Genomic DNA, 128,742 nt, shown 5'->3' on the forward strand with positions numbered 1-128,742 from the left:
CTTGGAGAAGGAGCACGCGGTGTCCACCAACACCCTGGAGTCGTTCAGGGAGAGGTGGGCGCCGCAGGGAGTGGAGTGTATTATTTCCCCGTCCAACTCTATTTTGATTTAGTCCCTACCCTCCCCTTCACTGTTTTGATCACACAGCATTGCCCTTTGATGTGAAGGGCAGTGCTTGTCACTGGCCACTCGGGTGTTTTTTCATATCTTCCTGGTGGTGGAAATTGAATAAAGATTCGTGCACTTTGTGTCCTTCACTGTGTTTTACACCTGCACACACACACACACCATGGGTGCTGGGGAAAAATAAGCACTACCGCAGTTAGGCGGTAGTGTGGGGGTTAAATTTAAAAAAAAACAACAAAAAAAACAAAAAAAAGAACAAAAAAAGAAAATATAAACAGGGGCCCTGAGCCTGGGTGTCCTTGGAGAAGGAGTACACGCTGTCCACAAAAAAAAAGCAGCTGCCGTGCGCCAACATTTAATTCTCTCAACCAACAACATTTGCGATTTATAGACAGTCATCGTCAAGTGTAAACTATCTTCCAATGTTTGCTTAGATCTTCAAAAATAATTTTTTTGGCGTTCACGCAAGCAGACAACTGGGCGAAAGTTTGACAGGGCGGGTGAGAAGAGTGCTCCTGGCCGGGAGATGGCGCCTTCGGCGGAGACCATCTCTGATTGCATGCTAAGTTGATGCGTCTGCTTGGCTTTTGTTTTTAACGGTCGCTGTTTGAACAGTTGGAAGGTTCCCGCGACTTGGGCCGCGCGGGGAGACCGTTGTGACTCCACAAGGCGGCGGGAAGAAGGATGTATCACAGCGTCCAGTCAGAGCTGCTGGTGGATTTGGGCTAGAGGTGGGTGTTCAATTCAAGGCATTTAAACAGGGGGTGGGGTTTAATTAGTTTGAGGAACGGTGGACGAGCTGTGTCTGTCCTTGTGGAGGTCTGGCTATTGGATAGGTCCTTCTGAAGATAATTTCTTCTCTGGTTTTAATTTTCTCAGTCTTGAATTACGACACTGTGATGCTAAAAGGAGGTTTTTATTTTGTCTCCAGCAATGGCAGGACTCGATTTTACAGACCAGGATATTCGTGAGCAATTGGATTTGTTGGGCTATCGCAATGTCCCAGAGCATCAACTTCGAGAGTTCAGAAAAGGTAAGAGGCTGCCTCACGACCAAATGTAGACACAGGAAATAGCTTCTCATGTGGGTTTTTTGTTTTGTTTAATACTGTCATCAGAACTTAACTGATGAATGGAGATTTCATTTTATTCCTTTCATTCAGCTGGCCGTAATGATTGGGATTTTGCCATCGTACTTTGATCAAATGGACACTTTGAAGTATTGATGGATTGTGTCGAACTGTGACCATTCCTTTTCTGACCAGAGTGAAGATGTAGAGGAAAGGAGTGACATTCGCCGTCTGATTGCAGGATCCTAACATTAAATAGAGTGAGGGGTTTTGTGAAGGGTAGAAAGGGAGGCAAGAATGGAGTGAAGTGGCCTTTTTGATAAGGGATAGCATTACAGCTGTGCTGGGGAGGATATTCCTGGAAATACATCTAGGGAAGTTGTTTGGGTGGAACTGAGAAATAAGAAAGGGATGAACACCTTATTGGGATTGTATTATAGACTCTCCAATCGTCCAAGGGAAATTGAGAAACAAACTTGTATGGAGACCTCAGCTATCTATAAGAATAATAGGGTGGTTATGGTAGGGGATTTTAACTTTCTGAACATAGACTGGGACTGACAATATGTTAAGGGTTTAGATGGAGAGGAATTTGTTAAGTGTGTACAAGACAATTTTCTGATTCAGTATGTGGATGTACCTACTAGAGAAGGTGCAACACTTGACCTACTCTTGGGAAATAAGGCAGGGCAGGTGACTGAGGTGTCAGTGGGGGAGCACTTTGGGGCCAGCGACCATAGTTCTATTAGATTTAAGATAATGATGGAAAAGGATAGACCAGATCTAAATGTTGAAGTTCTAAATTGGAGAAAAACCAATTTTGATGGTATTAGGCAAGAACTTTGGAAAGTTGATTGGAGGCAGATGTTCGCAGGTAAAGGGACGGCTGGAAAATGGGAAGCCTTCAGAAATGAGCTAACGAGAATCCAGAGAAAGTATATTTCTGGTAGAGTGAAAAGAAAGGCTGGTAGGTATAGGGAATGCTGGATGAGTAAAGAAATTGAGAGTTTGGTTAAGAAAAAGAAGGAAGCATATGTAAGTTATAGACAGGATCGATCGAGTGAATCCTTAGAGTATAAAGGAAGTAGGAGTATACTTGAGAGGGAAATCAGGAGGGCAAAAAGGAGACATGAGATGGCTTTGGCAAACAGAATTAAGGAGAATCCCAAGAGTTTTTACAAATACATTAAGGACAAAAGGGAAACTAGGGAGAGAATAGGGCCCCTCAAAGGCGGCCTTTGTGTGGAGCTGCAGAAAATGGGGGAAGATACGAAATGAGTATTTTGCATCAGTATTTACTGTGGAAAAGGAAATGGAAGATATAGATTGTAGTGAAATAGATGGTGACATCTTGCAAAATATCCATATTACAGAGGAGGAAGTGCTGGATGTCTTGAAACGGGTAAAGGTGGATAAATCCCCAGGACCTGATCAGGTGTACTCGAGAACTCTGTGGGAAGCTAGAGAAGTGATTGCTGGACCTCTCGTTAAGATATTTGTATCATTGATAGTCACAAGTGAGGTGCCAGAGGACTGGAGGTTGGCAAACGTGGTGCCACTGTTTAAGAAGGGTGGTAAGGACAGGCCAGGGAACTATAGACCGGTGAGCCTAACCTCGGTAGTGGACAAGTTGTTGGAGGGAATCCTGAGGGACAGTTTGTACATATATTTGGAAAGGCAAGGACTGATTCGGGATAGTCAACATGGCTTTGTGTGTGGGAAATCATGTCTCACAAACTTGAGTTTTTTTGAAGAAGTAACAGAGGATTGATGAGGGCAGAGCAGTAGATGTGATCTATATGGACTTCAGTAAGTGTTCGACGAGGTTCCCCATGGGAGACTGATTAGCAAGGTTAGACCTCATGAAATACAGGGAGAACTAGCCATTTGAATTCAGAACTGGCTCAAAAGGAAAAGACAGAGGGTGGTGGTGGAGGGTTGTTTTTCAAACTGGAGGCTTGTGACCAGTGGATTGCCACAAGGCTTGGTGCTGGGTCCCTTACGTTTTGTCATTTACATAAATGATTTGGATGTGAGCATAAGAGGTACAGTTAGTAAGTTTGCAGAAGACGCCAAAATTGGAGGTGTAGTGGACAGCGAAGAGGATTACCTCCGATTACAACAGGGTCTTGACCAGATGGACCAATGGGCTGAGAGGTGGCAGATAGAGTTTAATTCAGATAAACGTGAGGTGCTGCATTTTGAGAAAGCAAATCTTAGCAGGGCTTATACACTTAATGGTAAGATCCGAGTGTTGCTGAACAAAGAGACCTTGGAGTGCAGGTTCATAGCTCCTTGAAAGTGGAGTCTCAGGTGGATAGGATAGTGAAGAAGGCATTTGGTATGCTTTCCTTTATTGGTCAGAGTATTTTGTACAGGAGTTGGGAAGTCATGTTGCGGCTGCACAGGACATTGGTTAGGCCACTGTTGGAATATTGCATGCGGTTCTGGTCTCCTTCCTATCGGAAAGATGTTGTGAGACTTGAAAGGGTTCAGAAAAGATTTACAAGGATGTTGCCAGGGTTGGAGGATTTGAGCTGTAGGGAGAGGCTGAACAGGCTGGGGCTGTTTTCCCTGGAGTGTCAGGGGTGACTTTATAGAAGTTTACAAAATGATTTGGGGCATGGATAGGGTAAATAGGTAAAGTCTTTTCCCTAGGATTGAGGAGTCCAGAACTAGAGGTTTAGGGTGAGAGGGGAAAGATATGAAAGAGACCTATGGGGCAACATTTTCACACAGAGGGTGGCACGTGTATGGAATGAGCTGCCAGAGGAAGTGGTGGAGGCTGATGCAATTGCAACATTTCCGAGGCATTTGGATGGGTGTATGAATAGGAAGGGTTTGGAGGGATATGGGCTGGGTGCTGGCAGGTAGGACTAGATTGGGTTGGGATATCTGGTCGCCATGGACGGGTTGACTGAAAGGTCTGTTTCCATGGTGTACATCTCTATGACTCTAAGTTTTAACAGTTATGATTCAATTAAAAACTGAGTTGAGCACAAATTGATTGTTTCTCAATTTTCCTACATCACCCAACACTGGATCATCATCATTATCTATAATGCTGCAACATATCTTTTGTGAGCAGGGGTGCCCTGAGAAAAAAGCCTGCAATCCAAAGTTGTGCAGGTTAGGTGAATTGGCAATGCCAAATTGCCCAGTGTTCAGGGATGTGTAGGTTAGGTGCATTAGTCAGAGGCAGGGGAATGGATCTGGGTAGGTTTCTCTTTGGAGGGTCATTGTGGATTTGTTGGGCTAAATGGCCTGTTTCCACACTGTAGGGATTCCCTGGTCTAGTTTGAAAGTCAAGATTATAATAATAATGATTTGGAGATGCCGGTGTTGGACTAGGCTGTACAAAGTTAAAAATCACATAACACCAGGTTATAGTCCAACAGGATAATTTAGAAGCACCAGCTCTTGGAGCACTGCTCCTTCATCAGGTGATAGTGGAGATTCTCCACAATCACCTGATGAAGGAGCAGCATTCTGTAAGCTAGTGCTTCCAAATAAACCTGTTGGACTATAACCTGGTGTTGTGTGGTTTTTAACATTGTACCCACCAGTATTTACTATTATTACAATCTGGTCTGCATTGCTGCAACTCTCTAAATAAAATTTGTGCTAGATCTGTGTATGCATGCTGTGGATCAGTTGATAGCATTCTTCTTTAAGTCATAAGGTTCTCAGTTCAAGATCCAGTCCAGACCTGCTGCACAAAACTCAGCTGACACTCCAGTGCACTATTGAGGAATCTTATTTGATTTATTGTCATGTGTACCTAAGTACAGTGAAAAGCTTTGTTTATGAGCAGTGCAGGCAGATTGTAGTAAGCAAGGACATACAGATCATAGGATGAAAAAACTTGGACAGAGTAAGGCATATAGATTACACTGTACAGGACATGCACAAGACAAGATCAACATTACAAGATCAGCGTTATTTAAAGTTAGTCCATTCACCAATCTAATAATGACAGAAGAAGCTGTTCTTGAACCCGTGTGTCTGTGTGCGTGTGTGTAAGCTTCTGTATCTTACTTCTGACAGAAGAGGTTGTAGGACAGCATTACAGGGATGGGATGGATCTTTCATGTTGACAGCCTTTCTGTGGCGAGGAGACACTTAAATGGAGAACATGGGTGGGAGGTTGGCTTCCGTTATGGTCTGGGCTGTGCATACAGCCTTCTGTAGCTTCTTACGCTGCTGGGCAGAGCAGTTGCTGTACCAAGCTGTTATGCACCCGGACAGTATGCTGTGTGTGATGCATCTGTAAAAGTTTGTGAGGGTCCATATGGACATGCCAAATTCCTGAGTCACCTGAGGAAGAAGAGACAGTTGTATCTATGTGGGAAGTCCAGGACAGATTGTCAGTTATCATCTCTCTTAGAAATCTGATGCTCTCAACCTCCGTTCCCTTGATGTAGATGGGGACGTGTTCCCCTCCTTTCTTTCTGAAGTCAATGTTCAGTTCTTTAGTATTGCTGACATTGAGACTGAGTTTATTACCTTGCAACATGTCATCAAGCCCTCTATCTTCTTTCTGTATTCTGACTCATCATTGTTTGATGTCCGTCCTACCGTGGTGGGGTCGTCAGCAAGTGTGTAAATGGCGTTTATTCAGAATTTGGCAACACGTTTGTGGGTGTACCAGGAGTACAGTATGGGGGCTGAGAATGCATCTTTGGAGGGGTTCCAGTGTGAAATATTATCATGGAGGAGGTGCAGTTGTCTATCTTCACTGATTGCACTCTATGGGTCAAGAAGCCAAGGATCCAGTTACAAAGGGTGGAGCCGATACCTAGGTCTTGGATAGTCATTAAGGCACATGGCATGTACTTTCTTGGGTACTGGGATAATGGTGGTCGTCTTGAAACAGGTGGGGACTTTGGCTTGTAGGATGGAGAGGTTGACCCATAGATTGCAATCAGCTGGTCTGAACAGGAGTGTTGAATTATCAGAAGTGTTGTCTTTCAGAAGACCCTGTAAACTGAAGCCTCCATCTGTCTGCTGGATTTAAAAGATTCCCGGTTCAAAGAGTAAGGGAGTTATACCAGTGTCCTGGCCAATATTTACCTTTTTAATTAACCACATTAAAAATATTATCTAGTATTATCACATGGCTGTTTAAGGCAGTTTGCTGAGTGCACATTGTCTGCTGTCTTTCCTGTAGTGAAGTGGTGACTATACTTCAAAATGTCCATCTTGGGTGTGGGTTTGTTGAGGCATTCATTACTTGTGAAATGTGCTACATAAATGTAATTCAACCTTTCTTGTTTCGCTAGGACTAAGTGCAATGACACGTTCCTTTTTTTTTTCAGATCTGGAGGAACTGATCAGGCATGAGCGTTCAAAGAGTCAAAGCTCTGGTAAAGCCAGTGATACTGTGGAGTCATGTAGTACAACATCACCAAACTATGGTATTGCTATTTATTTTCTGGACGTTTGTGATAAAAACAGCCTGTCTTGTTTATAAGTAATAAAAACAATTAAATTGTAAAGTTTAAAGAGACAGAAACTGTTGTCACAATGTGGTTTATTAAACCTGAATTGAATTTTTCTATAGACCATCAAAAAATAGAAGGATTCTTTGAATTGTCAGACTTGATGGCTGTGGAAGTATGTAATTTAAAAAGTTTATTGCAAGAATTATACTTGGTCTTGAAACATTTGAAGGCACACGAGATATATTTGATATTTGGGCAGGACAGGTAAAAATGAAAGTGATGTTGCACAGATGATAAGGGATGGAATTAGGGAGGATCTCTAATCTGAAGAACAAGATATGGGATCTGTTTGGTAGAACTAAGAAACAAAAAGGGGCAGCAAACACTGAAGTTCTTTACAGGTCACCAAACAGTTATGGTATTGTGGGACCTGGTATTAACTTATGAGAGTAGAGAAGCATGCAGTATGGGTGATACACTAATTGGTGCACATGATAGGGTAAACTAATTAGCACATTGTCTTGGGAGGATGAGTTTCTGGAGTGTGTTAGGGATAGTTTTCTAGACAAGTATGTTGAGGAATTGACTGGAGAACAGGTTATATTGCATTTAGAATTGTATAACAATCGAGGGCTAATTTAATAATCTTCCAGTAAAGTAACCTTTTAATGGATGAGCGAATGTAATATGATAGAATTTTTACTTCCTTGTAAATTACCTAAATAAATCTGACGCCAGGGTGTTAAATTTGAGCACAGGAAACCATATGAAGGGCAAAGTGCCAGTGATTGGGGCAAATCTATTTAAGTGGCATGACAGTACACAGGCAATATCACATAGTTTGCAAGATTCCTTCAAGGCACAAGAAAAAAACTAACCGTGGCTAACAAAAGAAAGTAAGGATTGTCTCAGATCAAAAGAAAAAGTATATAAAGTTATCAGAAGCAGTGGTAAACCTGAGGGTTGAGGGATTTTAGAGTGCAGCAGAGCAGGGTCAATAAACTGAAAGGAAATGGAGAATAGAGTATGAATATGAACAAGCAATAATGATAGTGGAATGTTAAAACTTCTCTTGATTTAATAAAAAATAAACATTTGGCTCAGGCGGATCAAGTCCTTTGCAGGCAGTGTCAGGAGAATTTAAATGGGGAATAGAGACACCACAGAAGCTAAATGATTACTTTATCAACCTTCTCTTGAATAAGGTACAAGTAAGCTCCCACAAAAAGAGATCAAAGGGGCTAGAGATAATGAAGAATTGAAATATTAATAAATTATTTTGGAGAAATTAATGTGACAGAAGATCAATAAGTCAATAGAACCTGATATTGAACATCTCAGATATTGAAAGAGGTAGCTTTTGAGATGGTGGGTGCTTTAGTGATTATCTTACAAACTTCTATAGATTCTTAAATGGTTCCTACAGATTGCAAGGTAGTGAATATCGCCTAACAATTTAAGAGAGAAAGTGGGAACTACAGACCTTTTTAAAGTTCCACCAAAAATAGGTAAAAAGCTAGAACCTATGATAAAGAATATAATAAATAATACTTTGATTTACTAACAAATAATAAAAGGAAGACTGCTATCAATTCTCTTCACTGAGGCTCTTTTGTGTTCGGTGTACCCACTGCCATCTGTTCAAAGTTGAATTGACATTTGTCTGCAGGCCTGCATTTCTTTATTGCAGAAAGTGTGTTTCTATTTTTATTCTTATGATCCTAGAGAGGTGGTATAGGAATTAGGAAGTTATGCTGAGGTTGTACAGGATAATGGTGAGGCATTTTCTGGAGTACTATGTCCTGTTCTGGATGCTCAGTTATAGGACGGATATTATTATGCTGAAGAAGGTTCAGAGGACACCGACAAAGAAGTTGCTGGGTATGGAAGGTTTGAGCTATAAAGAAAGGCTGGATAGGTTGGGACGTTTTTCATTGGAGTGTAGGATGTTGAGAGGTGACCTTCTAGATAGAGTTAATGGTAGGTGTCTTTTCCCGAGGATGGGGGAATTCAGATGAGGGATTTATGCCTGAAAAGTTGATTCTGATGCTGCCTGACCTTTGCTTTTCCAGCACCACACTCTTGACTCTGATTTCCAGCATCCGCAGTCCTCACTTTCTCCGACTGATAAAGTACATATTGAGATGGCCCAGGGAATTCCTTGTGAATTCAACCTGTAAGCCTCTCTTGGTTCGTCCCGGAGATCGTACCTTTGGTAGTCTGGAATAAAAAAAAAACTCTTACAGACAGTTTAGTTTAATTTTAATCATTCTCTTCTTTTACTAATATCATCACTGTTACAACACAACACTGATACATATAAATCAGGCGAACTGGATTCTAATAACCCAGGAGAGTATGGCATCGCTCTTCCTTCAAGAGCCCTGGCAGGCTACCCTGTTGTACTATCACAAACAAACTATCTTTGTACACAAGTTTACAAAGGCTGTACTGTCGCAAACACAAAAAGTTAACAAAAGCGCTGCCTGTGTGGAGTTTGCACATTCTCCCCGTGTCTGTGTGGGTTTCCCCTGGGTGCTCTGGTTTCCTCCCACAGTCCAAAAATACGCAGGTTAGATGAATTGGCCACGCTAAATTGGCCTGAGTGTTAGGTGAAAAGGTAAATGTAGGGTGATGGGTCTGGGTGGATTGCTCTTCGGAAGGTCGGTGTGGACTTGTTGGGCCGAGGGGCAAGTTTCCACATTGTAAGTAATCTTAAAAAAAAATGTTCTGAACTAGACAGATAATAGTGAAAAGACAATAATTCAGGACTGAGGTTAATTGATACAGAGTTTTGTTTCAAGTTCAGAATCAAACTTGGTTATTAATTTCACAAAGGAACAGCTGTGAATGTTATCACTCGGTGTCCTGTTTATACAGATTCACTGATATTAAGGCAAACGTTCTTAATTGTCTTACCCTCCCTGCCTGTCAACTTTTTACTGTGCAGCAAATGTTCTGTAATTCAAAATTACGCTTTAGTCTAAATGTTTGTGGACAAGTTTTAAGGCTTTAAACTTTCTCACTATCAAATCAAATACTTCTAAGTTGATGGATAACATAAACCTAAGTTGTAATGAGTGCTGTGAGGAAAATACAAAGAGGTTTCAAGAGGGTTTAGACGTACCTAATGAGTGGGCAAGAGCATGGCAGATGGAATGTAACGTGGTAAATGTGAAACTATCCATTTTTTTTCGTTCTTTAGGCACCTATTCCTTCTATAATCTCCTATCAATTAAAAAATGCATTTGTATTGTCCAAAGAGTCTGGGGTGTCCTTGTCAATTAGCCATTGAAAGCTAACATGCATGTCAGAAAATAACTAGGAATGCTAATGGTATGTTAGCTTTTATTGAAAGAGTGTTTTGAGTACAGGAGTAGTGAAGTCTTTGTATAGGAATTTGGTTATACCACACCTGGAGTGCTGTGCGCAGTCTTGGTCTCCTTATCTCAGGAAGGATATTATTGCCATAGGGACTGCAACAAAGATGCATTAGATTAGTTTCTGGGGTGGTGGGACTGTCTTTTGCGGAAAGATTGGTAAACTAGTCCTGTGTGGAGGAGAAAATGACATGGAAGTGAGCAGCCGTGGTTGTATTGAATTGTAGAGTAGGTTTGATAGATTAAATGACCTGTTTCTCCTTCTACGTTCCTAAGAGATGAGAGCATGAAAAATCACCTTTGAAATTTTACATTTTTAATTATACTTTTGATTACTTTGGATTTTTATGAAAGTGATAGCTATCCCAGATGAGAAATTTCTGGAAAATCTCAGCAGGTCTGGCAGCAGAACGGAAGAAGGGTCACTGGACTCAAAATGTTAAGTCTGCATTCTCTCTACAGATGCTGGCAGACCTGCTGAGTTTTTCTAGCAATGTCTCATTTAAGCGATTTCCAGCATCCAAAGTTCTTTCGTTTTTTTAAAGCTTCCCCAGATTGTTGCATATTACACAAAGCTGCATCTTGCACATGACCTGAAGGACAATTCTGTTGGTCAGCTAGTTTTATTGCATGCCATATTTGCAGAGAGGATCACTGGATGTAGGATTTGTTCACAAATTATTGTTATGGTCCTAGGTGATGGTACTATTGGACAAGCTAGATCCCAGTTGTTATGATCTCATAGGAAACCAGTAATATTTTAAATAAAAGCTCCCAGTTATTAACTGAGTTATGCCACAAGTTTTCATGCTTTAGACAAAATCTTTTTGTACAAAGTTACACAAAGTTATAAGTACTATTAATTCTACACTATGTTCATGAATACATATTCTTTTAAGCCTGAAAATCTCAACAGGAAACTACTTGTTCACTTTTATTTTAACAATGGTTCTCCTATATTGTATGGGATACTGGGGGTGCCTTCACTTCTCTTGGGCCTAAACCAAGATATATGACAGCTCTCAGGAATGTCTGATTCCTTCTGAGTGTTTCCACCTAAGGGGCAATGTTTCTCGCAGAGGGTGGTGATTGTATGCGATGAGGAATTGGTGGAGGCTAGAACAATAATAGTATCTTAAAAAAGCATAGGAAAAGTTTGGAGGGATATGGGCCAAATGCTGGCAAATCAGATTAGATTAATTTAGGATATCTGATCAGTATGGATGAGTTGGACTGAAGGGTGTACTTCCGTGCTGTACATTTTTATGACTCTATAACATCTGGCTAGGTGTCCATTTACTTTTTTTTTTAAATCGTTCATAATTGTAGACATACAGTTCAAGAATGATTCTCTTTTCTTGGTGACTCCGAATCAGAAAGCACCCTTGGTTTTTGACAGCCATTTTGTTACTGGTTTAAAGCTTTTGGCAAATTCTGTCTGCTTTTCAAAGCTGTTCCCAAAACCATAATGTAACTGCCTATTTCTGTGAAAAAACACCCAGGTAAACCCAAAACAAAAATAAACTCCCTGCAATCTAGCCCCATGGCAGTATGATGTGCCTGGGATGTTCCAGATAGAGATATATATTAATTGTCTTTACTGTCAAAACAGCACTTTTGATTTTGGGACTCACATGAAGGGGTTGCCATCATGAAACACAAAAAGAAACCTCTATTATTTAATGTGTTTCCATGTCTATCTTTGACCTTGGTAAACAAACACAGGCCATTCTTTCACTAGTGATTGATTAAGGTCTCTATGCTTTGCATCAGGGATTTCCATACAACTTTTGGGGATTGAATTATTAAATGTTAAACACCTAAAACATACATAATGAAATTAGTCAATTTCACAACAGTTTTTCTTCTGAGTCAATATTAGTTTAAATTAACCATTAGAAAAATATATTAGTAAGTGAAATATCAATCAGTAATTTTGAGTATCATGGATACTAGGATATGTAGCATCTGCAGCTGACATTATCAAATCAATGCAAAAGGTATACTGAGATATAAGAATAAAGGTTCCTGAGAAAAGACCAAAACTAGTGGTGGATTTAGTTAATTATCTGTATGTTTTGTATCAGTAAGTTGTTTTTTAATTGTATGTTAAATAACTTTTAACTTTTGTATTTCACAAACCATGAAAATTCTGTTTATATCACTGTATACAAAAATGAATGAATTCATTTTAAATCCCTGTTCTCGGAATCTATTCAAATGCATTAAATAGTGAAGATTGGTATAGTGCAGGATTCTGATTTAAAATATTTTTGATTTCAGTTTCACAGGTGAGAAATAGTTCCTTGCATCAAAATCGTGCTGCAGCACAAAATCCAATTCAACGCGAATTCAGCTCAGAAAAAGAGAATCAGGTTGGTTGCTTTTTGTTTGCTAGTGCCACAATAGAGAAAACTGTACAGATGCAGAATGTAGCTCAATGTTTACAACAGAATTTAGGCTGATTTATGCATTGATCAGGCTATTTGAATATTAAATTTATTAGAATACATTAAAAAATAAAGATTATAAATACAATCATTAGAGTAAACATAAGGCAATCCCTTGAGTAGTGACTGTGAGCATACCATTTTAATTTTCCTGAAAGTGTAGCGTGATTAATTTTAAAAGGTAATAAGTTGAAGTCTTTCTGAATAGATGCTTGGCAATACAGTTCTGAAGAATTGGTGAAAATATTTAGAATCAAAAAGGGTGGCGCTGGAACAGCACAGCAGGTTAGACAGCATCTGAGGAGTAGGAGAGTCGACGTTTCAGATATCAGGAATGAGATGCAATCAGATTTTTCATCTTGCATTTATCCGAATAGAATCACAAGAATAAAAAAATTTAAAGGGAGTAGCAAATTTTATGGGCGGCACGGTGGCACAGTGGTTAGCACTGCTGCCTCACAGCGCCAGAGACCCAGGTTCAATTCCCGCCTCAGGCGACTGACTGTGTGGAGTTTGCACGTTCTCCCCGTGTCTGCGTGGGTTTCCTCCAGGTGCTCCGGTTTCCTCCCGCACTCCAAAGATGTGCAGGTCAGGTGAATTGGCCACGTTAAATTGCCCGTAGTGTTAGGTAAGGGGTAGATATAGATGTAGGGGTATGAGGTGGGTTACGCTTCGGCGGGGCGGTGTGGACTTGTTGGGCCGAAGGGCCTGTTTCCACACTGTAAGTAATCTAATCTAATCTAATCTAATTTTATATCACAGAAGGGTGCTGATTGGTTGGTAAGTAGATTCTCAGTGGTTGAAGCGTTACCATGGAAAAAGCACCAGGGAACAATTATTTCCCATGTTTTTCTTAAATTATTTTAAAATTTATTTAAAACTAATAATTTGTAAATGTGTATTTCCCTAAGGCGAGCTCTCAATCAATGAGAAATTACTTGTCTAGTTTGTATTTGAACAAATGTTTGAGGAATAATTGTTCCTTGGTACATTCTCCATGGTAATTTCAACCATTCAAACCATTGCCAATGAGTCAGCATCCTTTTCTGTTTCAGGCATTTTAATTTGTCATTCCCTTTCAATATTTGGTACTCTTTCAATTCTGTCCTAATTAGTGCAAGACAAAATGCTTTGACAGCATGTCCCGCTTTGTTTTCATCAATACTTCTAAACCTATATTAAATAAAAATTTTCCAAACAAAAAGCACATGTATAAAGGGTACATGACAATGCAGCAGTGACTTGTGAGGAAAGAACAGAGGAGCTAAACCTGATGGTCTGGATGGAACCCTGTTAAGCAAGATTTTTATTGATGTATTTCCAACATTATGTATAATTATAGAATCCCTAAAGTGTGGAAACAGGCCATTCGGCTCATCAAGTTCACACCAACCCTCCAGAGTAACCTACCCAGATCCATTCCCCTACCCTATTACTCTACATTTACCCCTGACTAATGCATCTAAGCTACACATCTCCGAAGACTATAGACAATTTTTAGCATGGCAAATTCACCTAACCTGCACATCTTTGGATTGTGGGAGAAAACCCACGCAGACAAGGGGAGAACGTGCAAATCCCACACAAACAGCAGAGCTAAACAACCCTATGACCAACCGATCAGAGCCATGCTTTTCAGTCCTGCCACATCCACAATTAAACAACTTACAGGAGGAGCAGGCTCCACAAATATATCCTTCCTCAATAATGGGGAAACCCAGAACGTCTGTATTTTTCAGAAAACAAAATCACAGCAAAGTTTTGCTTCCATCTTCACCCAGAAGTGCTGAGTGGAGTATCCATTTCTGGCTTCTCATCATTACTGATACTATTCTTCTAATTTGATTAACTTTACGTGATATCAAGATTTGGCTTGAGATGCTGGACGGTTTTTTAAAAATTTGTTCATGGAATGTGAATGTCACTTACTAGGCCAGCATTTATTCCCCATCTTTAATTACCCAATAGACAATTAAGCAGTTGTATTTCTGTGGATTTGATGTCTCATGCAGGCCAGACCAAATAAATGTGGCGGATTGCTTTGCCTTTTGAGGCATTAATGAACCACTTGAATTTTTACATCAATCAACAGTGGTTGCCATTGGCTTTTTTTTAATTCTAGATTGTTATTGAATTCAAACCTCACCATCTGCCCTAGTTGATTCAAAACCATGTCTCTAGAACTTTAGCCTAGGGTCCTGATTTACTAATCTAATGACATTATCGCTGTGCTGATGCTTCCCTTGCGATGAGCAGTAATAATGAACACATGATTAGCCACAGTTCTAGCTAAGCTGTTGCAATGCAATTATAAAGTTGGCATCTACCTGAAAATGTGGAAAATTACTAAGGTATGTCCAGCCACAAAAAGCATATAAAAATCCAATCTGGCCTGTCACTACTCCATTAGCTGACCCTTGATTATCAGAAAAATAATGGAAAGGTTTTTTAGTGACAGAGCTATGAAGTGACACTTCCTAAGTAATAACTTCTTCCCAGCTTAGGGTTCTGCGAATGCCATTCCGCACCTGATTGAGCTTCGGTCCAAATATAGAATTCAGTTTTTCTTTCTATCAGATGCTGCCTTGATGTCGAGTGCAGTCACTCTCCTCTTATGTATGGAATGAAGGACCACTGCAAACTTAGATCATGGTTAACAAGGGGAAAATTCACATGAATCAAGAATTGGCTTGAGGTATTGGATGTTACAAAGGCTCTTCTAAACATTTGTCCATACAATGTGCATGTCACTTGCTAAAACAGCATTTAGTCCCCATCGTAAATTTCCCAATTTGTCATACCTATTTGGAGTCCTGTCTAGCAAAATGGATGATTGCACAATGTTCAGCACCTTTCATGACTCCTAAGATACTGAAGCAGTCCATGTTCAAATGCAGCACGATCTGGACAATATCCACATGTGGGCTGACATTTACACCACACAAATGCCAGGCTGTGACCATCACGAATAATAATCTAACCACTGCCTCGTGGCATTCCATTGTGTTACCATCACTGAATTCCCCCGAATCAACATCCTGGAGGTTTTCATTGACCAAAAATTCAACTGGACTCCCCACATAAATACAGTGGCTACAATAGCAGGTCTGAGACTGGGAATACTGCAGTGAATGACTGCTCCTGACTCCTCAAAGCCTGTCCACCATCTACAAGGAACAAGTCAGAAGTGTGATGGAATATTCCCCATTTGTCTGAATGAATGCAGCCCCAAAAACACTCAAGAAGTTTGACACCACCTAGGACAAAGCAGCCCACTTTATTGGCAGTACATTCACAAGCATCCACTCTCATCTCCACTTACGCTCAGTAGTAGCAATGTGTGCTATCTACAAAATGCACTGGAAAAATTCACCAAAGATCCTCAGGTGGCACCTTCCAAACCCACAAACACTTCAAAGGACAAAGGAAGCAGATATGTGGGAGCATCACCAACTTCAAGTTCCCCTCCAAGTCACTGTCCTGACTTGGAAATATTTTTGCTGTTCCTTCACTATTGCTGGGTCAAAATCCTGTATTTCACTCCCTATTGGCATTGTGGGTCAACCCAAAGCAGGTGGACAGCAGCGGTACAAGAAGGCAGCTTACCACCATCTTCTAAAGGACAACTTGGCACAGGCAATAAATGCTGTCCAGCTAACAAAATTCCACATCCCACAAATGATTTTTTTGGAAATTGGAAGATAATTATTAGAGGCCAATCAGTGAGTGCAAGATTGTCACTGCAGGGGTCCTAGGCCTATCCAACTGCTTTATCAATGAGCTGAACTGGACCAACCATTCAAATACTGTGATTACAATAGCAGTTCAGAGACTGGAAATTCTGAGAAGAGTAAATCCCCACCTGACTGGGAAATTCTTAGAAAAGTAACTCACCGGCTGACTCCCCAAAGCCTGTCTGACATCTACAAGGCACAAGCCAGGAATGTTACAGGATACACTCAAATTGCCTGGGTCAGTGTGTATAAAACAACGTTCAAAACTATACACCATATAGACAAATGGATGACTTGTTCGGCACTCCATCCACTGTATTAAACATTCCCAATGATGCATTGACATCAATGTATTATATACAAGATGCACTACAAATAATTCAACAAGGCTTCCTTGGCAATACTTTCCAAAAAAGCAGTGTTACTGCTTAGAAGGCCTGTTACAACATATTAATGGAAGTCCTGTCACCTGCAAATTCTCCAAGCTTGACTTGGAACTGTATTGCTGTCTCTTCATTGTTGCCAGATCAAAATCCTAACAGCATTTTGAGAGTACTTGCACCGGACTGTAACAGTTCAAGATGAACTCCTCACTAACTTAAGAACAATTTGGTATGGGTAACAAATGTTGGTCTTGCCAATGACAGCTACCTCCAGTGAAAGAATAAAAAAAAGTCTTACAGATGATGGAATCCATGATCAATGCTTCAAAATGTCTAGAAAGCAGGCAGAAGGTAGTCAAACTTAAAATTTAAACTGATATTATGAAGCAGTTATTAATTCAATGATAAATACTTTGAATAATCTACCAAGCAAATTACTAAAGATTAGAACATTGGGCCTGTAAAAATGCAATTCATTAAATAAAGTAGCCATGTATTTTTCCTGACTTCTGTTCTTAACTGTGGAAGTGTTTGAATTCTAATCATGAAAATAGTAAGTAACTGTCCTTCATGAAGTGGCAAATCTTTATTTTGCTCATCAATAATTTTGTTATGTGGGAAAAGTCCAATAGTGGAAGAACAGCTATGAACCTTCCAACATCATCAAGAAGATTCAGGATACATTCTGAGCCCTAGACTAATACTCCAGAGTTGCGTATCTTGTAAATGAACTGGTGTATGAACAACCCTTTTTCATTGGAGTATTCTTCTTTTCCAATTGCAGTCATTACACAGGCGTGGAATTGGCACTTTTTATGGTCATCCTAAAGAGTTTCATCCCTGTGATGCATATAGCAGATTCTCAGTAGCCGCAAATCCATTTAGATGTACATCAGCGCCAACTAGGCTGATTCTTCAGAACATTCCAGATCAGGAGAGTTATGACAGTCAAGTGCAGTCTGAGATCAGCAGCACAAGCAGCCCTGAAGCACCCACTGAAAGCAAGAGAAGACCAGTTATCAGGAGAAAAGTATTACGGTATGTTAAATAAAAACTAGCTTTTAACTGAATTGAAAATATGCTATTGATGCGATCAGATTAATGAAACCTGAATGTTTTGTTACCTTAGAGTCATAGAGATGTACAGGATGGAAAGAGACCCTTCGGTCCAACCCGTCCATGCCGACCAGATATCCCAACCCAATTTAGTCCCACCTACCAGCACCTGGCCCATATCCCTCCAAACCCTTCCTATTCATACACCCATCCAAATGCCTCTTAAATGTTGCAATTGTACCAGCCTCCACCACGTCCTCTGGCAGCTCTTTCCATACACGTACCACCCTCTGCGTGAAAAAGTTGCCCCTTAGGTCTCTTTTATATCTTTACCCTCTCACCTTAAACCTATGCCCTCTAGTTCTGGACTCCCCAACCCCAGGGGAAAGACTTTGCCTATTTATCCTATGCATGCTCCTCATAATTTTGTAAACCTCTATAAGGTCACCCCTCAGCCTCTGCTCCAGGGAAAACAGCCCCAGCCTGTTCAGCCTCTCCCTGTAGCTCCAACCCTGGCAACATTCTTGTAAATCTTTTCTGAACCCTTTCAGGTTTCACAACATCTTTCCGATAGGAAGGAGACCAGAATTGCATGCAATATTCCAATAGTGGCCTAACCAATGTCCTGTACAGCCGCAACATGACCTCCCAACTCCTGTACTCAATACTCTGACCAATAAAAGAAAGCAGACCAAACGCCGCCTTCACTATCCTATCTACCTGCGACTCCACTTTCAAGGAGCTATGAACCTGCACTCCAAGGTTTCTTTGTTCAGCAACACTCCCTAGGACCTTACTATAAAGTGTATAAGTCCTGCTAAGATTTGCTTTCCCAAAATGCAGCACCTCGCATTTATCTGAATTAAACTCCATCTGCCACCTTTCAGCCCATTGGTCCAGCTGGTCAAGATCCTGTTGTAATCTGAGGTAACCCTCTTCGCTGTCCACTACACCTCCAATTTTGGTGGCATCTGCAAACTTACTAACTGTACCTCTTATGCCTACATCCAAATCATTTATGTAAATGACAAAAAGTAGAGGGCCCAGCACCGATCCTTGTGGCACTCCACTGGTCACAGGCCTCCAGTCTGAAAAACAACCCTCCACCACCACCCTCTGACTTCTACCTTTGAGCCAGTTCTGTATTCAAATGGCTAGTTCTCCCTGTATTCCATGAGATCTAACCTTGCTAATCAGTCTCCCATGGGGAACCTTGTCGATCGCTTACTGAAGTCCACATAGATCACATCTACTGCTCTGCCCTCATCAATCTTCTTTGTTACTTCATCAAATAAACTCAATCAAGTTTGTGAGACATGATTTCCCACACACAAAGCCATGTTGACTATCCCGAATCAGTCCTTGCCTTTCCAAATACATGTACATCCTGTCCCTCAGGATTCCCTCCAACAACTTGCCCACAACCGAAGTCAGGCTTACGGGTCTATAGTTCCCTGGCTTGTCCTTACCACCCTTCTTAAACAGTGGCACCACGTTTGCCAACCTCCAGTCTTCCAGCACCTTACCTGTGACTATTGATACAAATATCTCAGCAAGAGGCCCAGCAATCACTTCTCTAGCTTCCCACAGAGTTCTCGGGTACATCTGATCAGGTCCTGGGGATTTATCCACCTTTAACCGTTTCAAGACATCCAGCACTTCCTCCTCTGTAATATGGACATTTTGCAAGATGTCACCAGGTTTCAGGTTTCATTAATCTGATCTCATATAGTCTATATCTTCCATATCCTTTTCCACAGTAAGAACTGATGCAAAATATTCATTTAGTATCTCCCCCACTTTCTGTGGCTCCACACAAAGGCCGCCTTGCTGATCTTTGAGGGGCCCTATTCTCTCCCTAGTTACCCTTTTGTCCTTAATATATTTGTAAAACCCCTTTGGATTCTCCTTAATTCTGTTTGCCAAAGCTATCTCATGTCCCCGTATGCGCTCCTGATTTCCCTCTTAAGTATACTCCTACTTTTACTCTTCTAAGGAGTCACTCGATCTATCCTGTCTGTACCTGACATATGCTTCTTTCTTTTTTCTTAACCAAACACTCAATTTCTTTAGTCATCCAATAAAACGAATAGAATTATGGTCACTGGCTCCAAAGTGCTCCCCCACTGACACCTCAGTCACCTACCCAGCCATTTTTCCCAAGGGTAGGTCAAGTTTTGCACCTTCTCTAGTAGGTACGTCCACATACTGAATCAGAAAATTGTCTTGTACACACTTAAGAAATTCCTCTCCACCTAAACCTTTAACACTATGACAGTCCCAGTTGATGTTTGGAAAGTTAAAATCCCCTACCATAACCACCCTATTATTCTTACAGATAGCTGAGATCTCCTTACACATTTGGTTCTCAATTTCCCTCTGACTATTGGGGAGTCTATAATACAATCCCAATAAGGTGATCATCCCTTTCTTATTTCTCAGTTCCACCCAAATAACTTCCCTGGATGTATTTCCAGGAATATCCTCCCTTAGCACAGCTGTAATGCTATCCCTTATCAAAAATGCCACTCCCCTCCTCTTTTGCCTCCCTTTCTATCTTTTCTGTAGCATTTGTATCCTGGAACATTCAGCTGCCAGTCCTGCCCATCCCTGAACCATGTTTCCATAATTGCTATGATATCCCAGTCCCATGTTCCTAACCATGCCCTGAGTTCATCTGCCTTCCCTGTTAGGCCCCTTGCATTGAAATAAATACAGTTTAATTTATTAGTCCTACCTTGTCCTGCCCTGACTGTTTGACTCACTTCTGTTCTCAGCTGTACCCATCTCAGATCGATCTCTTTCCTCACTACCTCCCTGGGTCCCACCCCCCCACCTTACTAGTTTAAATCCTCCTAAGCAGTTTTAGCAAATTTCCCTGCCAGTATATTAGTCCCCTTCTAATTTAGGTGCAATCCGTCCTTCTTGTACAGGTCACTTCTACCCCAAAAGAGATTCCAATGATCCAAAAATGTGAATCCTTCTTCCATACACCAGCTCCTCAGCCATGCATTCATCTGCTCTATCCTCCTATTCCTGCCCTCACTTGCTTGTAGCACTGGGAGTAATCCAGATATTACTATCCTTGAGGACCTCCTTTTTAAAATTCTACCTAACTCTCTGTAGTCTCCCTTCAGAGTCTCAACCTTTTTCCTTCCAATGTCATTGTCCACATTGGAACCAATGACCTCCTGCTGGCCGCTCTCCCCCGTGAGAACATTCTGCACCCTCTGAGGCATCCTTCATCCTGGCACCAGAGTAACAACACACCATTCTGTTTTTTCTCTGCTGGCCACAGAAACGTCTGTCTGTACCTCGGACTACAGAATCCCCTAACACAATTGGTCTCTTGGAAGCCGACGTACCCCTCGTTGCATTAGAGCCAGTCTCAACACCAGAATCTTGGCTGTTTGTGCTACATTCCCCTGAGAATACATCACCCCCTACATTTTCCAAAACAGCATATGTTTGAAATGGGTATATCCACAAAAGACTCCTGCTCTGGCTGCCTATCTCTCTTACCCTTCCTGGAGTTAACCCATCTATGTGACTGTATCTGAGAGTTCCCCCCTTTCTATAACTGCCATCCATCACATACTGTAGCTGTTGCAAATTCCTCATCGCTTCTATTTGTCTCCAACGGATCCACTCAATCCGACAAGATTTGCAACCAACTGCATTTATGGCAGATATAATCTGCCGTAATCTTTAAACTCCCACATCTGACAAGAAGCACATATCACTGCAAAGGCCATTTTTGCTCCTTCACAATCTACAGACCCAGAAAATAACACTGTCTTATTCCTCTACAAACACTGCCCCAGGTTAAATTAATAGCTATTACTTATATTTAAGTTTAATCAAGAGACTTATCTCCAAAAACATATAATCAAGAAAGAATCCACTGTACCCACTACTGCAGCCTTTCTCTTGGACAGACTTAAAACAACAATTAACTTATCTGATTCTGTGCTGTGAACTTTGCCCAACAGTTCCTCCAAGATTAGTTGTGAATTTCACTGTTGGTTAATTTTCCCAGATGCACTCCGATGTCCAGCAATACACAAATTCAAACAGCACAGGCGGTAACTGTGTAGATTTTTTTCTCTCTCTCTCTCTCTCTCTCTCTCTCTCTCTCTCTCTCTCTCTCTCTCTCTCTCTCTCTCTCTCTCCTGCACTGTCCTCCCATGTGCTTCCTTTGTCTGCCCTTCTCCCTTTTAAACTGCTCCTGTTTTGACTTTTTTTTTCCAAAGTTCCAACACAATGCAACAGCATATAAAACAGTAATTGCTGCTCCTGGAATTCAAGGAAATCACCTCCAACACCTAAAATACCCCAAAAAAAGGAGCAGCTCTTACAACCAGAAATTTTCCCCGTCCTCCATCTTGGATTACCCAGAATTTGTCCTTAAGTGATTTCTTTTTTAATCACTAAATTAAATATTTGCTGTATTCCAGTAAAATTCAGGGTTCAGGGATTGCCAATTTTAAAAACACATGTAGTTTGTAGGAGTAAAAGAAATTGAACTAAAACATACCTTATTGAATACTGCAATCTGTGGAACTTTAGAACATCTCTACCTTTTAACTCCTCTCTATAAACACAAGGAAAAATTTTACTTAAGCCTTCAGCCAGTTATTTGACAATCATTTCAGACTAGTGACATTGGTATCCTAACTGGAGACAGTGCCTGGGAAATAGACATCAGAAATTTCAATAGTGGAGCACCTGGAATGTAGGTTTGTGGATAGTACAAACTTTACCGTAGTTAGATTAGCTAGTTTGAGAATAGAAATGATTTTGTTCAGAAATAGACTGTATTCAATTACCAGCTGTTTCAGCTAAGATGAGGTGTTGAAATAATTTTTAGAATCCTGAATTCCTAACTTTGAAATAATCTTAAGTAGGCCAATTTCATTTGTAGAATTTGAGTGCTAAACAATGTAGCATGTAGAATCTATTGGAACTACTGTGCATTTCTATGTCACAATATTCTGAATAAAATTAGAAGCTTCTAATGTTTTGTTTCTAGAGCGGAAATGTTTTAAACTTGCAGATTAAATAGGTGTGATACAACTGTGAAAATTGTCAGGATGTTGATTTTATAAGCTGCAGATGAAATGGTCAAATGTGTTTTGTTAACATGGTTATGTACTTACCATATTTTGACTTTAGCATTATTCTTATTTGAGGGGGAGGGATTTCTCCTCTTTGACTCTGTCCATGACCTTGGACTTGCAATAATTTGCAGGGTAGTAAGGCTTTTTCTGTATGGCTTCCTACAATCAACAAGCAGCCAGTGACTCTCCACAACTATACTACTGGAGCTGATTACAGAAACTTTTTTTTTTGAAATCATATCAGTCACAACTGCAGCTGCTTAGAACTTCCAATATATCAGCATGCTTCAACTGTAGCAATAATTTATTTTTGCCACAGCCTGTTCAATATGACGTTACCACTGTGTTTTGGGCTTCAACTGTTTCCATAATTTGAATGATTTAGATTTTGGGACAGTAAGCCACATAGTCCAATCTGCTGATGGACAAAGATGGGCAGTATTGTAAGCAGAATAGACGGAGCATAACATTGTAAAAAGATGCTGATACATTAACTAAATGAGCAAAGTGGTCATGTTTTTCAATCTGAGATCATGTTCAGACTGTAACAGTGTACCCTCTAAATGGAGGCAAGGTAGAAACTGGAGGTCCACAGAGATTTGGGGAAGAGAAAGAGTTCTCCAACTATATAAACCATTCAATTTTTATGACTAGGTGCAGAATATGACTCCATTCTAATGGAATGCTGGCCTTTAAATGTAAAGGATTACATTTAAAGGCCAGCATTCCATTAGAATGGAGTCATATTTAAAGGATTAAAATGCAGGAGAGTACAGGTTGTTCTGCAATAACGTGCATTTCATTAATGTGAATTCACTATAATGCAGTTGATGAATTGGGGTCACTATTCCTAAAGTGTGAACTTTTAAAGCATGTATTGGTTATAATGCGATTCCAGCCCCATTAGTTTATTTGGTGCTGCTATTACATGATTTTCTTAAACACCTGTTTGCACGAGAATGGAACTACCACATTCTAGCAGAACTGACTGTGCAGGTCAATGCAGTAGCTGTACAAAGTCCCTGGTTACCACACCTGGAATACTGTGAGCAGTTCTTAATACCACACCTTAGGTAGGATATAATGGCATTTGAGAGAGTGCATTGAACATTTACCCGAATAATATCTGGACTCTAAGACACACCTCCAGAATTTAAAAGGTAAGTGGTGTTTTGATCAATGTTGTTCAAGATAATAAGAGGAATGAAGAGCTTCTATCTGTACAATTTCCATTGGTTATGAGAACCTAGGACTAAGGATCATAACCAAAAATCAAAACCATACATTTTAAGAGTAAATTAGGCAGAAGTTTAGAACACTGATCTGTAAATGACAATTGATTTGTAATCGTAAGTTATGAAACTGAGATTGATTTAATACTCCTGTTATCAAGAATAATAAGGGATACAGGACAAAGGTATATATAGGGAGTAGGATGGCAGAACAGCTGTGATCCTGTTGGATGCCTAAACAGGCTTGTATTTCTTCTGTAAATTTAAGCTACCTCAACTCCACAATCACTGTATAGCTCTTTATCAGCTATTTTTCATATGTGACTCTGGTCAAAAGCAAACATCATGCTCGACCAGACTGACTGTTTGGAATTCTGCTCCCCAGAAAGCAGTGGGGGCCAGTATTCAAAGCTGAGCTTGATTACAAATTAAGCAGTAACTAATTTCCCATTGGATTTAGTGAATTGGGTTTAGTGAATAGTTGATATACACACTCAAGAAAACCTTCGCATCAAACTCTGTATATGACTACAGTATTTCAAATTATTCATTTATAGTTTAAATGGATGTAAAAGTTCTAAATATTGTTATGTCAAGATCCTTTAAAAACTGAATTTTCCTAGTATTTACTGTTTAGCAAGATATTTCACTGAAAAGCTATTATAGCAGTACTTTCCAAAATTCTAGCATATCAAAATAGGTCACAATGCCTATTGGATTAGCATCAACAATTGTTTGGCACCAAACACACCCTAATATCGGTCTATTGTTTTCGAAAATAAGTATTTCTTCTTTAAAAGGAATTAAAAGTGACCCTCAGATGAAGGCAGACAAGGGATAGTGATCAACAAACAGCATGAGTAGCTGTCCCATAGCCACTGACCTAAAGAGTTCAGAAAATTGACACACAAAAAATAATTTAACCCAAGAAATATGATATAACAATAAGTGCTCAGGGCAGAGGAACATCTTTCTTTAGTTCTGATCAAGCAGAACTGGTAGGCAGCAGTTCTTACTATGCAGCTGGAACAGACTAGAATGTGAGGAGGACGACAAAGAGAAGAGTTCCCCAACAGCTTGACTAGAGTAGGATACTGCTCTCACTGCTTCAACGAGACTGAAACATTCTGTCCTGACAATCTGTTAGTCCTTTGATATTAGTGAATCATCCCCACTTGTCACTGTAATTTCTTTATCTAATTAACTAACATATCACATCTAAACTGCTATTGCTTAACAATATTGGGCGGCATGGTGGCACAGTGGTTAGCACTGTTGCCTCACAGCGCCAGAGATCCGGGTTCAATTCCCGCCTCAGGCGACTAACTGTGTGGAGTTTGCACGTTCTCCCCGTGTCTGCGTGGGTTTCCTCCGGGTGCTCCGGTTTCCTCCCACAGTCCAAAGATGTGCAGGTCAGGTGAATTGGCCATGCTAAATTGCCCGTAGTGTTAGGTAAGGGGTAAATGTAGGGGTATGGGTGGGTTGCGCTTCGGCGGGGCGGTGTGGACTTGTTGGGCCGAAGGGCCTGTTTCCACACTGTAAGTAATCTAATCTAATCTATTAAAATTAAGCTATCAGAAAATTACTTGCAGATTGTCGACTGTCTATATTAGGTAACTGTGAGCACGAACTTCTAAAATCAACAATACCACATTACAGAAATGCTCAATGGTATTAAATTATATCTGCTGTTCTTCCCTTCTGTGCACAATGCCAGATTTGTGAATGATGCATCAATACATTGTACAACATGGAATTCAACTTCTTTCTCCCAGTTGCTGCTAATTTGGCTAACCTTAAAAAATGTTTTTGCAAATCTTAAAAGTAGAAGAAATACTCTAAAAATGTAAATATCTAGCTATTAATAGTAAATGCATCTAAATTTAAATATTTTAATTTGGTGTGAAGTTTACATTTCAAAAGAAAACAATGTAATGTTTTGGGGCTGATTTCATTTCTTATTTTTGTATCCAGTAGTGCTAGTTTGTATTGCATTGCTTAGGTATGAAGATCACTGTGCTTTCATAAAATATTTGGAAAGTTTACTTCTCTATATATTGCAGGAAGAAGAATGGACAAACACATGTTTGTGATGAATCAGTCATCAGTGAGACGGACTCTGGTAAGTATAATGCACTAGTTATTTGTCATTTGTTGTGGTGCATTTTATAAGCTTTTTCTTATTTTTGAAGTATGGCACACTTCATTAGGCAAATTGGCTGAAATGAGATTTGTTTCTGTTCAGGCATTGGCTCTGCAGTGATTAAATATTGCTTAAAATCATTGTGTCCTAAGCCTCTTACCTTTATTCCCTTCCTGAAAGAGTGATTAAGCTTCTCCATCTGCTGACCAATAGACAGTGTTGTTCTTAAATTGTTAGTTGTTAAAGATGAGTGTAGAAAACTAGCAATCATGCATAAATCAGTGAATGGTCACTTACTGATAAATGGCAGTGATTGAAAAAAAAACATTTTCTTTTGGTTTGAAGCATCAAATCAAGACGATTGTAAAATCCACTTTGGATCACAGAATGTTCCAGATTTTGGGTGATGTTGAAGAAAAGAGCTTGTTAGACCATCTGACTGAGACTGATATTTTGAATCAAAGAAAGGAGAATTCACAGGATCAGACTATTGATGATTTAACCAGTTCTTTCAACCAGAATCTCCTGTTTGCCATGGATAATGTAAGAAGTGATGGGTCATCTAATGCAGATATTGTCGGCCAGTATAGCAGTCTCAATAGAAACCAATCTTCTAACTATACATTAACAACAGATTTCAACAACCCACAAGATCTCTTGGTAAGAGCTAAAGTTTAGAATAGGGCTTGCTCATTTGTTTGTCTTTTTTCTGTTAATTTTTAATTTTTGTTGAGTATCCAGGCAAACTTCTATGTTTGGTGATTTAGAATAATGTGTGACTGCTTTGATTATTTTTAATGGAAAATTTTAACTGAGACAGGAACCCAAGTTTTACAATCACACAGACACTGGTTTAAACAATAATATATTCTTGCCACTGTTTCATTTGAGATCATGTAACTTGGATGTTGGACCTGTGGTTTTTTTTTTCCCCCCCCCAAGTCAATGAAATAAATATTGTGTATTGATTATTGACAGTGAAGTCATATAGCATAATTATTGGGGCTAATAGGCTCAAAACATATAGGCATAAAGAAAGAACAGAATACTGTGTTGAATGATCAGCCATGACCATATTGAATAGTGCAGCAGGTTTGAAAGGCAGAATAGCCTATTCCTACTTCCATTTTCTATATTTCCATGACTACTTCAATTTTAGCTACCTAGTATCAGCGCCCCCAGGTCACACATGAAGTGTTTAGATGCAGCGCTTTGCGCACTCTACCACAGCTCCAATTTTCCAGGAATTAGTACATCTCTAAAAGTTAAAATTGCAAGGATAAAACATTGACCATACTATAACTTGTCGAGTAGCAAGTACTGCTGTTTAACATTTGTGATGATAACTGTGTGTATGTGCATAAGTTCTGTAAAAGAGTTGGTATTGCCAAAGGACTGGCAGTTGAGATTCCTTTATTACAAAGAAAGAAAACCTGGAATTGGCTTGAACATTAATGAAACAAAGCATATCAGAATTTGAATTAAAGGACATTTCCTTTAGTTCAAGCAGTCCCCCGGAAAACGTAGGCATGTAGTCATATTTTCAAAAGGCCTTTGATAATGTCCCTCACAATATTCTTAAAACAAAGTGGAGGCTGAGTGGACATTTGTAGTGGTTGAGAAATAACAAATTTTGGGAGTAAAAGACTGTGTGTTTCTTAAAATCAAAGAAAGCAGTCAGTCTTCCACAAGAATCATTGCTTAGATCTGAGTTATTCATTATTTTGTAGTATGTTTTCACCAAGGAAGTCTGCCATCCTTACCTGATCTGGGCCCATGTACGATTTCAGGTTCATACTAATGTGGTTTCTCTTAACTGCACCAGAAATGGCTTTGCAAACTACTCGATTCAAAGGCAATTACAGATAGGCAATGAATGTCAGCGTAGCTAACAGTGCTCACATCAGTTTAAAAAAAACATTGAAAATGATTATATTTATTTTGGAATTAGGAATGAGTAATTCAATCAAGATTTGCAGATGATACCAAACTGAAGGAATAATAAGACTTAGAAGGAATACAACATAAAGTTGCAGTAGTAAACTTTCAGACTGTCTAGTTATGTCCCAAATGTACATTCAACATTCATAACTGAAAGGCAGTGTAACTTGGCAGGAAAAGCAAAAACATTCCCCATACCTTTAGAAATTGAATTCAGCTGAATAGTAAAGGGATCCAGCACACAAATGATGAACAGCAGGACTCTGGGGAGCAAGGAAGATCGTGGAGACCTTTGTATGTGTGTACACTGCTTCTTTAAGATATCAGGAGAAGTGGATAAAATGGTTAAGAAGGCATATGGAATCGTTTCTTGTATTTGCCTAAACATAGAGTTTAACTGCAGGGAGGTTATACTGAAACTGTATAAAACATTGGTGAAATCGTAGCTAGAGTATCACGTGTAGTTCTAGAATTCACATTTATAGGACGGATATGATAGCACTGGAAAGGCTGCTGAGGAAATTTACCAGAATGTTACTTGCCCTGGAGATTGAGGAGCATAAATGGTTTAGACAGGAAGAGACTTCTACCCTTGATGGAGTGATCAGTGACCAAGGGGCATAGATTTAAGGTAAGGGGATGTGAGGAAAACCTTTTTCATCCAGAGGGTATTCGGAATCTGGAACTCACTGACTATAAAGGTGGTAGAGGCAGATACTCTCATAACATTTAAGAATTGAAGTTTTTGAGAAGATTTGTAGCTCGGGTGCTCGTTGTTGTGGTTCTGTTCGCTGAGCTAGGAATTTGTGTTACAGACGTTTCGTCCCCTGTCTAGGTGACATCTACAGTGCTTGGGAGCCTCCTGTGAAGCGCTTCTGTGATGTTTCCTCCGGCATTTACAGTGGTTTGTCTCTGCTGCTTCCGGTTGTCAGTTCCAGCTGTCCGTTGTAGTGGTCAGTATATTGGATCCAGGTCGATGTGCTTATTGATTGAATCTGTGGATGAGTGCCATGCCTCTAGGAATTCCCTGGCTGTTCTCTGTTTGGCTTGTCCTATAATAGTAGTGTTGTCCCAGTTGAACTCATGTTGCTTGTCATCTGCATGTGTGGCTAATAAGGATAGCTGGTCGTGTTGTTTCGTGGCTAGTTGGTGTTCATGGATGCGGATCGTTAGCTGTCTTCCTATTCGTTCTATGTAGTGTTTTGTGCAGTCCTTGCATGGGATTTTGTACACCACGTTGGTTTTGCTCATGCTGGGTATCGGGTCCTTCGTTCTGGTGAGTTGTTGTCTGAGAGGGGCTGTTGGTTTGTGAGCTGTTATGAGTCCTAGTGGTCGCAGTAGTCTCGCTGTCAGTTCAGAAATGCTCTTGATGTATGGTAGTGTGGCTAGTCCTTTGGGTTGCGGCATGTCCTCGTTCCGTTGTCTTTCCCTTAGGCATCTGTTGATGAAATTGCGCGAGTATCCGCTTTTGGCGAATACATTGTAGAGGTGTTCTTCTTCCTCTTTTTGCAGTTCTGGTGTACTGCAGTGTGTTGTGGCCCTTTTGAACAGTCTCTTGATGCAACTTCTTTTGTGTGTGTTGGGGTGGTTGCTTTCATAGTTCAGGACTTGGTCTGTGTGTGTGTGCCTTTTCTGTATACCTTTGTAGTGAATTCTCTGTTCGGTGTTCTCTGTACCATCACGTCTAGGAATGGGAGTTGGTTGTCCTTTTCTTCCTCTCTAGTGAATCGGATACTTGTGAGTGTGACATTGATGATCCGGTGTGTGTTCTCTATTTGTGTTTTTAATGATTACAAAGGAGTCATCCACATATGCAAAGATTAGGACAAACAGTCTTACCGCAAATTCAACCCAAACTCTGGGTCAGATATGTGGATGACACCTTTGTAATCATTAAAAACACAGAAATAGAGAACACACACCGGATCATCAATGCCATACTCACAGGAATCCGATTCACTAGAGAGGAAGAAAAGGACAACCAACTCCCATTCCTAGACGTGATGGTACAGAGAACACCGAACAGAGAATTCACTACAAAGGTATACAGGAAAGCCACACACACAGACCAAGTCCTGAACTATGAAAGCAACCACCCCAACACACACAAAAGAAGTTGCATCAAGACACTGTTCAAAAGGGCCACAACACACTGCAGTACACCAGAACTGCAAAAAGAGGAAGAACACCTCTACAATGTTTTCGCCAAAAGCGGATACCCGCGCAATTTCATCAACAGATGCCTAAGGGAAAGACAACGGATCGAGGACATGCCGCAACCCAAAGGACTAGCCACACTACCATACATCAAGAGCATTTCCGAACTGACAGCCAGACTACTATGACCACTAGGACTCATAACAGCTCACAAACCAACAGCCACTCTCAGACAACAACTCACCAGGACCAAGGACGCGATACCCAGCATGAGCAAAACCAATGTAGTGTACAAAATCCCATGCAAGGACTGCACAAAACACTACATAGAACAAACAGGAAGAAAGCTAACGATCCGCATCCATGAACACCAACTAGCCACAAAACAACACGACCAGCTATCCTTAGTAGCCACATATACAGATGACAAGCAACGTGAGTTCGACTGGGACAACACTACTATTATAGGACAAGCCAAACAGAGAACAGCCAGAGAATTCCTAGAGGCATGGCACTCATCCACAGATTCATTCAATAAGCACATTGACCTGGACCCAATATACCGACCACTGCAGCGGACAGCTGGAACTGACAACCGGAAGCGGCAGAGACAAACTACTATAAATGCCGGAGGAAACATCACAGAAGCGCTTCACAGGAGGCTCCCAAGCACTGAGGATGTCACCTAGACAGGGGACGAAACGTCTGCAACACAAATTCCCAGCTCGGCAAACAGAACCACAACATTTTAAGAATTGAGATATACACTTGTGATGCCAAGGCAAACAAGGCTATGGCCAAGTGCTAGAAAATATTTGTGACCATCTTTGACTTGAACAGACGTGATGGGCAAACATTTTTTTTTCTGTGCTGTAAATTTCCATGACTCTGACATTTAAAAGCAGTGTCACAGGTCAGCAAGCTAATTAAAATGATAACAAAAATATAGGACTTATTTCTAAGGGAGTAGAATTCAGATTTATTTTTTTCAAATGTGTATAGGGTCTTGGTCAAGCCACACTTAGCATTGTGCACCATTCTGGCCTCCATATAAAAAGAACATAGAAGCAACAGACATTTCAGAAAGGGTTTACATGATGGTATCAGAACTAAGATTAAAGCTGTTGGAAAACATTGAAGGGTACTTTTATGTTCTTTAGTAAAAAGAGGTCTTGGAGGTGACTTGAGAGTGGTCTTTACATGAAGAATGAGTTGGATAGAGTAGAAATGGAGAGAATCCAAAACTAGGAGCCATCAATTCAACATTGAAGACCCCAGACAAAATCATAAGTTCTCTTGAAAACTTCTGAATGGACAGTAGTCTTTTTGGGTACTAGTCTTGTATATAACTGCCTTTTGTTTCTGACATGCTAATGCATTTCTTCATGTCTGTTGATGTATAATAAAATATCATGATGTAAAAAAGACATGCTGCAAATTTTCCTTTTTAAACATAACAATGGAACGATGAGGCTCTGTATGGAGGGTGAGAAAGGGAGGAAGTCAATTTGCTGCTTTGAGGAATTCACCAATTTATTTATTTTTAGGATGTGGGCATTGCCACTGAATTGAGTGACTTGATAAGCCATTTCAGAGGCAGCTAAGATTCAACTTGAATGCTGTGGTTTGCAGATAAAGTCAGCAGATTTCCATCTGAAAATCCCCTTCTAAGATTTGCTTATGGAATCTGGTTGTATATTGCTAAACCAGTAATTATTGCTAATCCCTATTTGTCCTAGTAAAGGTGCTGGTGAGCTGGAGCCTTGAACTGCTGCAATCCTTGTGGTGTAGGGACAACCACAGTGCTGCTTGGAAGGGAATTCCAGGATTTCTCTCCAGGAACAGCAATACTGTTCCAATTCTGGATTGTGTATAACTTTGGAAGGGAACTTGCAGGTGGTGATGTTAATATGCATTTGCTCCCGTTGTCCTAAGTTGGTAGAGGTCACTGGCTTGGAAGGTGCTGTTGGAAGTGCTATTAGTGAAGCAGATATCAACTAACATAGAGTCGTAGTCATAGTGTCATACAGGATGGAAATAGACCCATCAGAAAAGCCCTTCCATGCTGACCAGATTTCCCAAATTAAAATAGTCCCATTTATCCATATTCCTATAAACTTTTCCTCAGACGCTGCCTGACTGGCTGTGCTTTTCCAGCACCACTATTTTTGACTTTGATCTTCAGCATCTGCAGTCCTCACTTTCTCCTATTCATGTGCCTGTTCAAATGCCTTTTAAATACTGTAACTATAACCATCTCTACCACCTCCTCTGACAATTCATTCCACAGACCCAGCAGCCTCTATGTGGAAAAAGCTGTCCCTCCGGTCCCTTTTAAATCTTTACCGTCTCACCTTAAACCTTAAACTTCGATTTCTCCTACCAAGGGGAAAATATCTTTGCTGTTCACGTTATCTATGCCTCTCATGACCTTGTAAATCTCTATAAGGTCAGTCCTAAACCTCCTACACTCCAAGGTGGTTAAAAAGTCTCTGCCTGTCCAACCTCTCCTAACTCAACCCTCCAGTCTCGGTAACCTCCTTGTGAATCTTTTCTACACCCATTCCAATTTAATACTACCCGTCATAAAGCGTGGCAATGAGAACTGTATGAAGTACTCCAAAAGTGACCTAACCATTGTCCTATACAGCCACAACAGGACATACCAACTTTTTTTTACTCAATGCTCTGGTCAATGAAGGCAAATGTGCAAAACGCCTCTTTCACCACCCTGTCTACCTATGACATCACTTTCAAGGAGCTATGTACTTGAAGTCCTAGGTGTCTCTGTTTGACAACACTCCCTAGGGCCTGATCATTAACTGTGTAAGTCTTTCCCTGGTTTATCTTAACAAAATGCAATATCTTACATTTATCTAAATTAAAATCTCTCTGTCACTCAGCCCATTAGCCCAGCTAATCAAGATCCCTTTGTAGTTTTAGATAACCTTCGCTGTCCACTATACTATTAATTTTGATCTTATCTGCAAACTTACTAACCATGCTTCCTATATTCTTGTCCAGATTGTTTATATAAATGACAACTGTGGACATTAGTCCCGATCCTCGTGGAACATACAGTTGATTCTAATCATGAACTGAAGTACTGGAGAACATTTGCATTGCTATTTAGTGTAACATCTTTATCAATGGTTTTGTAATCTTTTGTTAAACCTTTTTAAAAAGATGAAGTCAGTGAATTGGGACACAGATTCAGCAAATTTCAAACTTTCTGCAACGAAGCAGAGTCTGATACACAAACTGAAGAATTGGGCAACAGACCTGCTGCTGGAAGCATAACTGGAAGACGACCAAATTCTGCCCAGTCATTCTTCACAAGAGATCTGGTAACTAATCTGAACCATGTCCTGCCTTTGCTTGTTTTTTTTGTACTAATTTGGGTCAGGGACGTTTCTTACTCTAGTATCTTTGTGCTTAACTTGTAGGTTGAAAATTACAGATTGAAATATTCAAATAGAATGAACAAGTGATCTCCAGTTAGGAAACATTCATGGAATTAAAGTTATGCATAAACTGTTCTTTATAAAATGATTTGCTTTTGGGGATTTGGGTAACACTAGTCAGCGTATTGTCCAATTTTGGTTGCCCTTGGGTACATCGAGTCAAACTACAGATTGTACAGGAATTGTGATCCACAGCAGGCAACTTATCTAAAGGATTATTCCAATTGTATAAACAAGGGATTATATTAATTCCGAAATTTATTTCTGTCTCTGCAGTGGAACTGTAGGCTCGGAGGAAGTGAGGGTTATGGTTGTGTTTCAAACCCACCAAAGTCATGTAAGTGTTAATGTTTTGTCATTGCTGTATCTTTTCCATAATTTAAGAAGCCATGAAATATTTTGTACAAGGATCTAATGTCCAGGGAAACTATGTTAATCACTATTTTAAAGTAAAGCATTACTAAAATAAAGAGGCCACATTAATTTTGTTAAATTAAGTTGTATAGTGCCATTTTCTTGATTCAGACTAAGACACAATGCACACTAAATTTGGCCCTATCATCCCTATTGTAAATCTATGACCTATTAAGATAGTGCACAAGTTGTCGTAGCACTGTGTTTGTATTTGTATGCAAACAGAAGCATATAGCTTCACACCACACTCCAAGACTGAATATGGACTACAGCTGTTTCTGTTCAAACTGTCACAAAAGTCCCATTTATATGAAATACAGAACATTCAACTAGAGAAAAACATGCCTGTTAGATTGAACACAAAGGAAAAAGAATAGGAGAAAAACCATTTAGCCTCCTTGGGTCTGCCCTGCTGTACAATAAGCAGCACTGTGACTGTGACTTTAGCTCCACTTTTCTGTCTGTAGCACCGCACACTACCACCATAATGTTTTGGATCGAAATCTGTTTTGACTCAGCCTGAATGTAATCAACAGTAGTGTCCATTGTTCTCCGATGAAGAACATTCCAAATACTAACAATACTGAGAAAAGAAATTCCTATTGATCAATCATATTTTGAAACTGTGCTCCCACAGTTATGCATTTCCTAAAATATTCTCTTTACAGTAGGCAAAGTTCTCTTGTAATCTTATTTTAATAACATCAGCTCTCATGCTCCTGAATTTAAATGAGTATCGTTCCAACCTTCTTCTTAAGACTGTCTCTTCATCTCGGGAATTAGCCTACTTGAACCTTCTGTGCACCATCTTCAATGTAAATATATTCATAATTTAAAAAAAGATTAAAACTGTATACAGCACTCCAGATATGCCACACCATTGTCCTGTACAGTTGTAACCAGGGTTCATTACTTTTATACTCAATTCCCCTTGCAAAGCCATGGAATGGGCACAAATGAGTAGATAACACTACTCAAAATAGAGAAGGATTTTCCAGTTCCTGGCCAAAATTATTCTGCTAAAGCCAGCTTAGCTTGCCATTGTTTACTGCCTTCATAAGAGACTACTTTATAAACTGGATTATAAGTCTGATAAAATAGAGACATGATTTTATTCAATCTAAACTGTGCAGAATATACACTCAATGCTTTTTAAATGCTCGCCATTGCAGTTATTAGACCAGTAATGGATCATCCTCACACAAGAAACATAAAGAAAAGTGACCCTGTAGCAAAGTAAGTGTGTTGGACTTCGTGAGTTGTTTCCTTTTCTTTTAAAGCCTGCAATATAATTTGTACAAAAGATTCAAATGTACTTAACCTTGATACTTGTTGTGTTTGACTTTGTCTGCCTTTCCACTATTCTCTGCAATTTTTAGACTAACTACCAGAACACATGATTTTCCTTTCCTTTTTCATTCCCCTTCCCCACTCCACCCTCATGCTAGAGGTACCATTCCCTCTTGGATATTTTTGTTCTGCATTCCATCACACTGAGTTTTTTTCTGTTCTTTCCTGACACTTCCTTTGTTCAGATTTTCTCAACCCATGCCTACGATTTCATATTGTTTTGTATATGAGCAAGGCAGTCTTCCAATTCCATGTTCAACAGACCAAGTGGCTACTTTTCTACATCCATTTAATTCAAGTGTGATCCTGATCTGACTTATTTTGGTTTTCTCAAACAACTTCTCCTCTACCCTTCTAAACTCTTATGTTATTCAAAGTTATGTCAGAATTTGGAACATTAACATCTTGATGGACACAATGCTGCCTTCTGGCCTGAGTTTTGTTTAACCTTTAACTATGATTTTTTAAAAGTTGATTTGTTGCAGATGTGGGATGGAAGAGATCTTTCCAAGAATAGTAAGGAAAAAGAAATGTTGGCAAATGTTTGCATTGACTAGACTTTTCAATTTTCTGCTGTTACTCGTATTAGATTTTATTTCGTTTTCACTTGAGATTTTTGTGCATCTTCACCATCGATTTCACGCTTTTGTTGTGTTAATGTCCTTTCACTTTCACATTAGTGCTTTCAATTTTGATTGAAAGAATGGCAATGTTTTCCTTTTCCACATGTTGACATGCCTACCATGTTCAGCATTTATCTGTTCCAAACATCCAGTCCCATTTAAATAGTAATCACGGCAAAATATTTATGAAAACTGATCATCTTTATTTCCTGTCCCATATTTTATTGACTCTTTCCAGTTTTCATCATGAACCCAAAACTCTATCCCTTTAGTTTTTCCTTAAATATACCTTAAAACTTGTCCTGATGAAAGTAATTAAGCGGACTTGCTGTATTATGGCAAACTTTGAGCTTGTGAAGCTATTCAATGTAAATATTATTATTGATACTAACTTTAGAATCCTTTGTGAAAAGAGACAAATTTTATCCCATCACACTTTAGATATTTTTACTTTATTGGAATTCCCTTGCCAACAGGACTTTTTAATTATCGTCAAAATTCAGCTACACTGTGGGTGTGTGTTTCAGCAAAGATTTAATTACATTAAAGTGCATCTTAACATTGACTCATTTGTTTCACTTCAACATCATTAGGCAACACGTTTGCCACAAACTTCCTGTTGTGGTCTGCCTGTGCAAGTGCCCTTTCCTACAACACCTATACTCTTTGTCTCTCCTAGTGTTGTATTCCTGGCTTTTCTCTCTAGCCTCCCCTGGCATTGTTTCCAAACCTTGCTTACCATGTTTTTCTTTTTGTGGGGAGGGTACACTGGGTTACTACTTAAATGCTCTTATTTTGAATTTTTCTCAACCTATGCTCCATCCAGTGGTCGATATTGTTCAGCGCAAGTAGTCCTAGAATCCACGCAACTTTTGCCCCCAGACGGAGCTTGTCAGTCTACGACAGTTGTTTTTATTAAATGTCATATCTACATTATATTTTGTTTATATTTAGTGATGAATTTTATTTTGCTAGTTATTTCAGCTAAGAATGCATAGTACTACACATATACAGTATGGTATTCTAGCTTGTGCATTTTATTTGGAGTGGGAAATATCTGAAGTCGTCAGTTCGGACTGACTTAACACTAATTTCTACAGTAACTATATACTTAAAGTCACAATTTTAAGGAACACAAAACAACTAAATGAAATTGTATTTTCAATTTAAGGTATTTTGAATATAAGCAAAACTGGGAGACTTTCAAAGCTCCTGGAGAAAAAGATAGGAAAGAACTGCGATGGGGGATAAGGGTATGTACCTTTAATCATTTACTAATCACAGTCAAATTTAAAGGGACATTGTCAGGACTGAGTTGTTTCAAGTATATTTTGTTCTTCCCTAGGAGCAAATGCTTTATAATCACCAACTACGTCTGGTGAGTGGTCTCTTTTCTAGTTTCCCATTGATCCTCATTATCTCCTATCCCCAAACAGTAATATTAGCTGGGTTCTCTGGTGTGGAAGCAGGTCATTCAGCCCATCAAGACCACACCAACCCTCCAAAGAGCATCACACTCAGACCCAATCCCTGTAACCCTACAATCCCCTTAGCTAATGCAACCTAGCCTGTAGATCCTTGGACACTGTGGGCAATTTAGCATGGCCAATCAACCTAATCTGCATATCTTTGGACTGTGGGAGGAAATCAGAACACCTGGAGGAAACCCACACAGACACTGGGAGAATGTGCAAACTCCCCATAGTTGCCTGAGGATGGAATCGAACCTGGGTCCCTGGTGCTATGAGGCAGAAATTCTATCCACAGTACCCTTCTTAAACATCAGCAAGATATTTTTAATGTAGTAAATGAATACCTTTTGTAGTTTATCTACTGTATCTTCACTAATTAGTTCCAAAAATTCCAATATGTTCTTCCCAGACATTTGTAACTCTTCAACTCCTTCACTGTTTTAATTGTAAATGTGAATTTGTTTGCTAAGATGCTCAAGTTTGGAAGTAGCTTGTGGCTTATCAACAGAATAACTATTTTCTCTTAATTCACCCACTGCAGAAACCTCGGCACAATTATGTTCCAAATGATTACATAATACCAACAGAGAAGAAACGATCTGCATTGCGATGGAAAATTAGACATGAACTAGCAAGTGGAACCATTCCACAGAAGTTTTTCTGTCCGTTATAGCTAGATTAACTTGGTACAACATTTACATAATCACGTTCTTTTGTAATTGACTAACAATATGAGTTGTGCAATGAAGTCATAGATTTTATTGGATCATAAAAATAAATGTCCTCTTTTTCTAAATTTGTTTTCTGCATCATTCTTAAGGGAAGTCTTTGTAAGGTAGTTTGAATGGATAGAGGGGTGTGAATCTGGTATTGTGCCACAGCAGCTTCTTCTCGAGAAAACTGACTGCATCCAGTGTAAGAACCAAGGTCTCGTATTTCAGCATACTGTGAACATTCAGGCCTGGAAAACAAGATTGGGCAGAGTTTCAGGAAGTCAATAAACAGTAAAATCCCAATATGGAACTATCTTTCCATCAATCCTCAACACTGCTTCAATTGAGTTTGTGATGGAAGATTAAAAACTACTATAAACTTTGCACAGTTGTCATTCATTCAAACAAATTTTATCACTATCCCTGTAGTCACTATACACTATTCTTTCCAAGGAATCATTATTTATGTGCAAGTCTTGAAAAGCTATTTGATAGCAGGATTGGAGGAACCAACTGTAATTCACGGATTCTGACTGTGCCGATATGACTTAGCTAAATTGGATAAATGAATTGGTCCAATAGAAGAACTTGCGACAATACTTTTATTTCTTTAGTCTATTGCTACTGCAGAAATCTATTTTGCAATCTAGCTAATCGTGTATCTAATCATTGTGAGATAATGTTCAAATTAGTTGCTAGATGAACTGCCATTTCTAAACAGTTTTTTGATTCAGTTTTGTGTTATGTCATTTTGTATAAGTGTTCTTGTAAAGCACGTCAGGACACTTAAACACTATTTACATAATGAAGTATTGCTAAATTCAGACCCCTACAGGTAGTTTTCCATTAACTCTGCCATCAATTCTAACTGCAGCATTTTATAGCTTTCTGTACAGGAGCACCCTTAAAAATGCAACTTAAAATGAACTATACAGCTGGCCTACTTTAAAATAATCAAATGTACATGCAAATGAGGAGCAGGAGTAGACCATTCAGCTCCTCAAGCTTGCTGTGTTAGTCAGTAATATCATGACTGACTGGAATGTGTCGAGTTCCACATTCCAAACTACCCCCAATATCCTCCAATTCCCTTGATGTCAAGAATCTACCTCTCTCGGACTTTGAAAGTGTTAAAATCCTAATCTCTTGAGTTCTAAAAACTCACTATCCTCTGAATGCATTTCTCAGCATCTGTCTTAAAATAGAAGCCTTACTTATTATAACTCTGTCTCCTGTTTCTAGCCTCTCTAACAAGGGGAACAGCTAACCTGTCACATTCTGTTGGAATTGTCTCAATAAAGTCACCGCATTCTTTTTAATTTTCAATTTATGCATATCCAGCTTTTCCTAACAAGGTAACCTACCACCCCTCCACGTCAGGTATCATAAAGTGAATCTTCTCTGAATTGCCTCTAACATATATGTCTTAGATAAAAAGACCAAACTGTACACAGTACTCCAGTACCTAAATAGAAAACCACCCACTTTACCAATAACCACCCTTCTAACAAATATTTAAGGATGGATTTTTAAGAGTCTTTGGAAATGGGTAGTTTAGAAGGCTTATAATCCTGGAGTAGGAATGATAAAGAAATGTCCTGTGATCATTCGGCCTGTTTGGGAAGTCAAGTAGCAAATGTGAATGCACCGAGCAGCCTCCTGCTGGACTAGTTTGATTCCTTCACTTTCCAGCCTTCTGATTTCTGCCTCTACTTTTGCCCATAACAAAATAATACTGGGCAGGCCTTGCAGAATTGTTTCCTGGTCAACATGCAAGGTGACCTCTGCTCCCTTGACAGCCCCTAGAATTGCCAGAAAAACTTCAGGTTTTTAACTTCACTCACAAAGCCAATCTCTGAAATTTTCTCAACCAATTTTTCCCATCAAGCTTGAGCCTTTCCCAACAATCAGTGGTAATTGAGCCATCTGCTGCTCATCAAAGACGGGAATTGAGGTTGTACTCTTCATCTGTAAAAGGTTGCCTGGTACAAGTTCTCAACCTATCTGAGGTCTTGCAAAAACTTAAGGGTTGAAGTTTGCTGTGCTGGTATTGGCCTCCTTGAGAGCCAGGTGACCATTTAGCCACACCTTCATTTTGACTGGTTCTGATTTGGATGTTGCTAAGCAATTTAACTGTTCTAAACGAGATGCAGGTTGACTTTCCAGGTTGTACATTCTCTGGGATACCGGCTTATGAGTTCTCTTACTCCATTTACGCCTAGTGAGACTCTCTTATCTCAAGTCTACATACTGGCAGCAACTATAATTGTTTGCCGATCCGGATCCTAAAGGAAGTTTTAACCATTCTTCCAAAGGAATACCCTATAACTCTTATGATCCACTTGCCACATTTTACAATGATAAAGCTAGTTGTAGTTTCTGTTTAAAGTCCAGTTGGGCTTCAGCTAGTTGGTGCTTTTGCATTATTAATCCCACATACCAAACGGTCTCTCAGCATCTCATTAAGCATTAAACTGATGTCACATGCCTCTGCCACTCATCTTCACCTAGTCAAAAATCCTGATCTGGATTCCCATGGTTCTCTAATTGCTAAATAAAACTGACAGCATTTCAATTACAGGCAGTTTTGGGGTCGTAATATTTCTTAACTAAATCTGTAAACTTTTGAAAAGTTTTCATATCTGGTGCCTCAGGGAGCATTAGGCTCCGAAAACAAAATAGGGTTGTCAGGAGAATTGCTTTTCATCTGCCCAATGTCATTATCCCAGGAAAGAATGACACATTCTTTCCATGTACAGGGCCCAGTCTTCAACCAGTGGATTAAATGAGTTAATCTTCCCAAATAACTGTATGATGCCAGAAATGCTTATGCCAACTTAAAGAAGACTGCTGTGAGCAAGTTTCTTCAGAAGAGTGCTTTTCTCTTGTTGCTACTGAAATAACTCTACAGAGGTTGGTGTCCTGTCACCAAATCACCCTTTATTCACATGAGGAGAGTCCTTGACATCTACGCCGCTCCCTTGCAGCTAACTCAGAGTGAACAGGGTGTCTGACATTCATATTCTGTTTTTATTTGCCACACAGCAATTGTGCTTATTTTCCCCACAACACCCATATTGTGTGTGTATAAGTGCAGGAGTCATTAGAGACACCATGTGCAAAATAATATCATTCAACATTTCCACCACTAGGAAAAACACCCATGTGTGAGGGGCCAGGGATCCAGTAACAAGCAAAGTGGTAGGAGCAATGCTTACGTGAAAGAAAAAGTGAAGGGAAGGGTAGGATCAAATCAAAATAGAATTGAAGGTGGAAATTAAGCACTCCAACTTCACATACACCCTCCCCATGTCTATCTCTCCCTAAAGGCATTGAGTGTTGATGGACACTGCATGCTCTCTCTCCAAAGACACCTGGGCTCGAACGTGAAGAGGGGCAAGCAGTTGGCTGAAATTATCCCTACCTGGACCTGTTAATGGCCACATTGGCCAGGCCCAGGAGCAGACCCACAAGGACATCCTCCAGCCTGCCCACTCCCTTCTTAAGGTAGACATTCCTGGTCTTATCAGTCAGTCAGGGCTCCCTGATTAACAGCCCCAATCAGGGAACTCATATTCTATGAGGTCCAGCTGTCTAACTTCAATACATTTATTAGAGATAGGTTAACTGAAAGGTGAGAATATGTTCCTTATTCTAATAATTAATTGTTTGAGTGACAGGCACATCTAATATTAATGTATAGACAGTTGCAATCTACTTGAAGGAATAAGATGGTGAAGGTGGTTGTTAATTGATGACGTTTGCTGATGTGAAATTATTTTTCTTTCACATCCTTTTAAACAATTCACATTGTGCATGTTGAGAGGTTCCATGCACATCGAATTCTCTGATTTAAAAATGATCAATAGTCATTGAGGGAACCTGGAATAAAACATCACAGTCCAGCTCTATCTTGCCTACATCCAGATTCTACAGTTATTTTCTAATAAAGAGTCAGTGGCCAATGTTTGGGAATGAGAACTCCGGCTGATAACTTTTCCCCTCTCCCTAACCCAGAACTATAGAAATTAATTATGCTTCTGCTGAAGAGTTATTAAACCTGGAGCAGTCTGGATTTTGTTAAACAAAATGTGTACTAGGGTTTGGATTTACATTCATCCAGCAGCTCAGTTGGCAAGTTGCACTTTGAAGGTTACATGACTGTGGCAAATGAATTTGAAGTTATTTGATACATTTAGATTTTTGATGTTTTCCTAATTTCAGATAAATAAGAAATGTAAACGAAAATCTTACCTATAACAGGCATTACAGTTATGGTTTTACAGTGTTTTGTTGCTGCTAAAATATTTTCTGGCATATCTTCGTTGCTGAAGAAGTGAATAATAAATAAATCAATTTCACAATCTAAATATTCAAAGTATTCGTACTTGGTAACCTAAATTACATTGGCATTAGTTCACACTTTCTCTCAGCAAAGTAATGTTTTCTCAATAACTAACATCCGCCCAATTAATGTGCAGAGTACCTGAATTCAAACATTCTGTTGAAAGATTCATGAACCTGTTTGGTTATTAATCTTATAACCTAGTTGCTTATAAATGAATAGCTTCATTGAACTCCATTTCACAACTTGTCATGGGTAGAACTGAAACTGAATTTTTATGGTAACAGGACAAGTACATTGCTACACTACCCAATATATAATCTAAATAGCATGATTCAAATAAAATGCATTTTAACTGGATTTGAAATTATTTACTTGGAAAACTGTTCTGAATTTTCTTGAGTTAAAAATGTCATGATTTTGCAATTAACCTGAACTAATTTGCCCAGAATGAGGCTAAAACTGGATCAAATTCCCATAATTGCACAATAAAACAATCTGATTCAGATCACTGGTGTATTTTAAATACAAAGCCTGCAAATGCAGTATTGCATTTAAATAATCTATCTTTCACAGTGGATTGAAAAGCTTGTACTATTTCTTTTCCAAACAGTAACCCTATGTTTATAAACAATTTACAAATTACAGCACAGAACAAATACTTACACATCTACAATAAGAACAGAATCTCCCCAGTGTCTATAACGTGCCAAGTCAAGAAGATATTGAGGATCTGGGCTAGGCATCTCAAGGGAATCAATAATGTGAAGGTAATCCTAAAAGAAGGCATGAAAAGATGATACCAATAAGTTCAATACACAGGTGGTGTGAAAAACTAGGTGATTAGAATAATTAAACTCAGTTTTATATTCCATCAAGACATACCTTTACTATCAAACAGGGTGTCAAATAATTGTTTTAGTTTTCATAATTTAAGTGCCTGGCTTGGTTTGGGGAAAAAAAGCTGGAAAACAACATAATTTGCAGAATTCCTCACTATGACTATTGTTATAAGTCACCTTAGAGGCACATTTAGACTGAGGACACTGAAATGGAACATAAGTGCCGACATGGTGAGTTCTGATAAAAGGTCACTGGACTCAATATAAATTCTGTTTATCTCTCTATGATGCCATGTTGCTAGAGAAACCCACTGAGTTTCTCCAGTGTTTTATTTTTGCTTTCAATTCCCAGCATCGCCAGTTCTTTGGTTTAAGCTATGGCAATAGGGGCTAAGGTTATTTTTGTTAGAAATTAATTTTTCTTTAAAGCATAATTGCAAAACATTAATGGTCAAAAGAAATACATGTACCATGATCACAATACTATAAAAACACTTCTAACAGTACTGTGCTATCTTCACATTACAACACCGCTCATTTAGGTTCAGTAGCTCTGGAGTATGCTGCCTTCTTAATTAACCCAGGGATCTCAGCATTGAGTCATATCCCAACCCAATCTAGTCCAACCTGCCAGCACCTGACCCATATCCCTCCAAACCCTTCCTATTCATATGTTTAGATCAGAGTGGTGCTGGAAAAGCACAGCATATTCGTATACCCATCCAAATGCAGTTAGAAGAAAACTTCTATGTCTTACACACCTGGCAATTATGAACATTGAAATAGAATCAAAATGCTGGAAATTCTTAGCCATATGAATATTTCAAGTCACTGACAGTAACTCTTCAGTAGAACTAAAACATTAACTGTATTTCTCTCCACAAATGCCTTTGTGTACTCCCAGCCTATTTTTTTCTGATTTTCCACACATTGTATTTTGCTTTCTTTTAAAAAATAATAAATTGGGGGATTCACGATGGCAGCAATCCAGTAGGTCTGCCCTGCTGAGCTCTGCACCAGAACCCAGTCAAAGTGGTGCAGTCATCCTCTCTTTATTACCCATTGTGGTAGAAATTGTTAGTTCTTGACCCCCAGAATTGCTGTGTGTTGGTTTAAAATAGTTAGAAAAATGACTAAAGGGAAGGGAAAGCAAGGATTGCAGGGCACTCCCATGCAGCACTGGACACGTCCGCAGCCGCAGCATCAGCCTCTGTGAGCGGTGCTGGAGACTTACCTATCGAGCACTGCCTTGTGAAACTCCAAGAGAAGATCGATTCAGTGATGGAGGAGACCTGGACCAAGCTGGAACCGAAGTCAGTCATGCTGCAGAAACATGACCAGGAGATCCAGCATCTCAGGCAGCACGTCATGGAGGTCGAGCAACGGACAGCGGCATCCGAAACCGCGGTAGATTCCTTGGTGGGTTGGGTTCAGGCCTTGGAACAGCAGGTATAGGCTTTGGAAGAGCAGGTCAACGACCTCAAAAATCAAGGCCGTTGGAAGAACGCCCGCCTGGTGGCACAGCCAGAACGGGAGGAAGAAGGTCAGCTTATCAGCTCCTTGGAGCTAAGGCTCCCGCAGTTTTTGAAGTTGTAAGTAAAGGCAGACCAAGTAGGCCCAGCGGGTCGCAGTGCGCAGGCCCGAATCGTACCAGTACCCCTGTCCGGTCCTAATGCAACTCTTGCACCACCGAGATAAGCGAATGGTGCTGGAAGCGTCTAGAGCACTGGGGAAGGATCCACAGGCTCCGATATACAAAGGATCGCGAATTATGCTTTTCCAGGACTTTACTGCAGTCGTGATTCACAAGAGGAAGGCCTTTGATGAGGTAAAAAGGCGGCTGAGGAACTTGAATATCCAGTACTTCGTAAGATATCTGGCAACATTATGTTTCAGCCACAAAGAGTCAGTGTTTAATTTTGACTCACCAGAAAGGCAAAGGACGTCCTAGATACCTTAAAATAGCCTGGCTGGCTCGAATAATATGGACAATAATGTTTACTTTGTTTTTCTCTGTAGTTTGCCTGGTTCACCTGGTTGTCGTTTTTTAAAAATAAAACTGGGGGTCCTCACTGTTTTTTCTTTTTCTCTGTCTTCTCCCTTCTCTCTCCCCTCCCGTTATCCTTTGTTTTATTTTTTATCATCATTTCCTTTATGGTTCTCTCCCTTGATATGGGATTGGGGGCGGGGAGTATTATTAATTTTATTTCTCTACAAGGAGTGCCTAGGGTTAAAGTATGGATAGGACAAGTTGAGTGCCCACTTTCAATCTTCTTGTTATAAGATTTTCTTATAATTTTTTCTTACTTTGTGTTGTCTGGGCTGGGGAATGGCTTCAGCTAGAAAGAGCCATGGAGGGGTTAGTGGGTAGTGTATTTGCCCCCTGTGGGCAAGGGGGAAAGTCTCTTTTCATTTGTGTTATATGTTGGTCTGTAGAAGTTGTTGTTAGAAGTTTTGATTTGGTAGTTTTAGATTAGATTAGATTAGATTAGATTCCCTTACAGTGTGGGAACAGGCCCTTCAGCCCAGCAAGTCCACACCAACCCTCTGAAGAGTATTCCATCCAGACCCATTTCCCTCTGACAAATGCACCTATCACTATGGGCAATTTAGCATGGCTAATTCATCTAGCCTGCACATCTTTGTACTGTGGGAGGAAACCAGAGCACCCAGAGGAAACCCATAATTGTGTTTTTAAATTTACACGAACTGTTTGCTGTTTTCACTCGGCGTGCTACCAGTGGGGTTCTTCATCCAGGAGGGTCACGGACTGTTTAGGACGGCTATGGCTAACCGTTCGTTTAAATGGTGCACCTGGAATGTTAAGGGGAGTCATTCACCAATTAAGAGAAAAAAAATACTTTCAAGCCTTAGAAAAGAGATGATCGATGTAGCTTTGCTGCAATAAACACATCTAACCAATAAGGAGCATTTGAAATTACAGCAGGGAGGGGTAAGATGGGTGTTTTTCTCATCCTTTAATTCAAAAAAGTAGAGGAGTTGCTATACTCTTTCAGAAGAATCTCCCATTTCAACTGTTAGACCAAATTAAGGATGAATGTGGGCAGTTTATGATTCTTAAAGCTTTAATACATGGAGAGAAGTATGGGATTTTGAATGTATATTGGCCCCCAGCACATCCCCTCAAACTTTTAACGGATGCGCTTCCCAGGTTGATGGCCCTTGGGATACATCATACAATTATTGGGGGGAGACTTTAACCGACTTATTGACCCTGAAGTGGACAGGCTGCCCAGGAGTCTCGCAGGTATGTCCCCGCAATCCAGGCAGTTGGTGGACCTGAACAGGGAGCTGGGGTTGATGGATGTGTAGAAACGTTTTCACCCTGAGGTTAGATATTTCACCTTTTTCTCTAACTCGCATAAGTGCTATACTAGGATTGATATGTTTTTTGCCCCATCGACCATTTTGAATTCAGTGCTGCCTTGCAGAATCGGGAACATAGCCATTTCTGACCATGCGGCAGTATACATGGCAGTCAAGGCCGGTATAACAGGACAAGCTCGTGGCACTGGCACATAGATCCTTTCCTCTTGAAGGATAGCAAGTTTATATAGCATTTTTCACGGGAACTTAAAATTTTTTGGGACATTAATTTGGGTACGACCAGTAATCCGTCGATGCTCTGGGAGACTGCCAAGGCCTATGCAAGGGGTTTGATTGTTTCTTACTCAGTGACCCAGAAGCGGCAGTGGGGAGAGCAGCAGCATTTGTTCGAGGCTCACCTGAAGGCAGCTGAGACAGCATACTTTGACAGACTGTCTGTAACCAAGTTGCAGAAGATTACAGCCCTCAGGGCTACTTTGAATGATGTACTCATCCAGACAGTAAAAAGGGAAATCTTTGTGAAACAGAGGTAATTCGTGTCTGGTGATAAACTGGGTAGATATCTAGCATATCTGGTCAGAAAGAAGAATGTCCCCCAATCTGTCACATCCATTAAAAGAGAGTGCTGGTACTCTTACTTGTGATGCCAAATTGATTAATGCAGCATTTAGCAAGTTCTACTCTGAGCTGTACCGGTTGGAGGACTGTGAGGACAGATTGGTGAAGATGGGGCCCTTTTTTAAGACTTTGGACCTTCCAGGTGTAACTTCAGTGCAGGGCATCTTTTTTGAATGCCCCTCTGACAATCCAAAGAGATACAGGAGATGGTGAGGCAGCTCCATAGTGGTAAAGCGTCCAGCCCAGAAAGACTTCAAAGTGAGTTTTACAAGGAGTTTATAGACACGCTGGCCGGGCACTGTTGGATATGTAACTACTAGTACAGTCAGGACTGTCTCCCATTCTCTGAGAGAAGCAACTACTTCTCTTATTCTCAAGAAAGGGAAAGCCCCAGAAGACTGTATTTTGTACAGGCCCATATTGTTACTGAACGTGGATTTTAAATTTCTGTCGAAAATGCTGGCATTGAGATTGGAGAGGATTCTGCCCTTCATCGTAAAGGAGGACCAGTCAGGTTTTATTAAGCATCATAGGTCTACTAATAATATTTGAAAAGTATTAAACATGATTCAGGTATGCCAGCAAGGGTCGATTCCAGGCTTGGTAGTTTCCCTGGATGCAGAGAAAATGTTTGACCGGGTGGAGTGGCTGTACCTCTTATGTACTGGAGCGTTTTTTTTTTGCCAGGGGTGGCAGCGCTATATAGTGACCCGAAAGCAGCAGTTCTCACTAATGGTATAATTTATTATCGGTAGAGGCAGCCGATAAGGGTGCCCTCTCTCACCGCTATTATTTAGATCAGTGATTGAGCCGTTGGCAGAGTTCATCCGGAGGGACCCCAATATAATTGCCCTGGAGGTAGGATCAGACAGGCATAAGATTACCCTTTATACGGATGACATTCTTCTGTTTTTAACTGATCTGTATCCTGTTTAATACAAGTGATTCATCTATTTGGTTCGTTTACAGGGTATAAAATTAATTTTATGAAGTCGGAGATCATGTCTGTGGGGAGCCTTACGAGAACATCCGATCTTGGGGATGGAACCCAATTCCCTTGCAGGTGATCACATAGAGGTTTCTTGTATTTAGACATTTTTATCACCCAACCCTTCAATCAATTATATAAAGCTAACTTTGTGCAGTAGCTAGAGAAGACAGGAACTTTGGCGCTGGGACAATCTTCCGATATCCTGGTTGGGTAGAGTTGCTCTGGTCAAGATGAATGTTCTTCCTCGTTTATTATATCACATGCGAATGCTCCCTTTGATGCTGCTTAGGCAAGCGCAATGGAAGCTTTACAGTTGGTTTGGATCTTTCATCTGGCATCACAGGCAGCTTCTTATTAAGCTTGCCAAATTGCAGCTTCCACAGAAGATGGGAGGTTCAGATTTCCCAGATTTTAAGAAATACCAATTGAGTTCCCTACTACCCTATGTGGTTGATTGGGCTTGCCAGGTACCGCGGTCAATCTGACTGGTCATCGAGGCCTCCCAGGGTAAATGCTCCCTCATCAATTTGTTGTTTATGGACAAGATGAGGACTATTATGGACCAGTGCAGGAATCTGATTGTCCTTAACACGGTTAAAGAATGGAGAATGATGCGATAAGGTTCTTTTACATAAAAACTTCCCCTTTCACCCCCATAGTAGAAATGTTAGGATTCCGGTTGGGATCAATGGACTCTGGCTTTAAATTCTGGGAATCTAGAGGAGTCTCCTGTTTGGGAGATTTATTTGACAGGGAGGTCATGATATCTTTCAAGCAGTTGAGCCAAAATTATGAGTTACCTAAGAGGGATTTTGCTACTTTCAGGTTAGGGACTTTATACAGAAAAAGACTACATTGATGGTTAGTCCCTATAAGTCGGATAGAGTAGTGCGCTTCAGTCCATAGGCGCTCTCTCAGTCAGTACCATCTATCAAGTGTTAGGAGGTAGTGTCTCGAAGGACATTGGGCAGCTTTGCGGAATCGGGACTCAAGAATTGGGAGTGGAGATCTTGTTAGAGGCGTGGGAGGATATTTGGGAGAACGCAAGGAAGATTTTGATTTGCAATAGGACGCAGGCTATGCAATTGAAAGTACTCCACAGGGCTCACATGGCATGGAACGGCTTGCGAAATTTAAGACAGAACAGTCCCAATGTGCCCCAAACGTAGAACAGATGTTGGCACTCTTACTCATTGCTTGTGGTTATGCCACGAGCTCCGTAGGTATTGGGGTGCCACAGCACGTGTTTTGGAAGGGGTTTTGGGAACTGAGGTCAAGGTGGATCTGGTGTCCCTCCTCTTGGGTTTGCCAAATCTCCCTTCTTTGGACACGCATGGAAAGAAACTGTTTAATATTCTTTCATTCTATACGAGGAAGAACATTGTAATGAGGTGGGTGTCAGAGAATCCCCCGGGACCCTCGGGGTAATGTAGATCAGTTATGGAGCACATTCCCCTGGGCTTCCTTATGAGTATGGTGCACTAGAAAACTGAACTGTGTTATAGGATCTGGCAGCCCTTTCTGAATTATATAGACACAGACTTGTCGACTATATTGGTCAGGGCCTCTGTGTAGTCATGAGGGCTATGTCTGACAGTCCAGTGGCCCCTGGGAAGAAGAATTCTGAACAAATACGGGTTTGCATACTGATGCTCCCGGTGGTGGAGAGCTTTGATGGGATTGTGCCGAGTGCAGTAACTTAACTGAATGTAATTTAATTTACCTTGGTTCAACTTGGTTTAATTTAGTTTTTTGGTTATGTATTAAATTGTAGTTTTCATATGTTTTTTTCTCTCTCCTCAGTGATTTATGGAGTAGAGTAGTAGTTTGTTTACTGTTATTGTCGTTATATTATAAGATTCTTATACTGTTTTGTAGTGATTTTGTAATTTTGTAAAAAATGTAATCTTTTTTTCTCAATAAAAATATTTACAAAAAAAAAGAATAAATTGCCTTGGCTATGTTAGCCACCTAGTTGTCACAGCTAGAAAAAAACCCCTAAGGTTTAGTTACACCAAAGAGTGAAATAAAGCAGATAAAAAGTTCACAACTGGTTTGGAAAGGGCAGACTAGTACTTACCTGAGTTAACTTCATAGTGAGAGCCACTTTCAGTCCCATAACACGCACTTTCATGGGCAACATGTAATAGTAACTAGTTGGCCCTCGAGGACCATGGGCAACACCACCTGTTAAACAAAACAAATTTTCTGACGCTCAATAATTTTTTTAAAAATCCAGATCTGTCCAGTTAATATGCCAAGTGTTCTCTTTCTAAACTGGTTTCCATAGATTATTTCACTATAAATAGTTAGAAGTGAAACCTTTCCCCATTGTTATTCCATAGAACAGTGATTGTTTGCTTTTTCTCTTGAACTGCAAATATCCTTACTGTGTTGTAAGAAGCACTAATCTAGATATGGTCCATGATCATTGTTCATGTTCCCTAAATATAACAAAGGACTATCCCAACTTTTGAGAAAAGTGTATTATCACACGTTTCAGAACTAGGCTTTTCCTAATCAATCAAAACAATTCCTATAACAATGGACTAGATGCTGCAGCAAGTTATTAAATTAAAAGGGCACAGGTTATTGAAAAGATTTAAAGCAGTGCATCTATTGCAAAAGATTAGAATGTGGTCAGCTAGTCCAAATTCTTCATTGTCCCAGCCTGACTTTTGGAATACAAATTAATTTTGTTTTTAATCAAATAACGATAGATTAAAATGTGCATTATTATAATGCAGAACATGTGGAGGATGGGCAGAGGAGAAAGAGTTTTACACTGCTTGTTACATAGAATGAAAAAAATGCCTACTTTATACATGGTTCTAACATAATTACAAATAGAGAAACAGCAGAAATATGCCTCTAAATAGAGCCTGAAAAATGTGTAATTAACAGAATTAATTAAATAAATATAAATGCTTTCATCAATAAGTGGTTACCTCCCCTCCATATTGGTGATCGGATACTGCCATGACGTGCCCTGCCACTTCCCTTCTGTCGCCACGGTTTTCTACCTCCACCTCGTACTTCAGCTCGAGACTTCACCTTGGCATAGCTCTACAAATTTAACAAAAGAATGGAATTAAAATGGATTTTCTATCAGTATTTTTGCAGACCTGATCAATGTGTTAAATTATGAGGACAGTTTCCCTAAACCTAGCTTGCATTCCCTTGAGTTTAGAACCTATGTTCTTTAAATTATACAATGATATGGAATGGATGGGAACAAGGAATCAATTCCCTTCAGGATGGTATAAATATCCTATCAGCATGACCACCTAAAAGACTGTAGATTTTAAGTCAATGGAAATTTAAGACCATGACATATTTTTCTTAAATAATAGTATCAATAGATATAAAGCAAAGCAGTTAATTACATTAAAATGCAGATAAGATTTGATCTATTCAAATGGCAGACAGCTCCAAGGGCTAAAATGGCCTACACCTGTTCCAAAAACATGGTCTTGAAAATTAAAATATTTGTGAAGTGAATGGCATGCATTTCAACAATAAATCAAATGTACTTACTATTCTTTTAAAGTTTTTCTGCCAAATTGCAACTTCATGTAGAATATCAATTCTGTTTAAAATAAAATAGTCAATTCATGGCATTTGCTTTCTGAAACAGCAACTGTACATATAATATTTTAAATCAATCATTATGATAGAGGAGGATCCCATTCAGCCCACTGTGTCTGTGCTGGCTTTTTAAATAGGCATCTGACCAAGTTACATTCTCCTGTCTACTTCCCGTAATCTTGTACACCTTTTCAAATATCATTTCATTCCCTTTTGAGTGCCTTGCTTGAACTTGCTTCCACCACATTGTCAAGCAATACATTACAGACCATAACCACGTGCTGCATGAAGACACTTTTCTCATCTCAATATTGCTTCTTTTATTATTACTTTAAATCGGACCCTCTGTTCTGAATTTTTTTCTTGATTAGGAATATATTTACTTTGGCCAAACCTCTAACGATTTTGAATACTTCAATCAGATCTCCTTTCAGCCTTTTCTTCATACCAAACAGTCCAAATTTCTCCAGTCGGTCTTCATGACTGAAAGTCCTCGCAGGAAACATTCTCAAAAGCCCATACTCTCTCCAAAGCCATCAAAACATTCCTAAAGTGCAGCACTGAGAATTGGAAGCAATATTCCAGTGAGGCCAAAGTCGTGCTTCATGGAAGTTCAATATAACTTTCTTGTTCTATGCTTCTATTAACCAAGTCAATTGGTCAACAGTAAGTCAAATAATACCGTATCAATGGAGATAAATGCAAAAATTTAAGAAATGAACTTGAATGCACTACTTTGCATACAGCTAACAAGTGCAATGAAATCTTGGTCCATTTTTGACCCAGAGGGCAAAACAGACTACTTGACTGGTATATCAATTAGTCCAGACCAAACACCTTCCACTATCATGCCTACATTGTTTTCTAAAAACTGCACTGCAAAACTTTAAATAAAGATTTCATTCAGGGCGCCTCCCAATGTTTAAATTTATACCACTAAGAAAGGTAACAGCTGCAGATGCATTGGTGCAGCATCACTTTGCAAATTCTCAAGTCATACATCATCTGAACTCGAACATGTCATGTCACCGTTGTTCAAGGAGATACACTATCATCACCAAAGATCACTAGAGATGAAGAATAAATGCCTTTCTTGCCAGTAACATTCTCTTTCATTTTTTTCTGCAGCACAAGGCCTTTTCCATTCTATGGTCCCTTTAAGATTGCCACACATGCACATATCTTTAAGTGAAAACTAGGTGTATAGTCTTTTAGTTTTTTCTGTGGTACATTCTGACTTGCTGCATGTATAGTAAAATTTAGACAGGATGAAGCATGAGACAAACCAAGTCAAATTCAAGTCAAACAGAGCTTTGTGTTATAAGTTGACAGCATTGTGATTTCACAGTTGACAACAAGTGGAGAGTTACAGTATCAGAGTCTCATATGGGAATGCTCCGAGTCTCTCTTTTCAACAGGGGATAAGTAAAAATACAAAAAGCATTTCTCAGTAAGGCTGATACTATACATTCCCCAATCACAATCTATTTTTTCTTTTCTTTTAACCTTGAAATTTGTCTGACTTTTTTCCCCTTTTAGGCACAATGTTCACACTAAGCAAGTTTTCCTTTTTAACAAAGCAGCAAATTGTCATTGCCAGTTTCCAACTTCAGTTAAACCACAGTAGCACAGATGAGGAGTGTGATGGAATGCTCCATATTTTCCAGGTGAATGCAGCTCCAACAACAGTCAAGAGGTTTGACACCATCGGTAAAAAAAAGCACACTGATTAGCACCACATCCACAAACAATCAAGTTTTAAATAATCAAGTTATATAATATTTCAGTTCTGTTGTAATCTCAATATGAAGTCATTGATTTATATCTGTCACATGTACTGAAATACAGTGAAATGTGTTGTTTTGTGTGCTATACAGGCAGATCATAACGTACAAAGTGCAACAGGTTTGCAGAACAGAGTGCAGAATACAGTGTTACAGCCATAGAGTAAGTGCAGAGAGACAGAGATCAGAATACATTACCGGATTACTGCCCGAGCCACGTGCCAATTGGCATAGGGACAAGAAAATTAGGCAATTAAACACGTGGCTAAGGGATTGGTGTGGGAAAGAGGGATTCCACTTCATGGGGCATTGGCATCAGTTTTGGAACAGGGGGGATCTGTACCGTTGGGACGGTCTCCACCTGAACCGATCAGGTACCAATGTTCTAGCGAAGAGGATAAATAGGGTGGTCAGTAGGACTTTAAACTTCTGAGTTGGGGGGGAAGGGAAAGTGAAAGCGACAGGGAGTATGGAGGTAAATGGAAAGATAAGCAGCAGGATAGCATGTTTCCAGGCGGATTTAAAATTGAGGCAGACTGAGAATGCAGAAAAAAACAAGGATAACTTAAGACATATGACTTCCAATATCTCTAATGATAAGGAAGTTAGCATTAAGGCACTTTACCTGAATGTTCGTAGCATTCATAACAAAGCCGATGAACTAATGGCACAGATAATAGTGAACGATTATGATGTAGTAGGCATCACAGAGACTTGGTTACAGGGGGGTCAGGACTGGCAGTTAAACCTCCATGGTTTTTCAACTTATCGAAAAGACAGAGAGGTGGGCAGAGGGGGTGGGGTTGCCTTGTTAGTTAAGAACAAAATTAAATCTATGGTATTGAATGACATAGCGTCGGATGATGTGGAATCTGTGTGGGTGGAATTGAGGAACCACAAAGGCAAAAAAACCATAATTGGAGTTGTGTACAGACCTCCTAACAGTGGTCAGGACCAGGGACGCAACATGTACCGGGAAATAGAGAAGGCATGTCAGAAAGGCAAGGTTACATTGATCATGGGTGACTTCAATATGCAGGTGGACTGGGTAAATAATGTTGCTAGTGGATCTAAAGAAAGGGAATTCATGGAATGCTTACAGGATGGCTTTTTGGAACAACTTGTCATGGAGCCCACAAGAGAGTAGGCTATTCTGGACCTAGTGCTTTGCAATGAACCAGACTCTATAAAAGATCTTAAAGTAAGGGAACCCTTAGGAAGTAGCGACCATAATATGGTAGAGTTCAGTCTGGAGTTTGAAAGGGAGAAGGCAAAATCTGATGTAATGGTGTTACAGTTGAATAAAGGTAATTATGAAGGCATGAGAGAGGAACTGACTAAAATAGACTGGAAGCAGAGGCTAACCAGGAAGACAGTAGAGCAAAAATGGCAGGAGTTTGTAGGTATAATTGAGGACACTGTACAGAGGTTCATTCCCAAGAAAAGAAAGATTAACCGGGGAGGGATTAGACAACCTTGGCTGACAAAGGAAGTCAGGAAATGTATTAAAGAAAAAGAGAGATCCTATAAAGTGGCTAAGAACAGTGGGAAATCAGAAGATTGGGAAGGATACAAAAGCAAACAGAGGATAACAAAGAGTATAATAAGAAATGAGAGGATCAAATATGAAGGTAGGCTAGCCAGTAATATTAGAAATAATAGTAAAAGTTTCTTTCAGTACATAAGAGACAAACGACAGGCAAAAGTAGACATTGGGCCACTTCAAACTGATGCAGGGAGCCTAGTGATGGGAGATAAGGAAATAGCAGGAGAACTTAACAAGTACTTTGCATCAGTTTTCACAGTGGAAGACATGAGTAATATCCCAAAAATTAAAGGGTGTCGCGGGGCTGAGTTGAGTATGGTTGCCATTACGAAAGAGATAGTGCTAGAAAAGTTAAAAAGTCTTAAAATTGATAAATCTCCTGGCCCCGATGGGATACACCCTAGAGTTCTGAGAGAGGTTGCTGAGGAAATAGTAGAGGCATTGGTTGAGATCTTTCAAGAGTCACTGGAGTCAGGAAAGGTCCCGGATGATTGGAAGATGGCTGTAGTAACCCCCTTGTTCAAGAAAGGATCAAGGCAAAAGATGGAAAATTATAGGCCAATCAGCTTAACCTCTGTTGTTGGTAAAATTCTAGAATCCATCATTAAGGATGAGGTTTCTAAATTCTTGGAAGAGCAGAGTCTGATTAGAACAAGTCAGCATGGATTTAGTAAAGGGAGGTCATGCCTGACAAACCTGTTGGAATTTTTTGAAGAGGTAACAAGTAGGTTAGACCAGGGAAACCCAGTGGATGTGGTCTATCTAGACTTCCAAAAGGCCTTTGATAAGGTGCCACACGGGAGGCTGCTGAGCAAGGTGAGGGCCCATGGTGTTCGAGGTGAGCTGCTGGGATGGATTGAGGATTTGCTGTCTAACAGAAGGCAGAGAGTTGGGATAAAAGGTTCTTTTTCAGAATGGCAGCCGGTGACGAGCGGTGTCCCGCAGGGTTCGGTGCTGGGGCCACAGCTGTTCGCATTATATATTAATGATTTGGATGAGGGAACCGGAGGCATTCTAGCGAAGTTTGCCGATGATACAAAGTTAGGTGGACAGGCAGGTAGTACTGAGGAAGTGGGGAGGCTACAGAAGGATCTAGACAGGTTGGGAGAGTGGTCCAGGAAATGGCTGATGGAATTTAACGTGAGCAAGTGCGAGGTCTTGCACTTTGGCAAAAAGAATAAAAGCATGGACTACTTTCTAAACGGTGAGAAAATTAATAAAGCCAAAGCACAAAGGGATCTGGGAGTGCTAGTCGAGGATTCTCTAAAGGTAAACATGCAGGTTGAGTCTGTGATTAAGAAAGCGAATGCAATGTTGTCTCTTATCTCAAGAGGGTTGGAATATAAAAGCAGAGATGTACTACTAAGACTTTATAAAGCTCTGGTTAGGCCCCATTTGGAGTTCTGTGTCCAGTTTTGGTCCCCACACCTCAGGAAGGACATACTGGCACTGGAACGTGTCCAGCGGAGATTCACACGGATGATCCCTGGAATGACAGGTCTAGCATATGAGGAACGGCTGAGGATACTGGGATTGTATTCGTTGGAGTTTAGAAGATTAAGGGGAGATCTAATAGAGACGTACAAAATAATACATGGCTTTGAAAAGGTGGATGCTAGGAAATTGTTTCTGTTAGGCGAGGAGACTAGGACCCGTGGACACAGCCTTAGAATTAGAGGGGGTCATTTCAGAACAGAAATGCGGAGACATTTCTTCAGCCAGAGAGTGGTGGGCCTGTGGAATTCATTGCCACGGAGTGCAGTGGAAGCCGGGACGCTAAATGTCTTCAAGGCCGAGATTGATAGGTTCTTGTTGTCTAGAGGAATTAAGGGCTACGGGGAGAATGCTGGTAAGTGGAGCTGAAATGCTCATCAGCCATGATTGAATGGCGGAGTGGACTCGATGGGCCGAATGGCCTTACTTCCACTCCTATGTCTTATGGTCTTATCCACTTCCTTCACCACCGATGCTTGGTAGCAGCAGTGTGAATTACCTGCAAGGTGCACTGCAGAAATTCACCAAGGCTCCTAAGGCAATACCTACCAAACAAACAACCATTAACATCTAGGAGAATGGCAGCAGATACATGGGTACACCACAACCTCCAAGTGCCCCCAAGCCACTCACCATCCTGACTTGAAAATATATCACCATTCCTTCACGGTCATTGGGTCAAATGATCAAACTCCTTCCCTATCAGCATCTATCTCCAGCACATGGACTACAGCAGTTCAAGAAAACACCTAACCATGAACTTCTATGGGGCAACTAGGGCCAAGCAATAAAATGCTAGCTCAGCCAGTGCCATCCATGTATCACAAGCAAATTTTTAAAAAGTTAATATATACAAGAAAGGACTAATTTATGATCATAGGGCAACATATTACAATCAAGTTTACTTTAAACATTCTAACTGTTTTACGGTGACCACATTCAGTACACTTATATTTTCACTGTTTTCACATTTATATACCTTTGCACACAGCCGAATATCATAGGGAAAGAAACACATGACACTGTTCCAAACTAATACAATGACAATTAATTTTTTCAGACAAAAACTGTAAGGAAAGGTAGTGGAACAATAGGAAGCCAATTTTAAATAATCAAGTTATATAATATTTCAGTTCTGTTGTAATCTCAATATGAAGTAATTGATTTATATCTGTCACATGTACTGAAATACAGTGAAATGTGTTGTTTTGTGTGCTATACAGGCAGATCATAACGTACAAAGTGCAACAGGTTTGCAGAACAGAGTGCAGAATACAGTGTTACAGCCATAGAGTAAGTGCAGAGAGACAGAGATCTGAATACATTACCTTGGAGGTACTGCAAAAACATCAGGGTGTAAATCGACGATGCCTAGCTTGTCATCAGTATAGCCCCGCAGAGATTCCAGCCATGCCTCTCTGGGCTTCAGATGCGTAGGAACTGCTATCTCACACCTTCGGAAAACAGGCGATTCAGATTCAAATGATGGTGGTGGTCCTGAAATATATTAACCAGATTATGAATGCTGTCATTATCAAATAATGAATGAATCTTACTCATCCATGAATACAATGGTGGCAGTTAAAACAATGCTTTAAAAAGATTCCATTGCCTAGCATCATTCAAGATGTACATGTAAAAAACACTCTACCTCAGATTGAACACAATGCAAATAAAGCTTACTATGCCCCTTAAACTCTGGCTGCAACCGATAACTGACCCCTGAACTACTGAAATCAGAATTCCTTAAAAATAAATGTATGGCTCCTGGTTTTGGTTAGTTTATCTCTTCAATTAGCCAACTTTCTTGGTCCTTTATGATTAGTAATTAAAATAATTTCTCCCTCACCTTTTGTTTTCAGTAGGTCTGATTCTTTTCCTTCATGAATCATAACCTATAAATAATAGCTGTATTTACACCTTCCTGCTCAATCGAAAACAGGAGTGACAATTAAATTATAGATAGCAAAATATAATTTTTAGATGCTAAAACAGTAACTATCAGCAGAAAATATCGCAGGAAATGATCAAAACTATAGGCAGTTAATAACTTGTCTTTACAGAATACTGTAGCAGAGGATTGCTACAATGGAGGCAGTGTGACAATACAATAATGCACTGTATCGAACTAGGATAGACAGATGCAATGCCATTTCATTACATGTTTTCAACCTTCTGGCCAACAAATTAAAAGGAGAAACTGGTGTTAGTATCTTTTCTTAGAAACCGAAGGTTAGATAAGGCCTTGTGCTTAAATACAAACAGAAATTGCTGGAAGAACTCAGCAGGTCTGACAGCATCTGTGGAGAGAAAGCAGTTAACATTTTGGGTTCTGTGACCCTTCTTCAGAATTCAACTTTTTTTTTCTCTTGTGTTTAAATACTTAGAATCATAGAATCCTACAGTATGGAAGCAAGCCAGTCAGCCCATTGAGTCTCACTGACTCTCCAAAAAGCATCCTACCCAGACCTAGCCTTCTACCGAATCCCCGTAAGCCCGCATTTCCCATGGCTAATCCACCTAACCTGCACATCTCTGGAATGAGGGGGGAAACCTAAGAACCTGTTGGAAACCTATGCAGACACAAAAGAATGTACAAACTCGGCACAGTCACCCAAAGTTGGAATCCAACCCTGGAACCGAGAGGCAACAATGCTAACCATTGAGCCATCGTGTCACCCTTTAAACAAAATAATGCTGAATAGCGTACCTTTTTTCTCTATGTCAATGAAGTTTGCTTGGAGATTAGATGGCAATTCATATCCTCCAGATAGAGTTGAGACAAACTATTTCAAGAAGAAAAGAAAGCATTTTAATTAAAGCAAAAGTAACACATAAAATATTGTCCTACTGGGCTGTGGAACATACAATTGATTAAAAACGTTTTGTTTCTTTTGGCTCATAAGATGGGAGATAAACAACAGTCAAAACCTGAAACAATGTGACTGTAATTTTATTCATTTTTTTGATGCACTTTTCAACAGTTGTACTTCATAGACATGCATAAAACTAATAAAATATAAGAGATTACCATATTTATCACAAAGAACCATGAAGTCATACAGATTTATTTATAAATGTACATGCCCTATTTTAATTGCAACATCTGAAATTATTTTTGCTCTTAATGTATCTATAGAGTGCCTTTGGATTCTCCTTAACTCTATATGCCAAGCTACCGCATGTTCTTTTTTTGTTCTACTGATTTCATAAGAGGTACAGTTACTAAGTTTGCAGATGACACCAAAATTGGAGGTGTAGTGGACAGCGAAGAGGGTTACCTCAGATTACAACAGGATCTGGACCAGATGGGCCAATGGGCTGAGAAGTGGCAGATGGAGTTTAATTCAGATAAATGCGAGGTGCTGCATTTTGGGAAAGCAAATCTTAGCAGGACTTATACACTTAAATGGTAAGGTCCTAGGGAGTGTTGCTGAACAAAGAGACCTTGGAGTGCAGGTTCATAGCTCCTTGAAAGTGGAGTCGCAGGTAGATAGGATAGTGAAGGCGGCGTTTGGTATGCTTTCCTTTATTGGTCAGAGTATTGAGTACAGGAGTTGGGAGGTCATGTTGCGGCTGTACAGGACATTGGTTAGGCCACTGTTGGAATATTGCGTGCAATTCTGGTCTCCTTCCTATCGGAAAGATGTTGTGAAACTTGAAAGGGTTCAGAAAAGATTTTCAAGGATGTTGCCAGGGTTGGAGGATCTGAGCTACAAGGAGAGGCTGAACAGGCTGGGGCTGTTTTCCTTGGAGCATCGGAGGCTGAGGGGTGACCTTATAGAGGTTTATAAAATTATGAGGGGCATGGATAGGGTAAATAGACAGTCTTTTCCCTGGGGTCGAGGAGTCCAGAACTAGAGGGCATAGGTTTAGAGTGAGAGGGGAAAGATATAAAAGAGACCTAAGGGGCAATTCTTTTCACGCAGAGGATAGTACGTGTATGGAATGAGCTGCCAGAGGATGTGGTGGAGGCTGGTACAATTGCAACATTTAAGAGGCATTTGGATGGGTATATGAATAGGAAGGGTTGGGAGGGATATAGGCCGGGTGCTGGCAGGTGGGACTAGATTGGATTGGGATATCTGGTCGGCATGGACAGGTTGGACATGCTGTACATCTCTATGACTCTAAGTATACTCCTACTGTCTTTAAGCTCTTCGAGGGATTCACCCATTCTCTGCTGTCTGTATGATATGGAGGTGCAGGTGTTTGACTGGGATGACAAAGTTAAAACTCACACAACACCAGGTTATAGTCCAACAGGTTTATTTGCAAGTACAAGTTTTTGGAGCGTTGCTCTTTCATCAAGTACCTAGTGGGGCATGATCATAGGACACAGAATTTATAGCAAAAGATCATAATGATAACTTAATGCACTAAAGTCTGAGCTAAGAAGTCACTTCTTTTTAATATAATACCTTAATTATCCTGGGAACTTCCTGGAAAGAAGTTCTGGGACTGAGATATTAATAAATCAAAACTTGCAACCCATTTTAAAAGATGGAAGGCTATCATTTTTATAAATGACCTGGATGAGGGTGTAGAAGGATGGGTTAGTAAATTTGCGGATGACACTAAGGTCGGTAGAGTGTCAATAGTGCCAAAGGATGTTGTAGGTTACAGAGGGACATAAGCTACAGAGCTGGGCTGAGAGGTGGCAAATGGAGTTTAAAACAGAAAAGTGTGAGGTGATTCACCTTGGAAGGAGTAACAGGAATGCAGAGTATTGGACGAATGATAAGACTCTTGGTAGTGTAGGTGAGCAGAGAGATCTCTGTGACCATGTACATAGATCCCTCAAAGTTGCCACCCAGGTTGATAGGACTGTTAAGAAGTAATGTGGTGTGTTAGCTTTTATTTGTAGAGGGATCGAGTTTTGGAATCAGGAGATCATGCCGCAGCTGTACAAAACTCTGGTGCGGCCGCACTTGGGGTATCTGGTCAGAGTCATAGAGATGTACAGCTCAGAAACAGACCCTTCGGTCCAACTCATCCACGCCGACCAGATATCCCAACCCAATCTAGTCACACCTGCCAGCATCCGGCCCATATCCCTCCAAACCCTTCCTATTCACATATGCAACCAGATGCCTCTTAAATGCTGCAAATGTACTAGCCTCCACCACTTCCTCTGGCAGACCATTCCACACAAGCACCACCCTCTGTGTGAAAAAGTTGCCCCCTAGGTCTCTTTTATCTTGTTTCTGTCTCACCCTAAACCTATGCCCTCTAGTTCTGGACTCCCCCACCTCAGGGAAAAGACTTTGTCTATTTACCCTATCCATGCACCTCATGATTTTATAAACATCTATAAGGTCACCCCTCAGCCTCCGACGTTCCAGGGAAAACATCTTTGGCCTATTCAACCTCTCCCTACAGCTCAAATCCTCCAACCTTGGCAATACCCTGGTCAATCTTTTCTGAACCCTTATAAGTTTCACAACATCCTTAAGATAGGAAGGAGACCAGAACTGCATGCAATATTCCAAAGGTGGCCTAACCAATGTCCTGTACAGCCGCAACATGACCTCCCAAACTCCTGTACTCAATACTCTGACCAATAAAGGAAAGTATACCAAACACCTTCTTCACTATCCTATCTAACTGTGACTCCACTTTCAAGGAGCTATGAACCTGCACTCCAAGGTCTCTTTGTTCAGCAACACTCCCTAGGACCTTAACATTAAGTGTATAAGTCCTGCTAAGATTTGCTTTCCCAAAATGCAGCACCTCGCATTTATCAAAATTAAACTCCATCTGCCACTCTTCAGCCCATTGGCTCATCTGATCAAGATCCCACTGTAATCCAAGTTAACCTTCTTCGCTGTCCACTACACCTGCAATTTTGGTGTCATCTGCAAACTGACTAACTATACCTCTTATGCTCACATCCAAATCATTTATACAAATGATGAAAAGTAATGGACCCAGCATCAATTCTTGAGGCACTCCACTGGTCACAGGGCATCCATCTGAAAAACAACTCTCCACCACCACCCTCTGTCTTCTACCTTTGAGCCAGTTCTGTATCCAAATGGCTAGTTCTCCTTGTATTCTATGAGATCTAACCTTACTAACCAGTCTCCCATAGGGAACCTTGTCGAACGCCTTACTGAAGTCCATATAGATCACGTCCATCACTCTGCCCTCAATCCTCTTTGTTATTTCTTCAAAAAATCTCAATCACATTCATAAGACATAATTTCCCATGTACAAAGCCATGCTGACTATCTCTAATCAGTCCTTGCTTTTCTAAATACATATACATCCTGTCCCTCAGGATTCCCTCCAACAACTTGCCCACCACCAACGTCAGGCTCACTGGTCTGTAGTTCCCAGACTTGTCCTTACCACCTTTCTGTCACTGCATTATAGGAAGGGATCTGGAAGCTTTAGAAAGGGTTCAGAGGAGATTTACTGACATGTTGCCTGGTATGGAGGGAAAGTCTTCTGAGGAAAGGCTTGAGGCTGTTTTGGTTAAAGAGGAGGTTGAGAAACGAATTAATTGAGACATATATCAGAGGATTCAATCAAGTGGACAGCGAGAGCCATTTTCCTCAGATGGTGACAGCTAGCAAGAGGTGGCATAGCTTCAAATTGAGGGGTAATAGATATAGGACAGATGTCAGAGGTAATTTATTTATTAAGACAGTGTAGGGGCATGGAACGCACTGCCTGCAACAGTTGTAGCTTTGCCAACTTTACGTGCATTTAAATGGTCATTGGATAGGCATATGGACGAGAATGGAATAGTGTAGGTTAGATTGGCTTCGGATTGGTTTCACAGGGCAGCACAACATCGAGGGCCGAAGGGTCTGTACTGTAACGTTCTATTTTCAATTTAACAGCAATCTAGGTTTTTTTTCAATAAATTGCATCAGTTGCATGACACAATGATCTTCTGCAATAAATTCTGTGTACTATGATCATGCCCCAGTAGCTACCTGATGAAGGAGTACTTCCAAATAAACCTGTAGGACTATAACCTCGTGTAGTGTGATTTTTAACTTTAATCTTGACACATGCTTCCTTAGTCTAAACCATACCTCAATTTCTCTAATCATCCAGTATTCCCTACACCTATCAGCCTTGCCCTTCACCCGAAGAGGCACATACTGCAATAGGATCGTGGCTGATCCAATAGTTTTCCCATCTATTTTCCTGCCCTTTCCCACTAAACTTTGATTTCCCCTACTGAAAGAATCAATCTCAGCCTTAAATATACAACCAGACTCTGCCCCATGACTCTCTGTGGCAAGGAGTTCCAAAGACCCTCAACTGTCTAAGAAGAAATCCTCCTCATCCTCAGTCTTAAATTGACACCTCTTTATTCTGAAACTATGTCTGTAATTGCACTGATTTTTTTTCGCAGTTCTAGTAGTTTTCTTTTCACATGTATGTATTGTGTGTATATATCCACGGATTGTATGTCTAACCTTTCCTTCCCCTGTTATCCAGACAGACTCCCATAACTACCCGGACTACACCTCCTCCCACCCAGTATCCTGCAAGAACTCCATCCCCATTCTCCCAGTCCTCCTCCTCCGTGCATCTGCTCGGACGAGGAGACATACCACTCGCGAGCATCCCAGATGTCCATCTACTTCGAACAACAAGCTTTTCCTCCTCTGTCATCCAGACAGTCCCCCACCGCACCACCTCCATTCCCCGTTCCATTACTCTAAACACCCCACCAACACAATAAAGACAGAGTCCCCCTTGTCCTCATCTACTACCCCACCAGTCTCCACATCAAACGCATCACCCTTAAACACTTCTGCCAACTCCAACTAGACTCCACCACCAAGAACATCTTCCACTCCCCACTCCTCTTGACTTTCTGCAAGGACCGTTCCCTTCAACAGTCCTTGGTTTGCGCCACTCTCCCCACCGATCTCCCCGAACTCATAGTTACCTTCCCCTTCAACTGGAAAAGATGCAAAACCTGCCGGTACACCATCCCCCCTCACCTCTATCATATGGCCTCAAACTGTCCTTCCAGGTGAGAGTGAGTCACCTGCCTCTCTTCCAACCTAGTTTACTGCATCAGATGCTCCTGATGTAGTCTTCTCTACATCAGGGAGACTGAACATAAACTTAGGGAACAGTTCACCGGGCCTGCAAGGGCCAACTGGTCACTGCCAATTTTAATTCCCCTTACCACTCCCTTTCCGACATGACCATCCTTGGCCTCCTCCACTGCCACAAAGAATCACACCACAAATTGGAGGAACAACACCTCATCTTCCTCTTGGGCAGCCTACAGCCCGGAGGACTCAATATTGAGTTCTCCAATTTCAAGTAACCTACCTTCCTATTCCCAACCCTTTCCCCTCTTCCCTACCACTAACAGGATCATTCTGCCCATTGACCAACCAGGTCGTACCGTCTGCCTGTCTTCACCTATCCCCCCAGTCCACGCAGCCCACTTTATCTGCAGCTTCCCCTGCACCCACCCCAGTCCTGAAGAAGGGCTAACACCCGAAACTTCGACTTCTCCACCTCCTGATGCTACCTGGCTTGCTGCATTCTTCCAGCCTCCTGCTTGTCTACCTTGGATTCCAGCATCTGCACTTTTTTTTTGGTCTCTGACATTTCACTAGGCCGCCGTTGCACACCATCCAACCAAAGATGGTAAATTGAGAGGTCGACCTATTAAAAACAAAATCACCTAACTGGGTGGGATCTGGTTCATTCATTTTATTTAATGCAAAATACGGGGTAGGTTAAATGGATGAAGTGTCATCTAAAACAAAGCAGCAGTCATTTAGATCTGCTTAAGATACTGCAGGCACGTTGGGGTTGGAATCAGGGGCAGGGCTGGCCGGGAGCTGTCTCCTTACCTTTTTCCGAAGATCCTTGCAACAAACGCGGGTAACCCGTGCGATCATCATCGTCCCATGTGCCAGCCCCTCTTGATCTCTTCAAAGTCCGTCCATCACGGTGCTCACAAACTGGCCACTTACACCGATCAGCTTTGACCGGAGGACAGCACACTTTTTGGCAGGGGGGGGGGGGAGGGAAAGGGCACCAAACCTCGCGAGATTGAGTGGACGAAATCCCATGCTGGCAAATAGGCTCAGCGGACCCGGCTCTGAAGTCACCACCGCCATTTTGGTAATGGGCAACACTGGCGTCACAGCGCTCGAGCAAGGACGACGGTTATGTATGTGGTAGCGCGTGCCCCCCCCCCCCCCCTCCCCCAACCCAGATGGCAGCAGTTGCAGGGATCATGTGAAATGCAGTGATCTCTCAGAATAAAGAAGAGGAACTGTGTATAAATTTGAAGAGGCTCAGCTGGTTAGAGTAGCACTTTTGGACAAAATACTGTACTACAGTTAAAAAGCAAATTACTGCGGATGCTAGAATCTGAAACCCTTTGTCAAAGGGTCAGTTAGACTCGAAACGTCAGCTCTTTTCTCTCCTTAAGGATGCTGCCAGACCTGCTGAGATTTTCCAGCATTTTCTGTTTTGGTTACTGTACTACAGTTTTCGTGTCGGTGACTTATGATCAGAACTGGAACAGGTTAGCGATTTAACAGAATAAAAGACAAGCGGTTGTTGAGTTCCAATCCTTGAGTTCTCCTGACGTTTAGAATGAAAATATAAAATGAAATATTAATCCCCTGGAGCAATCCGGTAGTAAATTTGTGGGCATTGGAAAATATTTAAGCGAGCATTAGTATTAGATTGGTTATAGCTCAGAAGCAGAAGATTCAGCCTATCGTTTCTGTGCCAGTTCCAAACGGTTGCCCTGTAATCCTGCATTTTTTACTCTTTAGATAATTGTTCGATTCTCTTTTGAAAACCACAAATGAATCGGACACTTACCATTTTCAAGTGCAGCTCAAACCTAACCACTCACTGCGTAGAAGCATTTTTTCCGCCTGTTATCGTTGCATCATCTTTGCCAGTACCTTAAATAACCTTAAACCTTCGTTTTCGACCATTCTGCCAACAGGAACAGTTTAACCCGATTTCTGTTCAGACTCTTCATGATTTTGAACACATCAGTCATCGCTTTTCTAAATCTCTATTCTCTTCTAAGGAGAAGAGTCTGAACTTCTCCAATCTTTCCATGTAAGCGAAGCCTCCTCATTCTTGCAACCGTTCTCATTCTGAATTATGCATCGTCAATGCCTTTGCAACTTTGCCTAAAATGTTGATGCTGAGAAGTACATAATATTACAGTTGAAGTTGAATTACGTTTTATAATGCTTCACAATAAATTTCTTGCTTTTGTTCGTTCCATCCAGTTTTTAAAGCAAAGATGTTTGTGTGCTTTATTCACCACTTTCTTGATCTGTTTCCCACAATTTATCCCAACTATGTCCCAGATCCCTTTACTCCCTTTCGAAGTGTCCTTTATTTTATGTGACTTCTCCTTTTTCATTCTGCCACACTTTATTAAATTTGATCTGTCATGTTCTGTTAGGCTGCCTATGTGAATTAGTTATAAAAATATTAGAAGTAGGTTAAAAAGGCTATCTGAAAGGATGAGGTGTTTGGAGGCGGGAGGTTATCTGTTGATACTCCGGCAAAATGTCCATCCAGAGATAGTAACCCTGCTGTGATCGAGTGGAGTGATTAAATGATGGTGCAAGGCAAAAATGGTGGGAATGGGGCATTGAAGAACCAAATAAGGGCATAAGACTTAACAGCAAACATTAGGCCATTCAGCCCATTGAGTCTGCTCCACCATTCAATCATGGCTGATAAGTTTCTCAACCCCATTCTCCTGCTTTCTCCCTGTAAAAAAAATGATCCTCTTGATACTCAATAACATATCTATCTCAATCTTAAATATACTCAATGACCTGGCCTCCACAGCCTTCTGTGACAATGAATTCCCTAGATTCACCACTCTCTGGCTGAAGACATTTCTCCTTCTCTCCTTTCTAAAAGGTTTTCCCTTTAGTCTAAGGCTGTGCCCGCAGGTCCTAGTCTCTCCTACCAATGGAAACATCCTCCCAACATCTACTATGCCCCTCCTTTCCGCATTCTGTAAATTTCAATTAGATCCACCCTCATCATTCTAGACTTGATAGATTATAGACCCAGAGTCCTCAAACATTCCTCACATGTTAAGCTTTCCTGGGACCATTCTCGTGAACCTCCTCTGAATACGGTCCAGGGCCAGTACATCCTTCCTGAGACATGGGACCCACAACTGCACACAATACTCCAAACGTGGTCTGATCAAAGCCTTATTGAACCTCAGAAGTACACCCCTGCTTTTATATTTGAATCCTCTCAAAATAAATGCCATTACTGCATTTGCCTTCCTAACTACTGACTCATCCTGCAAGTTTACATTGAGACAATCCTGGACTAGATCTCCCAAGTCTCTTTGCACTTCAGAATTTTCTTCCCATTTAGAAAATAGTCCATGCTTCTATTCTGAAGAAATTGCATGACCTCACATTTTCCAATGTTGTACTCCAACTGCCACTTCTTTGCCCACTCTCCTTACCTGTCCAAATCCTTTTGCAGCCTCCTGGCTTCCTCAATGCTACCTGCCCTGCTACCTATCTTTGTATCATCTGCAAACCTAGCCAGAGTGCCCTCAGTTCTTCATCTAGATTGTTAAATGTGTAAAGTGAAAAGTTGTGGCTCCAACATAGCCTTGCCACCACTTCGAGAAGTGCCAGACAACGAGGTTTCTATCCATGCCAACACCTTGTCTCTAACATCATGGGCCCTTACCTTACTCAGTAGCTTCCTTGTCAAAGGCCTTCTTGAAGTCCAGGTAGATAACATCCACTGGCTCTCCTTCGTCTCACCTGCTTGTTACTTCCTCAAAGAATTCTAGTAAATTTGTCAGGCATGACATCCTCTTGATGAAATCATGTTGACTGTACCCTATTCTACCATATACTTCCAAGTATTCAAAAATCTCATCCTTCACAATGATTTTCCAGTCCTCTGGGACCTTCTTTGATTCTAGTGATTCCTGAAAGATCACCACGAATGCCTCCACTATCTCTCCAGCTATCTCCCTTAGAACCCTGGGGTGTATTCCATCTGGTCCAAGTGATTTATCCACCTTCAGGCCATTCAGGTTTTCTAGCACCTTCTTCTTGATGATGGCCACCATACTCAGCTCTGCCCCCTCACTTTCTTGAATTTTTGAGATTTTACTTGTGTCTTCCACCATGAAGACTGACATGAAGTAATTATTCAATTCCTCAGCCATTTCATTGTTCCCACTATTCTCTCCAATGTCATTTTCCAGCAGCCCAATGTCCACTTTTGCCTCTCTTTTGCCCATTATATATCAAAAGAAATTCTTCCTTTATATTACTGGCTAGCTTACCCTCATATTTAATCTTCTCCCTCCTTATTTTTTGTTGCCCTCTGTTGCTCTTTGTGAGGTTCCCAATCCTCTGGTTTCCCACAGCCCCTCGACACATTATATGTTTTTCTCTTTTGCTTTTGTGCTTTCCACAGCTTCCCTAGTCAGCCATGGTTGCATCATCCTCCCTCTACCATGCTGCTTCTTTTTCCTCAGGAGGAGTCTCTGCTGTGTATCCAGAATTACTCCCAGAAACTCCTGCTATTGCTATTGCACTGTCTTTCCTGCTAGGCTCTTCTCCCAGTCAATTCTACTCAGCTCCTCTTATATGCCTCTGTAGTTGCCTTTATTCAGCCTCTAGTACTATTATGTCTGATTCTACCTCCTCCCTCTCAAATTGCAGAGTAAATTCAACCATATTATGATCACTGCCTCCTAAGGGTTCCTTCACTTAAGCTCCGTTATCATGTCTGCCTCATTGCACAACAGTAAATCCAATATTGCTTGTTCCCAGTGGACTCCACCACAAGATGCTCCAAAAAGCCATCTTGTAGACATTCCACTAATTCCTTTTCCAACATTCCCAGTCCATCTGTTTATTGAAATTCCCCATGATCACTGTAACTTTGCCTTTCCTACACATCTTTTCTATCTCCTGACTACTGTTTGGAGGCCTGTACATAACTCCCAATGATTTTTTGTTTACCTTTGCGGTTCCTCAATTCTACCCACAGATATTCTACACCATCTAACCCTACTTTGTTTCTTCCTATTGATTTAATTTAATTTCTTACTAATAAGGTAACACCACTCCCTCTACCCACCTGACTATCTTTTTGATAGGATCTATATCCTTGAATATTCAGCTCTCAATGCTGATCCCCTTGCAGCTACATCATCTCGGTGATGCTCACCACATCATACCTGCCAACTTTGATATGCACCACAAGCTCATTTATCTTATTCCTTATACTGCATGCATTTAGATATAACGCCTTCGTCCTGTATTAACCATCCCTAATCTCACTGTCATTTGTTTGTCCAGTGTGCTTAAGGTTTGATTGCTAACATTTTCCACACACTATGTCATATTTGTGTCTGTGCTGGAGATTTTAATAACCTGTCCTGAGTTCTGTATTCTTACCTCCACCTTTAATTCAGGTTTTCTAATTCCTCCTAAAACTGATCTTTCCCCACCCCCATTTAGTGTAAAGTCCTGTTTACAGTCCTAGTTATGCAATTTGCTACGACTCTGCTCCCAGCACGGTTCAGCTGAAGACCGCCGTCCCATGAATTCAAACCCATTTCTCTCACATCAATTTTTGAGCCACAAGTTTACCTTAATCTAAATGATAACATGCTTTGAGCACACTTCTGCCCTCTCTGCCCAGGCAACTCTTGGTTTTAAGCAGCTCTCCTAAATCTCCTCTCAACTTTGTCCACAGTTTCTCCAAACTATCTTCAAAGCAACAGTCCTTCATTCCTGGAAAGTATTCTCCTAATTCTGTTCTGCATCCTCACTGGAATTTACATGTCCCTCGTAAAATGTAATGTCCAGAATTGAAAGCAGTACTCTATAAAACAGTGGCTCGGTGTCAACTAAAAGATTAATCATAACTTACTTTGCATTTTGAAAGATATTTATAAAGCCTTTTATTTATTTCATATGTCTTTTTAACTAATTTCTCAACTTGCCCAATCACATTTAGTGATTCATGTTGTCTCAGGAAATAAGAATAATGTGGGGATTTAATTGTTAACCTTCTTAATTGTTTTCACCTGACTGATTTTCCTACAAATTAGCTCCTCTGTGTAGTGCCTTGTAGAATGCATCCATTAATGTAACAGTACCTCGATTGTTTCTTAATTCCAACCAAATAGATCTGTTCCTAATCCCTCTAGAATGTCATTTTCTGCAGCTACAGCTTTCTCCCAGTTAATTTCTGTTCTTTGTATTGCCTGAAGTCCTTGTGTACAGAAATATTTAGTGCTCAATCCTGCCTTTTTTTCTTGAACCAAGTCTATTATTGCCACAACATGATAACTTCTGTATGGCTGTCTGCACCTGCAGCTCACCAATTTGTCATGATTTGGGTGCTTACATATATGCACTGTAATGTAATTTAACTATATTACAATCTTTTCTATTCTCATCCTACCTAGTACCTTACTATTTCTTATTCTACTGCTCTCTGTCTCTCACAATCCATTGCACCACTTGTTTTCCTTTTCTAATGCAGCATCCTAGATTCCATCTCGCAAAGTTTGTTTAAATCTTCGTAAGCAGCATATGCAAACTGTTCCACAAGGACATTGACCCTGGTTCAGCTGAGGTGAATCTGTCTGGACTGTATAGTTCCCATCACCCAACTTAATGTCCCTTTGCTTTCAGGTGACAGATGAATGCATGAATGAAAGGGCATAGCAAAGGTTTTGTATAGACAGTACAGCAAGTTGCATGATTCACCATAAAACATGAAGGATATGTAAATGATGGATCCTCAATTCAAATAATTGAATTTCTAGTATCAACATGTATAATGCAAAATGTAAACAATAAGAGAGAGGTGAGCCAAGGTCGCTCTTACTGATCAACTAACACAGGAAAATATATTGCAAAAAGATTATAAGACTATAGGAGATAAGAACAGGAGTATGCTGTTCAGCCCTCTCTGCCTTTCAACAAGATCATGGCTGATCCAACACTCCTCATCACCACTATCCTGCCTTTTCCTGGTAACCCCAGATTCCTCTACAGATCAAACATGTACCTATCTCAGCCTTACTCTGTCCACACAGCTCTCTGGAGTGAGGAGTTCCAAAGACACTCAACTTTCTTACAGAAAAGTTTCTCCTTATCTCAATCCTTTATTCTGAGACAATGCCCTCTTATCCAAGACTCCCCCATGAGAGGAAACATCTTTTCAACATTTACTCTGTCGAGCCCTTTAGGAATTCTAAATGCCTTCAATGAAATCACTTCTCGTTCTTCTAAACTCCAGCGAGTAGAGTCCCATCCTGTTTAGCCTTTGCTAATTCTTTCCATACAAAGGATCGATCCTGTCTGCAATGAAATTATATCCTTCCTTAAAGAAGGGGGCCAAAACTGCTCACAGTACTCCAAATGTGGTCTCCTTTAAGATTCATCGTTAAGCTATTGTGGAACTTAGCATTATTGCTAGAAAGAAACTGCAAAGTCTGTTTATTATTTTCTAAATTGCACAGAACAACAACTTTGCATGATAATACATTTTGTCAATAATGTAAAACACAGTGAATTGATAGTAGGAAGCAGCACCCCTCCAGTTTAATTGGTGTTGATCCGTGGTGAGGGAAAGGAGACAATATGTACCAGAGTTTAATTACTCAGTTGCTTAACTTTGAATAAGAAAGGATTGGAAATAGATTAAACAGTTCATGTGGAAAAATAGAAGTCCAATGTTTGAATTAGGAGATTCACTAGAAAAATACAAGAGAAAATTTGCACACCTAAATTTTCTTTTGAATAAAAGCAAGACCCAGAGAAGCTCAACCGTTCTGGCAAATCTGTGAAGAGAGAAACAGTTACCATTTTGAATCAAAGAGTTAGGTTTTAAAGGACTGTCTTAAAGTCAGAAACTAGGATGGAAAAGTTATAGGAAGATTGTTTCAGAGCTTGGGGCTAGTTGACTGAAGGCATGACCATCAGTGATGGAGAAATTAAAATCCTTAACTCTCATAAGTTAATAAGAAGGGCTTATGCCCGAAACGTCGATTCTCCTTCTCCTTTGATGCTGCCTGACCTGCTGCGCTTTTCCAGCAACACATTTTTAAGCTCTGATCTCCAGCATCTGCAGTCCTCACTTTCTCTAAGTTAGTAAGATGTACAGTTTACCTTGTTGTTTACACACTGCCTTTCAAGTGTTATTAACTATACACTTCCAACAATTTTGTGGAAAAAACATCTGAAAATAAACATTTCTAAGCATTGCAAAAGCAAATCCAACACAGCATGTCACAAAATGCCAACATTAACTTTTAACTAAATCATTAACATTTTATTCTTTATTCAAATACTTAGTTTCTAGAATTTGCCAAACTGTGTTTGACAGCTTATTGAGCAGCATAGCTGTTCCTTTCATTGTTGAAATTCAGAAGAATTCATGTAGAAATACAATAGTTAAATTTATAACATTGAAGATTTTAAAACTTAAATTTTCATATGAATCTATTTCATTCCCCGCACAATTTAGAGGTAAGGAATGAAAGGAAGAAAACAGAAGACTAGTAGACAGAAGATGCAGAACTATTGTTTTGAAGCTTCTGAAGTTGCAGCATTTGAAATAGCTGGACAAAATAGTATTGGGAGATAATTTCAAAAGTCGAAGCAGAGTATCTGAAATAATAATTTCTACTGCAATAATAGATAGAGCATGAATCAAGCAGTGGAGTCACTTGGGCAGAATGAGTGAGCAAGGATAAATCTGGAATAGGATTCTGATGAAGGTATTTAAAATCTAGGATTTTGAATTCAATTTGGAGAAGGATTTTTCTCAAAGCTTAGCAAATGAGGGAATTTATATTTTGGATATTTGTCTGTGTGTTTTAGGTATGGAACCAAAGCAGTTTTGCAACTGTGGTGTGGGAGTGACTTTTGGTTAAACAAATGTAGCATTTAAACTACTGAAATGTACCTAGCTTTGACAGATTAAATCCTGCCTTGGGATAGGAATGGGTATTAGCATGTCACACAGCAGTTTGGTCACAGTGAACAGAACCTGTCCAGAGAGGATGAAACAGCAAACCATTGCAACCTTTGTGCTGTTGGGAAGATCACGGTCTGAGAAGCCCATGGGGAAGCAGTGTTGGCACTGCAAAGCTGAAGAACAATGGGCTCCAACACCATGAAACTGGCATTGGCAAAGAAATGTCCATGTAGAATGGGATTTTGCTCGGAGCAACTAGGAATTTGGGATCATGCCAGTGAATAGATGTTAGATGCTAAAATGTTTCCTGTGAATCCTGTAGGCTGCACTCTCCGGTGAAGAGAGCAGGCAGTTATTTCAGCATCCTAAGTTGAGTCCTGTTACCTGACAATTATTTGCAGGCGAAGGAAGCAAGGCGGCCTCCAGGCAGCTTTTGAGGGAATCAGACTAGATCCTCAAAAGATAAAAGCTGAAATCCATTGTATAGAAGCCAAACTTCTAAAAATCTTTGTGACTTACATCTGGGAGGGTTACTGAGGAAATTCATGGATTTTTGGTATCTTGTTTTATTTTCAGTGATTAACCAGGACTTCTAATTTTGGCAACTTAAAAATAAAAACTAACCAGATCTTAACAAAATTTAGGGGTGATGTCTGTTGAAAATGGGTATGGCTGCAGAGCATTAAATTAGTTAAAATTTATGAAGGGAAGAGATAGAAGAACAGTGAGGAAATCATTGAGATTGTGAAGGCAATGATTAGGGTTTTAGTTATGTTGAAAGGAAAATAGAACATAGTCAAACAGTATTCTGAAGGAAGAAGAATGTGAATTTGTTGACAGTGTGCATGCAGGTAAAAACTACACTTCAGAGTTGAACAAAATGCTGAGAACATACACTACTACCAGAATGGACTAATACAAAAAACGGCAACAAAGCAGTAAACAGACAGTTTAAGGGTAGCTACTCTGAGTTCCAAAGAGTCAGCAATCCTTTATAAATAAATGGTTGCTATACCATCATTGTTCTCAGTATACATTATTGATTTGGACTTGGGTATACTAAAATTTACAGAGAAGACTAATTGAGAAGTATAGTTAAGAGGAAAATGTGACAAAGTACAAGATTTTAATAAACTTGCAAAATTGACATGTAACTGGCAAATTAATCTCAATATTGATAAATGTAGGAAGATTGAAGAGAACCCATACTGATTGAATAATGAGTTGAAATGAGAAGCATCGTGGTCTTGAATCCTGATACGCCAATCACAATCCATGTTTTTAAAAATGCACACCAAACACAGATCAAGCGGGACTAAAAAGCAGAAAAGCTATATTAAACTTGTACTGAAACTTGGTTAGACCTCACTTGGAGTACTTTATAATATGAAGACTATAATTATTGAGTTACTCGGCAAGATCCGCAGAAAATTAACTAGGTTGATACCACAGAGAAGATATACTTATCAAGACAGGGTGGACTCCTCTACAGAAAATAGAAGTTACCTGATAAAGGTCTGAGATTATGAAAGATTTTGATAAGATGGATTTAGAGAAAATGTTTCTATTTGTCAGGGAGTCCAGAACTCTAGAAGATAGTCATGTATAAATCTAATGAGGAACTCAGGAGATTTTCTTATAGATCCAGAATGGAAAGAATGCAGAACACTCTACCACAAGTCAAGGTGGAAGTGAATAGCATGTGTGCACTTAAAGTTAGAGAAACACATGAGGGAGAAAGAAATAGAATAATATTGCTGAAAAGGTTAACTGAAACACAAAAAAAGGACTGAAGGCGGCTGTATGAAGCATAGATAGCGTCATCAATCAGTTGGGCCAAAATGGCAAGTTTCTGTACTGGTGACTTGATGTAACTCAGTTCAACAGATTCAATATGATAAAGTAACAAGGGAAATGGAGTTGGAGCCAGTGCATGTTGCAGCTGTTGAGAGTTGATATTAATTCATCCAGGACACTCTGCCAAACAATCAAAAAACTTAATAGTAATATAAAATTATAAATCCTTTATAAAATAGTGTTATTATTTCATCCGAAGTTTAAAAGATATGACATAATTTCAAATTTTCTCTTTGGAAATTAAAATGATTCATGAAGCTACAAAATTGAGATATTTCAGAAGGTAAATGTTTAAAGCCATTACCCTTCTATTGAAAAATGGCTGTGGAATCATATTGTCAAATAACCAAGTGCTTTCAAGATAATATCTCGACCAGAATTAACAGTAGATGTAATTTCTTCTTCAGTTTTTCCTAAAGATGGATTAACTTCCACTAAATCAATGGCTGACAGCAGGCCTGTAAGTATAAATATATTGTATGCATTATGTTTTTATGTTTGGAAATACGGTTTAACATTTAATACACTAACAAAGAGCCAAAAGTTATTTACAGTCAAACCAGTATCTTTGTTGCAATGGTGTTTTTTTTAAATGCATGATATCTAGTTATTCTTTCACCAAAGACTAACAGAATTTTTAAAAATCACTTTGGACAAACTACATAAAACTGCCCACCTGTAAACAGGTCTAGGAATTTAAACACAAATCCTGTCAAGTGTCTGGATTTGTAAGTTATTTCAAGTTGTGTAATATAAATGTCTAATCAGTGACTGCAATTATGCCCCACTTAAGCTTCCTTAGACCTCTTTTCATTTAACAGTATCAGCATATCATTCTGTTTCTTTCTCCCTCAAGTGTTTCTCCAACTTTCACTTAAATGCATATGTGCTATTCACTTCAACCATCACATGTTTTCTTAATTTAAAAAGGCAAGATTATATCTGATGGGCCCAATATTCTTTGAAAATAAACAGACAGTGAAATTTCCACATGGATCATCCAACACAGCAGAATTGATTTTCAGATACAAACAAATAAAACAAACAAATTGCTTTGTTACGATTCCCACTGTCAAGTGAGAGCTAGCCATAAAACTGCAGCTTGAGATTTGAGTAGGATTAAAGGGCAGAAGCACACAAATATCGGGTGTTGTTTTACTGAAGGCTTTGTCCTGGACCAGAGGTTATGCTAGGGCAGAGTGGAGGGAGAGGAGACCAAGACAATAGCATCTCCAATGGTAAGGATAATTATAATAATTTCATATAGCTTGTCATCAGTTCCCCATGATAGTCCTCAGACGTGGTGGTGGCACAGGCAGATGACACAGGGGAAATGCAGTAGGGACCAAGACATACCATTTCTGTCATCCACCAGTAGTGTAAAGAATGGAACACCAGCAGCAATCTGGGTGAGGGTGGGTGATGTTAATGAATGCAGGTCAGGTCCAGTTGTGAGGCACCCATAAGGCTCACCACCCAACTTCTCCCTCATGGACTGCAGTGATTACACAATTTAGAATAGTAAAGCATTCCGTTTAACTACTGTAGACTTGAATTCTTTCCTGAAGTTAAAACATGACTTGTGCCCTTTTCAGTTTACATTTAAGTACCATGAACTATCCAGCATGAACCAAAGATAATGTTTTTCATTTGTCTTTGTTTCCTTTTTTGAACAGCTATCTCAGCTATCCAAATTCTGGTATACTTGTACCCAGTAAACTGATAATACACAAAATGTCACTGTTTCCCAGGTTTCTAAACTTGCACATTTCCCCAGTGGCCAGTAGCACGGACAATATAAACATCTTACTTTTTGTTCCATTCATTCCCCCCCCCATACCTGTTTTATGGATTTCATTTGCCACGAAGATACCTTGTTCGTAAGTGAGACCACCTTCTGCAGGGGTTCCTGTCGCAGGTGCCAAAACAGGATCGAATCCATCAATGTCAAAACTAAGATGGATTGGTTTCTTTACTCTAAAAAAGTTAAATAGTATGCCAGAGTGAGAAATTATAAGTGGGTTGAGACACAGTTAAAAACAAAAAGGACAAAATAATTATCGAACAGCTATGAAGAACCTTAAGAATTGTTTACATTAAAGACTCTAGAAAATGCAAATTGCTATTATGTTAGTTTTATAGACAGCAAATGAACTCAACATTGCTAAAATCCATACCTTGAATACAGATAATCGTTGATCATCTCCATGACTTTTTGTATTCCCATGTGATTTACATCGGTCATTGAGAAGAATTTAATTCCTAATTTCTTTATAATATCCCTGAAAGGATCAAGTAATAGTATTACTCAAAGTTAAAGCAATAAAAAAAGGAAGTAAAAGAGAATGTCTGTTCTCAACATGAGGTATCCATGCTTGCTCAGATCTGAGAATTCACTGAAGCACAGTACAGAAAGAGGGTGCAGCTTAATTCTTGGACTTTTTTCGTGCAGACGACTAGAAGTTACAACAAAGCTGTATAATGGACAATGAAGTCTTTCACAGGAAAAATTAGGACGTTCACAGGCAGGAGCATCACCTTTACTATCCCATGGCACAACATCGTCAACTGCAGAAATTAGGCAGGATTTATTTAGCAACAGCTCTCATTGCTGTATTGATGCTATAGAGGCCAGTGTACCCTGTTTAATCCCAACTGCAAATACAGCTGACCAGTTTATTCTTTTGTAACTTGTATTAAATAGGGAAAGTAGAGATGACAAACTGATGGAAGCTTTCACAAACCATCTAATGATCCCTCATTCAATCATGACAAAAGTTTCATGCTAGTAAAGGAACTATGAAAATAATAGCTATCCTTCAGTCAGGTTTAGAATATTGTGTGGTACTAAAAATATTTAGCCTCTCTACCTTCATTCTTGCAGCAACCACTGCAATGACAGTTAGTTACTTGGCTGATAATGAAAAGTGCATATGTTTATAAATGATTTAAAATAAATTTCACCCTTGCCACTTTTGTCCCATCAGAAGATTCTCTTTTCCCTTTTCCTCCCACTATAACTAGGTTTTGTCCCAGGGTCTGCAGCCAAGGTAGAAGGAATCTGCTCTGTAGTATAGATTGTTGGCCTTGGAGCTTTGAGCAGGCAAGTCGAGGGCATTTGTGATTAGAGGATGCAGACATTCTGAGAGAGGATTCAGACCAGATGCACATTCACCCATCTTGGCCTGAACTTCCACAGGGTTGAGGGTCACATGCAGAGTGCGGGTTGAGAATCCAACACCACTGGAGTTTCCTGAGAGGAGACTTCTAGAAGACTTCTTACGGCACTGGCAACACCTGTGAAGAAAGGGGCACCTGGAGTGATATCATATACTCCCTACAGGGTGGAAACAGGCCATTAGGCCCAACAAGTCCACACTGACCCTCCAAAGAATATCCGACCCAGACCCATTCCCCTACCCTATTACTTTTACATTTCCCTTGACTAATGCACCTAGGTAAAAACAATGACTGCAGATGCTGGAAACCAGATTCTGGATTAGTGGTGCTGGAAGAGCACAGCAGTTCAGGCAGCATCCTAACCTACACATCTCTGAGCACTATGAGAAATTTAGCATGGCCAATTCACTTAATCTGCACATCTTTGGACTGTGGGAGAAAACTGGAACACCCAGCGGAAACCCACACAGACACAGGGAGAACGTCAGTGTGGAGTTTGCACAGTCACCTAAGGGTGGAATTGAACCTGGGTTCCTGGTGCTGTGAAGCAACAGTGCTAACCACTGAACCACCGTGCCACCCCATAGTCCTCTGTCACTTTGTTCTTGGTGCTGAGCATCAATGGTTACAGTGGTAGAGTACAAGTCAGTGCCCAAATCAAAAGGAACCGAATGTGCTGGACTCCTCTATCAAAAAAGGTGCCAGCTTATTCATGGCATCCCTTAGCACAGTTCAAATAGTGCTTTGTCAATCTGTTTAGTAAGTGTCTCTGACAAACCTGCCTGCTAATAGCGTGTCAGCTTATGCATCTTGATGAAGTTATTAATGGCCAATGAGAAGGCCATTAATACAGTACTTCTCCCAACTGGAGCTGAGCAGGTGCCTGGTCATTGACAGTCCTTTCAATGCCAGGGGCCTGTGGCATTTCTTCCTTGGCCATCAGCAGAGATGGTTTCAATCTACAGTGCAGGAGGGCATGCCAGGAGCAGCAACAGCATTCCTGAAAATAGTGTCAGCCTGTTGAAGCTACAAAAACCAAAATTACTTGAAAAACAGCAAAGTAGCAAGTGATAGAGCTAAGTGATCCCACAAAAAATGGATCACAGTCAACCACAAACAACAGCTCTGACGTCCTGACACATGCATTGGTGAATGGTGGCAGATAATTAGACAACTCACTGGGTGAGGAGTCTCCACAAATACATCCATCCTCAAATGATCCACATCAGTGCAAAAGATAAGGTTTGAGTAAACAAAGCAATTTGGCCTCAACCAGTAGTGCCTAGCATCACAGATGTCAGTCTTCAACCAATTAGATTCACTCCACATGATATCAATAAATGGTTGAAAGCAACTATATACTGCATAGGCTTTGGATCTGACAGCATTTCAGCAAAAGGATTGAGCTCCAGAACCTGCTGAAATCATAGCCAAGCTGTTAGTACGTCTATAACACTGGCATGTAGTGGAATGTGGAAAATTGTCCACTTGTGTCCTGGACTCAAAAAGCAGGAGAAATCCAATCCGGCCAGTTACTGCCTATTCAGTCTTCTCTTGATTGTCAGTAAAGTGGTGGAAAGAGTCATCAACAGTGCTACCAAGCACCACCTGCCCAATGACATCCAGTTTGGATTCCACCAGGGCCACTCAGCTCCTGACCTAATTATAGCCTTGGTTCAAACATCCACAAAAGAGTTAAATTCTAAATGTGGGGAGAATGTGAGTAAGCTTTGTAGTGATTTTAATGAGGTCAGCCAGATGGACCTCAAAGAATACGGGTTTCCTGATTTGACCAGGTTAACAGCCCCAACAAGGGAGTCCTGACTGACAGATATAAACAGGAGTGTCAGAGGTTCTGTTCACAGAGAGCTGGCTCTGAAGAAGGTGGACCAGTGTCCAGAACTGTGCACGTGTAAATAAGGGTGACTTGGTGATGGGATACTGGCTTCCATGGAGTTATTTCAATGGTGACGAAAGTAAAAATATACGCTTCTGAAGTTCTCTTGCAACAGTCGTCTTTGAGTTGGAGTAAGCATATCTGGCATTATGCTATTATTTGGGAAGCTTGACTTATTCAAACCTGCTATCAAAGACTGGGTTCAGTATGTGGAAGAAATGCAATATTTTTCTGGACAAGTGACATTGGGACAGATGAAAAGCAAAGAGTAATTCTCTTGACAGCTTGTGGATCCACAGCATTTTCAGTTATTAGAAGTTTAACATTTCCTGAGGGACCAGATTAAGAGCTGACAGATTTAGTTAAGAAATAATAGGACCCTAAGGCTCCTCTAATTCTGAGATGGTATCGGTTTTACTCAGCAGCTCAAGAACCAAGGGAATGTGTGTCTGGATTTTTGAGGAGGTTAAGATGACTTGCAGAGGCATGTGACTTTAGTTTAATCCTTAATGAGATGCTGGGGCACTGTTTGGTATGTGGAATTAATGATGTAATCATGCAAAAGGGCCTACTTGCTGAAGTCCAACTGGACTTCAAACAGGTAGTACAACTGGCTTTGTCATTAGAAAATGCGACAAGTGGAGCATTGGAGTTATAGGGAATGCCGATGAGAGTGGACACCCTCACCAGTCTGACTGAGTTTGGGGAACACCACTTCAGTGAAGGCAATTGCATAGCTTCCCTCAGGTCATATCTTAAGCAGAGAGACTCTAGATCAGGCCACAGCAAAACCCCAAAACAAAGTCAAGCTTCAGCCAAACAGTTAAAATTTTCTTCAGGATCCAAGCTGGCAAGCCATTGCAGTTGCTGCCATTACACAGATTCAAGACAGCAAAGGAGTCCCAGTCAACTTGAATGGAGTAAGAGAACTTTTAGGTTGGTATCCAGGAGTGCACACACCCTAGAAAGCTAACCTACATCTGGCTTAGAACAGTTAAATTGCTGAGCAACATCCAAATCAGAACCAAAAATAAACATCTGGTTAAATGGTCACCCGCTTCTGATGGAGATTGATACCAGCACAGCTGTATCAATATTGTAGAACCAGTCTTTAACAAAACTTGCTGTGGATTCCAGCCTTAAATTTGCATAAGACCTTAGCTGGACTGAGAACCTACACCAGGGGACCTTTACAGATGAAGGGTACAACTTTGGTTCCGATTTCTTATGAGAAGCAGCTGGTTCAATTACTACTTATTGTAGTAAAAAGCTTGGTTCCAAGCTGATGGGGTGAAATTGGTTGAGAAAGATTCACCTCAACTAGCTTAACATTTTTCAGTTAAGAAATGGCTGCCTGAGTGAAGTCCTAATTAAATAAGCAGAAGTTTTTCAGGAAGGTCTCAGGACTATAAGGAGAGCCAAGTTCATCTTGCATGTTGACTAGGAACCAATTCCACGATTCTGCAAGGCTCTCCCAATGCCATTTGTCTTATGTAGAGGAAGAAATGAAAAGGCTGAAAAGCAAAGGGATCATCAGAAAAAAAAAGTTTGCAGAATGGGCAGCACGAGTCGTACCAACTCTGAAGCCTGACGGGTTGGTTCACCTTTGTGGGGATTTTAAACAAATGGCAAACATCTTCTCGCAGCTGTGTAAATATCCAACCCCTCGCTTAGAGGACTTATACGTAATGTGGGTGGGGGGAGGTGGGGCTGTCGTTCACGAGGCTGGACATGAGCCATGCGTACTTGAAATTGCAGTTAGATGACGATTCCCAGAAATATTCAAGAATATACAAGACTGCCATATGGGGTATCAGCCTGTGCCATTTTTCAGCAGATGGGGAACATTTTACAAGGTCTTCTCCAGGTCACCATTTATCTGGATGATGTTCTAATAATAGGGATGACCAGAAAGAGCACTTAGAGAACTTGGACATAGAGCTTAGATGTTTTTCTAAGACAGGCATAAGCCTTAGAATGGACAAATGTGTTCCAGGCACCCCAAGTGACTTACTTGGGCTACAAAGTTGACAAAACCAGGTTGCACCCATTCGAAGATAAGTGAGGGCGATCAAAGTTGCCAAAGCTCTCACATGTGTACTGGAGTTTATGTCTTTCCTTGGATTGGTGATGTATTACAGAACATTCATACATAACCTGCCCTCTATCCTGACAACCTTATATCTACTATTGAAAAGGGTCAGCCATGGAAATGGTCTTATAGCCAAGAGGTAGCCATTAGGGAAGTGAAGAAGCAGCTATCATCTAAGGTATTGGCACACTATGATCCCAAGTAAAATCTGATGCTTACATGCGATGTCTTCCCATACAGTATCAGGGTAGCATTGGCTCTCAGATGGCCAAATGGAGAGGAATGTCTAATAGCGTATGCTTCCCTGACTTTGGCTGTTAGAGTGCAAATAAACCCAGATAGAGAAGGAAGGTTTAGCAGTCATCTTTGGCATGAAAATGTTCCATCAATACCTTTACAAACATAAACTTTTAATTATAATGGACCTCAAACCTCTGCTAAGGATACTCAAAGAGGACAAGGTTGAATTCAGCAGTGGACTCTCATTCTAAGTACATACAGTTACAAGTTGGAACACTGTTTGGGTGGCCAATTCGCAAATGCGATTGTTTTGAGCCATGTCCCAGTGGCAGATCCAGTGACGGTACCACCGGTGGTGTAAGAGTCTGTTCTGGTTTGAAACCTTCTGGGCTTCCTGCTGGTCACCACTGACACACTCAGACTATGGACACAAAAAGATCCAGTCCTGGCAAAACTAAAGCAGGTGGTGGTAATGGAGGAAACAAAAGGGCCATCAAACCAGAACCAAAGTGTTTCTGGACACGGCAAGACCAGATTACCATAGAGGACGGCATTTTATTCTGGGGAGCAAGAGTGATTATTCAGAGCAAAGATGCTGCCAGATACTAACTGAACTCTACTAAGGTCATCCAGGGTTTCCAAAATGAAAATGTTGGTGAGACTTTGTCTGGTGGCCAGGATTGGACGGAGACATAGCCAATTTGGTGGGGCAGTGGGCAGTGGTCAGAGTGCCAAAGAGGACAGCTTCCCACATTCGTATAAATGGCCAGGTAAACCCTAGACTCAATTACATGTCAATTACGCCAGCTCCTTTATGGACTCAACATTCTTAGTCATTGTGGACACCCAAAGTGGTTGGACATGCTCAGGTCATTTGTCAAAACTAGGATGATGATGATAGAAAAGCTGCAAGCATCATTTGCAACGCATGGGCTCCAGAAGTCTTGGTCACAGACAATAAACTGTCATTTACCAGCAGGGAATGAGAGGTTTGAGGTCCATTATAATTAAAAGTTTATGTTTGTAAAGGTATTGATGGAACATTCTCATGCCAAAGATGACTGCTAAACTTTCCTTCTCTATCTGGGTTTATTTGCACTCTAACAGCCAAAGTCAGGGAAGCATACGTTATTAGACATTCCTCTCCATTTGGCCATCTGAGAGCCAATGCTACCCTGATACTGTATGGGAAGACATCGCATGTAAGCATCAGATCTTACTTGGGATCATAGTGTGCCAATACCTTAGATGATAGCTGCTTCTTCACTTCCCTAACGGCTACCTCTTGGCTATAAGACCATTTCCATGGCTGACCCTTTTCAATAGTAGATATAAGGTTGTCAGGATAGAGGGCAGGTTATGTATGAATGTTCTGTAATACATCACCAGCAGGGAATTTTCTAAAGCCGAATGGAATTTGGCATACAAGGACAGCTCCATACCATCTATGGTCCAGCGGACTGGTGAAAAGAGCAGTCCAAAATTTGAAGGCAGGCTCAAAGAAACAGCCTACAGCCTCATTTGATTCCAAACTGTCCCGGTTCCTATTTAATTATAAAATCGCCTTTCATGGAACTACAGGGTTGGTTCCAGCAGTGTTGGTATTGGGGAAAAGGTTCCTGACCTGGTGAGTACTGTGAAACAGCATCAGGAATGCCGATACTGGATATAAGAGTCCTCTAAGCAAGAGACAGTGAACTTCAGTGGATGAAGTTTGTGCTGATACTACAGAAATAGCTCTGCCTTGGTAAGAGGCATAGTCGACGCAAGGTCAGGTCCCATAATCTAATCTACAATGTTTGGGTAGGTGAGGCAGTCTTGAAAAAGGAATAGACCCACACGAAGGCTGCAAACTCCTGATCGAGGCAACAGCAAAACATACCTGGTCCCTCAGAACAACTGGAAAGGAAGTCAGAACCCATGTGTTTTTCCCCCTCCATCTGGCAGTGAAGAAACCTCTAAGTCTGAGATGGATACAGTGAGTACCATAGTCTCAAATGTCTTTACCTCTTGAGAAACAGGTCGAATTTCTTCCAAAATGCACTGAGCACAAGAGGCAGGCTACGGCCTGGTTGCCCATATCTGAGGCTGAGCCACAGGAACCAGACCCGTTGTGAAAACGCCCCAGGAGAGGCTACAAAAAAAATGCTTACGTCCTTGGACTTTAGAATAGAAGAGATGTAGTGATCACAATGAGGTCAGAAAGGTGGACCTCATAGAATAGGAGTTCCCTGATTGAGGCAATTAATCTGCTCCAGTCAGGGAGTCCTGACAGACTGAAATAAACAGGAGGGCCAGAAGTTCTATTCACTCAAAGCTGGTTCTGAGGAAGCCAGACCAGTGTCAAGTACTATACAAGTGTAACTAAAGGGTGACTTGGTGATAGGATACCAGACTTTGTGGAGTTATTTCACTCTTGAAATCAAGGCCACAACTGACCATGTGGACCATCAATAATCCCTAGAAAAATTGGAATCAGTCGGAATTGGGAAAACTCTTCATTTACAGTTTAGAATTAGAGTCATACCTCGCACAAAAGAAGATGGTTGTGACTGTTGGAGGTCAGTTGTTCAGAGATTCAGGACATCTCAGCAGAAATTCCTCAGGGTAGTGTCACAGGCCTAACCATCTTCACTGTTTCACCGAAAACTTCCCCTTCAACATAGGGTCAGAAGTGGAGATGTTCGCTGTTGATTGCACAACTTTCAGTACTCATTTAGTTCATTCATGACTCCTCAGATACTGAGGCAGTGCATATCCAAATGATGCAAGACAAGGAGAATATCCAAGCTTAAGTTGGCAAGTGCCATTTTCACCAGACAAGTGTCAGGCAATGATCATCTCTAATAAGAAGCAAATCTAACTATTTCCCCTTCCCATTCCATGGCATTACCACTGCTGAAACCTCCTTTTGGCAAGGCAATGACCTTGTGGTATTATGAATAGATTATTAATCCCAGGGCCCAGGCTTAATTCCAGGTCATGATGACCATGAAACCATTGCCGGTTGTCAGGAAAATTTATCTGGTTCACTAATGCTCCTGAGGGAAGGTAACTGCCGTACTAACAGTCTAGCATATATGTGACTCCAGACCCTAAGCAAGGTGGTTGACTCTCAACTGCCCTTTGGACAATGGGGTCAGGCAATAAATGCTGACCTAGCCAGCAACATCTATTTCTCATGAATGAATCCCCTATCAACATCCTGGAGGAGTGGTTTATCATTGACCAGAAACTGAATTAACCTAGCCATATAAAGTACTGTGGCTACAAGAAAGGTCAGAAGAAAGAATTCTGCAAAAAGTAATTCACTTTCTCATTCATCAATGCCTCTTCACCATCTACAAAGGTCTGGTTGGATTATCTTCAGAGGGTTGGTGTGAACTTGATGGGCCGAATGGCCTGTTTCCAAACTTTAGGGATTCTGTGATTCTAAGTCAGGAGTGTGATGAAATGCCTGGATGAATGCAGCTCCAATGACAATCAGGAAGTTTGACACTATCCAGAACAAAGCAGCTCGCTTGATTGACACATCTCGCTTGATTGGCGCCACATCCACAAACGCTCCCTTCATCACAAACACACATCACCAGTAGTGGATATAATCTATAAGATGCACAGCTGAAATGCACCAAAGCTATATTTGCAGCATCTCCACACCTTCAACCACTACTGTCTAGAAGGACCAAAGGAGCAGATGCATGGGAACACTACCACCTATAAATTCCTTTCCAAGCCACTTACCATCCTGACTTGGACAAAAATACTGCAGTAGTGAGAGGAGGTACGATCCATAACAGCGATATATTTCCATGTTTGAGCCAAGGCTTTAGTTGTAATGTAGATTGGCAAAATCAAATTGGCAGAAGTACTTGTAATTCATAAAGCATACTCAGCAGGTTTCTAGAATAATATTTTGTGGATCCATCCAATGATCAGGCTGATTTGAATCTGATGGTGTGTAATGAGGCAAGTTTAATAAACGACCTCAAAGTAAATGAGCCCAGAGGAAACTGACCATAACATGGGAGAACTTAGCATTAAGTTTGAGAAACATGAATCAGAAACAAACGTACTGGACATATCTTTTAGGGTAATTACAAAGGAATGAGGGCTGAATTGGCTGGAGTGGACTGGGAAAGTACTTGATGAATATTGTTCAATTTTACAATGAACGTAAGATTCAGCAAGGGCTTGACAGGACAGGTATATAGAGGTTGTTTCCCTTGTGGGAAAGTCTATAACCAGAAGGCATAATCTCAGAGAAAGGGGTCACCCAATTAGGACCAAGGTGAGGAGAAATTTCTTCTTTTGGAGTGTAGTGAAACTATGGAATTCTTTACTGCAAGGCTGAGTTGTTCAGTATATTTAAAGCTGACATAAACAGATTTTTAATTGTAAAGAAATCAAGGGTTATGGAGAAAAGGTGGGAAAGTGGACTTAAAGATTATCAAATCAGCCATGATCTCTTTCCAATGGCTTCTTTCTGCTCCTTCATCTTAGATTAGTGAACCCAGAAACTGAGTAGCCGTGGTAGCGAGTTCAATGTGACCACTAAAGTAGTTAAACAATGCTTCAACTATGTGCACTGCTCTAAGTAATAGGCAGAACACGTCAAAATTTGTCACTGGTTGCTGTTTACAGTACAACTCTGCACAGTCGTTTCCACCAGAGACATGCCAAACAACTGAGGGGAAGCAAGACTAGCCATAACAGAAGCCTACATTTTTAGGAGGCACAGTGGTAGAAACAATCCTTGTCAAATGAGTTATACAAGTGAGGGGCTTAGAGTTGGTCTAGAAGACCATAAGACATAGGAGTAGAAATTAGGCCAATCAGCCCATTGAGTCTGCACTCCCATTCAATCATGGTTGATAAGTTTCTCAATTCCATTCTCCCACTTTCTTCCCCATAAGCCTTGATACTCAAGAACAAGCAGCACAGTGGTTAGCACTGCTGCCTCACAGCGCCGGAGACCCAGATTCAATTCCCACCTCTGACAACTGTCTGTGTGGAGTTTGCACATTCTCCCAGTGTCTGCGTGGGTTTCCTCCGGGTGCTCCAGTTTCCTCCCACAGTCCAAAAAAAAACCCAATGTGCAGGTTAGGTGAATTGGCCATGCTAAATTTCCCGTAGTGTTAGGTGAAGGGGTAAATGTAGCAGAATGGGTTTGGGTGGGTTGCTCTTCGGAGGGTCGGTGTGGACTTGTTGGGCCGAAGGGCCTGTTTCTACACTAAAGTAATCTATCTATATCAGTCTTCATGCACTCAGCTACCTGGCCTCCACATCTTTCTGTGGCAATGAATTCCATAGATTCACCACTCTCTGGCTGAAGACATTTCTCCTTATCTCCATTCTAAAAAGGTCTTCCCCTTTACTCTAAGGCTGCACCTTTAGGTCCTAGTCTCTTCTACCAATGGAAACATCTTTCCAACATCTACTCTGTCCAGGCCATTCAGTATTCTGTATGTTTCAATTAGATTCCCCCTCATCCTTCTAAACACTGTCGAGTATAGACTGGGTCCTCAAACATTCCTCATACGTTAAGCTATCCGGGGACCATTCTTGTGAACCTCCTTTGAACATGCTGCAGAGCCGGTATGTTCTTCCTGAGATATGGGGCCCAACTGTGCCCAATACTCCAAATGTGGTCTGACCAGCGCCTTAGAAGGACATCCCTGTTTTTATATTCAAGTCCTCTCAAAATAAACGCCATTATTGCATTTGCCTTCCTAACTACTGACTCAACCTGCAAGCTTAGCTTGAGACAATCCTGATCGAGCAGTCTCTTTGCGCTTCAGATTTCTAAATTTTTTCCCCCATTTAGAAAATAGTCATGCCTGTATTCTTCTAAAATGCATGACCTCACACTTTCCGATGTTGTACTCTATCTGTCACTTCTTCGCCCACTCTCCTAAACTGTGGGAGTCCCTGCAGCTGCTTCACTTCAATGCTACCTATCCCTCTAACAAACTTTGTGCTGTCTGCAAACTTAGCCAGCCTGCCCTCAGTTCCTTCATCTAGATCATTAATCCATAAAGTGAAAAGTTGTGCTCTCAGCACTAAGCCTTGCGAAACACTAAGCTGCCATTCTGAGAAGGACTCTTATCACCACTCTCTGCTTTCTGCCAGACAGCCAAGCTTCTATCTATGCTAGCATCTTTCCTCTAACATCATGGACCCTTACCTCTCTCAGTAGCCTGTGTGGCACCTTGTAAAAGGCCTTCTTGAAGACCAGGTAGATAACATTCATTGGCTCTCCTTAATCTAACCTGCTTGCTACTTCCTCAGTCAGGCATGACTTCCCCTTGATGAAATCATGCTGACTTTGCTCTATTTTACCGTACGTTTCCAACTATTCAAAAAAATTTCATCCTTCACAATGGACTCCAGAATCTTACCCGCAACAGAGGTTAGGGTAATCAGTCTATAATTTTCTGTCTTTTTCTTACTCCCTTTTTAAAAACAGGGACATCATATTAGCAATTTTCCAATCCTCTATGGCCGTCCCGGATTCTAGCGATTCCTGAAAGATCACCACTAATGTGTCCACTATCTCTTCAGCTAAGTCCCTTAGAATTCTGGGGTATAGTCCATCTGGTCCAGTTGATCTATCTACCTTTAGGCCATTCAGTTTTAAAGTCTCTTCAGTTGCAGCAGAATAATATGAGTTCAATTTATTTCCAGGAAACGTGACCTTGCTTTAGGAGGTGCATTTTTGCTTTAAAATAGATCTCAAAAGCGGAATGAATAATGACTTTGTCAATATAATTAACTTATTGATTCCAACTTCTAGCCTCATTTCAACATAAAATTGATAGGTAAACCCGCCCTGTTGTCTTTTGAAAGTGACATATTGCTTACAATACCTCTTAAATGCAAAGTCATGGGCACTTCTGAAATAAATTTGTAACAATTCTCCAGAATCACCAGAAATTAATCCATTATATAAATTAAGGAAAATTATACTCATAGATATTAATATTTATGAAGTGACAATTGCTTCTGTTGTTTGAATGAGAATATAAATTGGACAGATCTAAATTTTCAGTACACCCTTCAATTAAAAAAAAACTCACTTCTCACCAGGATCCACATCTCTCAGACCAACATAAACAATATCTTTCGCAGTTAAACATGGTTCCAGCCAACTGAATCCTGGGACACCTGCAATCTGAAGTGGAAGATGTGGAGAGTGACATGAAGTGAGTTTAAGTAAACTGACACTAGAAAACAGTAAGATAATTTGTTTAAAATGAGGTAATTTGAAGATGTAAGAGGGTTGCATTACAATTTTACCTCCTACTTGGCACATTGCAAACAATGAATGTGGAGCAAAGTTGTTGAAACTATTCTTATATATTGAAGATGCTGTTTATTAATTCATCCACAAGAGTTCCCAGCTCACATTCAAGAGCCAGATTAATATATTGGTCAATGTGGCCTATGCTTAGAGATAATTAAATATGGGGCTTCAGTTGAAACTGAAACACAATAAAACAGCAGCAGCTACATGAAGTGTTAATATTCTATGGCCCTATTTCATCTTATAATTTTACTTCATTTTAGTCCTGATTTTAACATTTCTTGCCTGGCAGGAAAGGTTTCTAGACACATTGATCAAATCTGCAAAATAACGTACTAAATATCTTGAAGCTGTGCACATTTTTGACAGTTAGAGATGTCCTATTAGGTTTTTGTCAAATTTTTATGCTAGCTATTTACATCGGAAGAAATTATGCCCAGATTTATAATGGAGATTGCCTCATACTAATAACCCAATCCTTCTGTACTTACCAGTTATTTTATCAGCTAATCAATTTGTATTGCAAAAAAAAATTAAATGGAAATTCCTTCCTTCTCTGTACAATTAACTAGTCAAAAATGAGGACTGCAGATGCTGGAGATCAGTGTCAAGAGTGTGGTGCTGGAAAAGCACAGCAGGTTAGGCAGCATCCAAAGAGCAGAAGAATTAACGTTTTGGGCCGAAAACGACAATTCTCTTGCTCCTCGGATGCTGCCTGACCTCTAATACTTTTCCAGCACCATACTCTTGACTCTGTATAATCAATTGCCTGACAGTGCATTAGCACATTTCTTGAAATTTCTAATATTAGACTGTTACAATTGAGTTTTTAGTGAGTAGAATGAAGATTATATTTTAATATTTAACAGTAATTGCCAATCAGATAGCATAGATGAATCATACACACAAATTGCCTGTTTCACAAGGGGAGATTCAAAATCCACAAAAATTCAAAATCCACAAAAATCCAAAATCCAGCACTGACTTTGTCCCAAGGGTGCCTGAGTTTTGACGTCAGACCTGCAATTAAATGAAAATGATAGAGGAATTCAGCAGATCTGTAGATAGGGAGAAACGACATACATTTTGAGTCTGATATGAGCCTCTTCTCCTATACATTTATTTCAGATTACCAGCATCTGCTGTACTCTGCTTTTATTACTGTAATTAAATCTCCCTTGTTCCAGTTACTCTTGTCCTCAAACCCTGCTTCATCTGAAGCGTCCATTGGTCTCAAGTCTCCATGAGTAAAGTTAAAGATTAATTGTCATTTCTGACACATGGTAGCCTTTCAGTTCATTGAGTCCATTCTGATTTCCCTCAGAAATCCAGTCATCAGTCCTACTCCATTACATATCCCTGCAGCCCTGTAAATGTATTATTTTCAAATGTCTTTTTCAAATCATCGATTGTTTCTGACTTCACCACCCTTGCAAGATCCAATTATCACTCACTGCAGATAAAAAAATCCTCTTTGTATTCTTTCTGTATCTCTTTCCCAGAATCCTAAATATGTTTTCTTGTCCTTCTACCATCAGCGAAAGGGAAGAGTTCTTTTCTTTGTTTCTCTTATCTAAACTTGCTACTGTAGAATAAAAGGTAGTTGTTCTGAAAAAGGCTCACTGGATACCAAACATTAACTCTGTATTCCCTTCATATATGCTGCCATATGCTGCTTTATAATTTCATAGAAGAGTACCCACCCCAGATCCATTCCACCTACCCTATATTTACCCCTGACTAATGCACCTAGCCTACAACTTCCTGAATACTATGGGCAATTTAGCACAGCCAATTCATCTTACCTGCACATCTTTGAATTGTGGGAGGAAATCAGAGCACCCGAAAGAATCCCACACAGACACAGGGACTATGTGCAAACTCCACACAGACAGTCACCAGAGGCTGGAATTGAATCCAGGTCCCTGACTCTGCGAGGCAGCAGGGGTAACCGCTGAGCTACCATGCCATCCATTTAACTTAAAATGTGGTGGCCAGACTGGACACAGTTTAGTTGGAGTCTAGCCAGAACTTTACAAAGGTTCAGCATAACTTTCCTACTTTTGCACTCAATGCTTCTACTTATGAATCCCAAGATCCCATCTGCTTTTTTAATAGGCCTTTTTCTTTCTTTCTGACTATAAATTAAAATAGACACTGGACTGCTGTTATGAAGATGTAGGTGTACTGTACCTTTAAGAAAGTTAAAAGCAGGTAAAGCTACCTGACAGTGCCATGTGTTCTCAATAAGATAACAATGTAACACTTAGTTGAAAACTAGACTAGCTGGTTGCCTGGAAACTACAAAACAGATTTGAATTAGGCCAAATCAATTTAAATTATACCCCCAAAAAAACCAAACTCCAATCCAGTTTGAATTTAATATATTGACAATCTTAAAAGCCAGTGACACAATCCAATGCTTTGGGTGTTTCAGACTGGGAAAAAAAATTGAACAGTTGGGAGGAGAAATGCCAAGTCACCAGCATGGAGAGACTTTCTGAAAAATAGTTCTCTTAAAAAGGTACCTTTATCAATCAGTAACCTGTAAAGCAGAATCCTCAAGAGAAAGAAGACAGGAATACAGAGAATAACTGAAAGCTGCCTGGTTTTGAGATAAGAAATTTTGTTTTGTAAATCTTAATTGGGGATTTTATTGGACCAGTATTGTAGAGGGGAAAAGTAAAAAAAATAGGTTAGAGAAAGGAATTGCAAATAGTTGTTAATCAATTATACTCTGTTAAACTTGAAGAAATAAAGTCTAATTTTTACTTTAAAAATTTTTTAAATTTTTTTACTTTACTTTGGCCTCATGACTTTTCACAGATTACTGCACTGGATAAATCTTTTCTGTGTTGCTACTTTAAATTAACCAGGAGGGTTTACCCCATGTTGTAACAGTTTGGGGGCTTGTTGTTAGGATTTGAACTGGTTTAGACAGGTTTGAATAGATTTGGGCGTATGAAAAATCACAGATTTAAACATTTGCGGGTTAGTGTCCTAGATCTTTAAATAAAATGTAGGTGAGATAATTGGTTTAATTTTTGTGACTTGTGGTTGATTAAATTAAAAGAGAAAAACTTGGCTCTTAAAATTGCTGAAGATGTTCTGGGATTTGAAGATGATTCTCAAATTTGCCAAGAACATTTAGAAGGAAAGAAAAAGGCCATACTTTTAGAATTAGCAAATAAGTTAGCTTTAGGTTTAACCGAGGACAAAAGTAAAGCTGAAATTGTAAGGGAATTACTCAAACACTTAGGTGTATCATAGAAACAGGCAAGTGCAGAAGAGATAGAAGGGTAAAAACAATGACTGCAGATGCTGGAAACCAGATTTTGAATTAGTGGTGCTGGAAGAGCACAGCAGTTCAGGCAGCATCCGAGGAGCAGCAAAATCGATGTTTCTGGCAAAAGCCCTTCATCAGGAATCCCAGGGCAGAAGATGAGGTGTTCTTCTTCCAAGCGTTGGGTTGAGGGAGTGGTGATGGAGGCGGCCCAGGACTAGCATGTCCTCAGCAAAGTGGGAAGGGAAATTGAAATGTTTGGCCATGGGACGGTGGGTTGATTAGTGTGGGTGTCCCAGAGATGTTCTCTGAAGCGTTCTGCGAGAAGGCATCCAGTCTCCCCAATGTAGAGGAGACCGAATCGGGAGCAACAGATACAATGAATGACGTGTGGAAGTGCAGACGAAATTTTGATCGATGTGGAAGGCTCCTTTGGGGCAGTGGATGGAGGTGAGGGGGAGATATGTGCGCAGGTTTTGAGATTCTTGCGGTGGTAGGGGTAAGGTGCCAGAGGGAAGGGTGGGTTGTTGGGGGGGTGTGTGAACCTGATCAGGTAGTCGCGGAGGGAACGGTCTTTGCAGAAAATGGATAGGGGTGGGGAGGGAAGTATATCCCTGGTGGTGGGGTCCGTTTGAAGGTGGCAGAAATGTCAGTGGATGATGCAATTTATGCAGAAGTTGGTGGGGTGGAAGGTGAGGACCGGCGGAGGGGGGTTCTGTTCTCCTACTTATCACCTTTACCTCCACCTCCATCCACCTATTGCACTCTCAGCTACTTTTTCCCCAGCTCCCCACCCCTCCTATTTATCTCTCCACCCCAGATTCCTGATGAAGGGCTTTTGCCCGAAACATCGGTTTTCCTGTTCCTCGTATGCTGCCTGACCTGCTGTGCTTTTCCAGGAGCACTCTCATCTTGACTCTAATCTCCAGCATCTGCAGTACCCACTTCCACCAGAGCTAGTGAGGTATTTGCCACTCTGTCAGATGAGGGGTCGAGAGATTAAGAAGAGGTTAAACAGACTATTTTAAGTGCTTATGAATTGGTACCAAAAGCATCTAGACAGCAATTCAAAAAAGGAACCAGGTCAGACTTGCGTTAAGTTCGAAAGAATTAAAAACAGGTCATTTTGATAGATGGGTCCATGCTTTGAATACAGATAGGACCTTTCAGGCTCTAAGACAGATTATTCTGCTAGAGGACCATAGAGATGGTAAGAATTCACAAGGAGGAATAGAAAGTTCAAGAAATGAGAAGAGCAGCAGAATTATGTGGAGTACATGTTGGTGCATAAGACAAGCTTCCGGCCAGAACTTCATCCTGTGAGGGATAGAAGTTGGGAGAAGGAGAGATCCTACACTACAAAACCAAGAGTAGAGAGCACTGGTAAGAATTTACCATGAGATAAAAAAGAAGCCAAAGAGAATGGGCAGAAGTTGAAAGACCTCAGGTAATTTCACTGTAATGGAGTGGGACACAATGAATTACAGTGCCAGTGGTTTCAGAAGGACACTGGGAAAAAAAGTGTTTTGACTGCCAGAAGGTGAGACACGTAAAGACACAATGCTGGTCGTTAAAGAAAGGCGCTGTGGAAAAAAAGATGTGGTAAAAGAAGCTAAGCCAGTGGCATTAGTGAAGGTAATAAAAGAAGTCTCCAAAAAGAGCCAAGGAGCTGCAAGAGAATGCACAGCCTAGGCCAGGGCAGGGTATGGAATTAGTACCTGATCTCTACAAAGAACTTGCCTCTGTGGGGTAATGTTTACTCAGAAAAACCAGAGGGAAAAGGACAAGAAGTTATAATTTTGAGAGATACAGAATCTAACCATTCGCTGATGGTAAGGCATAAGTGAATATGCACTCTTTCTGATCGGTGACCCGAGGAATGTGGTAATTTGTGGGATAGATGGACAAAAGATTAGCTTTCCTCTATGTGAGATCAGGTTGGAGTGCCAACTCAAGACTGGGGAATTTACAGTGGGAGTGATTGACAGAGCATCAGTTCCAGGAATTCAGTTTGTTCTTGGGAGTGATTTGGCAGGATCCAAGGTGGGAGTGACACCCTTTGTAGTAGAGAAGCCCAAAGAAGACCAAGAAACTGAGGAGTTAAAACAGAAATATCCTGGTATTTGTTGTGGTTCTATTTGCCGAGCTAGGAATTTGTATTGCAGACATTTCGTCCCCTGTATGGGTGACATCCTCAGTGCTTGGGAGCCTCCTGTGAAGCGCTTCTGTGATGTTTCCTCCGGCATTTATAGTGGTTTGTCTCTGCCGCTTCCGGTCGTCAGTTCCAGCTGTCCGCTGCAGTGGCCGGCATATTGGGTCCAGGTCGATGTGCTTATTGATTGAATCTGTGGATGAGTGCCATGCCTCTAGGAATTCCCTGGCTGTCCTCTGTTTGGCTTGTCCTATAATAGTAGTGTTGTCCCAGTTGAACTCCTGTTGCCTGTCATCTGCATGTGTGGCTACTGAGGATAGCTGGTCGTGTTGTTTCGTGGCTAGTTGGTGTTCATGGATGCGGATCGTTAGCAGTCTTCCTGTTTGTCCTATGTGGTGTTTTGTGCAGTCCTTGCATGGGATTTTGTACACTACATACACTTGTACACACACACACACAGACACACACACACACACACACACACACACACTGCAGCACACCAGAACTGCAAAAAGAGGAAGAACACCTCTATAACGTATTCGACAAAAACAGATATCTCTGCAATTTCATCAACAGATGCCTAAGGGAAAGACAACGGAATGAGAACATGCCACAACCCAAAGGACTAGCCACACTACCATACATCAAGAACATTTCCGAACTGACAGCCAGACTACTACGACCACTAGGACTCATAACAGCACACAAACCAACAGCCACTCTCAGACAACAACTCACCAGGACGAAGGACCCAATACCCAGTATTAGCAAAACCAACGTAGTGTACAAAATCCCATGCAAGGACTGCACAAAACACTACATCAGACAAACAAGAAGACAGCTAACGATCCGTATCCATGAACACCAACTAGCCACGAAACGACATGACCAGCTATCCTTAGTAGCCACACGCACAGATGACAGGCAACATGAGTTCAACTGGGACAACACTACTATTATAGGACAAGCCAAACAGAGAACAGCCAGGGGATTCCTAGAGGCATGGCAATCATCCACGGATTATATCAATAAGCACATCGACCTGGACCCAATATACCGGCCACTGCAGCGGACAGCTGGAACTGACAACCGGAAGCGGCAGAGACAAACCACTATAAATGCCGGAGGAAACATCACAGAAGCCCTTCACAGGAGGCTCCCAAGCACGGAGGATGTCACCCGGACAGAGGATGAAATGTCTGCAACACAAATTCCCAGCTTGGCGTACAGAACCACAACAACGAGCACCTGAGCTACAAATCTTCTCTCAAACTTTGAAATCCTGGTATTTTCCCAGACCATGTGGTAACCAGATCCCACTCTGAGGAGTCACAGCATGAAGTGAAAAGTAAAGAGAAAAGTGAAGGAGTTGAGGTTCAGTTAGCAGATATCCCGTTTGACGTAATAGTGCAGGAAAATCCTGAACAAGCAGAGGGTCAGACAGAAGAAGTGTTTACTCCTTAAAAATTAAGAAACTTGTAACCGCAAGACAAGACAATAAAAGATATATATATGGATGCGTACTCCAAAAAGTAGGCAAAGAATATTCCAAAGGGTTATTATCTGAAAAATAGAATCATAAGATAGAAATGGAGACCATGGCAGGTTAGTGCAGAGGAGAAATGGGCAGAAGTGCACCACATTGTGTTGCCGGTAGTATATAGACAGGTGGTGTTATGGGTAGCACATGAACTACCTGTAGGAGGTCACCTATGAGTTCGAAAGATTCAGGCTAAGGTAAAAAAACATTTTTATTGGCCTGGAATGCACAAGGATGTGGTTACCTTTTGCCGTACATGTCATACATGCCAAATGGTAGATAAGCCACAGGCAGTAATAAAACCAGTACCTACGTTACTAGTTCCCGCATTTGAAGAACCTTTCACACGTGTTACAATTGATTAAGTGAATCCCCTCCCAAAAACTAAAAGTAGGAACCAGTACTTGTTAACCATAATGGATGTGTCTACCAGATTTCTGGAGGCAATTCCATTATGGATTATCGAGACAAAAAAAGGTGGTAGAGGAGTTGGTAGCTTTCTTCACATGGTATGGGCTACCCAGAGAGATTCAGTCAGACCAAGGGTCAAATTTTACCGCGAAGTTGAAGGAGGTCATGAATAGCTTCAGTATACAGCACTTTGAATCCAGTGCATATCATCCTGAATCCGAGGGAGCTTTAGAAAGGTGGCATCAGACCTTGAAGACCATGTTGAGACCATACTGTCAGGATTACCCAAATGGTTGGGATAAAAGGTATCTCATTCACATTGTTTGCTTTTAGAGGTGCCCCAAATGATTCTGCTCAGTTCATTCCCTTTGAGCTAATATTCGGTCATGAAGTGAAAGGCCCTTTGAAATTAATTAAAGATAAATTGACAGGACCAAAGCCTGAGATCTCACACTTAGATTATGTATCGGAGGTGAGGGAGAAATTAAATATAGAGTAGGTGAGTTAGCTAACAGCACCTAAAGCGGGCACAGTGTAGAATGAAGCAGGTGGCAGATAAAAGCTCTAAGACTTGGACGTTTTCCCAAGAGGATAACACGTTAGTACTGTTACCAGTGATACGAGATCCCTTCAAAACCAGATTTAGTTGTCCCTATCAAATTGAGAAAATGGTGAGTCAAGTGAACGTGTTGAAACCGTATTATAGTAGAGAGAAAGAACTGGAGAAACAGGTGTTAGTTACTGCCCCGCAGAGTAAGGAATCAAATCCAGATGATGTGGTGTTGAGGTGCCTCAAAATAGCTTAAAAAATGAAGATGTCCTTGAGGAGTGGGATAGGTTAGTAAGCTATCTATTTCAGGAGCATATAATGCAGTTGAAAGATTTGTTACTGTAGTATAAGGACATATGTAAGAATCAGATGGGGAGGCTGAATATTATCGTACATAAAGTAGACATAGGGAATACTGTGCTGATAAAACAACATGCTTATTGGCTTAATCATTTCCAAGCCGGACAGGTCCACATGGAGGTGGAGGCCATGCTTGATGAGGACATCATCTAACCAAGCCAGAGTGAATGGAGTTTGCCGATCGTCTTAGTTCCCAAACTGGATGGAACTCAACGATTCTGTGTAGATTATCAGAAGGTCAACGCCGTTCCAAAATCTGACTCATATCCAATTCCTAGATTTGAGGACTCTATTGAGAAAGTCAGACAAGCCAGTTACATCACCAAATTGGACTCAATGCATGGTTTCTGGCAGGTACCTTTATCAGAGACAGCAAAAGAAATTTCTGCGCTTGTAACCCGAAAGGGGCTAGACTAGTTTGAAGTGATGCCATTGGAATGAAGAACGCACCTGTCACATTCCAAAGACTCGTGAACAGAGTTGTGTCTGGGTTAACAAACTGTGCAGTCTATTTGGACAATGTAGTGATCTTTAGTAAATCCTGGAAAGATCGCATGGTACAGTTGGCAGAGCTCTTTGAACAACTACAAGAAGCAAAACTGGTGATAAACTTAAATAAAATGGAATTTGCAAAGCAGAGGTGATGTTCTTGGGACGTAACATCAGTCATGGAAGGTTGACCCCTCAGAACGCAAAGACGAAGGCCATCGAGGAATTCCCTCAACCAACCTTGGAAAAAAAAGGGAGGTGCTTCCATTCTTAGGACTCAACGGATTCTATTGGAACTTTGTTCCAAAAGTTAGCAATGTTGTGGCACCGTTAACAGATTTGCTGAAGAAGAACACAAAATTTCGATGGACAGAACCATGCCAGGAGGCACTCAACCATTTGAAAGCCATTTTAACCACCAAACCAGTTTTAGCTGCACCAAACGTTTAAACACCTTTTAAAGGTGCCATCAATGCTAGTGACATAGGAGATGGAGCTGTACACCTACAGGAGTACAAGGATGGGATTGAACTGCCAGTTGGTTAATTTCGAAGAAAATCAACATCCACCAGTGAAATACTCCATAAACGAAAAACTATCGAGTTTGGTACTGGCCTTACAACACTTTAATGTTTATGTCACGAACAATGTATCAGAGATGGTTGTGTACATTGATCACAATCCGCTTACATTCTTAGACTGCTTTATTGACAAGAATATGAGGCTATTTCATTGGAGTCTTGTGTTACAGACTTTTAATTTAAAAATCATGCATGTTGTGGGTCGTAAGAATGTAATCACAGATGCATTATTGCAGGTTTAATGGATAAAACTTAGATGAGATTCACACATGTATATGGGAAGTAGTTATGGTGAACCTATCTTAAAGTTATCTGTATGTTAAGGTAATGTGTTTTTTAAAAAAAAAGGAAGAAATGAAGCCATCTTTTCATTATGACGGCTCATTTTTTCTTCGGCGGGGACGGTGGGGGGGGGGGGAAGGTGATATGAAGTTGTGGGTGTACTGTACCTTTAAGAGAGTTAGAAGCTGGTAGAACTATCTGACAGCACCAAGTGTTCTCAATAAGGTAGCAATGTAACACTTTGTTGAAAGCTAGATTAGTTGGTTGCCTGCAAACAACAAAACAGATTTGAATTAGGCCAATCAGTTTAAATTATACCCCCAAAAATCAAACTCCAATCCAGTTTGAATTTCGTATATTGACAATCTTAAAAGCCAATAATACAATCTGATGCTTTGGGGGTATAGGACTGGGGAAAATTGAACAGTTGGAACGAAAAATACCAAGTCACCTTGTAAAGACTGCCCGGAAAATAGCTCTCTTAAAAGGTACCTTTATCAATCAGTAACCTGTGAAGCAGAATCCCCAAGAAGGCAGCAAGAATACAGAGAAGAACCAAAAGCTGCCTGGTTTGGAGATTAGAAGTTTTGTTTTGTAAATCTTAATTGGGGATTTTATCGGACCAGTATTGTAGAGGGGAAAGTAAAAGATAGGTTAGAGGAAGGAGTTGTAAATAGTTGTTTATTGTTCTCTGTTATACTTTAAATAAAGTTGTTAATTTTTACTTTAAATAGTTCTTGTCCTTTCAAATTTTCACAGCTGACTGCACTAGATAAATATTTTGTGTGTTGCTGGTTTAAATTAAGCAGGAGGGCTTACCCTGTATCATAACACTGCTATAAAACTGAAATACCAAGAAAGTTGCAACTTGAAAATCAAGTGTATTTATGAACTCTGCATCATAAATGTTGTTTTTTGAAGCAGTGAATGAGAAAATTCAAGTCTGAGTTGCACCAAGATTCTTTTGAGTCATGCAAATTCTGACTAACAACAGCTGTTTGAGTTGTAGAGTATTAAAAAGCTATTCATGCTATAATGACGAAGAACTATCCAAAACCTGCAAACTTAAAGCATCCTTCTCTCGGTATGGGTAAAAGATAGAAAACCTAGGAAGCATGAAAGAATAACAAAAAATCTAGACTAATCAAAAAAGGACTGTGTGGGACATTTAAACATTCACTTAAAATCTGGACTTGTAATCTTCAGAATTTGTTTATTTTATCTATATTCTTTTTCAACCCATAGTACCTATATCAAATTATTTGTCTTTTATTGTCTTAATTATAAAGATGTATAGTTGAGATTTTAGAAAGGGTATAGTTTAAAGTTGTATAGTAATATATTAGAAATCCTTTCTTTTCTGCTTTTTTGAAAACAAGTGTTGCAATGAATAGTTCTTTTCTTGTAACAAAACCTAGAATGAATTAGACTAGATTGATTTTGTCCAAAATAACTGTTAGTCAGACAAAACTGGTCATCTCACACGACCATTAACAAAAGAGCATAAGTAGATCATTCAGCCCATTGATCTGGTCAAATCTGATAATCTTCAACAGTTGGTGGACTAACTGGCATTTTATATATTTTTAGATGGCTTGTGGAGCAGTAGGGTATGATTTGTTGCACTCCCCAGTTAAAATGTAACCCAAGATCTTTGAAGACAATGCAGGATTAAATGTAGAGTTAGTGTAAGTGGTAAAGGATAAAAGATACCAGGTTTCTCATACAAATATACGATGGCATTGGAAATGGTTAAAATCATCCTGTAGTTGGAACAGATATCCCTGATGGTTTAACAGGAAATAACAATCAGATTTCTGGAATTGGCAAAAAAAAATGTTGCAAGCAAATAAGTTACCCGCTGAAACTACCTAATAAGACACAGTAATTGAAATATTGGCCAAGCATCTAGAACTGTAATACAGGAAACACAGAAAGGATGAGGTACAGAGAGTGACAAGTCATTTGAATTAGTAAGGATTTGATTACAGTTTCAGAAAAATAATTTGAACATGAAAAAATAATTGGGACAACGAGAGATAGAAAAAGAATTTTAAAATAGGAGTGAGACTTTAAAATTGAACTTTTATTTCAAAAAGACGACAAGAAGAAAGGAAAGTATTTCAGAAAAGAGAAAGAGAACAAAAGGGGAAAAGAGGAGACAGAGGTAGAGAATCCGCTTAAAAGTTATGTAGTTTAAAAATTCGGATGCCAATAAAAATCATAATGGGGAAAATCCTAGTCATAACCTAAAATCCAGTACAGCAACATTTAACATTTGTACAGGCCCTACCAAAACTTGAGGAAAAGAATATGGAAGCACTATGTCATTCGACGAAACACTGAAACAGATGAAGTGGCCAAATGAAACCTGGATACTTCCATGAAAGTGAATTGGCAGATAAAGTGCAGGAAATTTATGCTTTACAGTTTGAAGGTTTTATAAAGATTATGACTAAAACTGCTTTTCTGGATCCGTATGAGTTAGTTACCGAAGCATACAGGCAAAATTTTCAAAATTTGACAAAATCGCCCAGACAAACCTCTGAATTCAGAAGGATAAAGTAGAATAATTTTAATAAGTGGCAATGGGTTTATGAGTAAATACAATGTGAAATTCTTAGAAATCATTGCCTTGGAAGAATTGTAAAACTCACTATCCTTTAGAATCCATGTTGAAGACCAGAGGGTTGCAACTGTTGGTCAAGCAGTAGAAATGGCTGATGATTATGAACTCATCCATAAAATGAAAGTAAAACAAATAACTGTAGATGCAGGGTCCCCAAGTGGAAAATGAGATATTGTTCTTTCAGCTTGCACTGTGGCTCACTGAAAATTGTAGCAGGCCTATGGGAGAAGTGTATGTATAGGAACATAGTGGCAACCAACTGGAAGTTCAGGGTCATTTTAGCGATAGAACATAGGCTAGGTGACTGCTTTGCAGAATGGCTATGTTTATTCTCCCCATTGTAGAGGAGACTACATTGTGAATTCAGTAGACTAGATTGAGTGAAATACAGAAGAATCACTGTTTCACCTGGAAGGTATTTTCTGGGGCATTGGATGGTACTATTACACCTTCTACAATTGCATGGGAAGATGTCCTGGGAGGGTGAGAAGATGTTGCAAAAAGAAGAGTGTACCAGAGAGTCCGGAGGAAATGCTCCTATTGGAATGCAAGCAAGGGAGGGGAGGGGAATATTTTTTCTCCCCTTGTCCAATCCCTCCCCACTTTATATTCACGATTCTTCTGACACTTTACACTAGTTTCAAAGTTTTCAGTTTGCAGGCAGCAGCCACTTCCTCACCACCATGAACTTCTGTCCTGCCCTGCTATCCATAAATCTCTCTCCAGGGTCCATCTCCGTCTATCCACTCACCTCTTTTCTGTTAGCCCCATAAACTCAAGGAGGAAAGAGACAATAGGAGCATGAACGAAAGTCGACTAGCCACGGTAAAGAAAGGGCACCCGAGAATATCCCAAGAACCCCATTTCAGATCAGAAAGCCGCTGAGTGGAGATGAAAATTGAAGATAAGTCTTTCAATTGTAATAAAGTGGTGCATCTCTGTTCAGAATGCTGGAAGTGGCATGGGAAGCCCACGGGTTTTGTTAGGGGTCATAAGAGCAAGAGTTGAGAACCCAAAAAAAGCAAGCTCATGAGAGTTCATAAATGGAAATCAAAGGAAAATACCACAGATCAAATTATGGCTTTAACTCAACCAGGAAACCTAAAAGTTCAGAAGAGGAGAATAGTGATATATAAAGGAGAGATATATATAAAACCCCTTTTTCTTCAAATGATCTACGTTATTAGACACAGAAGCTACTCAATCTCCTCTACTGGAAAAGAAGAGATTTCCTTCCAGAAAAAGTGCAAAACCAAGGTGTTAATAAATAGAGAATCTATTCCAATTCAATCGTACAAAGTATAATTGGAGTGTGACTTTTCAGATCAGTGGTAATAGGTTTTGTTAAGAAATTCCCTGTGGGTGGATTCATTTGACTTAGTCCTAGCTAATGATTTGACAGGAGTAAAAATTACAGTTTTACCTATAATCACAGAAAGTGGAACAGTTATAGGAACAAATTCCAAGTATTTTCCATTGTGTATGGCAGCCAAATCAATGGCTAAGCAAAGTCCTCATCAGGAGGTTAAAGTAATACCACAAGTAGATGTTGAATAGCCAAAACCTTCTTTAAGGATGGGAATGATAAAGAAGAGTTGAACATATCTGTTTTATTTGAGGCTCAAAGTCGATCCAGAGTAAAATAGATTAATTCAAGAAGCTCACAGTGAAGTTGAAGCTGAAGGATTTTCAGACTTATTATTTCATAAATGGAACTCTGATGAGTAAGTAGAATTATCCTCCTAAATCTGCAGATATTAAATAAACAGTTTGTTGCTAAATTGTGCTACCACCCAAATATCATAAGATACTGAGTAGCTGTGAGAATGAAATTTGTATGTCAGGTCATGTAGAAATGCAGGAACTCAAGCTTCATTAATCAGATACTTTACCTCAATGTCTCAGCAATTCTGTAAAATATGTTATACATGTCAGGATGTGGGAAAACCAATATGTAATCAAACCAACACCTTCGATACCCATACCAACTTTTTTGAAAAACCATCCACACAGTCGTTAGTGGATTGTGTAGGAGCATTACCAAAAACAAAAACTTGATTGAGTTTTTTGAGAATGTAATCAAGTAGATCGAGGAGGGCAGAGCAGTAGACGTTGTCCAAATGGACTTTAGTAAAACCTTTGACAAGGTTCCACATGATAGACTGATTAGTAACATTAGATCACATGGAATTCAGGGACAGCTTTAAATTGGATACAAAATTAGCTTGATGGTAGGAGACAGAGGATGATGATGGAGGGTTCTTTTTCAGACTGGAGGCCTGTGACTAGCAGTGTTCCGCAGGAATTGGTGCTGGGTCCACAGGTTGTTTGTCATTTATATATAATCAATTTGGATGAGAATTTAGGAGACATGGTTAGTAAGTTTGCAGATGACACCAAAGATTGGTAATATAGTATTGCATTTTGATAAAACGATAAAGGGCAGGACTTATACAGTTAATGGTAGTGTTGTCGAACCAAGAGACCTAGGCATTTAGGTACATAATTCTTTGAAAGTTGCGTCACACGTAGACAGGGTGGTTAAGAAGATATTCAGCATGCCTGCCTTCATTGCTCAGACCATTGAGTTTACAGGTTGGGGCAGCATGTTGCAGTTTTACAGGATGGTGGGTGAGGCCATTGCTGGAATACTATGTAAAGATCTGGTTGTCATTCTATAGGAATGGTATTATTAAATTGGAGAGAGTTCAGAAAAGACTTATCAGCATGTTGTCAGGACTGGAGGAGTTGAGTTATAAGGAGAGGCTGGGACTTTTTTCACTGAAGTGTAGGAGGTTGAGGGGTGACCTTATAGGAGGTTTATAAGGGGCATAGATAACGTGAATAACAAAGGTCGTTTAGCTAGGGTAGGAGTATTTAAAAGTAGGGGACATATTTTTAAGGTAAGAAGCGAAAAATTTAAAAGGGATCTGAGAGGCAACCTTTTTTTTTAAAACCACCAAGGGTGAGTCGTGCGTGGAATGAACTGCCAGAGGAAGTGGTCGTGCAGGTACAGTTACAACATTTAAAAGTCTTCAGACAGGTACATGAATAGGAAAGGTTTAGAGGGATATGGGCCAAATGGAAGGAAGTGGGACTAGTTTAGTTTGGGAAACTTGGTCAGCAGAGATGAGTTGGACAATATATCTTTGCAGTTATAGATATGACAAGCTAATTTCCAGAAGTGTAATTACAGCTAAGGTAATAGTGGAAAAATTAAATTCAAGTTTTCACTCATTGCGGACTACCAATTTAAACACAAGGAAACCAATGTTCTAACTTTATGTCCTTGAAAGTTTTAGATCATAATAACTGATCAGTGTTGAAATACTGGAATATCTGTAAAAATATTTTCATATTTAGAGGAATGGGAAGCTCTAGTAAGGTTATTTAACACATTAAAGAAAATATTAAAGATACATTGTAATGTATTACGCTAGACAGAATTGTTGTGGATGTAGGGGAATTTGTGCTGATAAAACAGCATTCTTATTAGTTAAGATCTGAACAATAAAGTTCTGGTGAAACAGAAAATAAGAGCAAGAATAGACCATTTAGTACTTTGAACCTGCTCTGCCATTCAGAGAGATGGCTTATCATCCAACTTAGTACCCTGTTCCCACTTTTCCTCCATATTTTTTGATATCTTTCACTCTAAAAACAATATTTAACTCCTTGAAAACATTCAGTGTTTTAACCTCAACCTCTTTCTGTGGCACAGGCTCACCACCACAAAGAAACCTCTCCTCATCTCAAACCTGAATGGCCTACTCCATGACCTAGAGTTCTGGAAGGTTCAGTACAGGCTAGAAAAACATGCTGCTGATACTGCTCAATGAGATTAGAGACAAAAACAAACTGCCGGTGCTGGAATCCAAAATAGGCAAGAGGCTGGAAGAACACAACAAGCCAGGCAGCATCAGGAGGTGGAGAAGTCAACATTTCGGGTGTAACCCTTCTTCAGGACAAGTCTGTGCTTGCTGTTCTCAGAACAGTACAACCAACATTGGATGTGATTCTGCTATTAGAAATCATTTGTTAAAATCACCGTGTGCTAAGAATTACACAGGAAACCGATTGAAGATCATCAGTTGGGTTCGCAGTTGGATGCATTTGTGTGCTAGAAGCTACACGTAAATACACAGGATCCTGTTGTAAGTAAGTAAAAGGAATTTGTGCACTTTTTCAAATATAAGGCAACAGGCAAAAAAATGGAAACAATCACTCTCTGCTGCACTCCCATGGCAACATCCTGACCAATTAGTTCTCAGACCAAGTAGGTAGATTCTAAGATTGGCACGTAACTGTTCTTGCTGTAAACCTCATGCCAATGATTGGCCCACCCATTCAGCACCATCTTTTTATGCTGTATAAAATTATGTCCTTTTGTTCAAGTTGGTTTCCTGTGTCCGAGCTCTGAGTGCAAGACAAAAATCTTCAACTTCTTGTCTCCTGTTTAGCAATGCTGAAGTTCTGTTCTACCAAGCAATCAATTAGATATCCCAAGTTTATTCAATTAGACTTGTGCTAATTTACTTTAATTATCTCAAACAACTGATTATGAAGTCCGAAACTTTACCCATCACCGATGTTAAACTAACCAGCCCATAAGTTGCCAGGATTGTGTTTTTACACCATTTTTTGAATAACATTTGCCCTTCTCCAGTCCTCTGGCACTTTCCCCATATGTTTTGTATAAGAAAAGCATTTTAAAGTTAATTTTAAATAAGAGCAAAATAAATCTGTGAAGGGAGATTAACCATCAACAAGGTTCAGAAATTAGTGAACCTAAGAGACAAAGGTTACTCTGCTTATTCATGTATATCTTACTGTCACAAAACTTTTACTATTGCTCTTGTATTCTGTTAAGATTAAAGTATAAAGTAAAAGTTAACTATTTGTTGATGGTGTGTCAAGTGTGTTTTGTCAACTCAATTAGAATGTAATCTATTCATTGCCTTTAATCACAAAGCAAATCAGCTAAAGGGATAATCAGGAAATATTGAGGTGGTATCAGAGAGCACTAGGCTCAGAAAGATAGTTTATCGTATAGCATGAAAAATATACCAGTGTTTGGGGCCATTACTTGCAACTAAAGTTTTTAATACACAAATAATTAATTTCCAAGCAAGGAATGCATAAATTTAAATTAGATCATAATATGGATTTGAAACGTTTTCTTAAATAACCCATTTGTTACTATCAATTTTATTAACTACTGTAATGAGGAGAATTAATCATATCCATTGACACTAGTTGCAATTCATCATTACTTACTTTGGGTTATTTCCAGAAATAATAACATCGAAGCACAGGAGTATATAAGCAGACAATGGGAATAGCCATCAGTTCCTAATATTCAGCATAATGGTATTAGATAGGAAAATCCAACACCAATCATTAGATAGGACACACTGTACGCACACACAAAAACACGAGTAAGAAATCTATGAGTTCACATGCCCGCTATCCTGATAATCTTGGTCACATTTTTTTTTAAAATGAGGACTTAAGTGAGTTCATGCTAATTTCTTTTCCATAATGCAGTAACAAAGCCTGTGAAAAACATACAAATTATTGGCTGTTTTCTCAATATTTAGTGGTTTTGCTGCCATTTTTAAACAAAGTGCGCAAAATCAAATAAAACACTTCTATCATGTTTTGCTAACACTGAGGGAATTGGTTTGTTGGTTGGATTGTTTGTTTACACAGCAGTGTGATGCTGACAGTGCGGGTTCAATTCCCATCACTGATTTGAGGCTACCACAAAGGACTTTCCTTCTCAACCTCTTCCCTCAGGTTAAATCACCACCAGTTGCTTCTTTGTCTAATGAGAGAGCAACCCCAATGGTCCATTAAAACTATGGTGACACAACACAACAAATATTGAACATGCATGAAATTTAGTTTGATCAACGGGTGCCATCCCCCAAATATGTTCATTATTTTATTTATACATTTTCACACGTTGGAAAACCACGTTATAAATAGTCTGCTGCATCATGTTAGTGTGTAACATGCACACTGAGTTATAAAAGTTTAATTACAGACAATCAAAAATGGTTTAATAAAAGCTTGATAATTACTTCAAATGTTTTCCTTTCCTCGTCGTATATAGTGATAGCTCCAGCATCTGCAGTCCTCACTTTCTCATTCTGGTCGAATAGTCAATTTGAATTTCTACGCTGAATATGTTATTTGTTTTTGTTGACCATGGGAGACTGTAAAGCTTATCTCTATGCTAATGGTGACATTAAAGTACATGGTATATAATTAGACAATAAGTCTTTCCCCTGATATGGATGCTTTGAATTCTATTACAAGGAATACTGTATGTAATTGTATTTGTGAAGATGACTCATATGGGCTCAAAACATTAACTCTTTCTCTCTCTAATTTGCTGCCATATCTGCTGAGTTTCTTCAGCTTTTTCTATTTTATTTCAGATTTCTAGTGTTCAGTGTTTTAGTTTTATTGATATAACCTAGCATTTCATTGAATTTTAACTTCCAGCTTTCTCAGTGGAATGGTTCAGTATCAAGCCTAGCACCTTCCATAATATGCAATGCAGACATTTACACATGAAAGCCTGATATTATGCTTCTACAGAATTATTTAGAATTTTTAGCATGGCAGGATCCACACATTTGCTACACATGCATTTACATTATTTCAATAATGTGTAGAGGAGGACAAAGCATTTGACAATCTACTTGGATTTCAGTAAGACTCTTGATATCTTCATTATCAGTCTTCCGTCCAGGAAGTTAAGTACCTATGGAATCCAAGGAAACTTGGCAAATTTGATCCAGAATTGGCTGAGTGGCAGGGAGCAGAACATGATTGTCAAGGTGTTTTTGTGACTAGAAATCTGTGTCCAGTAGGATTATGCAGGCATCAGTGTTGGGATCTTGCTGTTTGTGGTATGTACAGGTGTACCCCCCCGTATCCGCGGGTGATATGTTCCAAGATCTACCACAGATGCCCAATAGTAGCGAATCCTATCATACAAATGAGAAAGTTACCTCTCCAGCAGCCCCTGGAATTATTTCTGGAATGTTCCATGTAATATTTTCCGGCCGGGGTATGCCACGGATAACTGAAACCACGGAAACGGGGGTTCTACTGTATAAACTATTTAGACTTGATGTCAGATGATTAATCAGTATGTTTGTGAATGATATGAAAATTGAGGAGGATAGCATCAGATTACAGGCTGGCATGGACAGACTGGTCAGATGAGTTGATCAATAGCAAGTGAAATTCAAATTGTGAAGTCATGCACTTGGATAGGACAAACAAGGCAAGGGAGTACATGATGAACGGTAGGACCCTTGGGAGCAAAGATCAAACTGGTGTGCATGTCCATTGGTCCCATATAATAATAGGACAGATAGGTAAAGTGTTTATGAAAGCTTATGCAATACTTGCCTTTATTAGTCAAGGCATGTGATAAGCAGGAACTGTGTAAATATTGGTTAGGCCACAGCTAGAGTATTGTAGTTCTGGAATCCACATTATAGGAGAGAATGATTAAACTTCAGAGTGTGCAGAGGAGATTTACCAGGATGTTGCCAATTTACTTAAGAGTTCTGGTTATAAGAAGTGAATGAAGAGACTAGGGTTGTTTTCCTTGGAGCAGAGGACACTGAAGAGGAGGCATGTTGGAGAGGTATAAAATTATGAGGGGCATAGATAGGAAGGAAATTTCCTTCCTGGTGGAGGGATCAGTGATCAGAGGGCAGGTGGTTTAGGAGACGATGGGAAGCAAATTTTTTCACTTAGAGGATGGTGGGAATCTGGAATCACTACCTGTGTGGGTGGAAGAGGCAGAAACGCTCATACCATTGAAGTAGTATTTAGATATACACTTGTGATTCCAAGGCCATGAGCCAAGTGCTCAAAAATGGGACTAGAATAGTTCGGTGATTGTTTTTGACGGAGCAGTGTTGAAGGGATGAAGGGCCTTTTTCCACAGTGTGGATATCTATGACTCTATGACATTTCACATGGACCTGAATAACTGATACACAACAGCCTATGTACAAAGATTTTCTACTGTTGGTAGAATATTTTTTCTTTGACAGTTTTTTGATGCTGGAGGTTTGTAATGATATAGGAATAGAACAAATCCCTTTATGTAACAAAAAATAAATAAGATGTACTAAAACATGACAGAAATCAAGTGGATTGTGTCTCAACATTTAAGAAAGTGAACAAATTCAGCTGACTAACTTGGGAAAGAAAACATTAAAAATAAGCACAACATTGTCTGAATTATGATAACAACAGCTGTAACTCTAGTATACTCCATACTTAATGGGATGGATTTTCAACTTCACCACTTCAGCATTAATCGGGTGAGAGTAGCATCAATCTTAATTGAATTAAATACAAGGAAATATAAAAACTAGGCATAAAAACTGTGGCCACCAGTGCATGTGAGAGGCAAGTAAGTCTCTGATTCTTCAAAGTCTTTAGAAGACCCTAGTTAGAAGTGTGAAGGAATGCTTTCCACTTGCCTGCCTGAGTGCAGGAACAACAGCACTCAATAATTCAACACTATACTACATAATTAGCCTGCTTGATTGGCACCTCATCCAATTTAACATTAACTGCCTTCATGACTAACAGACAGTAGCTGTACTGTATGCCACCTAAAAGATGCATATTATAATGTTCCAATGTTTCTGTGACAGTACCTCTCAAACCATCTAGAAGAACAAAAGGTAATAGTGACATAAGAACCCGATGACAACCTTTCTAATTTGGAAATATTTAATATTCCTTTATTATCTATGTCAAAATCTTGTAACACTCTACCCAATAATCCTGTGGAAGTACTTTCACAGCTCTGAATACAACAATTAAAAAAAAAAGGTAGTTCACCACTGCCTTCTCAAAATATAATTTGGAATGAGCAATAAACGCTAGCTTTGTCAGCCCAGTCCACCCTAGAACAAAATTTTAAAAATCTATAACCGATATTCGATCTATTAGCAACGGTAGCTAATTGAGAAGCTAGGTGTAGAAAATTGTATTTTTGAGTTTTAGATTAAGCTCGTTGGGCTTTCATCTCAGCATTTTGAAACAAATGCATGTACTTCAAAGTTTTCAAAGGTTGGGGGGGGGCCTTTACTTTGGATTTGAAATGCACTGCTTAAGTCGATGATGGACACAAATTTAGTAATACTTCCAAAAGGGAATTGATAAATATTGCAAAGAGAAAAAAAATCTCAACAAGTAGCAAAGAGCTCCAAAAGGAGTGTACTGTATTTGGGGTAAAGGATAGCAGCATCCAACAGTTTTATGAGTATGAATAGGTCTTATTCTTTGTCAGAGTCAGAGTCAATACTCTTGGTCATCATTCAGGTGAGGTCAAAATACTGCTTGTAAATGTTCAACAAAACCCTAGAAGCTACACTAATATGTCCTGTTGCAGTTGTTGTGGGTATGTTCACCAAGCTGGGAAGTTGAGTTTGAAATGTTTCGTCCCCATTCTAGGTGGCATTCTCAGTGCTGTGGAGCCTCTTGTGAAACGTTGCTGTACTGTGTCAGTTGGAATTTATTTCGTTTCGTTCCTGCTGCTTCTGGTTGCCGGTTCCAGTTGTTTGTTGCAGTGGTTGGCATATTGGGTCGAGGTCTGTACTTCTGGTTGTTCATTGCAGTGATCAGTATATTGGGTCGAGGTCAATGTGTTTATTGATGGAGTCAGTGGATGAGTGCCATACTTCTGAAATTCTCTAGCTGTCCTCTGTTTGACTTGTCCTATTATTGTTGTGGTGTCCCAGTTGAATTTGTGGTCATTGTCATCTATGTGTATAGCTACTAGGAACAGCTGGTTGTGGCATTTAGTGATTAGTTAATGTTCATGCATGCGGATTGCTAGTTGTTTGCCCAATGCAGTGTTTTGCGCAGTCCCTGGTGGAATCTTGTACACTATGTTTGTCCTGAACATGGATTTATGATAGCACCTAAACCGACAGCCATGCTCAGACAACAATTCACCAGAACAAAAGACCGAATACCTATCATGTGCAGGACAATTGATTGGATGCAGAGACTGCACAAAACAATATAGGACAAACAGGCAGACAACTAGTGATCCGCTTAAGTGAACATCAACTAACCACTAAACACCATGACTAGGTGTCCCTAGTAGCTATACACTCAGATGACAAAGACCACAAGTTTGACTGGAACCAGACAACAATAATAGGATAAGCCGAACAGTGAACAGCCAGAACATTTCTAGAAGTATAGCACTCATCCACTGACTCATATCAATAAACACACAGACCTTGAATCAACATGCCAACTACTGAAACAAACAACCGGAACTGGTAACCGGATGCAGCCGGAACAAAACCAAATAAATTCCAAGCAACACAGTAGAATAGCACTTCGCTGGACGCTCCACAGCACTGAAGATGTCACCTAGAAAGGGGGTTGAAACATCTATAAATCAACTTCCCAGATCGGCGAGCATACCCACAAGTGCAACCAGCACCTGAGTTGCAAATGTTTACACAAACTGTTAATATGTACTGTATCTGATCATTCATTCTAGACTTTCAAAATTTTCACCTGAATTAGTGTTTATGATAGTTAGATCAGTAACACATATAACATATTTATCTGTATTGTGTTTAAAGAATTTTCAAAATCCTCCAAATCTAAAATAGTCGAAAGGATGGCAGTCGCTTTGCCAGATTACTGCTCAGACAGTGAAATGTAAAATCCAGCCCAATTTATCTGTTTGTAATGATGTAGATAATTTTTGCATCTCATTTCACATTTACCTCAGTTTTGAGTTCCTTGAGGAGAAACGACATTGGTTGGCCATGCAGATTACCTGATGGTGTTGTATTAGGAGTGTTAATGTCAGCATGGGCATCTACCCACACCACACACAGGTTTGAGTGACATGCTGCATCCCCAGAAATCGATCCAATTGCTAAACTGTAATAAGAAAATGCTTTTACGTTATTACATATTCCAATTTGTTTCCTTTATATTATGAAATCTCCATTTTATGTTTCAGTAATGGATTTTTAGCTTGTTTTCATGAGACTCTGTGGCAAGAAAACATCTTACAGACTGTTCTCAGCAAATCCTAAATCGAACAAATCTATTGCACAATGCATTTGACAAGTAACACCAGTCTAGTCCATGGAGATTGTCAACCACCACTTTAATACTATCAATCTATTAAAAATTAATGGTTCTCTTGTGTTTCCTATCATAAACAATTTCTAGTCACTTTGTTTTTTGGGATATGAACAGCACGAAAAGGCCAGTATTAATTGCATGAGTTGAGTGGCGTGTTTGGCCATTCCAGAATGCAACTAAGAGTCAACCATGATACTTTGGGTCTGGAGTTTTGTGTAGATTAGACTGAGTAAGAATGGCAATTCCCTCCCTGAAGGACACTGGTAAAGCAAGTCAATTTTGATGACAGCCTCTAGTTTTGTGATTATTTTTAGTGAATCTTGTAGTTTATTCCAGATTTATTCATTAACTGAATTTAATCTCACCTAGCAGATGTGGTGGGATTTGGACAGTTTCCTTTCAAGCATAAGTCCAGTTGTGTAGATTACTAGGTCATTATGCTGCCATCTCAATGCTGTTGCTACTTTGACAAAACATTATGCTGCACCACCCATCTTATAAATATGTTCTGTTAGCAGATGTCACTGATGAGACATTGGTGAAACCACACACATGAAAGTCATCAGGGGAAAAAAAATCAACATATATATCCCTAAGTCTATAACAATGATTTAGGAGACACATCTGTGCAGTAAAACAGGGATTTGAGACTCGACAATAAGAGGGTGTGCAGAATCAAAATAAAATGTCCCATTGTCGATAAGAATTGCGTGGTTAGACTGGAATCTATATAAAGTCTTAACAAGCTTTTGTTCAACGTCAGAGATAAATGTAGTGGATGAGAGAAGTCCAGAAGCTATTTGAAATAAAGTAATCTGGGAATACAACAAAACTTTCAGTCTTGAATTCTATGACTGTTTACCTTTTTGAGATTTGGAGGATTATAATGGACTGTTTATTATTATTACAATGAAACAAAGTTTGATTATGTTAAAGGTGCTATATAAATGTGATTTTCGGAATAAGTGTGGTGTTGATAAAAATGAGATCACCTTAGTAATAGAGAAAATTAAACAAATTGAAAGTTAATTAATTTAATTGAATAATAAATAAAATGCATTGTTTACCACACAGTCCACTTATTTGTAGGTTTAGCAAGAATACATCTGATTTATTTGAGGCCTGCAGACAGATATTCTTATGAACAGATCTTCAGCACCTGCTACCCTATAATTTGGAATATCTAGAGCCTGCTTATCAGGTGTGTGTAGCCACCTCACCTACACAATCCATACAACAAAAAATCTTGTCTGCCCCCATTGGCACTCAGTTTGAGATCATTCAATGGGTTGGAATATTTGAGCTATAGGCAAGGATTGTTTTTGGCACATTAGAGGCTGAGGGGTGACATTATTTAGGTTTATAAAATCATGAGGGGCATAGATAGAGTGAATAGACAAGATCTTTTCCCTGGGGGAGTTCAGAACTAGAGAGCATAGGTTTAAGGTGAGAGGGGAAAGATTTAAAAGGATATAAGGGGCAACTTTTTATGCAGAGGGTGGTGTATGTATGGAAAGAGATGCCAGAGGAAGTGAAGGCTGATACAACTATAACATTTAAAAGGCATGTGGATGGGTATGTGAATGGGAAGGGTTTAAGAATGGGAGTTTAGATCAGAGTGGTGCTGGAAAGGCACAGTACGTCAGGCAGCATCCGATGAGTAGGAAAATTGACGTTTCGGGCAAAAGCCCTTCATCAGGAATAGAGGCAGAAAGCCTCCAGGGTGGGGAAATAAATGGGGGACGGGGCTCTGGGGAGAAGGTAGCAAAGAGGACAATAGGTGAATGGGGTTGGGGATGGAGCTGATAGGTCAGAGGGGAGGGTGGAGCAGATAGGGGAGGAAGGGAGATTGGCAGGTAGGACAGGTCATGAGGACAGTGCTGAGCTGGAAGGTTGGTACTGGGGTAAAGTAGGGGGAGGGGAAATGAGGAAACTGGTGAAGTCCACATTGATGCCCTGGGATTGAAGTGTTCAGAGGCGGAAGATGAGGCGTTCTTCCCCCAAGCATCGGGTGGTGAGGGAATGGCGGTGGAGGAGGCCCAGGACCTGCATGTCCTCGGCAGAGTGGGAGAGGGAGTTGAAATTTTGGGCTATGGTGGGGTTGATTGGTGCGGGTATCCCGGAGATGTTCCCTGAAGCACTCTGCGAGGAGGTGTCCAGTCTCCTCAATGTAAAGGAGACCGCATCGGGAGCAACAGATACAATAAATGACATTGGTGGATGTGCAGGTGAGACTTTGATGGATGTGGAAGCCTCCTTTTGAGCCTTGGATGGTGGTGAGGGAGGAGATGTGGGTGCAGGTTTTGCAATTCCTGCAGTGGCAGGGGAGGGTGCCAGGATGGGAGGGTGGTTTGTTGGGGGCATAGACCTGACCAGATAGTCACGGAGGGAACGGTCTTTACGGAAAGCGGAATGGGGTGGGGAGGGAAATATATCTCTGGTGGTGGGGTCCGTTTGGAGGTGGCGGAAATGTCAGCAGATGATGGGGTTAATGCGAAGGTTGGTAGGGTGGAAAGTGGGACCGGGGGGGTTCTGTCCTTGTTATGGGTGAAGGGGTGGGGTTTGAGGGCAGAGGTGCGGGAAGTGGATGAGATACGTTGGAGGGCATCTTCAACCACGTGAGAAGGGAAATTGCGATCTCTAAAGAAGGAGGCCATCTGATATGTTCTGTGGTGGAACTGGTCCTCCTGGGAGCAGATACGGCAGAGGTGGAGGAATTGGGAATATGGGATGGCATTTTTGCAGGAGGTAGGGTGGGAAGAGGTGTAATCCAGGTAGCTGAGGGAGTCAGTGGTTTGTAAAAACATGTCAATGTCAAGTCGGTCATCATTAATGGAGATGGAGGGGTCCAGAAAGGCGAGGAGGGTGTCAGAGATGGTCCAGGTGAATTTAAGGTCAGGGTGGAATGCGTTGGTGAAGTTGATAAACTGCTCAACCTCCTCGCAGTCATCAATGTAGCAGAGGAAGAGGTGGGGAGTGGTGCCGATGTAACTACGGAAGATGGACTGTTCTACATAGCCGTCAAAGAGACAGGCATAGCTGGGGCCCATACGGGTGCCCATGGCTACCCCTTTGGTTTGGAGGAAGTGGGAGGATTCTAAGGAGAAGTTGTTAAGGGTGAGGACCAGTTCAGCCAAATGAATGAGTGTCAGTGGAAGGGTACTGTTGGGGACATCAGGAGAGGAAGAAATGGAGGGCTTGGAGGCCCTGGTCATGGTGGATGGACGTGTAGAGGGATTAGATGTCCATGGTGAAGATGAGGCTTTGGGGGCCAGGGAAACGGAAGTCTTGAAGGAGGTGGAGGGCATGGGTGATGTCTTGAACATATGTGGGGAATTCCTAGACTAGGGAAGATAGGACAGTATCGAGGTAGGTGGAGATGCGTTCGGGAAGGGGGGTGGCAGGATCAGGCTGAGACAATGGGGCGGGACGGTCAGGCTTGTCGATTTCTGTGACTACCTGGTCAGGTCCATGCCCCCCAACAAACTGCCCTCCCGTCCTGGCACCCTCCCCTGCTACCGCAGGAATTGCAAAACCTGTGCCCACACCTCCTCCCTCACCACCATCCAAGGCCCCAAATGAGCCTTCCACATCCAAAGTCTCACCTGCACTTCCACCAATGTCATTTATTGTATCCGTTGCTGTCTGATGCAGTCTCCTCTACATTGGAGAGACTTGACGCCTCCTCGCAGAGCGCTTCAGGGAACATCTCCGGGATACCCGCACCAATCAACCCCACTGCCCCATGGCCCAACATTTCAACTCCCGCTCCCACTCTGCCAAGGATATGCAGGTCCTGGGCCTCCTCCACCGCCGCTCTCTCACCACCCGACGCCTGGAGGAAGAACACCTCATCTTCCACCTCTGAACACTTCAACCCCAGGGCATCAATGTGGACTTCAACAGTTTCCTCATTTCCCCTCCCCCCACCTTACCCCAGTTCCAACCTTCCAGCTCAGCACTGTCCTCATGACCTGTCCTACCTACCAATCTCCCTTCCCACCAATCCACTCCACCCTCCCCTCTGACCCATCACCTCCATCCCCAACCCCCATTCACCTATTCTACTCTTTGCTACCTTCTCCCCAGCCACCCCCCCCCCCCCTACAATTTATCTCTCCACCCAGGAGGCTTCCTGTTTCTATTCCTCATGAAGGGCTTTTCCTGCTCCTCAGATGCTTCCTGACCTGCTGTGCTTTTCCAGCACCACTTTGATCTAAACCCTGGTTTCCAGAATCTGCAGTCCTCACTTTTGCCTTAGAGAGAAACAGTCCAAGTGCTGGCAAATGGGACTAGATTGTTTTCAGACATCTGGTCGGTGTGGACAGAAGGGTCCGTTTCTATGCTGTACATCTCTTTGCCTCTATGACTCTCAAATTCTGGAATAATGGGTTACACTATCAAACTCCTCATTAGGAGAAAGTGAGGACTGCAGATTCTGGAGAGTCATAGAGTTAAAAGGGTGGTGCTGAAAAAGCACAGCAGGTCAGGCAGCATCCAAGGAGCAGGAGAATAGGCATTTCAGGCATAAGCCCTTCATCAGGAACGTGGAGGGGGAAGAGAAGGTAGGTGGGAAGGCAATGGGTGGATGCAGATGGGGGGTAATCGTGATGGGTCGGGTAGAGCAGATGGGTGGGAAGGAAGATAGATGGGTAGGACAGGTCAAGAGGACGGTATCGAGTTGGAGGGTTGGATCTGGGAGAAGGTGGGGGGAAGGGGAGATTTGGAAATTGGTGAAGTCGATGTTGATACTGTGGGTTGAAGGGTCCCAAGGCAGAAGATGAGGTGTTCTTTCTCCACTTGACGGATGGCTTTAATTTGGCAGTGGAGGAGGTCTAGACTTGCATTAATTTAATGCTTGGTCAAATAATTTTGATTTGTTCAGATCCCATTTGGAGCAGTGTATTCAGTTCAACATGATTTACCAGCATAATTATGGGTGATCCAGGAATAAAAGTAAGGACTGATTACCTCGCACAAACCAGTGGTTCTCAAACTGGGGTCTTTTAATCTTGGGCTTCATACAGACTTCCCGCAAAGTTCACAAAATAATAGTGTGTCAGAGGAGAAAGGTTTAGTGCCAAAAGACAGCAACAGAATGGTCATGCTTCATGTGCAATGCCAAATGGGCTTCATTGTTTCACCGTGGAAGGAAGCGGTGAGTGTGGCATGACGATCCCCTGGTAGACTGAGTAATACTGCTGGTGGTGGATGCCTGGTGCGTTAACCTTTTCAAGAAAGGGGCGTTTTTTAAAAAAATTGTGCTCTATTTCTGTAAACTAAGAAGCAGACAAACCCATCTCATTGTTATCTGCAAATAGATAGATATTTTCTTAGAAGCAATTTCAGAACATTTTATATCAGTACTTCCATATTAAGTATTATAGAGTGTTGTGTAGTATTAGAATTTAAAATGAGGATTGTGTGATTACTAATCCATTTGAAAGGAAGACTTTCCAATCTAGTCTGGGAATCATTATTTTAGAATATCATAACATAACCTAGTTTCAGCAAAAACATTGTCAGGGATGGCACAGTTGCTCAGTGGTTAACACTGCTGTCTCACAGCGCCAGAGATTCTGTTTTGATTCCAGCCTCAGGCAACTGTGTGTGTGGAGTTTGCAGATTCTCCCCGTGTCTGCGTGGGTTTCCTCCAGGTGCTCCGGTTTCTTCCCACAATCCAAAGATGTGCAGGTTAGGTGAATTGGCAATGCTACATCGCCCATAGTGTTCAGGGGTGCTTAGGTGAGGCGCAATATTCAAGGGAAATGTAGGGGAATGGGTCTGGGTGAGTTACTCTTTAGAGGGTTCAGTGTGGACTTGTTGGTCCCAGTGGCCTGTTTCCACACTGTAGAGATTCTGTGAGATGCATGCCTTCCCCTTTTCTCACGATGTATGAATGCCAGAACTACTTACATAGCTACTGATTAATGATCCAATAAGTCCAATGTGCACTTACAGAAATCAGCAGACTTCAATTTCAGGTTATAGTTGACTGCACTCATGTAACTATTTATACACCTCCCAACGTGCCCGCTATCTTCATGAACAGAAAAAGGCTTCTGTTGTTGAGTGATTGTTACTGACGCAGTATAAAATCCACACTTGCCAAGAGAACAAAGATACATCCAGAACCTTGGAACCATTAAATCCATTACGGACCACACATTAGACTGGTCAACTAATGTGTTTGCTGCTTTGATATATCTGAAGGTTTTCCATTAATGGGCAGATTCTCAGTATTATGCTTTATGACTTAGCAAATAATTAATTGTACAGACTTGTTTCAGAGTCCAGTGAACATTACATTAACATCTGTCAGCACAATCCCTTTGTGCACTTGAGTTCAGCAACCACTCCAATTACTTTCCCAAGCTAACTAACTAACCTTTAATTCCTGTCCATGGGAACCTTTGGTATTTCTGCAGGAGCAAAATCCCTGACCGGGGACAATGGCTCAGAAGGCAGGCAGAATTCAGACACATGGCAGTTTTCATTCAAGCATTCACCAGATCATGCAAGGAGAGGACCAAAGACTCCCCCTGAATCTGACCTCAATGTAAAGATGCAGTTATTCCCTTAATTTTTGGCTCAGATCAGAAGAGAGGTTAATGACGTTCTGATTTTCACACTGAGATACAGTATTTTTATATATTGTGTTACAGTTGCCTGAGGCTGGAATCAAATGTGGTCACTCTGCACTCTCCCTTATTCTATACATCCAATCCTGTAAAATACCTAATCAATGATGGACACTCCTATGGAAAACCCTAGGTTCCACATGATCTCATATGTTTAATAGACATTGTAATCATTAACAGACATTCAATGCATCTGATTAATTTGTATTACAAGGTTACTGGCTATACTTCTTCAGAGAGGTCCCAGACTTGCTTCTTTTTAAAGACTGTTTGAATTTTGTTGTTCATTGTATTCATTTACTATCTCTATCAAATTCTGTTCTCCTCATATTTCCCACTGTCCTAATTATAAAACATACAAGACAGTTGGTTTTAACTAACTGCTATAAGATTCATAAGGTTAATTCTATTCTGTAGTTATAAAAAAACCTTTACATATATCTACCCCTACTTTTAGCATTCTTTAGCTAATGAGTTGTGATCAATATTGTTTCTCACAATACAATTTAAATCTTTCCATTCAATCAAACATTGCCTGATTTCCCTATTTTTCTATAGGAATAGGAAATACGGAATATATTTTAATGACCTCCTAATATTTTCAGTAGTTGCATGTCAGGCTGACGAACATTTTGGATAACATCCTTGTAGATGTCTTTGAAGTTAACAATTTGGATAAAAGAAAAAGGAAAGAGAAAGGAAATACCTGTGATCACCCCCAAGAATGACACCGAGTCGGCCATCTGCTTTTACTTTTTTTACAGCTTCAAATAATTTTGCATTTGCTTTCCCCACTGTCCGAGGCATTTTGACAATTCCAAATGGTTCATCTTTCGGCTCATCTTCAAATGTCAAATTCCCGTAGTCCTTCAGATTACAACCTTGAAAAATGAAAATAGGAGGAAATTCTGGGTGGTGGGTGAGGTAAATTCAAGTCTACTCAATCAAGTGTAAATTTATGAATCAGTAAGTAATCTTTAAAGGATTTCAGTGTACCCGGTAAAGTGCATCTATAGGTGTTGTGAACAGATTTTAGAAACTTAGGTAATACCAAGTTAAATGCTGTTCTGTGCTGGACCAATTAATCTAGAATGTGAATACTGACTTCAAAATCCTGTGCCATAGGTGGGAAAATTAATAGTCATCCTTCTAATATCTGGTCCTCTCATTGTCACACGAGCAGGAATTACTGTCAGGTAAGGAACTAAATTTACTTAACTCTGATAGCTTTGTAATTAAAGTATTCTCATTATGTCATCTGGTCTCACATGTGAAATATGACCGTGTGAAGTGTTTTTGTGCTTTATGAATATGACAATGCAGTATTTAATAAATTTCAGCAGTAACATCCAGCAGCAGGACACCTTACATAATGCCCCTTTATAATAGCTAGACAGCATGACTTCTTGGCCTTCTGAATCATTACAATTTACTACCTACTCAAAGCTTAAAATGTTCAGTTTTACACTGAAGTTAGCCAATAATTTCAATCCCAATTAACAGTCTCAGTTTAAACAAATTTGAAAGTGAATTCACCTAAGGCCCCTTCAACAGCACCTTCCAAATCCACGACCTCCATCATCTTGGTGTAGGTGGCATGGTGGCTCAGTGCTTACTCCACAGATTTGTGGGCAGCACAGTGGCACAGTGGTTAGCACTGCTGCCTCACAGCGCCAGAGACCCGGGTTCAATTCCTGCCTCAGGCGACTCTCTGTGTGGAGTTTGCACATTCTCCCCGTGTCTGCGTGGGTTTCCTCCGGGTGCTCCGGTTTCCTCCCACATTCCAAAGATGTGCAGGTCAGGTGAATTGGCCATGCTAAATTGCCCGTAGTGTTAGGTAAGTGGTAAATGTAGGGGAATGGGTGGATTGCGCTTTGGCGGGGCGGTGTGGACTTGTTGGGCCAAAGGGCCTGTTTCCACATTGTAAGTAATCTAATGTGCAGGTTAGGTGGATTAGCTGTGGGAAATGTAGGATTAAAAGGATAAAGTGGGGAGTGGGTCTAGACTGGATACCCTTGAGAGGGTCCTTGTGGATTCAATGGCCGAATGGCGCGCTTCCACACTGTTGGGATTCTATGATGTCAAAATAGGACAAAAACAAATACATCATCACCTGCAAATTTAGCTCCATGCCATAACCATCCTAAACTATATCACTATTCCTTTACTGTCGCTGGGTAGCAATCCTTTGAATCTTAGCAACATGGACTTCAACAGTTCAGGAAGACGGCGCGCTACCACCTTTTGATGAAAAATTATGAATGGACAATAAATGCTGGCTAGCCAGTGACATCACACGAGTTAATAAATAAAAGTACAATTAAACTTCATGAAAACTTAACATACTAGTATCGATTTGACACTTCAAATCGAAGTGGGTGAGGTAAATTCAAATCTACAAGTGTAGGTTAAATGCCTAAATGGCGGCCACACGGCATCAAACAGCATCTTTCCAGACGGCAGCTATTCATAATGATCTCCATGTACACCTCCTTTAGAACAATATTGTTTCCTATCCTTTCGCCGAGCACTATCATCCATTTTGTTAGTTAATCTCCCCTACCTTCCACTTCACCAGAGGCTAACCTTTTCCTTTCTTTTCTTTACATACCTCTTTGCTTGTTTAATAAACCGATTACCTCTTTAACTTTTAGCGGTTCTGAAAGGGCAACACTCCTTTTTGATTTGGAGGTGCCGGTGTTGGACGGGGGTGTATAAAGTTAAAAATCACACAATACCAGGTTATTGTCAAACAGGTTTAATTGGAAGCACACTAGCTTTCGGAGGTGAAGAAGGAGCGACGCTGGCGCTCCGAAAGCTAGTGTGCTTCCAATTAAACCTGTTTGACAATAACCTGGTGTTGTGATTTTTAAACTTTGTACACCCCAGTCCAACACCGGCATCTCCAAATCAACACAACACCAGGCTATAATCCAACAGGTTTATTTGAAAACTCCGAAAGCTAGTGCTTCCAAATAAACCTGTTGGACTATAACCTGGTGTTGTGTGATTTTTAACTTTATACATCCTTTTTTTGAGTTCTCCAGAATCATTTGCCATATCTATTCACCGCCAGTTTGAAAGTTTCATTTTTGTCTTGTTGTCACATTGACGAGGTAATGCCTGTTTGAATATGATTCAGGCACTCTGCTCGTTGAAAGGGAATGAAAAAGCTTTCAGAGTATTTTTAAACTTGTGACTTTTTTTGTAACGTGAGTGCTAGAGCCGATTTCAACCCCCACTCCCCAAGTTTGTCGGTACGGTGGACCGATCGCAAATGCATAAGTGCGCGCGTTGTAGGTCACACACGAACATATATTCCCAGCGCAAAATGAAAATGGAAAAGTTTTCGATCATATCTTATTAACCTTTTTACAGGCGATTTCAATATTTACATTCTAACGACTTTGCGAACTATTACCTCCAGTCTGAAGCGCTGTCAGCAGCCCGGATTTTCTTAAAGCATCTGGTCCCATTTTTACACCCTCCTTTTCCTATAGGCATGCAAAGGGAGTTTATATTAAATAAGAAAATAAAAGAGCCTTTTAAAAAAGTACGTTTTTTTCCGAATCCTGGCTGCCAGATTCGCAGAGCATACCTGTCCCCTTGATAACGGTGCTCCAAGGATTCCGACTTTGTGATGAAACCTTCTACAGATTATACTGACACCACGGCTCAAAAGAATCATTCCCTTTCTGCACAACATCTTGGCTTCTAATAGAAAAACTTCAAACTAACAATAGTTTCTCGCAGCGAGTAATTTACAATTTGCAGATTATATTTTAATTAACTCAGATATCCTCTGGCCGAGAGGAAAAAAAACTTAATCGTTGGTGGGTATAACTGAGGCAAAAACACACAAAACTGGAATTGTTACAGACTAATCTACACACGATGCAGGGATCAATTACATGGATCGTGTGTCACAGCAACGCTAGGGATATAGCCTCTAAACTCCGCCCTCCCTAAATAACACAATTATATTGGTGCCTTGCTAACTGACAGAAAGAGCTACAAAACCAAAGTCTACAAATACTGAACAGGTCTGACAACGTTTATTAGAGAGGAGTTGATATGAGGGCAAGGATCCTTTGTCAAAACGTGACATGAAACTATGTCATACTAATGTGTTGTATGTATGACAAATGGTCGCCAACCAATCAACACACTCCACTAAAACCCAAGCAAAATAACTTGAACAATGGAAATCCGAAATAAAAACAGCAAATGTAGTCAGGCAGCATCTGTGGAGAGAGGAACAGCGTTAATATTTCAGATCAATGCCGTTTCGTTAAAGAAACGGCTATTGGTCTAACACTTTTTTAAATGGCCATTCAACCTGTTGGATCTGCTCTTTGTTCAATGAGATCACAGCTGATCTGATAATACTGAACACTTTTCCAGCCTTTTCTCCATAACTCTGGGTTCCCTGATAGTTTATAAATCTGTCTGTTTCAGCTTTGAATACATTTAATGAACCTTGCTATTACATCCTTTATAATGGACTCTTAACATTTTCCCAATAACAGATGTTCATCTAATTGGCCTATAGTTACCCACTTTTTGTCTCCCACTTTGAGTAAGATGTTAGATTGGCAGTTGTGAACTTGCAGCTTTTTAGGTTATCAGGAATGTAGCTTTCCCTGAGGCATCAGATACTAAAACCTTACAAGAATTGACAGGTTTAGTTAAGGAATATTTATGACACCAAACCTCCCCTAATTTTGAGACACTGACCAGACATCTTAATCTGACCTAGTCCCATTTGCCGGCATTTAGCCCATATCCTCCTAAACCCTTCCTATTCATATATCCATCCTGATGCCTTTTAAATGTTATAATTCTACCTACCTCCACTCCTTCCTCTTGCAGCTCATTCCATATATGCACCACCCTCTGCATGAAAAATTTACTGCATGAAATATTTCTGCTCTCACTTCAAACTCATGTCCTCCAGTTTTGGACTCCTCCCACCCTAGGAAAAAAAAGACCTTGGCTATTCACCCTACCCATGCCCCTCATGATTTATAAACCTCTATAAGGTCACCTTTCAGCCTCCGATTTTGAAAGTTTCTGTGGTGCATGTTCTGCCAAGCCCAAAAGAAAAACATCTGTTGAAAGGAGATGTTATTATGATCAGAAAGAGTGTAGCAAAGGAAGAAATGTCAGCAGCAATCAAGGTAGATGTTAGCAATTAGGAGGAATACAACATCATTAATTTGTAATTGTTAGCATTCCCTAGTTCAAGATGAGCAGAGAGAGAATTGTGTAGTAGTTAAGAAAGCCTAAAGCAATCATATCACAGAAGAGTTTTACTGCAAAGATAAAGTAGACAAACCAGAAACAATTAAAAGGGAGTGGAAAAGATATAGTCAATTTCATAAATATGTGGTGTGACATCTACTTAATATGTTGTATGAAGCAGAGTGTGAGGCAGGTACTATGTTAAATTTAGTATTCAGTGGTCCACTTGAACTTATTTGTAACTGATAAATGGGTGAATATTTTACATCTAGTTTATTTAAACTTAATATGGTCATAAAAGCTGAAACCAAAGTAATAATACAGACATGCAAAGTATTAGATGAGTAACTACTAGAAATATAAGAGGGTTTGAAGGAATAATTAATTAGGAAAGTGAACCAAAACATAACATTTGATTTGATTAGATTTATTGTAACCACATCGACCTAAATATCATGAAAAGCTTTGTTTTGTGAGCAGAATAGAATAGAATATCCTTAATTGTCACATGTACTCCAGTACAGAAATACAGGATACAGTGAAAAGCTTTTACAATGGCTGTCTCTAATGGCACCAACTTAAGTACAAGTACCTAGGTATAAATCTTGGATACAAAACAGGAATAAAAGTAAGAGTAGTAGCATTGCTTACAGTGTTTAAAAAGTTAGTTAGAAGTAAGATAGTTATAACATAGTTAAAGGATTGATGTTACAGTCTGGTAAAGAATTTCAGATTGACATTATATTACAGCAGCATTGCAACAGCTCAGCAAGCACGTGGTTGAACTGATTGCACCAGGCCCCAGTCCAACAACAGTCTCACCCTGGTCCAAGCTGCTGGTCCTCTCTGCATTGGCATTCTGCTGCACTAAGGTAAGTTACACAGCTCCAGGCCTCGCTTTTCCTCTCACGGATCTCCAGGACTTGTTTCCCCGCTGCTCTGGGACATACTTCCCCTCGCGCTGCTCTGGGACTTGTTTCCATTCGCGTGCTCAGGTACTGCTTCCCTGAATGCTGCTCCAGGACTGGAAAAAAAAGAGAGAAAAAAAGGAAAGAAAGGAAAAGAACATATGGAGCAAAGGAGTCTGGGTGGAGAGTCCTACTCTGCTGCCATCTTGCTGGCTGATACTTGGTTATCGGGTGCTTAGACCAAGTGAGGCATACAGGTTACACTGCAAGGGAGGTGCAAAAAGCAAGATCAACATAATTTGAAATTAGAGAGTCCACTCATCAGTCTGATAATGTCAGGGAAGAAGCTGTTCTTGAACTTGTTGGTGCATGTGTTCAAGCTTCTGTATCTTCTGCCTTACAGAAGAGGTCGTAAGAGAATATTACTTAAAACCAAGGAAATACTGAATGGCCCAAATACTGCTGCCAAAATAGCAGTGAGGTTGTCAAAATTCTGGATGGTTTATGTGCAAATGCCACAACAACTTCAGGTGAGGCCAGATTTTTGGATGTATTTTTTAAGTAACACTTCTTCCTTTTGATGAAAATTAGCCTTGGCACTGGCCTGAAATCGTAATGTTTAATAACACACATTAGCAATTGAGATTCATCTGCTATTTTAAACCAATCATGTTTTTTTACTGAGTTAGCTTTCTCTAAAATTGTAGAGAAAATAATTCATTGTAATTAGCTTGCTGCTGACACATGTGGCAAAACCTCACCTCACAAGATTGAATTTCCAGAAAAGGAGGGCACTAATAAGTTGAAGGTGGTTAAAGATATTTACAAGTTATAAGGAAGCATAATGGGTAGGCTTAGAAAAGTAAAACTAGTAAAATTGCAAGGCATAAGAGACAGTAGAAAGGTGTCCAGCAGATAGCAACACAAAACATTCTGAAGAAACGCCTCCACTGTATGAATGATGGCTGGGGATGTTGAAAACCAGAAGTGTATTAAGAAACGCATTGGTTAGAAAGATTATGGGATTGGCTCCCCCTAATGGCAGCATGTGATGTGGTACTAGGCCAGACACACAAAATGTTGCTATGTCTCGCTTGTCTTCATTTTACTTGGGCAGCAATTGGATAGCGGGGGAAATATCAATCATGGTATGTGAGTTATCTGTGCCAAGTTCTGTTGTCAGAGGGAAAGCAAACAGGGATATTCAGTGGAGACAAAATCAGGTGTTGACAGTAATGAACTTGTCCAGATTTATTCCTCTGTCCTTCTCCGATTCCCTTACTGTGAATTATGTGCATTAAATCATGATGCATCAGAAAGCTGGTCTCAGCTGAAACTATTTGCAATTAGAAAACCAGATACTGTATTTGGTAGAGTTAATATGATGAAACTGTTAGCAAAAGAAACAGAAGAAAACCTTCAAGAAATGGAAGGAAGCCATGCATTCTGTCATGTACATGCTGGTACAATGAAAGAGAATTCAGTAGTCCGACTCCTCTGCTCTTCCCTGTAATTCTACAATTTTTTCACTTCAGGTGCTTATCCAGTTCCATTTTTATTTTCACTCACAGAATATGGGTGTTGTTGGATTGGCCAGATTTATTAGCTACCTCTAATTATCCTCAAGAAGGTTGTTGAGTTGTCTTCTTGACCCGCTGCAGTCCATCTAGTGTAGGTACACTCACAATGCCATTAGGGAAGGATTTCCAGGATTTTGGCCCAGTAAAGCTGTTAGAATGTGATATACTTCCATGTCAGGACTGTAATTGCCTTGGAGGAAACTTTGAAAGTGGTTGTATTCCCATGTATCTACTGCACTTGTCCTTCTAGATGGTAGTTGTTGTGGGTTTGGAGGATGCTGCCATGAGGGCCTTGGTGAATTTCTGCAGTGCATTTTGAAGACTGTACAAACATCTGCTACTGAGCATTGGTGATAGAGAGGCTGAATGTGGATGTGAGTCAAGCGAGCTGCTTTGTCCTAGATGGTGTCAAGCTTCATGAGTGTTATTGGAACTGCACTCAACTAGACAAGTGAGAAGTACCCTTGTGCCTCATTGATAGGACACAGGCTTTGGGCAGTCAGGGAGTGAGTTACATGCTGCAATATTCCTAGCCTCT

General features: G+C 40.4%; 3 protein-coding genes across 4 annotated transcripts; 1 reads left to right on the forward strand and 2 right to left on the reverse strand.

Annotated features, from left to right (window-relative positions):
* Positions 1–705: 705 nt before the first annotated feature.
* On the forward strand, positions 706–38,354 carry hyls1 (HYLS1 centriolar and ciliogenesis associated). Its single transcript, XM_072580526.1, has 12 exons — positions 706–857; positions 1,058–1,159; positions 6,514–6,612; positions 12,303–12,394; positions 17,371–17,624; positions 26,058–26,116; positions 33,422–33,582; positions 33,976–34,036; positions 35,286–35,349; positions 37,258–37,339; positions 37,432–37,464; positions 38,100–38,354. Exons 2-12 carry the CDS (start codon positions 1,060–1,062, stop codon positions 38,229–38,231), a joined length of 1,137 nt encoding a protein of 378 aa, XP_072436627.1. The 5' UTR covers positions 706–857; positions 1,058–1,059; the 3' UTR covers positions 38,232–38,354.
* Positions 38,295–65,846, reverse strand: mrpl4 (mitochondrial ribosomal protein L4). The gene is made up of 9 exons (XM_072580527.1): positions 65,674–65,846; positions 59,538–59,613; positions 58,156–58,324; positions 51,953–52,004; positions 51,364–51,481; positions 50,496–50,602; positions 43,283–43,392; positions 42,526–42,599; positions 38,295–38,519 (listed from the first exon to the last, which is right to left on the reverse strand). Exons 1-9 carry the CDS (start codon positions 65,722–65,724, stop codon positions 38,374–38,376), a joined length of 903 nt encoding a protein of 300 aa, XP_072436628.1. The 5' UTR covers positions 65,725–65,846; the 3' UTR covers positions 38,295–38,373.
* A 6,464-nt stretch (positions 65,847–72,310) lies between these two features.
* LOC140482842 (arginase-1-like) lies at positions 72,311–124,442 on the reverse strand. Of its 2 annotated transcripts, XM_072580529.1 has the most exons (9): positions 124,071–124,442; positions 123,894–123,966; positions 121,179–121,353; positions 113,462–113,621; positions 90,156–90,250; positions 77,845–77,949; positions 77,508–77,644; positions 75,972–76,125; positions 72,311–75,787 (listed from the first exon to the last, which is right to left on the reverse strand). In XM_072580529.1, exons 1-8 carry the CDS (start codon positions 124,176–124,178, stop codon positions 75,998–76,000), a joined length of 981 nt encoding a protein of 326 aa, XP_072436630.1. In that variant the 5' UTR covers positions 124,179–124,442; the 3' UTR covers positions 72,311–75,787; positions 75,972–75,997. The 2 variants fall into 2 exon arrangements, with proteins under 2 accessions (XP_072436630.1, XP_072436629.1); XM_072580528.1 differs by having other exon boundaries at positions 72,311–76,125.
* Positions 124,443–128,742: the final 4,300 nt, after the last annotated feature.

This window comes from Chiloscyllium punctatum, chromosome 11 (assembly GCF_047496795.1).
Source record: "Chiloscyllium punctatum isolate Juve2018m chromosome 11, sChiPun1.3, whole genome shotgun sequence".
Classification (NCBI taxonomy): Eukaryota; Metazoa; Chordata; class Chondrichthyes; order Orectolobiformes; family Hemiscylliidae; genus Chiloscyllium; species Chiloscyllium punctatum.

Coding starts and splice junctions, on each gene's coding strand:
- hyls1 (XM_072580526.1), top strand. CDS start 1,060: ATGGCAGGACTCGATTTTACAGACCAGGATATTCGTGAGCAATTGGAT. Junction 37,340..37,431: donor AACTGCGATGGGGGATAAGG/GTATGTACCTTT, acceptor GTTCTTCCCTAG/GAGCAAATGCTTTATAATCA. Junction 37,465..38,099: donor ATAATCACCAACTACGTCTG/GTGAGTGGTCTC, acceptor CACCCACTGCAG/AAACCTCGGCACAATTATGT.
- mrpl4 (XM_072580527.1), bottom strand. CDS start 65,724: ATGATGATCGCACGGGTTACCCGCGTTTGTTGCAAGGATCTTCGGAAA. Junction 59,614..65,673: donor GCAAGGATCTTCGGAAAAAG/GTAAGGAGACAG, acceptor TTCTTGAAATAG/TTTGTCTCAACTCTATCTGG. Junction 43,393..50,495: donor TCACTATGAAGTTAACTCAG/GTAAGTACTAGT, acceptor GCCTTCTTTTAG/GATTACCTTCACATTATTGA.
- LOC140482842 (XM_072580529.1), bottom strand. CDS start 124,178: ATGTTGTGCAGAAAGGGAATGATTCTTTTGAGCCGTGGTGTCAGTATA. Junction 90,251..113,461: donor TCAAGGAACTCAAAACTGAG/GTAAATGTGAAA, acceptor CTTCCACTTCAG/ATTGCAGGTGTCCCAGGATT. Junction 77,950..90,155: donor GATGTGGATCCTGGTGAGAA/GTGAGTTTTTTT, acceptor TGATCCTTTCAG/GGATATTATAAAGAAATTAG.